This window comes from Schistocerca gregaria, chromosome 5 (genome assembly GCF_023897955.1).
Source record: "Schistocerca gregaria isolate iqSchGreg1 chromosome 5, iqSchGreg1.2, whole genome shotgun sequence".
Classification (NCBI taxonomy): domain Eukaryota; kingdom Metazoa; phylum Arthropoda; class Insecta; order Orthoptera; family Acrididae; genus Schistocerca; species Schistocerca gregaria.
The window spans coordinates 293,364,375-293,508,553 of NC_064924.1; the positions used below are offsets into that span (position 1 = coordinate 293,364,375).

Here is a 144,179-nt window from a genome sequence, read left to right on the forward strand (position 1 = left end):
TTCGTCCTCTGTTAGAATATTGCTGCGCGGTGTGGGATCCTTACCAGGTAGGATTGACGGAGGACATCGAAAGGGTGCAAAAAAGGGCAGCTCGTTTTGTATTATCACGTTATAGGGGAGAGAGTGTGGCAGATATGATACACGAGTTGGGATGGAAGTCATTACAGCACAGACGTTTTTCGTCGCGGCGAGACCTTTTTACAAAATTTCAGTCACCAACTTTCTCTTCCGAATGCGAAAATATTTTGTTGAGCTCAACCTACATAGGTAGGAATGATCTACAAAATAAAATAAGAGAAATCAGAGATCGAACAGAAAGGTTTAGGTGTTCGTTTTTCCCGCTCGCTGTTCGGGAGTGGAATAGTAGAGAGATAGTATGATTGTGGTTCGAAGAACCCTCTGCCAAGCACTTAATTGTGAATTGCAGAGTAGTCATGTAGAAGGGTGGATGTCTGTCGTGTCTTCTGATGAAAGGTGGTTATGCCTCGAAGCCAGCTATGGCCGTATCTTGGTTAGGAGGAGGCCAGCTGAACGCCTACAAACAATCGGTATGTGTGCTAGTCACACTGGACCTACACCTGGAGTTAAGAGCTGGGCTGCGATTTCATATGACAGCAGGTGCAGTCTCATGGTTATCCAACGCACCCTGACTGCAAATTTATACGTCAATCTGGCGATTCGACCGGTTGTGCTGCCATCACGAACAGCACTCCAGGGGATGTTGTCAAGCAGGATAATGCTCTCCCACATGCCGCTGTTGTAACCCACTATACTCAAGGGTGTCGACATGTTACCTTGGCCTGCCCTATCGCCATATCTGTCTCCTATCGAGCACATATGGACATCATCGGACGTCAACTCCAGTGTCATCCACAAACAGCGTTAACCGTCTCTGTATTCGCCGACCAAGTGCAACAGACATGGAATTCCAGCCCACAAACTGACATCTGATATACGTACAACACAATGCACGCACTTTTGCACGCTTGCATTCAACATTCTGGCGGTTACACCGGTTACCGGTGTACCGGCTTTTCACACTTGCAATGGTTTATCTCCCGCTTGCGCTCAGATCTGGAATGTTAATCACTTAAATATGTTACCTAGACAAAAAATTACTCTACGTTAATTATTTTTTGGTGCTGCGTTTTTTCTGTTAGTGTAGTATTACTCAGAAAGTTGAGAACGACATTAACTATTTCTGATGATAGATATCGTGAACAATCTTCGCTGTCAAATCTTATCTAGAGGATAGATAATATTCTTGGATTAACGAGATCACATGTCTCTGTCGATAATTCCTTACTTCTGCAAAAGTAAAGCCACATCAGTGTGTCACATTTTTTTCGCCATATTCTGCATAAACATTTACATTGTAGAACCATTTATACCTGACAACAAGATAAGTCTGTGCATAGATCCTTCTCAGAGCAGTAAGTAAGATCTCAGGGTGCGGTTATCATCATTCTTATGTATTTTATTCGTAGAAGGCCTTGATGGTACATATGGGGTCGCATTTCAAATACCCCAATACGTATATGATGCCTGCATTCGCCAATTTAGAACTGAACCGTTTAAGGATGACTAATGCAGCTGATGTATAGTCTGAAAGAACTCAGGAATAAAGTCTCAATCTGTCGTCTTCCAAAGCTGTTTTTATCTTTACATGAAAACGCCGTACATACCCTACACATAGCAGAAGATTGGAAACGTCAGCAAATGTTTTGGGGTTTTGTACGGGCAGCAGACTGTTCTGGGCGAGCAACGTTAATCATAATTGCCACGAAAACGGCGGAAGCTTCTTACATTAGATGCTGATATTATCTGTAATGGAGACGATGTTTGGGAAGATGATGTCAATGCAAACAGAGGTTTCCAAACTATGCTACCCATGTTCGTGGGAGGAAAGTGAAAATGTTTATCCTACCCGTTCTAACTCACGACATTCGGGCATAGACTTTCAACGCAAATATCATTCATAAATTGAGGGTTGCTTGGCATCCAATACAGAAAAGTAAGTTGAAAACAGCTAGAAGAGATGAAACGAAGACGTCAGTACACTCTTAAATGTTAAGAAGCAAACTTTGAAAACGACTTGCTTACATCAAGATCTTCTTTTTTTATTTCTTCAGTCCTTATCTCCAAGGATATCTTAACGTCACGTTGCAAACTATCCTGTACATGGAGAACGAGTCTGATAATTATTTTATACATGTTGTAGTCAATCATCATTGCTGGTTTTCTTCTTTTCCAAGCGCAGCCATGTTGTTTGATGAGTTCTCGATTATACAAATAACAGCAATATAACTCACCACTGAGGTTTTGTACTGGAGGAATTGTGGGAAGAGTGGTGGAAGTCTAAGGTGTCCACTCTAATGATAACAAAGACACACATTATAACAACGTCATTGTTATAACCACCCAAGAAGTTTTGTAAGCCTAGGATCCAAGCAGGTCACACCAGCACTCGTGCTACACTACACAGGTAGCCCTGAATGTGACGTCGGAGCAGCAGAGCAGTAGTGGAGCACATTGTGTAACAGTACTCCAAGAGAAGATACTGTGGGAAATGGAGTGATGTGCTGGAAGATGAATAAGAAACGGTACAGCGGATATCAAATATTGATACAGATATGTGAATGTGGAATCTATGCCCAAGCTATTTCTTCATGGAATTTGTATTTCTTTTTTTAATGTATAATTTTTCTTTGTACAATTTGTTACATATTTTTTCCCTTTCGTAAAATTTTTAAGGTGAAACTTTCAGATCTTATTTTACTGTACGACAAATAAATAAATAGCTGAGAATTGGAGATTCTGCCAGGTGATTAAGTGCACAGTTGCATACGACAAAACGACATTCGATAATAAAAAGAGACTGTTAATGTTCTGGCGTAACCACAAGCGCCGGAATGAAGATGACGAACGCAAGAGAAGGCGGTGAAACGACGTCTGCTAGGGTAGCGTTAATCTCACACTAGGTGAGGAGAACCCTACGTCATAGTGACGTAACACTACGTCATCGTGACGTAAATAAGCTAAATCGACTACATGAGTGCGTAAATCGATCTTTGCGGTTTTACCGATAACGTCAAAGTTAAATGTAAATTGTAAATACATGTGTACAAACGAAGTGACAGGTGTTATCTGTTACGCTCATCCCAGTTGAATTAATCATTAAGCTGTAATCCCAACAATTTGGGATGGTATTGTGTGTTTCAGGAACATAATGAATGTCTGAACAAAAGAACCACAATAAAAGTAAAAAAAAAGCTTTTAGTCGATTTTTTTAAAAAAAATCCGATGAATCGTGCATATATCGAGTGGATAGAAACGTGAAATAATTAATTATTAAGCTGTAATCCAAAGAATGTGGAATATTATTGTGTGTTTAATGTGCATAACGAATATCTGAATGAAGGAATCATAATCATAACTAAAGTGTCTAGGCATTTTTTAGTCCGATTAATCGTGCATAAATCATGTGGATAAAAACGTGAAATAGGGAGAAATTAAAGTGTTTCGTATTTTTATAAAAGCCGATGAATAGTACGTAATTCATGTGGGCAGAAACGTTAAACTGAGAAATTGAAGTTCGAAGTAATTCCGATTGTTGCTGGAAATATTAAACCATCTAGGTCGATTTAGTTTTGCCTTCATGTTGTAAATCAACTAAGAAAAATGAACAGATTCAAGACGCACACAACAGTCGATGCATACTGAATGCCCACAACAGTCGATAGGTCAACTCGTGATGACGCGTGCCTTCGTCACGTTGACGTGGGGCTCTCCTCACCTAGCGTGAAATGGATGCTACCCCGGCGGCTAATGGTGCTCTGATTAGGACCGCCCCACGACAGGAGCGCCCTCTGCAAGAAGAGAATATAAGCGCCGCTCCTGCCAGCCTCGGCCGGACATTAGTGGACAGTATTCGCTCAGTCGTAGGCACTCGCAGAACAGTTATTAGTGATCCTCAAACGGTGTGTCAATCTTGTATGAACATCGCATATAGCAAAGGTCTCGTATTTAGGTTGAATGTCACCCATCCCTTGCGTCACCATTGCATATTCCAAGTTAAATATTGTCAATCTTCGTATTGGCAATAAAAACTATTCATGTTATTTTCTTGAATTGTTTATAGCATTCCGAGAACGTAGCATCCCTTAGGCACCCTATACGCAGCGAGTGGCAAGACCCCACAGTTAACATGGGACAATATCATTTTAAACACCGGTATCTTAGAATCACTTTGTCATTTAGTTACTCCTTTTGTTGCCCTCTGAGGTTCAGATATGTGGATATTTGGACTTTATAGGAGCCAGAACTGAAGAGGCTACAGGCCTTTGAGTCAGTGTGTAAATGAAGAATCCTAAATACCTCATGACGAGTAGTATGACCAGTGAAGAATTCAATGACACCGGAGAGAAAAGATCTGTGGTAAGACTTTAAAGGAATGGACATCTTTCACCTACCATTTGTAGGTTTACAAATTTACACGAACTGATGTGATGCAACGTCAGTTTGCTTCCACTTGGTGCACCCTGGGTAACGCTAAAGACCTGACAACACTAGCTGTCAGACAGTCTTCGAATTTCCTGGCTAAAGCACGTGAAATCGCATGATACAGCGAATTTAACTAGCCCTTCTCAGGACCTTTTGAGAAGAAATCTTGGACCATGTATCATGTTTTGCCAGCTTAAAAGGGGTAACGTGGGCCAAATGCCAGGTCCTACATAAAATTCTGCTAGATAATGATATTGACTTTTTGGCCATTCAGGACATTTAACCAAATGAGGGAACATATCAGGATATGACTTGCTAGAAGCCACATATGACCATACATATGGAGTCACTACATATGTTCGCTCCTCTGTGAAATGTAACCACATCTTTAAGACACCCATCACCAACAACACTCACGAAGTCGTCGTCAGATTGGGAGAAGTAAGTGTCAGTAATATATATAAACCCTCACCACCCTGTCTCTATTGCTCCACCGAGCAGTCGTTGTGGGAGACTTTAACAGTCGTTACATGCAAGGGAAAGGTAGGACTAACTATAGCGATGGCGAAACACTAACGAACTGCGCCGATGATAAAAATCTACATCCTATTTTATGCAAAAGAAATGGGATCTTTTAAATCAGCTGCTTTGAACCAAGGATACAAACCTGATTTGCGCTTCGTAACCAAAGACAGCGTGAACATACCGTTGCGAGAGATCTACACAGCCGACAGTGGCCCAGCTCTAATTGAAATAGGGTAAGCTTCCCTTGGACAGGTCCTACCCATGACCAAGGTGGAATTTTAAGAAAGTAGACTGAAAGAAATTCTCCAACCACATTGACAAATGTCTAGGCTGGACTTCACCTGCTATCGAAAGCTGCAAAACACTACAAGTGCAATGACTGAAGCAATAACGAAGACTATCCCCAGAGGATTCCACACACAAGGAGTACGTACCAGGATAGAGAGTTTAGTGTGAAGAAGTATACAGCAGTTGCTCCAAGGGAGAAACAGAGAGATACCTGACCATCTGCCACGCACCCTGGACATGGCTCGACGCGAGAAATTAACGGAAGCAGTAGCGAACCTGGACTTCAGAAGATCTAGCTGGGAAACCTGGTCACTTTTAAAGAAACTAGGTGAAAGACCTAAGGACGCGAGAGATAAAGTGGTCCTGCAACCTGCAGGATTACAAATAATTTTGGCTACTTCAAGAACCCCACGGGGAAAAGCAGAACAACATATAAATACATGAACTCACGGCTTTGAATACGTTTAGCCCAGGTAGTGTAAAGGAAAGAACAATAGCACTCGAAGATGTTAAAATGGCAAAGAGACCGGGACCTAATGGAATTCATCTCGAATTCCTCCTGAACAGTCGTAAATATTCCAAAACATGGCTAGCGGAATTCTTTACCGATATCATGATGAGATGAAGAATACCAAAAGGAATTAAAAAGTCCAACGTCATCGCTACACTTAAACCAGAAAAATCAAGCAACGAGCCAAAAGCTATCGTCAATAGCCCTTCTTAGCTCAATATGTAAACTTCTTGAAAGACTGATCTACAAAAGAATCTCGGCTATAACTCTTGAGAAAATTCCGACTGAACAAGTCGGTTTCGTCCAGAAAGAAGCTGTGCAGACCAGATAATGTTATTACAAACCTACATGAAAACAGGCTTCAGTAGAATTTAAGAACACCAATTGCATTTATAAATCTCTCAGCACACTACGACACAATCTGGGGACACGGTCTTCTGTACAAACCCATACAAGTAATCAGATACATAAACTCGGACCATCTTATTAATAACATGCGTGCCGGCAGGCCAGTTCTGGTCATACTGGGCAACAACGCTTAACGATGGACTGCCTCAGGAATCTGTCCTTGCCTCACTGCTGTTTAATCTGCACATCTCCGGTACACATCTCGTAAGTTTGGATAAGCCTGGCAGTGGGTGCTGCCACTGGGACAACGAAATTTTGAAGAAACGGAAGCCATCTTAACAGCCGATCTGGCGGTAATTGGACACACTCTGGAAATGGACACTGAAACCAAGCCCCGCCAAGACACAGACGGCTTGCAGAGAGCGGTGAATAGACGAATCCATGTCCATTTTTATGACAGACTACTTCACTCCAACCAGCACCTAAAATATGTGGTGCACCCCAAACCTAAGGTCCGGTGACTAATATTTAACTGATGTTAGGTCTGAACGAAGTTTCATATACCCAGTGCTGTCTACCGACTCTTTAAGAAACTACAGGATTGTTGGTTTGATTGAGTAGTCGTTTGATAGTCATCGAGAGCAGGTCGCAATGACCGAGACAGTTGTAGATCCCGATGGTTGTGAAGTACGGAGTGTGATTAGATTTTTTATGGCAAAAAGATATTCAGGTGCTGAAACCTATCGTAAGTTATGTCTAGTGTGTGGACCTGAAATAATGAAAGTAAATTTGAAAATGGTGTTGAGAATGTCAGAACAGGCGCACAAATGTTCATGATGGATAGCGAAGAAGCAAGACCAGTACTCGGACCGACGAGATCGTTGATCAAGTGAACCAAAAACTTTTAAGTGATTGGCGATTGACTATTAGTGGTCTCGCTAATGAATTCCAAGCTGTTGCTCGAACCTCAATTTACAAGATTGTCACTGAAAAGCTTGGCCACCACAAACTGTGTGCGAGGTGGGTTCAAAAAATGCTCACTGATCAGCACAAAAAGGAAAAAATGCACAGTGCACAATGGTTTTTGAAGCGCTATATACAAGAGATTTCTTTTTCCACATTGTTACAGAGGACGAGGGGAAGATATCATACACCAAACTGGAATCGAAACAACAGATAGTACTGTGACGCCATTCAAGTTGGAGTTTATGCTGGGAATTTGTAAGTTACAGGCTTTAGTAAAGTCACAGCACTTGAAGACAACAGTGGGCTTGTGTGTGTGCGTTATGGATATATGAATGTGTGTCAGATGAAAGACTTTGCCCAATAGCTAAAATTTAACAATTTGCTATTAAATATGCCTATCTGCACATACAGGATGTGGTGAGTAGCAGTCTATCCTAATATTCAAAATGTTATTTCATCCCAGATTTTCCAGGATCTGGTTTTTTCTCCGAGCTAATATTATGTAGAAACACTTAGAAAATCTGATGATAGTAATAAGCATTTGTTTTAAAATTAACATACATCTTGTGAAAGCTTTGTTTTCTACTGTGTGAAGAACATTTCATCGTCTTTCAAAATTTCATAGTTCCAGAAACATTACTGTTCAAAATTGTAGTTATCATGTAAAACACTTTTGTAAAACTGTCCTACATAAGTCTTTAATTGAACACAGTGGGCAGTGCCACAGTCAGGCCTCACTGATTACTTATTGATTACTGTCATTTGTATAATTTAGGTTAGACGCAGTGGAGTCTATGTAAAGTGACAAGGCAGTTAATATTAAAAGTAACCTCAGACTTTTTGCAGATAATGCAAATGATAGTGAAACAACAGCTGTTCACTAAACAATGGTGACACTACACTGCAGTTATATTGAGTGTTGTTCTGACGTTCCAGACACAAATACTCTAAAATTTTCATTTTTTTTTTTATTAGTTGAGGTGGCATAAGAAGATCTCTGGCAGCTCACAGCACTGATGCATTCAACTGTGCGGCAATGATTGTGTGACAACACTGAACCATTGCCATAAAGATGTTTACAAAATCTCCTTACATTATTGGTTGAGGTTGGTCTGCGAAGCTGCCATGCTCCACCCACTGCAACTGTCAAGGATCAACATATAGTGACTCAACTACAACTGGTATTTTATAATCTTTATTATTCAGAATTTTCTGCCATATTTGAGGCTGCCATACCATCGGCAATGATGAAATTTTCACAAACGGGCACTTATCTGAATGTGCGCTTCTTCTTGTCTCTGTTCCAAAAGTTCATGAGGCTCAGTCAGTCATTTCTATACCCTGCCACATTCAGACTGTGCTCAGCTGCTGGACACATCCACTTCTCACGTGAACTGCATAGTTTTTCACCTCTCAGAGTTACCCTCTATGCAACAACTGTTTGATTATACTGCCAGTACTTCCCTGCAACTCCATGGCTTTCTGGTCCAATCTGACCTAATCTTTGTGGAAAGATGTTTCATATATTAACACAGGAACAGTTTTATAAATGCCTTACTTGGTACACATAGCTGTCATGTTTATTCAATAACATTAAATTAGCCATCTTTGGTTTGTGATGGCTTTAGAATTAACAAATTGTGTGGTATCTTTCTGGAGTTTCTCTGTAAACTGAGATTTTAAATTTCCTTGCTGCAGTTATGCCCTGACAATAGCAAGGTGTGCTCCCATTGAAATATCGGCAGTTGTCAACGACATCATACGGCTGCATTCCCATAAGTTATCTGAACATTGAATACTGCGGGTGAAACTCAGGTCTAACATTACATAAGTTTTACACATACGAAAATAAACAGTAACTTTTCACCTGTAGGTGATTAATTGATAATTTTTATTTTGTATGGAGTCACAGTCATGGTAAATTTTTTTGAATAATGCTGCCACCATTTGATTGTAATAATTTTTATTCCACCAATACACAATCCAGATGTGGGCCTTAGGCCATTTTCAGGTACAAAACTTGCTTATATGTTAAAAGACATCAAACGTAGGAAATACAAGTCATTGTCAGAAAAGCATATCTGGTTATATAGGCCAGATCTGTCATTAATAAAAGTGAGAAATGTCTGAAATGCCTAAATACATTGCAGACTTTCGTTTCTGGACCCTCTAACACAGCTATTATAAGAAACTCAGACTTTTGTGATTACAACAATAGTGTTTATTGGTTAGCATTTTCACGTAACAATTGTGCTATAGGATCCAAAAATGAAATGCTGCAACATATTTAGGCGTTTTCGAGATTTCTCAAGTTTACCAATGAGAAGTCTGGCCTATGTGGTCAGATACAATTTTCTGACAATGACTAGTTTTTCATACCAGTTTGGTGTCTTTTGACGTATAAATAAGTTTTGTACTTGAAAATGGCCTAAGACCAACATCTGGATTGTGTAACAATGGAATAAATGTTGTTACAATTAAATGGCAGCAGCATCATTCAACAAAAAAAGGCGGGATGAGTAACTGATGATGCATACTCACATTTAACAGATCAGAATCACACTAGCACTCCCATGGCTCTGGAAATTTGGGTGGTCTTATGATCTCTAAAATTGATGTGAAAGAGCAGCTGCCATACTATCTTTGAAAGTGTATTGATTAAATATCAAAATTAATTGGCTAACTAAAGATTGTCAGAGCAGCAAGTAAACTCTCCTCCATTGCTACTATTGTTAAATGTACTGCAACATTGATAGCATATTTATTTGAGTAATGAGGTATCTTGCCAATGTTGGCTGTTGATTGGGAGGATTCTCTACAGTACTGACACCCTGGCGTTAAGGGCAATGAACACTATGTACTTCTGCTACCTCAGCATCGTGTAACATTTACAGCAAATCAGTATCAATCCAAATGTAATTTTATACTATAGGTAGCAAGCCTTACTGTTGGGGGAACCTTTTGTGAGTTGGAAGTATAGCAGTGGTAAGTTAATGAGTCAAAATGTGCCAAGAGACAGCATAATCACTTCCTATTGACCAAAAAGGCCAGGCACTTATTTGGTAGCACCGTATTACCTGGCCCGAACAGTCGAAAGTTTGAGGCAGAAACCCCTGTGTCATTGCTGTGGAGAGTCAATTGGTGGCAGCCACAATATGCGTCATGATTCTAAGGTCATTGTAGAAAAGTTTGCTAAAGGTGTTAATTATTTCATTCAGAGTGTTAATTGAATCATGAGGGAGCATTATTGAAGTTGAGTGGCTACAGCCAAAGTGAAAAGTCATGTACGAGATGATTGTACACAATTGTTAAGAAATGTTATATTATTAAGTCAAGTTCGGTCATATTAAAATACAGTAAAATATTACAAGTATTCTGAAGCATCATTACTTCTGTGTGGCAACAACTTACAATCACTGTAATCATTTTGTGTGGAAACAGTGCTTTGGCAAGGCTTACAGCTCATGATTTAAAAAAGGCAGCCCTTGAATAACGTTGAAGTTCTCTTTATTGTAAAGTAGCTCCTCATTCTCCATCAGCCTTAACGTAGCAGCACCACATTATAAAGAATCAGTGGCAGGGTTCTATCTTCTGCATTGAAGAGGACATATATATCTTTCATCTTTGGAGGATGCCAGGTGAGAACAGAATAATTGCTAGGCATACCTGATGATGTACACCTGCAACTGCAGCCCTCATGTGTACAGTCAGTCTGTTGCAAGCAGCTTCTAGGTTCATGTCCAAATTGAGGAGTTGAAACTACATACTCAGCCATGTTTTGCCAACTGTAGAGATCCTCACCATTGGCTTAGACTAGGGAAGAGTTGCAGGCAATTCTTTCAGCTCACACTCACTCATGTTGTCACTGGAGCCAGGTGGTAGAGGCCTGACCAAGTGGAAATTTGAAAGGTGAGTCTATAAAGTATTCTTTCATGTGAGATCGGACCACCTGTTACGCAAGGAAAATGTAACAATACTGTACATGGTTCTGGTAGTACAACTATGTACTCTTTGCTAAACTTTGTAATAAATTTCTGGTACTTGTTTTTAATGACATTTATCAGATTATTGCACTCAGTAATGCAAAATATTGTCATTATCAAAATAATTACAGGACACAAATCTCTCCTGCAAGTAAGAAACAAAATCCACATTATTTGTGCAAGGAATGAATTATTTAATCATATAAGTTGATTGTGAATTAATTTCACTTGTACGCCTTCTCCAGTTACTAGTCAGCAAATCGAACTGATGATTCATGTTGAGACGTTACATTTGAGATAAGTACAAAGTTTATTGTGAAATGACAGAATTCTTTGCAGATTTTTGTGATGTGTTAGGGTTCTTCATGTATTATGATGACTATATTGATGACTGTGATGGTGTATTGAGGCAGACTGAGAGTTAGTATGACTAGTATTGAAGAATTGTGAGAATATGATGTAAAAGTGTTACCAGCCATGGCAATGATACTCATTGAGTCATGTGAAAAGTAGTTACAGAGAAGTACAAGTGACTTATAAAAATGACTGCAAGTTTGGCCACTGGCAACATGAAATATGATGTGGCGTATCTACACACACAGCACCCAGGTTCCCAGGACTCCTGAAGATAGATGTTGACTGTGGATATTGTATCACAGACACAGTCCCTCTGACTGTTCAGAGATGTCACTAAACCTGCTCAAAGGTGTAAACAACCATGCACAAACAGCTCCTATCAGACGGAGGGGGTCTGACAGCCGATCAGTTCCAGTCATCCCATGCAGGAAGGAGGTACACGGCTCGTGTTGTCTGTAGTTCAACCATGCATAGACAGTCAATATAACAGTTCGATCATGTCTGCACTGTTACTTTGTGCCAGGAAGGGCTCTCAACAATGGAACTGTCAAGGCATCTGAGTGAACAAAAGTGATGTTGTTCAGACATCAAGGAGAGACAGAGAGACAGGAACTGTCGATGACATGCCTCACTCCGGCCACCCAAGGGTTACTACTGCAGTTGATGACTGCTACCTATGGATTACAGCTCCGAGGAGCCCTCCTGACAGCAATACCACCAAGTTGAATAATGCTTTTACTGCAGCCACAGGACTTTGTGTTACAACTCAAACTGTGCACAATAGGCTGCATGATACACAACTACACTCTCACCGTCCATGGCAAGGTCCATCTTTGCAGCCACAACACCATACAGAATGGTACAATTTGGCCCAACAACATGCCGAATGGACTGCTCAGGACTGGCATCATGTTCTCTTCACCAATGAGTGTCGCATATGCCTTCAACCAGACAATTGTCAGAGACGTGTTTGGAGGCAACCTGGACGGGCTGAACGCCTTAGACAGCCTGTCCAACAAGTGCAGCAAAGTGGAGGTTCCCTGCTGTTTTGAGGTGGCATTATGTGGGGCTGTCGTATGTTGCTGGTGGTCGTGGAAGGTGCCGTAATGGCTGTATGACACGTGAATGCTGGTCGTGGAAGGTGCCGTAATGGCTGTATGACACGTGAATGCCATCCTCCGACCAATAGTGCAACCATATCAGCAGAATGTTGGCGAGGCATTTGTCTTCATGGACAAAAATTCGCGACCCCATCATGCAAATCTCACGAATGACTTCCTTCAGGTTAACGACCTCGGTCAACTAGAATGGCCAACATGTTCCCTGTCGAACATGCCTGGGATAGATTAAAAAGCGCTGTTTATGAATGACGTGACCCACCAACAATCGCAGGGATCTACGTCAAATCGCCATTAAGGACTGGGACAATCTGGACCAACAGTGCATTGAAGAACTTGTGGATTATATGCCACGATGAATACAGGCATGCATAAATGCAAGAGGACGTGTTACTGGGTATTAGAGATACCGGTGTGTATAGCAATCTGGACCACCAACTCTGAAGGTATCGCTGTATTGTGGTACAACATACAATGTGTGGTTTTCACGAGCAATAAAAAATGTGGAAATGGGAGATGATATTTATGTTGATCTCTATTCCAATTTTTTTTACAAGTTCCGGAACTCTTGGAACTGGGGTGATGCAAAACTTTTTGATGCATGTAGATTTGTTGGTTATGTGAATGAGAAACTTTTGTAAAACATGCTTTAGACTGGTAATTTAATAATAATGCAAGTGTATGCAGTTATAAATTAATGATGATTAATTAAATGAATAATTAATGAAGAAATGTTGTTGCTTTCTATATTGATTACTATCTGAAAATAATGTAGAAACAAGTGCCGCCAGACTAATACGTTAACTGTAATAGGAAATTAAGTAAAGGGACTGATGGGTCAGTACCACTGGAGCAATGTGGAAAACTTTTATTTGCACAGAATTTCTGTGTAATGTGTCCAGTTTTGTTAATTAGCATTCTTGTAAAGCATGTTTTTGATCAGACATTTAATTCTGTGTTTACGCCCCATTTCTAGAGTCTTTTTGTCTCACATTAAAATGATTCACTTGTATGGGGTCCCCATTGATATTGTCGGTGGCCCTCTTCCTCCAAGCCATCCATAACACCACCAATTCTGAGTGCCAGAGCATACAAGTTGCCTCGTGCAGCAAATTAAAGCTGTGCATCACAAACCTGCTCGCCATTGCCCTTGTTGTTACGGTACACACACCATCCAAACCCACACGGTAACTGCTCCTTTTTTTACACTACTTAGCAAGTATACACTATCAAATCATCTTCAGATGGCACAAATATTCATTGTTTATCAAGGTACTTGATCAAATACCCTGTTACACTACAACTATTGAGTTTTGTCAGTCACCTCTGTAATTAAGGAAAATGATTTTTTAACACACTATCTTGCAGCACTGATGTTGATACAAAACTACATTATTCCAGGAATGTACAAAACATATGAACGGAAGAAAGAATGTAAATTATGAGGTGATGTTGTATTAGATGAACATGGATTCCCGAACATTAAAAGCAAGAAACTTGTAGAATTTCAATACGTAAAACATTATTATACAACAAGAAAAGTTATTGTTTTATATTTATGAAAAATTGTTAGCCGACTTTGTTCAGTATCTAGATGGTGGAAAAATCTCACCCACAACACGTTATGTGTAGAATTCTGGAGCTGTATTGTAATATGTGTCGCCCTAACCGCCGTCTGCTTCACGTCTGCTGTGCAGCGAGCTACCTTAATTTAAGTATTAACTGTATTTTTCTTACTTGTCACTTCTTCTTCGGTGTGTTTTTGCTTTTAGGAAGCTTTAATTGTCAAGTGCTAGTAATAGTGTTCCATAGATTTCATGTTTGTTTTGAATACAGTCAGAGAGAGTCCCTTTAGTCAACAACAGTGCCAGTAGTGCTAGTGTTTGTTTTCAATACAGTCCAGAGACAGGTAGTGCTATTTTCATTGTTTTCTACAAGAAGTGATTAGCAATCACAGTTTAGTCAATATCAGCCACCTTTAGTGAATTAGCAGTCTAGTTAAAAGTTGATTAAGTCTCTTCAGTAAATTGATTCCTTAGGATGGATAGGATGTGTGACTGCTGTGTACGGATGCAGGAGGAGCTGGCCACTCTTCGCGAACAGCTGAGCGTGTTGCTGGCCGCGGTCAGCCGTCTTCAGGCTGCTGCCTCGGAGTGTAGCGGCAGTGGGGAGTCTGGTGCGTCACCCCAGGTGTTACATGCTTCACCCACTGTCCCTGCTGTCGAGACACCTTCGCGGGTACCGGGCGCGGTTGGGCCACCCTCTCCCCAAGGGGAGTGGCGGGTTCAGCGGCGTTCGCGGCGCACGAGGCGGAGGGTCAATGTGGAGGCTGGCCGTGTGGCATCGCCCGCTCTGCCTGTGAGTGGACATGTGGCTGCTCCTTCAGCAAGGTCCGAGCAGGCACACGGGGGGAGGAGTTTATTAGTTATTGGGAGCTCCAACGTTAGGCGGGTGATGGAGCCCCTTAGGGAAATAGCGGAAAGGTCGGGGAAGAAGGCCAGTGTTTACTCTGTCTGCTTGCCGGGGGGTCTCATCCGAGATGTGGAGGAGGCCCTACCGCCGGCGATGGAGAGCACTGGGTGCACCCGACTGCAAATTGTTTCTCATGTCGGCACCAATGACTCCTGCCGTCTGGGTTCAGAGGTCATCCTCAGTTCGTACAGGCGGTTGGCGGAGTTGGTGAAAGCGGAAAGCATCGCTCGTGGGGTGGAATCAGAGCTAACTATTTGCAGTATCATTCCCAGAACCGATCGCGGTCCTCTGGTTTGGAGCCGAGTGGAAGGCTTAAACCAGAGGCTCAGACGATTCTGCGGAGAGCTGGGGTGCAAATTTCTCGACCTCCACTATCTGGTGGAGAAAAGTAGGGTCCCCCTGAATAGGTCAGGCGTGCACTACACACCAGAAGTGGCTACTAGGGTAGCGGAGTACGTGGGGAGTGCACATGGGGTTTTTTTTTAGGTTAGAGAATTCCCTACCTAGGCCCGACAAGACGCCTCCTGAGACGCTGCAAGGCAGGAGTAGGCAAAATGCAACAGGGAATAACAATATTAATGTGCTAATAGTAAACTGCAGGAGCGTCTATAGAAAGGTCCCAGAACTGCTCTCATTAATAAACGGTCACAATGCCCATATAGTACTAGGGACAGAAAGTTGGCTGAAACCACATGTAAACAGTAATGAAATCCTAAACTCAGATTTGAATGTATACCGCAGAGACAGACTGGACAGTGAAGGGGGAGGCGTGTTTATAGCGATAAGAAGTGCAATAGTATCGAAGGAAATTGACGGAGATTCAAATTGTGAAATGATTTGGGTGAAGGTCACGGTTAAAGCAGGCTCAGACATGGTAATTGGATGTATCTATAGGTCCCCGGACTCAGCAGCTGTTGTGGCTCAGCACCTGAAGAATAATTTGGAAAATATTTCGAGTAGATTTCCCCACCGTGTTATAGTTCTGGGTGGAGATTTTAATTTGCTGTATATAGACTGGGAGACTCAAACGTTCATAACGGGTGGCAGGGACAAAGAATCCAATGAAATATTTTTAAGTGCTTTATCTGAAAACTACCTTGAGCAGTTAAACAGAGAACCGACTCGTGGCGATAACATATTAGACCTTCTGGTGACAAACAGACCCGAACTATTTGAATCAGTTAATGCAGAACAGGGAATCAGTGATCATAAAGCGATTACTGCATCGATGATTTCAGCCGTAAATAGAAATATTAAAAAAGGTAGGAAGATTTTTCTGTTTAGCAAAAGTGACAAAAAGCATATTACAGAGTACCTGATGGCTCAACACAAAAGTTTTGTCTCAAGTACAGATAGTGTTGAGGATCAGTGGACAAAGTTCAAAACCATCGTACAATATGCGTTAGATGAGTATGTGCCAAGCAAGATCGTAAGAGATGGAAAAGAGCCACCATGGTACAACAACCGAGTTAGAAAATTGCTGCGGAAGCAAAGGGAACTTCACAGCAAACATAAACATAGCCAAAGCCTTGCAGACAAACAAAAATTACGCGAAGCGAAATGTAGTGTGAGGACGGCTTAGCGAGAGGCTTTCAATGAATTCGAAAGTAAAGTTCTATGTACTGACTTGGCAGAAAATCCTAAGAAATTTTGGTCCTATGTCAAAGCGATAGGTGGATCAAAACAAAATGTCCAGACACTCTGTGACCAAAATGGTACTGAAACAGAGGATCACAGACTAAAGGCCGAAATACTAAATGTCTTCTTCCAAAGCTGTTTCACAGAGGAAGACTGCACTGTGCTTCCTTCTCTAGATTGTCACACAGTTGACAAAATGGTAGATATCGAAATAGACGACAGAGGGATAGAGAAACAATTAAAATCGCTCAAAAGAGGAAAGGCCGCTGGTCCTGATGGGATACCAGTTCGATTTTACACAGATTACGCGAAGGAACTTGCCCCCCTTCTTGCAGCAGTGTACCGTAGGTCTCTAGAAGAGCAAAGCGTTCCAAAGGATTGGAAAAGGGCACAGGTCATCCCCGTTTTCAAGAAGGGACGTCGAACAGATGTGCAGAACTATAGGCCTATATCTCTAACGTCGATCAGTTGTAGAATTTTGGAACACGTATTATGTTCGAGTATAATGTCTTTTCTGGAGACTAGAAATCTACTCTGTAGGAATCAGCAGGGGTTTCAAAAAAGACGGTTGTGTGAAACCCAGCTCATGCTATTCCTCCACAAGACTCAGAGGGCCAAAGACACGGGCTCACAGGTAGATGCCATGTTTCTTTACTTCCGCAAGGCGTTCGATGCAGTTCCCCACAGTCGTTTAATGAACAAAGTAAGAGCATATGGACTATCGTACCAATTGTGTGATTGGATTGAAGGGTTCCTAGATAACAGAATGCACATGTCATTCTCAATGGAGAAAAGTGTTCCAAAGTAAGAGTGATTTCAGGTGTGCCGCAGGGGAGTGTCATAGGACCGTTGCTATTCACAATATACATAAATGACCTTGTGGATGACATCGGATGTTCACTGAGGCTTTTTGCAGATGATGCTGTGGTGTATCAAGAGGTTGCAACAATGGAAAATTGTACTGAAATGCACGATGATCTGCAGCGAATTGACGCATGGTGCACGGAATGGCAATTGAATCTCAATGTAGACAAGTGTAACGTGATGCGAATACATAGAAATATAGGTCCCTTATCATTTAGCTACAAAATAGCAGGTCAGCAACTGGAAGCAGTTAATCCCATAAATTATCTGGGAGTACGCATTAGGAGTGATTTAAAATAGAATGATCATATAAAGTTGATAGTCGGTAAAGCAGATGCCAGACTGAGATTCATTGGAAGAATCCTAAGGAAATGCAATCCGACAACAAAGGAAGTAGGTTACAGTACGCCTGTTTGCCCACTGCTTGAATACTGCTCAGCAGTGTGGGATCCGCACCAGATAGGGTTGATAAAAGAGATAGAGAAGATCCAACGGAGAGCAGCGCGCTTCGTTACAGGATCATTTAGTAATTGCGAAATCGTTAGGAGATTATAGATAAACTCCAGTGGAAGACTCTGCAGGAGAGACGCTCAGTAGCTCGGTATGGGCTTTTGTTAAAGTTTCGAGAACATAACTTCATCGAAGAGTCAAGCAGTATATTGCTCCCTCCTACGTATATCTCGCGAAGAGACCATGAGGATAAAATCAGAGATATTAGAGCTCACACAGAAGCATACTGACAATCCTTCTTCCCACGTACAATACGAGACTGGAATAGAAGGGAGAAACAATAGAGGTACTCAGGGTACCCTCCGCCACACACCGTCAGGTGGCTTGCGGAGTATGGATGTAGATGTAGATGTAGACGTAGATATGTTTAATTTATGGGGGTTCAGTCTCTTCATTTTATGTCATTGTGTAGTATGAACAAGTTAAATTGAACATTCTCACACTGAAAATTAAAACAAACCATTAGAGATTTATTTTTGGAATCATAATTACATAAATAATGATTATGTGCAAGATCCTGTCACATCCAAAAACCAGCTTTAGTGATTTTTTTACCTTTTCTAAGTAGAGTATAGAACAAAACATTTCAGAAGAGTTATTTCATTCCAGAAAATCAATTTTTGTAATTTCAGATTATTGTAAGAAATATGTATGAAAACTTTAAAAACAATATTTACAATGATGTACAAAACGTAAGGATGAAAGTAACTTCCGTATGATGTGTCACTGCCAAGAAACCATGTTGTTGTTGTTGTGGTCTTCAGTCCTGAGACTGGTTTGATGCAGCTCTCCATGCTACTCTATCCTGTGCAAGCTTCTTCATCTCCCAGTACCTACTGCAACCTACATCCTTCTGAATCTGCTTAGTGTACTCATCTCTCGGTCTCCCTCTACGATTTTTACCCTCCACACTGCCCTCCAATGCTAAATTTGTGATCCCTTGATGCCTCAAAACATGTCCTACCAACCGATCCCTTCTTCTAGTCAAGTTGTGCCACAAACTTCTCTTCTCCCCAATCCTATTCAATACCTCCTCATTAGTTACGTGATCTATCCACCTTATCTTCAGTATTCTTCTGTAGCACCACATTTCGAAAGCTTCTATTCTCTTCTTGTCCAAACTAGTTATCGTCCATGTTTCACTTCCATACATGGCTACACTCCAAACAAATATTTTCAGAAATGACTTCCTGACACTTAAATCTATATTCGATGTTAACAAATTTCTCTTCTTCAGAAACGCTTTCCTTGCCATTGCCAGTCTACATTTTATATCCTCTCTACTTCGACCATCATCAGTTATTTTGCTCCCCAAATAGCAAAACTCCTTTACTACTTTAAGTGTCTCATTTCCCAATCTAATTCCCTCAGCATCACCCGATTTAATTGGACTACATTCCATTATCCTCGTTTTGCTTTTGTTAATGTTCATCTTATATCCTCCTTTCAAGACACTGTCCATTCCGTTCAACTGCTCTTCCAAGTCCTTTGCCGTCTGTGACAGAATTAGAATGTCATCGGCGAACCTCAAAGTTTTTACTTCGTCTCCATGAATTTTAATACCTACTCCAAATTTTTCTTTTGTTTCCTTTACTGCTTGCTCAATATACAGATTGAATAACATCGGGGAGAGGCTACAACCCTGTCTCACTCCTTTCCCAATCACTGCTTCCCTTTCATGCCCCTCGACTCTTATGACTGCCATCTGGTTTCTGTACAAATTGTAAATAGCCTTTCGCTCCCTGTATTTTACCCGTGCCACCTTTAGAATTTGAAAAAGAGTATTCCAGTCAACATTGTCAAAAGCTTTCTCTAAGTCTACAAATGCTAGAAACGTAGGTTTGCCTTTTCTTAATCTTTCTTCTAAGATAAGTCGTAAGGTCAGTATTGCCTCACGTGTTCCAACATTTCGACGGAATCCAAACTGATCCTCCCCGAGGTCCGCATCTATCAGTTTTTCCATTCGTCTGTAAAGAATTCGCGTTAGTATTTTGCAGCTGTGACTTATTAAACTGATAGTTCGGTAATTTTCACATCTGTCAGCACCTGCTTTCTTTGGGATTGGAATTATTATATTCTTCTTGAAGTCTGAGGGTATTTGGCCTGTCTCATACATCTTGCTCACCAGCTGGTAGAGTTTTGTCATGACTGGCTCTCCCAAGGCCGTCAGTAGTTCTAATGGAATGTTGTCTACTCCGGGGGCCTTGTTCCGACTCAGGTCTTTCAGTGCTCTGTCAAAATCTTCACGCAATATCGTATCACCCATTTCGTCTTCATCTACATCCTCTTCCATTTCCATAATATTGTCCTCAAGTACATCACCCTTGTATAAACCTTCTATATACTCCTTCCACCTTTCTGCCTTCCCTTCTTTGCTTAGAACTGGGTTGCCATCTGAGCTCTTGATATTCATACACGTGGTTCTCTTCTCTCCAAAGGTCTCTTTAATTTTCCTGTAGGCAGTATCTATCTTACCCCTAGTGAGATAAGCCTCTACATCCTTAGATTTATCCTCTAGCCATCCCTGTTTAGCCATTTTGCACTTCCTCTTGATCTCATTTTTGAGACGTTTGTATTCCTTTTTGCCTGCTTCATTTACTGCATTTTTATATTTTCTCCTTTCATCAATTAAATTCAATATTTCTTCTGTTACCCAAGGATTTCTAGCAGCCCTCGTCTTTTTACCTACTTTATCCTCTGCTGCCTTCACTACTTCATCCCTCAGAGCTACCCATTCTTCTTCTACTGTATTTCTTTCCCCTATTCCTGTCAATTGTTCCCTTATGCTCTCCCTGAAACTCTGTACAACCTCTGGTTCTTTCAGTTTATCCAGGTCCCATCTCCTTAATTTCCCACATTTTTGCAGTTTCTTCAGTTTTAATCTACAGGTCATAACCAATAGATTGTGGTCAGAGTCCACATCTGCCCCTGGAAATGTCTTACAATTTAAAACCTGGTTTCTAAATCTCTGTCTTACCATTATATAATCTATCTGATACCTTTTAGTATCTCCAGGGTTCTTCCACGTATACAACCTTCTTTCATGATTCTTAAACCAAGTGTTACCTATGACTAAGTTGTGCTCTGTACAAAATTCTACTAGGCGGCTTCCTCTTTCATTTCTTAGCCCCAATCCATATTCACCTACTATGTTTCCTTCTCTCCCTTTTCCTACACTCGAATTCCAGTCACCCATTACTATTAAATTTTCGTCTCCCTTCACTATCTGAATAATTTCTTTTATTTCATCGTACATTTCTTCAATTTCTTCGTCATCTGCAGAGCTAGTTGGCATATAAACTTGTACTACTGTAGTAGGTGTGGGCTTCGTATCTATCTTGGCCACAATAATGCGTTCACTATGCTGTTTGTAGTAGCTTACCCGCATTCCTATTTTCCTATTCATTATTAAACCTACTCCTGCATTACCCCTATTTGATTTTGTGTTTATAACCCTGTAATCACCTGACCAGAAGTCTTGTTCCTCCTGCCACCGAACTTCACTAATTCCCACTATATCTAACTTTAACCTATCCATTTCCCTTTTTAAATTTTCTAACCTACCTGCCCGATTAAGGGATCTGACATTCCACGCTCCGATCCGTAGAACGCCAGTTTTCTTTCTCCTGATAACGACATCCTCCTGAGTAGTCCCCGCCCGGAGATCCGAATGGGGGACTATTTTACCTCCGGAATATTTTACCCAAGAGGATGCCATCATCATTTAATCATACAGTAAAGCTGCATGTCCTCGGGAAAAATTACGGCTGTAGTTTCCCCTTGCTTTCAGCCGTTCGCAGTACCAGCACAGCAACGCCGTTTTGGTTAATGTTGCAAGGCCAGATCAGTCAATCATCCAGACTGTTGCCCCTGCAACTACTGAAAAGGCTGCTGCCCCTCTTCAGGAACCACACGTTTGTCTGGCCTCTCAACAGATACCCCTCCGTTGTGGTTGCACCTACGATACGGCCATCTGTATCGCTGAGGCACGCAAGCCTCCCCACCAACGGCAAGATCCATGGTTCATGGGGGGGGGAAGAAACCATATATAGAAAAAAATTGCTGCACTTTAGTACAGAAGGCAACTGGAAGGAATACACAATGAGATGAACAGAGGTGACACTATTAGTCAGAGACAATAATTACAATGAGGCCACCTCAATTTATTGTGGTCTCTTGACCATTACGAAAGGTGAGACATGGTTCTTAATAGATGTACAGACTGACCACAAACAGCAATGCATGCTCTGCAATGTGCTCCCATGCTCCCACCAAGTGGTAAGAAGTTCTTGAGGTTGTTGTTGTTGTTGTTGTGCAGCTCTCCATGCTACTCTATCCTGTGCAAGCTTCTTCATCTCCCAGTATCTACTGCAACCTACATCCTTCTGAATCTGCTTGGTGTATTCATCTCTTGGTCTCCCTCTACGATTTTTACCCTCCACGCTGCCCTCTAATACTAAATTGGTGATCCCTTGATGCCTCAGAACATGTCCTACCAACCGATCCCTTCTTCTGGTCAAGTTGTGCCACAAACTTCTCTTCTCCCCAATTCTATTCAATACTTCCTCATTAGTTATGCGATCTACCCATCGAATCTTCAGCATTCTTCTGTAGCACCACATTTTGAAAGCTTCTATTCTCTTCTTGTCCAAACTAGTTATCGTCCACATTTCACTTCCATACATGGCTACACTCCATACAAATACTTTCAGAAAAGACTTCCAGACACTTAAATCTATACTTGATGTTAACAAATTTCTCTTCTTCAGAAACGCTTTCCTTGCCATTGCCAGTCTACATTTTATATCCTCTCTACTTCAACCATCATCAGTTATTTTGCTCCCCAAATAACAAAACTCCTTTACCACTTTAAGTGTCTCATTTCCTAATCTAATTCCCTCAGCATCACCCGACTTAATTCGACTACATTCCATTATTCTCATTTTGCTGTTGTTGATGTTCATCTCATATACTCCTCTCAAGACACTGTGCATTCCATTCAGCTCCTCTTCCAAGTCCATTGCTGTCTCTGACAGAATTACAATGTCATCGGTGAACCTCAAAGTTTTTATTTCTTCTCCATGAATTTTAATACCTACTCCAAATTTTTCTTTTGTTTCCCTTACTGCTTGCTCAATATACAGATTGAATAACATCGGTGAGAGGCTACAACACTGTCTCACTCCCTTCCCAACCACTGCTTCTCTTTCATGTCCCTCGACTCTTATAACTGCCATCTGGTTTATGTACAAATTGTAAATAGCCTTTCGCTCCCTGTATTTTACCCCTGCCACCTTTAGAATTTGAAAGAGAGTATTCCAATCAACATTGTCAAAAGCTTCCTCTAAGTCTACAAATGCTAGAAACGTAGGTTTGCCTTTCCTTAATCTTTCTTCTAAGATAAGTCGTAAGGTCAGTATTGCCTCACGTGTTCAAGTATTTCTACGGAATCCAAACTGATCTTCCCCGAGGTCAGCTTCTACCAGTTTTTTCATTCGTCTGTAAAGAATTCGCGTTAGTATTTTGCAGCTGTGGCTTATTAAACTGATAGTTCGGTAATTTTCACATCTGTCAACACCTGCTTTCTTTGTGATTGGAATTTCGCCTGTTTCATACGTCTTGCTCACCAGATGGTAGAGTTTTGTCAGGACTGGCTCTCCCAAGGCTGTCAGTAGTTCGAATGGAATGTTGTCTACTCCAGGGGCCTTGTTTCGACTCAGGTCTTTCAGTGCTCTGTCAAACTCTTCGCACAGAATCGTATCTCCCATTTCATCTTCATCTACATCCTCTTCCATTTCCATAATACGTCGCCCTTGTATAGACCCTCTATATACTTCTTCCACCTTTCTGCTTTCCCTTCTTTGCTTAGAACTGGGTTTCCATCTGAGCTCTTGATGTTCATACAAGTGGTTGTCTTATCTCCAAAGGTCTCTAATTTTCCTGTAGGCAGTATCTATCTTACCCCTAGTGAGATAAGCCTCTACAGCCTTACATTTGTCCTCTAGCCATCCCTGCTTAGCCATTTTGCACTTCCTGTCGATCTCATTTTTGAGACATTTGTATTCCTTTTTGCCTGCTTCATTTATTGCATTTTTATATTTTCTCCTTTGATCAACTAAATTCAATATTTCTTCTGTTACCCAAGGATTTCTACTAGCCCTCGTCTTTTTACCTACTTGATCCTCCGCTGCCTTCACTACTTCATCCCTCATAGCTACCCATTCTTCTTCTACTGTATTTCTTTCCCCTATTCCTGTCAATTGTTCCCTCTGAGACTCTGTACAACCTCTGGTTCTTTCAGTTTATCCATGTCCCATCTCCTTAAATTCCCACCTTTTTGCAGTTTCTTCAGTTTTAATCTAGAGGTCATAACCAATAGATTGTGGTCAGAGTCCACATCTGTCCCTGGAAATGTCTTACAATTTAAAACCTGTTTCCTTAATCTCTGTCTTACCATTATATAATCTATCTGATACCTTTTAGTATCTCCACGGTTCTTCCATGTGTACAACCTTCTTTTATGATTCTTGAACCAAGCGTTAGCTATGATTAAGTTGTGCTCTGTGCAAAATTCTACCAAGCGGCTTCCTCTTTTATTTCTTAGTCCCAATCCATATCCACCTACTACATTTCCTCCTCTTCCTTTTCCTACACTCGAATTCCAGTCACCCATGACTATTAAATTTTCATTTCCCTTCACTATCTGAATAATTTCTTTTATTTCGTCATACATTCCTTCAATTCCTTCGTCATCTGCAGAGCTAGTTGACATATAAACTTGTACTACTGTAGTAGGTGTGGGATTCGTATCTATCTTGGCCACAATAATGCGTTCACTATGCTGTTTGTAGTAGCTTACCCGCATTCCTATTGGCTTGCCATTTCTCCAGAAGTGTGGTTGACAACTGCTGGAAGGACATTGGTGCATGTGGGAATGCTACAATACATCTCCCCAACACAAGTCACACTTGCTTGATGGGCTTTAAGCTGGGGAAATGGGCAGGCCAGTTTATTCGCCAAGTATCCTCTCATTCCAAAGACTCTTCCACTTGTGCTGTTCAGGGTGACCGAGAACTGTCATACACAAAAATTAAGTCAGTGCCAAATGCACCCATGAAATGATTCACATGGGCAAGGTGTTACATTGTCACAGTACCATTGAGGGGAAACATGTGAAACAATGATTAGAGCAGTAAGAAACTCCAGGACTACACTTGTCACACTTCATCCTCCTTCCAATTTCCTTATTATTCTTCCCCATGTGAAGTCATCCAGGTGATGTCTCCATAACAGATATGTAGAACAGCACCACAGTGCAACGTAACAAATCACTATTGACACACACTATCTTTTCTCATTCCTTCAGCTGCCTCAGGTTGCAGGGCCAGCCCAATTTGGCACTATACTCATGTTGGCCTCACACCATGTGACATCCAGCTTTCTGTGCACATCTGGAAACTTCTGACAACATGCTGCCACACTTTTATTCATTCCCCCTGAGTTGTTAATATATTAAGTTATTTTATCTATCTCATCCTTATGTTATATACAGGTGATTTTTTCCCACCATGTACTAACTCTACGAATTGATCAATGAGAGGATACTGAACAAAACAGGTCTAATGAACTTATGTCTGGAAATGCATGGTTTCCATGCTAGATACCATTTACTCAATCATACTTTGGCACTGATACTGCAGTGTAATACAAACTGCAACATGCAGCCACAGATACAGTAAGCATGGTTTCCTCCGAGAGGCTGGTACTATTCCTTATATGTTAAATCCTAGCACCCTCTCCTGCCAGCACCCTCTCCTGCCATAGTAAATGGTAATGTTGTGTCTGTTTCATTTCTCTTGCCGAGTCTCCTTGTAGTGGATGTGATACAGCACTGTACACAACAGTTCTGTATTTGAATCGAGAGCTTGCCAACATGATGTTTACTTATGGAAAGGCAAATGGCAACAGGTGGCGGGCTGGAAGGTTGTGTCAGGAGGACTTTCCTTGCTGACAACAACCACAGCATTCAATGTTTGCAACAGTGTTTTGCCATTTGTCTGAGACAAGATCATTTCAGGAAGCAGGAAATCATGAATGATGTACATGAAATGTTCAGATATCAGACTTGGAGAAAATGTGGAACATTCTCCTTGAACATTGTTACTACACTTGTCACCTACAGTATGTGCAGGGCTTACTAATGACAGCCTTTCCACACCAGGAGTAGTTTTGTCACTGGTTTCTTCACTAGGCAACCACAATTCTGGGATTTGTGTCATCAATCCTATTCACAGACGAGGTCATCTTTATTTGGAGTGGTATCTTCAACTTTCACAACAGTCATTTAGGAGATAGTATGCAGAACTCCACGATATGGTGACAGCAAATCATCAGCATTGGTGCAGCCAGAACGCGCGGCCCAGCATAATTTGTGACTATATTTTGGGACCAGTCTTCCTTGCACATTACCTAACCGGCCAAAACAATCAGTGTTTCTTGCAGGTGACTTTGCCTCTCTTGCTGGGGTAGCAAATGGCAACGAGCGGCCATCGATGATTCAAAGGGTTATGTGGCTGCTACATGATGGGAGCTCCAGCCCACTTTGCTGTAAATGTCCACACACTTCTCAGTCAGGTCTTCCCTTATCAATGGATCAGACAAGGGGGTCCAGTTGCATGGCCTGCTCATTCACCGGATCTCAACCCATACGATTTCTAGTTATGAAGCCATCTCAAAAGTATTGTGTGTGCAGAGCCCATTCCAAATGTGGAGACACTGGAGCAGCATCTTCATGCTACCTTTGACACTGTTTGGATGCAGCCTGGCCAATGTGAACGTGTGAAACAGAACATACTATGGTGCACACATACATGCATTGCGACTCATGGAAACCATTTTCAACACATACTGTAACTGTGGCTGCACAGTACAGAGCGTATTATACTGCAGTCTCTGTAAAATGCATGATTGAATAAATGGTCTCTAGCATGGAAACCATACATTTGTGGACATAGGTTCATTAGACCTTTTTCGTTCTGTATCCTCTCATCAATCAATCCCTAGAGTTTATACAAAGTGGGAAAAAATCACCCTATATTACAGTAGCTCAAATAAATCTCTGTATTGCCTTTTCTATGTATGTAAGAATGTGACTTTGACTTTCTTTATATTGAAGGTTTTGGTGCAAGATATTGTTGCACCCAGCTGTGTGATGAGAGGCAGTGAGTACAATTTTCATGTGGCTAGCAATGCACGAATTTTTGGCTGAACAAACAGAGTTGAAAGGTGTTTTTATAGTGTTGTGTGAACAAGAAAATCTGAATAAATTGAGGAATTTGGCTGTTGAAATTTGTTCAAAAATCACTAGCATTACATCTTGCACCCAACGTAATAAAAATCTAAGCTAGTGAAGGACACTCAACAATCATCAAGAGCATCAATCCGAAAAGTAAGGATAAAGTTTTTTTTTGTTTTTTTTCAGCTCTTGAACCATTTTAAACACATTGAAACAAATCTTATTGTGGAGTAAACTGTAAAATACACATAAATTCTGTATAAGTTCAGTAATTGACATAACAAGAGCAGGATCATTAGACATGATAGGTATTTGAAAAGATAAAGTGCAAGATGAAAAGAAACTGGATCATATCAAAAGTTTAAAAAAACTGTATTTACAGCTTCAGTTATTAAGGTTTTTGTACATCTTAGTTATTGTAAATTCAAGGCTGGCAGGAGCTTTCCAGTGCAGGAGCCAAATCCAACTCTGTATCCTTTACCTTCACAGTGTCCTGCAAAACACAGAGCAAGGGACAAAAAATCAAAAGAAAATCCTAGTTTTTATATGTAAGAAATGCTTTGAGTCATGGAAACGTAAGTGTAATGGATATGGCACATCACAAAACAGTATAAAATCAATAAGGAAACCTGGTGGAAACTCGTGAAAGTTACCTTTCAATGTAACTTCATCTCCGTCCACCAGAAACTTTCGATAGGTTCCACCAGACAACTCCACAGGATTGGTACCCTTCCAACTAAGTTCAAGCAATGATCCATAAGAATTGGCAACCTGAGAACAAATTTATTCTATTAATAAAACAATAAGAACACTTACACTATCACCAATACATGTTTTTGTGTAGGTCTTTTTATAATTCACAGCACTGCCAAAATAAATAAGAGGACACTTGAGGCAGAAACTTGTCATAAAGAGAAAGGGAAAAGAAAAGAGCTGTGAATGAAGAGAGACATTACTTGTTTGCAATATAAAATTTAATGCCCACTTCATAATGAATTTTTGACAAGTATTTAATGTGGGTAAGTCATAATCTTAATTGTCCTTTTGGCTAACCAAATACTGTTTCGGCAGCTGCTTCCTAGTCTAAGGGGAACAAAACAAAAGAAATGCATTGGCAATTTTAACACTGAAGGTAGTGTAAGGGAAGATAAGGGCCTGAAGCAACGCATCTGACAAGGCATTCGGAATAGTATTACATTAAAAACTGCATTCCCATTATATAAGTTTATAGGCTTCCACAGTCAGTATCATTCTGAATAAAACAATTTTTTAATATTAGGCCATGACATTATAAAATACTAAATCAACTAATTGCCAATGTTTCTATTGACTTTGCAGTGGTCCTACTCAGTGTGGTTTAGTGGTAGATACTGGTGAATGTCTTCCCCTATATACTTCTATTTCGATTATCCAGTGGCTACCGACATCACATATCTGGGATGTAACTGGACTATTTGAAGAGTGGCTGTATGGAAGCAGATGGCTGTATGTTAGACTATTTCCTGTGCTACTCTGGAAGGTGATTGGAAGGCTACTGTACTCTAGTAAGTGATTAGCATGCAATAGTCTACCATACAGTCATCCACCTCCATAGCAGCCTCTCTTCAAATTGTCGAATACATCCCAGACACATGACTTTGGTTGCCATCTGATAACCAAAATAAATAGTATATAAGGGATGACTTTCACCAGTATCCAACAGTTTGCTGCCAGAAGAGAACCACTGCAAAGTCAGTCAAAACCTCCAACTATTAGTCGCTTTAGCACTTTATAATTATATAGCCTAATACCCAACATTATTTTATTCAAAAGATGCACCAATTGCTTTCTTTTGTTCTTAAAACAATATAACAAAATAAAAAACGGGTTAAGAGCAGGCAACCACAAGAGACACAATTTGCTAACAACCTTGTGGTGTGTAGTAGAATGTAGCTCTGGTACCATTAGCATTTCTGCTCTTTCCCGTTACACTTGCAAACAGTGCACAGAAGGACTATAGTTAAAAATAGTGTGATATGCTATTTCACTTTAGTTATTGGTGTCAGTGAAGTTACAATCTGATTCTACTCTTTAAATAAAAACAGTGTCAAAGACAACTGTGCTATGAGGGGTCAGCTGTGGTTGATGTGCAAACCAAGTTAAATGCACCAACTAAAAGCCACATGGAATCAAAAATAACATAAATGTGAAGTTTGAGAGAGTAGTAAATGTGACTAATAAGAAACTGAACACAGAAAACTCAGAAATGAGTTACATAATTTGTATGGCTTCAGAGCAAGTGACATGAACATCTGTGTCACTCTCTGTGATGTAAATATCGAAGCTGTCAATATACCTGCATGGTATATGACCATCAATATTCCTTGACGTCCAGCTGCAAAACATGCCATGTAAGCTGTTCTTTAATCCCTCACAGATAAAGCCTTTGGTGTCCTGGCTTCCATGACAAGAAATAGTGACTGTTCATTCATAACAATGACATATTTTACATATTTTGAATAGCATGATATGATAGTGATCTAACTTCAGACTGTCTTTTAATATAGACTGATTTTTTATGTACAAGGTGTTATCAAAAAGTAGAGGGAACTTTATTCCCTTTAAGAATCTCTATTTATTCATCAACTTCAACTATATCCCATTTGAAGTAATCTCCCTCAGATATAACACACTTGTGGTAGTGCTTTTTCCAATTTTGGAAGCACTTCTGGAAATTAATTTTTGTTATGGTGTTCTGCTTCTTGATCTCACCAGTGGTGGCAAAACAATGTCCTTTCATGGTTCTTCATCCTTGGGAATAGAAATAAGTCACAGGGGGCCATGTCATGTTTATTTGGAAACAACATAACAGTTTTGCTTTTTGCCAAAAAATCATGAACAAGTACTGAGGTGTGAATGGGAGCATTAGTTTGAGTGGTTCTGTCACAGTTCTGGTCATCGTCTTTGAACTGCTTTTAACAAATATCAAATAACTTCCAGGTAGTATTCCTTATGACTGTACAATCATAAAGCATGAGGTCATGATGCACTCTCTCATTGTAATTGAAGAAAACAGTGACAACAACCTTCACTTGTCATAGAGCTTTCATATTTTTGGGTCTTGATGCTTCAGGTAGTTTTCATTGGGATGACTGGGCCTCAGTTTCAATGTCATGCTTGTATATCTATATTCTGTCACCTGTTATAACCTTCTTTACAAGTTCTGGATCACTGTAAATTTCATTCGGCAATTCCTGAGCAATATCTACTCAAAGTCATTTCTGATCAAAATTCAGCAATTTCAGAAAACTTTGCTGCTACACATTTAATGCCTAAAACATCAAAAAAATAGCTTGTCATGAACCAAAGGATATGCTGACATCATCAGCAACCTCTCTGGTGATGATTCACCGATTTTCCAGAACCAATTTCTTTACTTCTTCCACACTGTCATCAGTAATTGATGTCCAGGGCAGTAGTCATCTTCAACATACTCTTGATCCTCTTTCAAATGGTTACACCACAAGTAAACTCCTGCCTTACTCATAGTAAATTTGCCAAAAGCCACAGTTAACATTTCAAGTGGGGTTCTGCATTTCATTCCATTTTCCCAGCCAAAATATAATGCAAATTCTTTGATCCATATTTTTCAAAAGCAAAAAAATTGCCTAGTACTTGAAAACAGGTATAATTTTTCCAGCCTTCATCAGCAGACAAAATATTCAAAACAGCTGAAAATGCAAACATACAGCAGGAATATGTGTACCACAAAGATAAAGAAATTTTAAAATCGGATATACAAAGCCCACAAAATTAAAAGATTCCCGTTACTTTTTGATCATACCGTGTGTGTGTGTGTGTGTGTGTGTGTGTGTGTGTGTGTGTGTGTGTGTGTGTCCACTATGTCACTCTCCCATCATTTTAGGAACTGTTAAACCTCTCTTATGCATGGACTGGTGCTGTGTATAAAAACAATGGGAAGAACTTACAACTTTGAAATAAGTTGCACTGGCTACAAACATGACAAGGCAAAGTACATTTATGGACGGCTGGTTCTCTCATTCTCAAAGCCCACTTTCCATGCACTGGAGACAAAAACAACCCACAGAGAACAGTAAGGAAAATAAGGACTGTAGGAGACCTTGCATTAGGAATAACAGTAGTGCAGTAGAACAGGAAACAATTCCTTTTATGATGAAGGCTGTTGGTCTTATGGAAATTTTAGTATTACTGTATTATTATTATTATTATTATTATTATTATTAGTAGTAGTAGTAGTAGTAGTAGTATTAATATTTTTAATCATCCCTGTCCCCCCCCCCCCCCCACACACACACACACACAATAATAGCAATACACTAATACTACAATTTCCTAAAGACCAACAACCTTCATTATAAAAGGAAGTCTTTCATGTTCTATAGCACTATTGCTATTCCTATTGCAAGGTCTCCTCCAGTCCTTAATTTTCCTTACTGTTCTCTGTGGGCTGTTTTGGTCTCCACCTCAAGAAAATTGGACTACAGGACCCAGGGGACAATCAGTCATCTCTAAATATGTCACTGTACTTCATCTTATCTTATATGCGTTCATGTGTCTTCTTTCAAAGTTCTAAATTCTTCCCATTGCTCTTAGATATAGCACCGGTCCATGCATGTTTTTTGTTGTTCATAAGAGAGCTTAAACAGTTCATGAAATCGACCTGTGAGTGTGATTAGTACAAAGGAATAGAATGGAAAACGATTCAGTCACCTTTAAATATTTAATTGGTATTGTCCCATAAAGTGATTATATATATATATACAATGAGAAATCTATGATTTACCTACACAAAAAGAAAAAACATTCATGGACTGCTATTTTATATGAAAACAATAGAAAGAACATAAACAACTCTTAAAAGAAAGAGAAAGAGAGAGAGAGACTGGTTAAATAATTTGATAAATTAATAAGAAAGAAAATACTGAAAAAGAAGAGAAAAACAAAATAAAATTCACACACATAATGTATATTCTATATTTGAAGTAGATTTTACTATTGAGATTCTAGATTCTTACTGTCCCACTAATTGTGCCAGATGCCATAAGGTCGCCTGGGTTAACATTACAGCCAGTAATTGTGTGATGTGCCAGTTGTTGTTTTGCAGTCCAGTACATTTCCTTGTAGTTTGTCTGACTTATTTTGTGAGGAGTACTACCTTCAGCTGAAGCAAAAAGATTTTGCATTACTTCAAATGTAAACCTAATAATAAGACTGCATACACATTAATCAAGTAAAATGTATAACTTACGAGTAATGAATATTTCCAGTTTAATATCAAAATTAAACTTATCATTGTGCTGAAGATACGGGAAAGGTTTGGGATCCTGCGGTAAATTATCAACTTTAAATGGCTCCAGTGCCAGTAGAGTTACAACCCATGGACTTATAGTTGTTCCTAAATTCTTTGCTAGAAACGGCCCAAGGGGCTGATATTCCCACTTCTGAATGTCTCGAGCTGTCAATATGTAAGAAAAATTATGATTACAGAAAGTTTCAATGTCCACTGCATAACATGATTTTCAGATATTGTGCAGATTATGAGTTCACACAATGAACAATTGTTCAACATACCACTCCAATCGTTCATGAGTACCATTCCAAAGATGTGATCCTGTGCTTGATTAACTGGAATTGGCTCCCCAAGTTTGGTGGCAGGCCCTCCTACAAAGAAAGCCATCTCTAGCTCAAAATCCATGAGCCGGCAGGGGCCAAACACTGGAGCTGCTCCTTCAACAGGACATGTTTGTCCATTTGGGCGACGAATTGGTGTTCCTGATATTACAATTGATGAGGCACGGCCATGATAGCCAACTGGCAAATGTTTCCTACAACAAAACACACATAAATAGAACAAGCTTCATTTTTATTATCATTATTATTTAATATCTTGCTTTTTTGAAAGACCCATTGTTTTTATTTTTGGTCAAAAAGAATAATCACCATCATGAATAAAACACCACATTTATAATCTGTATACGAGATTGTCGTTACAGGGGATATTTGGAAAGTAAGGTCCAATTGATTGTGAAATGGAAAACACAGTGCAAATCCAAGGAATACTTGCACAGATGCATGGGACAGTGTCTCTAGTATGTTCATTGATTGTGTCACGTCACACTTTTCAGTCCTAAGTGCACAGTGAGCACATCACGATGCCTAGAAAATAGTGTCTCCCACCAAATATGAGTGCTTGTGAGAAATTTTCCCTATTTTCATGCAACTCACATAGCATAACTGTCACGCATTTCCTTTCTCATGACAATTCTTGGCCGCATGCTGCCAAGGACAATGACGATGCTCCTGCAGCATTTTCAATAGGAAATGTTAGGTCACCCACCATACAGTCCAGACTTGGCTCCCTCCGATTTTCATCTCTGCTCACATGAACCACTGGCTATGAAGACAACATCCTGATACAGACAAAGATCAATGTACAAAATTGGCAGAAAGCACAGGCAACTAACTTCTATGACACGGGTACTGGAAATTTGGCACAATGCTATGAGGAATGTCCCAGTCAGAGCAGCAAATATGTAGAAACATAGCTGGATGATGTAGCTAACTGTTACAAATATTTTATTTTTTTTTTAATTTTCTCTGTGGTTTCCATTTTGCAGCTGATTGTAGCTTACTTTCTGAATAGCACTCTTACATTCATACAATTGTGAGTCTGTAACCCATCATCCTGTAAAAATGAGCACACAATGAAGCACTTTTAACTTCTTAACAGCTCCTGCTAACAGGCATTGGTTCCCCTACAGAAAGTTACTACATTTCCACTTCCCATGTGAAATTTGACATATTCATTGTGCTCAGTACATATAGTTTCCATAGTTTAAAATGTTTTAAAGTTTTACGTAAACTATTGGCACATCACTTAGTATTCTCTTCTTGCTTTTCTGTCTAGGAGCACTTGTCACAAGTTATCATAAGAGCATAGGTCACTGTTCATACTGATGTCAATCATGTTTAGACTCTTGGCCACTAAATTTTATTCATATCAATAAGTTTTTAGACAGATTCATATTTGGTTGTAGGCTGGAGACACTGAGGGGTCATCAGCCTCAAGTGGATATGGTTTTTTGCTTAACACACAATGGCTCTTTTCAGTGCAGTCTACGAGAGTTGTGTCTTAAGTGTATCTGTTGAGTGTAGGGGGATGTAATAGAAGTGTAAATATAATGTTTTGTCAGGATTGTGTAAAATGATGATGAAAGGGGGGAAAGGGTAAAACCAGTATTAGCATACTGCACACAGCTCTCAAATAGCACCAGAGGACTGCCAGGCTTGACATCCCCATGCTGACAGTGGATCAGAGGTATATATACAGGGTGTTACAAAAAGGTATGGTCAAACTTTCAGGAAACATTCCTCACACACAAATAAGGAAAAGATGTTATGTGGACATGTGTCCGGAAACGCTTGATTTCCATGTTAGAGCTCATTTTAGCTTCTTTCACCTACGCTCAATGGAGCACGGTATCATGATTTCATACAAGATACTCTACCTGTGCTGACAGAACATGTGCCTTTACAAGTATGACACAACATGTGGTTCATGCACGATGGAGCTCCTGCACATTTCAGTCGAAGTGTTCGTACGCTTCTCAACAACAGATTCGGTTACAGATGGATTGGTAGAGGCGGACCAATTCCATGGCCTCTACACTCTCCTGACCTCGACCCTCTTGACTTTCATTTATGGGGGCATTTGAAAGCTCTTGTCTACGCAACCCCGGTACCAAATGTAGAGACTCTTCATGCTCGTATTGTGGATGGCTGTGATACAATACGCCATTCTCCGGGGCTACATCAGCGCATCAGGGATTCCATGCGACGGAGGGTGGATGCATGTATCCTCGCTAATGGAGGACATTTTCAACATTTTCCTGTAACAAAGTGTTCGAAGTCGCGCTGGTACGTTCTGTTGCTGTGTGTTTCCATTCCATGATTAATGTGATTAGAAGAGAAGTAATAAAATGAGTTCTAACATGGAAAGTAAGCATTTCCCGACACATGTCCACATAACATATTTTCTTTCTTTGTGTGTGAGGAATGTTCCCTGAAAGTTTGGCCATACCTTTTTGTAATACCCTGTAGATCGATGAGACACACTATTGATACACCACATTATACCTTAGTAAGGCGGGTTCACTGCAAGCAGTGAGCAGCATAGTATTTCTGACTGACAAACCACTTGAACCTGTCAACTCGCCAATTTAAGGCCAATTGGCTGCAGGTCCATTCTGGCTTCTGCGATACCTAATGTGTTTTTGTCCTCAGCTGACTGAACTACTGACTATAACTCTGTAGATATCCTTTGGATTGATCATGTCATTTGTTCATTACAATTGGGCTTGCTTGGGATCTGCATACAGTGACATCAGCCTACCACTATTAACTTCTACTGTGAAGTGTGATACTGTGTTGGCCAAGTGATTTATTTTAGCCATAACTATTAGTGGTTCCCACAACAATAATTAAAGCTGTGTTAATTTCAGTTGTTTTCATTTTTAGCCCTGGAAAATCCACAAGATCTGTAACTTTTATGAACCTTGAATCATTTAGTTTGTGTTTCAATGCATTCAATAAAGTATTAATAAATTACTTTTGTCATCTAAACTGGAAACTGCAAACTGGCAATGAAATGGGTTCCAGTTCAGTTCCATAACATAGCTACCATGACAGCAATTTTTTTTTGACTTGTGGCTACACCAGCTCAATGAATGTCAGGAGTTGATGAAACATTCGACCAGCTCAGCTCAAGCAGCAGCTGCAGTTCCTGCCAGCCATTCTGGCTTTCCAGCCATTTAACAGTGCACAAGAGGACAGATATTTGTTTGGATGCTTTTGGTATCTACCACTCACCAGTTATATATATTACATTGTGCAGAAATTGACCCCACTGTCAGGACACTCAGTGTCACCTCTTTTGGTCACTTATGCTTTATTGACACAACATTTTTCTACAAAATTGCATGTGGCTGTGGCCTGATTAAATTTTTGCAATGCTTGATGGAACACAGATATTCAAGGACTGAGAAGAAAGTGTAAATTTGTGTGCATTTGGGACTTATCATATACAAAAAATTTAATTGGGGATGTCATGATTTGTCTTGCCACTGATAAAGATATCTGCAATCATTTCTTATGTTAGTTAGAGCTTCATGGTGGATGGAAGTATTGATGATGACTCTGCACAACATTGGTTATATCTGGATTTTCTTTGGAATTATTGTTTATTTGTTCATGGCTAACAGGGCCACTTGGCACCACAGTAAAGTGACATCCGATTACCACTGATAAATCCTACTGTGGTGGACTGTAATACCTTTTTGGGCCAAGTGATTGATTTCAGCCTCATCTATAAGTTGCTCACACCACTATCATTCAAGCTGTGTAGTTTCCATTTATAGTCCTGGAAAATGCACAGTGTCAGTTACACTTTGAATCTTGCACAATTTGTTCTGCATTTCAGTTTATTCAATAAAGTTTTATTAAATGGTTTTGTGATCTTTATTGAGACTACAAAAATCACCATCAACAGTATCATATGTCCTTACTTCTTGAACTTTATCCTATTTTCTCTTGTTGGCCTGATACTGGTGGTCCAAGTATCTTACACAGACAGTATTCAAACCAGCTGTCTCCAACACAAGCATCACCCACACAGACATTCATTAGTGACCTTAACTATGGAGGCAGGTACAACAGTCCCATGACTCTTCAGAATGGGGTTTCACAAACGAGTTCCAATGTCATACGGTGACTAAACGCATAATTCACAATTAGAGGATGCTTCTGTAAGAGGAACTTAATAGGTTTCTGACAGTGACCAGAGAACTAGATTAGCAAATATAACTTTCTACACAGCACACAGAAACCAACAAATGGCTCTAGCACACCTAGACATTATGGAAATTACACAAATGCAACAGCATATTTCACAAGGGCAGTGGTTCCCAAACTTTTGGAAACAATAACCCCTATGTGCAATCAGGTATTTCTTAGTCTCCTCCTCCCCCTCTCCTCCACCATTACCAACATTTGAACCTAACTAAATTTTATATGATAAAGAATTTTCTTCTAAAACTTATTTTTAAAATGACAAAACATAAATAATATTTAGTTTTTGTACATGTTTTATTATACAATGAATTAATCGTCAGTGAGATAACTGGTACTACTTATTTCTAATGAACTTTTTTATAGAATGATGAAGAAATTCTAAATGCATCACAAGTGCCACATACAACTCTTTCTCAGAAAAGAAAACTAACTATCCACACTGAGGGCAGAAGTTCGTTACAAAGCATGCTTTCTCTGCACCACTCCTTTCACCCACACTCTGCAGCCTCATTTAAAATCCACCAAGTTAAAATGTGTACACTGTATTTGCTGCTCATAGATTAGTTGATTGCTACAGTGCTATAATAATAATTGTAATACATTGTAGATCCTACAGCAGTGTAGTAGCCATTACACAGTTACTGATGTGTTGTGTTGCAAAACAGTTCGTTTATCTGTTGCAAAGTGAATAATGAAGTTATTTCTGGTCCATCGTGGAAACTACATACATCCTGGAGAAGGTATTTTGGTGACTTTTTTAAGTGTATGTAATATATATATGTCTCAAATTTACTCTCATAGACGTCTGGTACAGAGTATGTTTGCATGGATGGACTATGCAAGGGAGAAGATGTTCATACATCCCTTTCACAAACAGTACCAGTCACCACATTATGTGGCAGCAAGAGAGGGGAAGAAAACCAATGTGCACTCCGTTTGCATACCAGGGGGAGTCATTCCAGATGTGGAAAGGGTCCTTCCAGTGTCATGAAGGGTACAGGGTGCACCCATCTGCAGATGGTCGCTCATGTCGGCACCAATTATGTGTGTCGCTATGGATCGGAGGAAATCCTCTCTGGCTTCCAGTGGCTATCTGATTTGGTGAAGACTGCCAGTCTCGCTAGTGGGATGAGAGCAGAACTCACCACCTGCAGCATTGTTGACAGGACTGACTGCGGACCTTTGGTACAGAGCCGAGTGGAGGGTCTGGATCAGAGGCTGAGACGGTTCTGCAACCGTGTGGGCTGCAGATTCCTCGACTTGCGCCATAAGGTGGTGGGGTTTCAGGTTCCGCTGGATAGGTCAGGTGTCCACTACACACAGCAGGCAGCTACATGGGTAGCAGGGGTTGTGTGGCATGGACTGGGCAGTTTTTTAGGTTATATGGCCTCGGGCAAGTACAGATAGGGCAACAGCCTCAAAGGGTGCGGGGCAAAGTCAGGACATGTGAGGACCAAGCCGCAATCGGTATTGTAATTGTAAACTGTCGAAGCTGCGCTGGTAAAGTACCAGAACTTCCAAGTGCTGATAGAAAGCACTGAAGCTGAAATCGTTATAGGTACGGAAATCTGGCTGAAGCCAGAGATAAATTCTGAAAAGATTTTTTACAAAGGCACAGATAGTGTTTAGAAAGGATAGATTGCATGCAACCTGTGGTGGCGTGTTTGTTGCTGTTAGTAGTAGTTTATCCTGTAATGAAGTAGAAGTGGATAGTTCCTGTGAATTATTATGGGTGGAGGTTACACTCAACAACCGAGCTAGGTTAATAATTGGCTTCTTTTACCAATCTCCCGACTCAGCAGCATTAGTGGCAGAACAACTGAGAGAAAATCTGGAATAAATTTTCTCACCATGTTTTACTCTTAGGTGGAGATTTCAATTTACCAGATATAGACTGGGACACTCAGATGTTTAGGACAGGTGGTAGGGACAGAGCATCGAGTGACTTTATACTGAGTGCACTATCCGAAAATTACCTTGAGCAATTAAACATAGAACCAACTCTTGGAGATAACATCTTGGACCTACTGATAACAAATAGATTCGAACTTTTCGACTCTGTAAGCGGAGAACAGGGAATCAGTGGTCATAAGGCCATTGCAGCATCCCTGAATAAGGAAGTAAATAGGAACATAAAAAAAGGGAGGAAGGTTTATCTGTTTAGTAAGAGTAACAGAAGGCAGATTTCAGACTACCTAACAGATCAAAACAAAAATTTCTGTTCAGACACTGACAATGTTGATTGTTTATGGAAAAAGTTCAAGGCAATTGTAAAATGTGTTTTAGACAGGTATGTCCCAAGTAAAACTGTGAGGGGCGGGAAAAACCCACTGTTGTTCAATGACAAAGTTAGGAAACTACTGAGAAAGCAAAGAGAACTTCACTGCAAATTTAAACGCAGCCAAAACCTCTCAGGCAAACAGAAGCTAAACGATGTCAAAGTTAGTGTAAGGAAGGCTATGCATGAAGCCTTCAGTGAATTTGAAAGTAAAATTCTATGTACCGACTTGACAGAAAATCCTAGGAAGTTCTGGTCTTACGTTAAATCAGTAAGTGGCTCAAAACAGCATATCCAGACACTCTGGGATGCTGATGGCATTGAAACAGAGGATGACACATGTAAAGCTGAAATACTAAACACCTTTTTCCAAAGCTGTTTCACAGAGGAAGACCGCACTGCAGTTCCTTCTCTAAATCCTCCCACAAACAAAAAAATGGCTGACATCAAAATAAATGTCCAAGGAATAGAAAAGCAACTGAAATCACTCAACAGAGGAAAGTCCACTGGACCTGATGGGATACCAATTTGATTCTACACAGAGCACGCGAAAGAACTTGCCGCCCCCCCCCCCCCCCCCCTGTAACAGCTGTGTACTGCAAATCTCTACAGGAACGGAAGGTTCCAAATGATTGTAAAAGAGCACAGGTAGTCCAAGTCTTCAAAAAGGGTCATCGAGCAGATGCGCAAAACTATAGACCCATATTTCTGATATCAACCTGTTGTAGAATTTTAGAACATGTTTTTTGCTTGCGTATCGTCATTTCTGAAAACCCGGAATCTACTCTTTAGAAATCAACATGGATCCTGGAAATAGCAATCGTTTGGGACCCAACTCGCTTTATTTGTTCATGAGACCCAGAAAATATTAGATACAGGCTCCCAGGTAGACGTCATTTTCCTTGGCTTCCAGAAGGCGTTCGATACAGTTCCGCACTGTCACCTGATAAACAAAGTAAGAGCCTACAGAATATCAGACCAGCTGTGTAGCTCAATTGAAGAGTTTTTAGCAAACAGAACACAGCATGTTGTTCTCAATGGAGAGACGTCTACAGACGTTAAAGTAACCTCTGGCGTGCCACAGGGGAGTGTTATGGGACCATTGCTTTTCACTATATATATATATATATATATATATATATATATATATATATATATATATATAAATGACCTAGTAGATAGTGTCAGAAGTTCCATGCAGCTTTTTGCGGATGATGCTGTAGTATACAGAGAAGTTGCAGCATTAGAAAATTGCTGTGAAATGCAGGAAGATCTGCAGCCGATAGGCATTTGGTGCAGGGAGTGGCAACTGACCCTTAACATAGACAAATGTAATGTATTGCGAATACATAGAAAGAAGAATCCTTTATTCTATGATTATATGATAGCAGAACAAACTCTGGTAGCAGTTACTTCTGTAAAATATCTGGGAGTATGCCTATGGAACGATCTGAAGTGCAATGATCATATAAAATTAATTGTTGGTAAGGCGGGTGCCAGGTTGAGATTCATTGGGAGAGTCCTTAGAAAATGTAGTCTATCAACAAAGGAGGTGGCTTACAAAACACTCGTTTGACCTATACTTGAGTATTACTCATCAGTGTGGGATCCGTACCAGGTCGGGTTGACAGAGGAGATAGAAAAGATCCAAAGAAGAGAGATGCATTTCATCACAGGGTTATTAAGAAAGCGTGATAGCGTTATGGAGATGTTTAGCAAAGTCAAATGGCAGACTCTGCAAGAGAGGCACTCTGCATCACAGTGTAGCTTGGTGTCCAGGTTTCGAGAGGGTGTGTTTCTTGATAAGGTATCGAATATATTGCTTCCCCCTACTTATACCTCCCGAGGAGATCACAAATGTAAAATTAGAGAGATTCGAGTGCGCATGGAGGATTTCAGGCAGTTGTTCTTCCCGCGAACCATAAGCAACTGGAACAGGAAAGGGAGGTAATGACAGTGGCACATAAAGTGCCCACCGCCACACACCGTTGTGTGGCTTGCAGAGTATAAATGTAGATGTAGATTTAGAAGTTGCACATTAATGTTGGTATTTGAAAAACTGTAATTATTGGTAACGTATGTAATCAATCTTAAAAAAAAGACAACAGTGATAATCTTACAAAAATAATTTAGTTTAGTGACCCAAAGTGAAGGGAGTTCTTTTGTTATTTTTACTCCTCTGGGGGTAATTACACTCACGTTGGGAACCACTGCACTAGGGGAAAGGGAGGTATCACTAACAGCAAAATTACAGAGGTCTTTGGGTAACAGAGAAGAAGCTGTATGAATATCAAGAGCTCAGATGGAAAACGAGTCCAAAGTGCACAAGGGAAAGCTGAAAGGTGTAAGAAGTATATAGGGGGTCTATACAAGGAAGATGAAACTGAAGGCAATATTATAGAAAGGGAACTGGATGTAGATGAAGACGACATGGAAAATACAATACTGTGACAAGAATCTGACAGAGCTCTGAAAGATCTAAGTTGAAACAAGGCCCCAGGAGTAGACGATATTCCATCAGCAATACTGATTACCTTTGGAGAGCCAGCCACATCAAAACTCTTCTATCTGGTGTGAAAGATGTAGGAGTCAGGCAAAATACTCTCAGAATTCAAGAAGAATGTAATAATCCCAATTCTGAAGAAAATAGTTGTTTACTGGTGCAAAAATTATTAAACTGTCAGTTTAATAAGTCATGGTTGCAAACTACTAACATGAGTTCTCTTCAGAAAAAATGGGAGAAGCCAATCAGTTTAGACTCCAGAGAAATGTAGGAACATGCAAGTCAATACTGACGCTATGACTTATCTTAGAAGATAGAATAAGGAAATGCAAACCTAACTTACAGCTTTTGTAGACTTAGAGAAAGTTTTTGACAATGTTGGCTGGAATACTCTATTTGAAATTCTGATGGTAGCAGGGGTAAAATACATGGAGTGAATGGCTATTTACAACCTGTACAGAAACCAGGTGGCAGTTATAAGAGTCAAGGGACATGAAAGGGAAGCAGTAGTTAAGAAGGGAGTGAAAAAGTGGTGTAGCTGATTCCTGATGTTATTCAATCTGTACACTGAACAAGCACAAAAAAATTGAGTGGTTTATGGAGAAGGAATAAACACTTTGGGGTTTGCGGATGACCTTGTAATTCTGTAAAAGACAGCAAAGGACTTGGAAGAGCAGTTGGACAGTGTCTTGAAAGGAGGATTCCAGATAAACATCAACAAACACAAAACAAGATTAATAGAATGTAGCCAAATTAAATCAGGTGATTCTTAGAGAATTAGATTAGAAAATAAGATATTAAAGTAGTAGAAAAATTTTGCTATTTGGGTAGCAAAATAACCGGTGGTGGCTGAAGCAGAGAGGATACAAGACTTAGGCTGGCAACGGCAATAAAAGCATTTCTGAAGAAGAGAAATTCATTAAAATAGAATATAGATTTAAGTGTTAGGAAGTCTTTTCTAAAGATATTTGTCTGGAGTGCAGCCATGTATGGAAGTGAAGCATGTACAATAAACAATATAGACAAAAAGATAATAGCAGGCTTCAAACTGTGGTGCTACAGAAGAATGTTGAAGATTAGATACCATTTGAAGATTAAATGAGTAGATAACTTAACTGATGAGAAGTTACTGAATGAAATTGGTGAGACAAAAAAATTTGCACCACAAATTGTCCAAAAGAAGGGAATAGTTGACAGGACACATTCTGAGACATCATGGGGTGATCTATTTAGTATTGGAGGGAAGTGTGAGGGATAAAAATCTTCGGAGACCAAGAGATGAATACAGAAAGCAAGTTCAGAAGGATGTAGTTTACAGTAGTTATTTAGAGATGAAGAGGTTTGCATAGGATACAGTACCATGGAGAGCTGCATCAAACCATTCTTTAGACTCAAGACCACAACAACAACAACAGCAACAGTGAAGAAGGAATTTTAATGATGAAGCAACATGTTTTGTCAATGTAAGAGTGAACAGGCACATCTGAGGTACGGGGAATCATATCCTTTGCAGGATTTGTCCATTTCAGTTGAAGTATTGTGTACTATGTGGCCTCATAGTAGAAAGTATACAGACTTCTACAGGACATATCTATAAATGCTGTATAATTGATATTGAATAAGCTACCACAACACACACAAGTTATGTGAGTAAAATACAACATATGTAACAAACAGTGTTTCTGACTGCTGTGATTGTGAAACTAGACAAGAAATTATTACTTACACAATGTCAGCTTTACCACAAAAGCCTACCATACACCAAGATCACAGTTGTATGATTAGGAACATAACTTACAAAACAAAACACGTAGGGGAAAAAAAATCTCAATTTTTGGAAAATTACAGTTTTCTTTCCAGGAATTCAGTAACACAAGAGAAAAATTAGTTTCATTTTGTACTTTATTTTGTGTGGACATTTAGCTGATTTGATGTCTGTGGGGGCATGATTGCATGTTTTTATTGCTATCAAAAGGAAAATTGCAGAAGAACACTATGTAGTTATGACACAATTTCTGGTCAGTGCTTACCTTCCCTATCTATCAGCAATATTAACATTTCTCCTAAAAGTGTTTTTATTCCTACACATTTAATACCACTTGTGTGCAGTTTTGTGTTGTGTTTTATAAGTTGTACTTGCATTTTGTTTCTAATGTCATGGGGGGTGGAAATCTCTTTTTTTGTTTATAGATTCTAAGTATTGTAGAGTAAAATATGTTACATCTATTACCACAAAGCAATGGCAATGGCATTGGGTTTACAGTGTTCATCTTAGATAACATTATCCTTAGTTCCAATTTATGTAATGAAAATTTTGTGGGGCTCATAAGTACTTTGCCAGTAGATCAAACCATGAGTAATGAGGGAATCCAATAGTTCATAGTAGAAAAGCTTTGAATCTGTACATTAACAGTACCTCTAATGACCTCTATAAGAATCAGATTTAGATGAACTGCTTTGCTAATATCTCTGAACATCTTACATCAAGGTAGAACTACAGATCCAATATCTGAAGAATCAGAAAGGAAGAACACCCTGAGCAGTTGTACCAAAGCTTTTGGATTTTCTCTGTCTGATTAAAAATATTCATAATATTATGTCAATACCCACTGCTACAGATTGTGTGTACATCAGTTACAAATGATGAGAGATGCTTTGCTCCTCCATATTTACGGTGGCCCTCATATTGGTTTGTAAATTACTCACACATCTGGATAAGATCACCTGGTTTTAACACACAGATAACGCATACTAAAATACATGTTCAACCAGATAATGACCATATGGCTGAAACTAGCAAGTTGTGAAAAATAAAGCAATAGTTTATTTCAAGAGCAAAGACTGAAGTTGAGCATCTGGCCTTATTCTCTGTAAAATTCATAACGGCTTCAGAACCTAACAAGAATAAACTGAAGGAAGAATGTTTTTTTTATTTATCACACAACTGGTGAACATTTGACAATAATTTATAATTACCCTTTAAGTAGATTAGGGTATAATCCACTACTCATACACAAATTGGGGGCACTGATAATGAAAAAAAGGTAGGTGAGCAGTATACAGGGTTTCACAATTAAGTTCCAAAGGAGCAGGATAGTACTAAATAACATGGACACAGTAAGGAATGAGAGATTGAGAAGAATAGTGAAAGAGAAGCCCATACAAGAGACCAAACATGGTATGGACATGTTAAAAGAATGGCTGTTTGCAGTGTACCCCAACAGGTTCATGAAATTACAGTAGGAGCCAAGAGACCTACAGAAAGTACAAGCGACAAATGGACTGTTGGAGTGATGGAATGTGTAATGACAAGAGGAGAAGGCTAGGGAAGAATGGAGGGGGGAACATGTTTGGAGGACAGCAAAAAATGGAGAGGCTGGAGTTCCAAGCAGTTCCAACTGCAAATTGTGATGATGATACAAATCACAGTATCAGTAACCATGTTGTAGCATCATATAAACGATGCACTAAAAGCATTTAGGCTTCTAAGCATCCCACCATTTGAACAAATGTTTTCCTGTGTTTTGTTATCAACAAATAGTACATCCATATCAAATAAACTGTAATCATACACTTCCTAAATTCTCTCAGGTTCATAACCCAGCAAAATTTCACAAATGTAATGAAATTCCATATGTTGATACAGTCATTAATGTCTAAAGCAGAAAAAAGTGTTTATTCTCACCAGTTTGGTAGTAATGCATTCTCTCGCCCTCGGAACATTATGCCCACATTTGTGGCATGATTTATCGATGAATAAAAATCAGTATAATCTCCAATAATTGCTGGAAGATGCATTTCAGCATCTGACTGTGGCACCAATGCTCTGTGAAAAAATTTAACAGTTTGTTAAGAGTAAATAAATATGTTATTAAAGCACATACATTAATCAATGCTGAGGGATTTTTTTTTAATTGGGTGTGAATTTTTGCATGCAAACATGTGCATATGTAAAAATCTGAGATATCCATAAATCCATTTGATCATCTGATCATTATATTATTTGCATGCATAGGTAACTATTACTTTTCGATAAATATCAGTGTGGTTACTTAAATAGTGTGCCAGCAATAGAAGGTAAATAGTAGCTAGATAACATAACTGAATAAACTGCAGGTTCTCTCTCTCTCTCTCTCTCTCTCTCTCTCTCTCTCTCTCTCTCTCTCTCTCTCTCTCTCTCCCTCTCCATACCCCCCCCCCCCTCCCCGCCCACCCCCCCCCCCCCCCCACCCCCACCACCACCACCACCATCCGAAGTTCCACCAGACCACCAGCTTACCTGGTAATTCTTTTTGTTAAAATTTTGGTTATGTAATCTCACTGTAGTAATATAGTTTATTGTTAATGCAGGCTTATAACAGCTACTTCTGTTTTGTTTATGTATTTCTATACTGACTGATTCACTCATTCATTCACAGAATGTTCTGCAAATTTCATCATAGAGCAGAGTCTTGAATGAGTCAAGTTATACATTAACAGGCAGAAGCAATGGCTGATGTTTACTTCTGAAAAGTATACTAACATACAATTATCACTAGTGCTAATCTACTCAAACTGATAGTTATGGCAATTACTTCTAGATCACTTTGCCTATGTATGTTAGAAGAAAAACAACTATTTTGAAAAAAGCCACTACACCTCAGCTACTGTTTTTAGCTGATATTTCAAACAAAAGTATTTTTGTAGTTTTACACAGACTATTATCAATTGTCTCTACATTGCCAAAGTCAGGATCTATCTAATACAAATATTAGTGTTACACAGAATTTACATTCTTGATTGAGTTATTATGATAAATTGTAGAATGAATGGTTAATGAGGTAGGCCTGCTCTTTTGCTTTATTTTCAAGTGTTTGGGATCTTCAAGTTACTGCGTGATATTTAATGGTAAACTGTTATAGACACTTTCACTAGAACATGAAAACCATTCCAAACACGAGAGAGGAACACATAGTCTATGTTGATATTATTTCGACTTCTATTATAGTGAATCTGAACTGCTGTGTTTACCCTAAATTTTCTTCTGTTATTAACCACAAATACCATTACAGAGTAAATCTATTGGCATGTAAGGTTTATTATTTATCTACCTGTTTATTCATTTTTTAGATCCATGAAGCCCTGATGCAAGTGTAGTGCTGCGATGTAGAATGTGTCAGATTATTACAGTAATAACCATACGTAAATTGTCATGAGGCTTACAATCTAGATCATATGTAAACACATACATGATAAGCGAGGTACAAGTTTACAGACAATAAACCAGATAATAGCAGTAATAATCATCACACAAACAAATTTTAAGGCTTGCATCCAAATTCACATAAAATGCTTTCTGTCAATTAGTGATACAAAGTGCTAGATAGTTAAATGTACATGTTGTTGTTGTGGTCTTCAGTCCCAAGCCTGGTTTGATGCAGCTCTCCATGCTACTCCATCCTGTGCAAGCTTCTTCATCTCCCAGTACCTACTGCAGCCTACATCCTTCTGAATCTGCTTAGTGCATTCATCTCTTGGTCTCCCTCTACGATTTTTACCCTCCACACTGTGTTCCAGTACTAAATTGGTGATCTCTTGATGCCTCAGAACATGTCCTACTAACCGATCCCTTTTTCTGGTCAAGTTGTGCCACAACCGCCTCTTCTCCCCGATTCTATTCAATACCTCCTCATTAGTTATGTGACCTACCCATCTAATCTTCAGCATTCTTCTGTAGCACCACATTTTGAAAGCTACTATTCTCTTCTTGTCTAAACTATGTATCGTCCATGTTTGACTTCCATACATGGCTACACTCCATACAAATACTTTCAGAAATGACTTCCTGACACTTAAATCTATACTCGATGTAAACAAATTTCTCTTCTTCCGAAACGCTTTCCTTGCCATTGCCAGTCTACATTTTACATCCTCTCTACTTCGATCATCATCAGTTATTTTGCGCCCCAAATAGCAGAACTCCTTTACTACTTTAAGTGTCTCATTTCCTAATCTAATTCCCTCAGCATCGCCCGACTTATTTCGACTACATTCCACTATCCTCGTTTTGCTTTTGTTGATGTTCATCTTATACCCTCCTTTCAAGACACTGTCCATTCCGTTCAAATGCTCTTCCAAGTCCTTTGCTGTCTCTGACAGAATAACAATGTCATCGGCGAACCTCATAGTTTTTATTTCTTCTCCATGGATTTTAATACCTACTCTGAACTTTTCTTTGGTTTCCTTTACTGCTTGCTCAATATACAGATTGAATAGCATCGGGGAGAGGACCTTTCATGCCCCTCGACTCTTATAACTGCCACAAGGTTTCTGTACAAATTGTAAATAGCCTTTCCCTCTCTGTATATTACCCCTGCCACCTTCAGAATTTGAAAGAGAGTATTCCAGTCAACATTGTCAAAAGCTTTCCCTAAGTCTACAAATTCTAGAAACGTAGATTTGCCTTTTCTTAATCTTTCTTCTAAGGTAAGTCGTAGGGTCAGTATTGCCTCACGTGTTCCAACATTTCTATGGAATCCAAACTGATCTTCCCCGAGGTCGGCTTCTAATAGTTTTTCCATTCGTCTGTAAAGAATTCACATTAGTATTTTGCAGCCTTGACTTATTAAACTGATAGTTCTGTAATTTTCGCGTCTGTCAACACCTGCTTTCTTTGGGATTGGAATTATTATATTCTTCTTGAAGTGCGAGGGAATTTCGCCTGCCTCATATAGCTTGCTCACCAGATGGTAGAGTTTTGTCATGACTGGCTCTCCCAAGGATGTCAGTAGTTCTAATGGAATGTTGTCTACTCCCGGGGCCTTGTTTCGACTTAGATCTTTCAGTGCTCTGTAAAACTCTTCATGCAGTATCATATCTCCCATGTCACCTTCATCTACATCCTCTTCCATTTCCATAATATTGTCCTCAAGAACGTCGTCCCTGTAAAGACCCTCTATATATTCAGTATCACTTAAAATACAGGTCACAAAGTATTGCATAAAGAGCTACCCAACAGATAAAATTTAGCTGTTCTCTCTAAATTTTGTCATATGCCCAAAGACTAATTAGGCTTTTATTGTATACTTTTATGCTTGAGTAATGTATTCCTTTCTCTACATGCAGTATTTTTCTATATCTTTGTGAAGATTATCTTTACTTCTCATACCAGAATTATGATATGCCTTGCTTATTTTGTAAATTGTATGATTCTTGTTGACAAAGCACATAAGTGAAGCAATGTATCAGTATGGCATGGTGAGGATCCCCAGCTGTTTGAATAAAATTCTGTAAAGGCATCTAGGGTGAACTCTACTGATAACCATCTTCTGTGCAATAAAGGCTTTATTTGCTTGTGACCGTTTTCACCAGAATATTGTACCATATGTCATGAATGAAAAAAGTCGAAGTATGCCTATTTGATTGTCTCCTAATCAAAAACAGATGCTATTAAATGAATAGGAAATGCTGCCAAATTCAGTCTTGGACACAGGTCTAGGATCTGAACTGACCAGTTTAAATCATAATTAATACATTATCCCAGGAAGCTGGAACACTCGATTCATAAAAATCCCTATGTTCCTGAAGATAATTCTTTAAGTTTTTCTGTTATTGTACCATGTCTTCTAATATGAGGTACAGAACATGATGGATGGATGGATGGATGGATGGATGGATGGGTGTGTGGGTGCAATGAAAGGCGTAGTTCAAATTTCCATCCAATCTGATGTAGATGCAGAAAGGCAAAAGCAAGTGTTCCAGTGGAAAACACATCGGCACAAGCTGGAGTGAGTGGGTATCAGTACTCCCATAAGTCAGAACAATATGGTTAGGAGCAATTAGATCCATAGAGTAACTCTGACAGAACAATTGTTAATTATCAGGTTACATCTACTTTTCTTTTTGAAGAAAAAAAATATTTCAAATTTTAAAAAAAGAAAGTAGATTGTAAACTACATTTAATTTCAAATATATTATGTATGTGTATATGAGACTTTTTTATAACCGTCATTCGTCAATAAACCTGGGAAATAATACAAATAAATAACATGTTCCTTGTGGTGGCTCTTTTGCAACAGCAATGTACATTTTATCTTCATTTATAACAGAAGGTCTTTTCTTGTGCTGTGTTAGAGATATTTATCTCACCACACTGTCTCTTAATTTCTCCAATCAGAAATGCCTGGCATTGGTTGTAGTGGGCTTAACTATACTGTAGCTCACAAAAAGGCAGGTTGTTTATTATAGCTGGAAGGAAATTCAAAATGCCATACTTAGCAGACAGTCACTAATTTTTGACATATATTCCCTGTAAGTGAACACATAAAATACTGTATACCAAAAGGACAATAGTTCGAGGAGCCAAATATGATAATTTCATTGCAAACCATGCCTTCAGTAAGTATTCAAAGAATAAAATCATGTTAGTGTCTTTTTAAATTGTGAATTGAAACACACATTAAAAACAATGGTCCAATCATTCTCAGTGTTCTCTTCAAATAATGACAAGATGTGTGATCCTATTTTCATAAAATTGAATATGTCATACTGATCAAGAAAGTCTTAGCTTTCATGTTTTTTATACAGCTATGTAATGGGAATCTAAGAGAAAAATAAAATTTAATTGCCTTCCAAATACAGGATTTTCTTTTAATTTTTTAAATGTTTCCACATTATTTTTGAGCATTTCTGTTAAAGAAAATTATGGAACACTCTATATTTCCATGTGCAATTTTTAATATATACATCAAAAAAAGTTTTGCATCACCTCAGTTCCGAGAGTTCCAGAACCTGTACAGAAAATTGGAATAGAGATCAATGTAAACATCATTTCTGCCCTTTTTATTGCTCATGAAAACCACACTTTGTATGTTGTACTGCCATACAGTGAGACCTTCGGAGGTGGTGGTCCAGATTGCTGTACACACGGGTAGCTCTAATACCCAGTAGCATGTTCTCTTGCATTGATGCATGCCTGTATTCATTGCTGCATAGTATCCACAATCATCAAGGCACTGTTGGTCCAGATTGTCGCACTCCTCAACGGAAATTTGGTGTAGGTCCCTCAGAGTGGTTGGTGGGTCATGTCATCCATAAACAGCACTTTTCAATCTATCTGTCTGGAGAACATGCTGGCCACTCTAGTCGAGTGTAGTTATTCTGAAGAAAGTCATTCACAAGACGTGCACGATGGGATCACGAATTTTGTCCCTGAAGACAAATGCCTTGCCAGTCAGCTGCTGATATGGTTGCACTATCGGTCGGAGGATGGCACTTATATATCGTACAGCTGTTATGGCACCTTCCACAACCACCAGCAGCATATGTCGGCCCCACATAATGCCACTCCAAAGCAGCAGGGAATCTCCTCCTCGCTACACTTGCTGGACAGTGTGGCTAAGATGTTCAGCTTGACCGGGTTGCCTCCAAACATGTCTCTGACAATTGTTTGGTTGAAGGCATTTGCGACACTCATTGGTGACGAGAAATTGATCCCAATCCTGAGCGGCCCATTCGGCATGTTGTTGGGCCCATCTGTACCGCACTGCATGGTGTTGTAGTTGCAAAGATGGAACTCGCCATGGATGTCGGAAGTGAAGTTGCACATCACGCAGCCTATTGCGTACAGTTTGAGCCAGAACATGATGTCGTGTGGCTGCACGAAAAGCATTACTCAACATGGTGGCATTGCTGTCTGGGTTCCTCCGAGCCATAATCCGTAGGTAGCAGCCATAAACTGCAGTAGTAGTCCTTGTGCGTCCTGAGTGAGGCATGTCATCGAAATTTCCTATCTCTCTGTATCTCCTCCAGCTACGAACAACATCGCTTTGGTTCACTCCGAGATGCCTGGACACTTCCGTTGTTGAGAGCCCTTCCTGGCACAAAGTAACAATGCAAGCATGATTGAACCACAGTAATGACCATTTAGGCATGGTTGAACTAAAGACAACTCAAGCCGTGTACCTCCTTCCTGGAGGAATGGTTGGAACCGATTGGCTGGCGGACCCCCTCCATCAAATAGGCACTGCTCATGCATGGTTGTTTACATCTTTGGGCGGGTTTACTGACATCTCTGAACAGTCAAAGGGACTGTGTCTGTGATACAACATCCACAGTCAACTTCTATCTTCAGGAGTTCTGGGAACCGGGGTGATGCAAATTTTTTTTATGTGTGTATTTCCAAAACTTTTTAGTTCTAGTTTTTAATAAAAACAGTCAGAGACTTTAAATTTTTATTTCATTTTAAATATTGTTTGAAGTTCTAAAAATACTGTCAAAGACAAAAGGAAAACACCACAAAGAAATAATTTGAATGGGGCAGAAATTGGTAGATGTGATGTACATGTACAGACAAACAAATTATTACCATTGCAGAAAAAAATAGATGATTATTCAAAAGAAACTGCTTTACAAACTGCACAAATCAATAATATGTTGGTCCACCTCTGGCCCTTATGCAAGCAGTTATTCAGCTTGGCATCGATACAGTTGTTGGATGTCCTCCTGGGGGATATCATACCAAAGAAAGGCAATAAACAAGATGTTAACAACTACAGAGGAAATTCTTTGCAACCATTGCATACAACATATTTTCCAAAATTATACTAAACAGAGTAGAAACAATGCTGGAGAGTAATTCAGGTGAATATCAAAGTGGTTTCAGGAAGGGAAGATGATGTTCTGGATAAATATTTAATCTGGAGTCAATCATTTGACACAGATTACTGAATTCAAAAGATGTTTGTTGATTTCCAAAAGGCCACTGATTCTGGTGACAGAAGCTATTGACAAACTAGAGCTACATGAGTGGGAGCAGCTTGATATCCCTTTCAAGTACTTGGAATATTACGGCTGAGTGAGCTGTAGCAAAAGATATAATGCTCTTTAAAGATTTGAAAGTAGAGTAAGATGGATTTTTTGGTAGCGGATCACATAACACAATAGCCCATTGGTTATATACATTGGCTGGCAGTTTGTCAATTCAGGTTCAAATCTCACTGCTGCCTTTTTTTCCATTTTATTTTATTCCTCACATGTTAAACAATTAATTATAAAATTTAAATGTAGTAAAACAGTTCAATTTTTTATGTAAAATTAATATATTCAATTTAGTTACAATTACTACACTTGCAAGTTGAAAGGCTATTAGCCAGCACTTTGTAAAACATAGTTAACATTTTGCACGAGCTACCAGTGGTATGACAGCAAAGGAATTTAGTGTTACATAATGAAAAAACCATAGCAGTGAACATGTAAAATAACTTTAAATAAAAATACTTAGAAGTATGGCCTATTTTTGTGAAGCAAAAAGGAAAAAAGATACCATATAAAACTACACACAAATACTCATTACTGGTATGTTGTTGATTCAAAATCTAAATACTTATAAAGTCATTAAATGTATTATGTGTGTAAATAATGAAGTTTATTTCTTGAAATGACTGACATAGTTCTTTAAAACAAAGTCCAAAGAACTTTGGGTCCAAAAGTTCATCCTACTCACATGTTAAATAAATTATGTAGGTTGAACATAGTTATGAAAGCATTACTTGAAACTGAACAGATCATCACATGAGCCAGTGCTTAATTTCTAAAATTTTATGTGCTGGAGCGCACGCAACTGTTAACCATCCAACCCATCCTCCTAGTTTTACACACACACACACCACACACACACACACACACACACACACCTCATTGGTCTTTCCAGGGGGTGGGAGCAGGGGTGGGGGGTTGTGACTTTAAAAATGGCCTCTACGATAATATTCCAGGAACTAATGATTATCCACTCAATATTTGTTGTAGGTAGATTATCTTGATATTTCAAGAGCAACAATGATTGCATGATTACCTTCAAAATAAACCAGTAATGATAAACTGATATGAATATGAAATTTCTTGAGGAGGAAGAAATCAGAAATGAGAATACTGTTGGTTACATACAAAAATAACTAGTCATAAAGAGCCTTTGTTTATTCTTCTTCGAAAGTCAAAATCAAGAGAACAAATTTTAAAAATGCTTATCCACTGTTGTATATAACAAAAAATACATTTCTTCATTTTCAAGAAAAATGCACTTTCAGTCACACCAAATGAAAGTTTAAAAGTTACACAGGGGTGTAGCTACCGCTGCATCAATGATATGGGGCCCCTGACATGTATCAGCAAAAATTCATAAAATGTTTTTTACAATCTAACTCAAGATGAATGCTTAAGTCTTTAGCCATTCCCTAAACACTTAATTAACAGGGAGCCCAAATGTCGGCAACAATGAACGTCTCAGATTTGCCGCAGCACTCATCAGCAGACAACAATGATTATGGTATTTCTCCTTTTAAATTGATTGAGAACAATCTATATCCTTTTACGTCAATCTGCGCACGAGGTTCATGACATTCTAATGTTGTAAATCTAGTGGTTATTTGTTCATTAATAAATTTAACACTGAAAGAAATGAGTAAAAGAGAGATTACCACAGTGGAGCTATGAAAAGAAGAAATAAACAGGAGGAGGAGGAAGTTATAAATAAACTGCCCAAAATTTCCTCTTTTTTTTGGGCAATCAGATTCTGTGAGTGATTTACTTTGCAATGGTGAGTACTAAAAACTTAAGTATCTCCCCAGAAAAATATACTTCTTGGTTATAATTTAGGTCGCATTACAGAGCGTTCTACACTGTGTCACATTATATCATTCCATTCTTTAATAATGAAAACTTTGTACCAGATAAATTTAATTTCCACTAAAAAAGACGACCATGATGAATGTAGAAGTATAATTAATATTTTAAAGAACTGCAATTTTATAGTGCTTGTTGCCTTTTTCAATTCATTATTTGAAATCTTTAATCCAGTTTCTAAGGCTCTACAGCATGAAAATAATGATTTACAGAAAGCTAGTATTTTACTAAGTAATGTTTTGAATTGACTGAGCGAATAAGAAATAAAAATTCATTCCGTGGTTTGCTAAATGAGTCCAGAGACCTAGCAAAATAGTAGGGGTTAACAACTGTTTTCAAAAATAAGAGACAGAAGATGACAAAGTGATATTTTGATGAGTTATCAGAAGATGAGAGAATTTCAGACCTGGAATCGTACTTGAAAGTCATTGTGCACTATTGCTGCTTATATATATTAATTTCTCAAACTAAACAAAGCTTAGTAATATATTGTAAGTGTTACAACCATAATCGTTTCCAAATGAAATAACAAAAAAAGGAAGCAGGAAAACTGACTGTTAAATACAGTAAAGACATGTCACTTTATGTATATGAACAATCAATTTATTTGAAAAAGTGCTTAAAAACTGAAATTAAGAAAATCCATTCCATTAAGAAACTCATAGAATTATTACTGATTAAATTCAATAGCTTTGCATCCAGTTTTCTGGAGGTAATAGTAGCATGTTTCCTATTTTTGACCCTTCCTGTAACAACTGCAACAGCTAAAAGAAGTTTGTCGAAATTAAAACTATCTTAGGACATCTATGAGCCAAGAACAGCTTTCAGACTTGTCAGTGCCATCTATACTGGCAGAACATCTTGAAAAACTAAAATCATCTTCAGCTGTGAATGTTGTAATAAGTGAGTTTGCTGAAAAATGGCGAGAGAAGTATATATCTGAATTGTTTGGCTAACTAGGCTCCTACGAGCATTAATGGTAAATAATTACTTACCTATGTAACATACACTTAACCAATACATATTTATTTCATGACAGTTTTTGTTTCTTTTGAGAAAAATCTTTACCCTCCATTTGATCTTCGCCATAGGTTGGGCAGAAGGGCCCCGCAACAAATTTTGATACTGGGCCAATCTAAAGCAAGCTAAGTCACTGAAGTTACAGTTCAAAATAACTACATAATTGTTTTTCTAATGATAGCTCATAAAAGAAAGAGTAACCATGAAGAACCACCTGCGATATGAAACTACATAAAATTTAATATTCCAACTGATCCAGTTTGAAGGTTTGGCTATTGCCCAAATTTGTCATTGAGTAAAGTTAGAAAACTCATGTTTGACTCTCACTTGTTTCAGTGAACACTTGTCATGCACAACTCATATAACCTGTTTTCATTCATTGTAGAACAAAACAACAGTTTTCCTGTACATAGAGTACTAAAGGATTGTTTGGTTGCGCATCCTCTTGTCCACCCCCCACCCCCCACCCCCCACCCCCACCCCATTTGACACGGAATGGGTGACAGCTGTCAAAGTGGAGCTACTGTTGGTGGTTACTACACTTCATATGAATGGATGTATTTATGGAGCCATTTGAGAGAGGAGATCAGCTTCTAAAAAGGTGCCTCATCGAGTTTAGTAGAACCAGGTGAAGCGTATTTAGGAATTGGTGTTAAGGTTATGGAGGAAGGAGCATCAGTCCAGATCATGAAAATGTGATCAATGAATCTGAACCAGACAAGGGGTTTTAGGTGTTGACTGGAAAGGAAAGATTCCCCCAAACGGCCCACAAATAAGTTGGCAAAGGAAGGTGCCACACAAGTACTCGTAGCAGTATCATGGATTCTTTTTATAGATTTGACCTTTGAAAGTGAAATAACTGTGGGTCAGGTTGCAGTTGGCTAGGAGGATTAGGAAAGATGTGGTCGGTTTGCTATCAGGAGGATATCTTGCAGCTACCATGAATGTGGACATTTAGTGAGATTGTGGTGTTTCTCTCTCTCTCTCTCTCTCTCTCTCTCTCTCTCTCTCTCTCTCTCTCTCTTCAGTAGAAAATGAAACCAAGTAATTAGTAACCAGTGTCTGGGAAAGAACTGCAAGAAGCTGTCAAGAAGACAAACTGGACTGGAAACCAACCTCTTCAGATCTTGCATAGGTAAGGAGATGTTATGCATGAAATGAATCTCCAATCATGGGAAACATGCAAAAAAAAAATGTTGTTATATGTGATAAATAAAAAGTTTTGAAATTTAGTTATGAACACAAAAAGGTATGAAGTATATTAAAACCAGCTATTACCTATTCCTCAATTCAGCATCATCTTGTAGAACTCTATTTTCAGAGGATAAAAGTGTCTGTATTGTATCACGTGCTTCTTTCCATGCTGCTGGTGACAGTCCCATAAAGCTGTTGAGAACAGGCTGAAACGAAAACAATTAGTTAGTTACCCAAAATAGAAATTCATCAATCCTTTTTTTTATTATTATTTTTATTTTTTTAAGTTAATGGAGCCATTTCTCCACCTGCCGCATTCTGAATTTGCAAATTTAGTCAGTTTCACAGAATATACCATACGTAGACTGGGGCAGCAGTAAGAATTTAGATTGATGATGCAGGCATGCCAGGGTAATGTGTGCAGTTGTGCGAACTGCTGTGCCAAGGTGGCATAGTACGCAGGACCTGTTCAATTCTCAGCCTTGGTACAAATTTGTCTCTCATCGCTTCAGTTTATGTACATAGAGACACATACACTGTCAAAAAAAAGGTCACAACACCAAGAATGAGTTCAGTGACAAACAAAAGTTGGTAGGCATGTTTCTAGAGCTGAAAGATGATGTATTAAAATTTGACGCCAGTTGGATTGATGCTAATAATGCCACTATGAGGATGCAAATTAGGTTTGCTTTAAATACAAGTGTTGTGTACATAGTCCCGCGTAGTCAGCGCGTACACAACTTTCCCAATAGAGGGTGCCCCGCTAAGCACAACAGCGCAGGCACAGCGCTCGCCTGTCTCCACACTACGAGATGGCGCTGCCTTACAGACGGACCAAATTCCGCTTCTGCTGATCCGCGTATTAATATGTAACGCAGCCAATGAGATTGCTGCTAACGTAGAACCTTTTCTCCTCGTGGATCACACTTGCGCAGTGATACCTGAATGCGCGAGGTATTGTAATGAGTGTACAGACCTCTGATTAGTCAGTCTGCATTTGTGTGTACCAGTCTACAGTCAAGTTTCATTCTGCGCTTAATAAGATTACCATGTTCCTGTACATAGCCATGAAGATACATCTATAGACACTTTGTCAAGTATCAGAGATATGTGAGAATAAGATTAACGTACCAAGACCAAAGGAACTTCAGATTGTCAATTGCAAACAGCATGCAGAATCAAGTTACATAATATCTACTCTAAGTGTGCAAGTGGCATTTCTATCGTCTGACCTAACGGCAGAAGATAAACACGCCATGATAAGACCATGAGACATATTGCTGACACTCGCCTACTTCGTTAGAGTGACAAGTCAAATAATCTGATGGTGTGTGTACTGAAGGTCTTACAGTATGCACACCACAACAAGCTATAATGGTCATGAGTTACCTTTGAAATTGGCCATGCTGAGTTGATGTTAGTCAAGAATGCCTTTAAGGCGACAAAGACACTGTCGTCACCACCTCACTGAGTCTGAAAGAGGTCATGTAATAGGGCTACGAGACTCTTGATACTGCAATACTGCAGAAAGACTTGGCAGGAATGTAGCCACTGTACGTGACTGCTGGCAGCAGTGCTCATGAGAATATACGGTCACAAGAAGACTAGGCTCCAAATGGCCACATGGCACTCCTGAGAGGGAAGACCATCGTGTTCAGTGTATACCTTTGGCACATCATACTGCATCACAATTTGAGCAGCAGTTGGCACCACAGTGACACAAGGAACTGTTACAAATCAGTTACTTCACAGACTGCTCTGAGTCAGACACACAGTAGAGTGTGTTCCACTGACCCCAGCACCATGGCCATCTTTCTCTTCAGTGGTGTCAAGTGAGGGTTCACAGGAGGACAGGGTGGAGGTCAGTTGTGTTTTCTGATGAAAGCTGGCTCTGCCTCAGTGCCAATGATGGCCTTGTGTTTGTTAAGAGGAGGCCAGTGGAGGGCCTGCAACCTACCTGGCTGCATGCTGCACACACTGGAGCCACACCTGGAGTTACAGTCTACGATTCAATTTCATATGACAGCAAGAGCACTCTTGTTATTATCCCATGCACCCTGACTGCAAATTTGTTTATCAATCTGGTGATTTGATCTGTTGTGTTCCCATTTATGAACAGCATTTCAGGGGGTGTTTTCCAACAGGATAACAGTTGCCCAGATATCGCTGCTGCAACCCAAAATCATCCACATAGCGTCAAAATGTTGTCTTGGCCTCCTTTATCACCAGATCTGTCTCCAATTGAGCACATATGGGAGATCATTGAGTAACGACTCCAGCATCACCGACAATCAGCTTTCGCCATCCCTGCACTGACCGACCAAGTGCAACAGGTGTGGAACTCCATCCCACAACCACATCTGGCACCTGCACAACATAATGCATGTATGTTTGCATGCTTGCGCCAACACTCCGGCAGTTACTTCAGTCGTTATTGTATCAGCATTTCACATTTGCAGTGGCTTATCTAACACTTGAGCTTGCAATGTTAACCACTTAACTATGTTACCTAGACAAATGAATTCTCGAAATTTCATACTCTTATGTTATCATTTTTTGCTGTATTTTATCAAATTAATGATATTTCCCTCATATCAGTATAGGAATAAAAAAAAGATGAAGAACATCAAGAAATATGTTACATTCATTTGAACATCAGATGAAAATCATTGGAATGAAACCATTACATGTAAATGAATAAAAGCTAATATTTTACTGTTGTAGATGCAGTGAATATCAAATTTAGACTGAGAAATCAAATTTAGTTGACAGCTGGTAAATGATAGTTCATAATCAATGCGACTTTCTGGCAGATTAAAACTGTGTTAGACCAAGACACACACACACCTGGAATGTTTGTCTTTAACAAGCAAGTGCTCTACCAGCCGCACTATCCTAGCACAACTGATGACTTACCATCTCATCTGTACTCCTACCTTCCAAACTTCAAAGTAGTCCTCCTACACACCTTGCAGGACTAAAATTCTTGGAAAAAAGGAAATTGTGGAGAAACGGCATAGCCTCAGCCTGTGAATTTGTTTCCAGAATGAATTCTCACTCTGCAGCAGAGTGTATGTGGATATGAAACTTCCTAGCAGATTAAAACACTGTGCTGAACTGCACTACAAACATCTACATCTACATCTACATTTATACTCCGCAAACCACCCAACGGTGTGTGGCAGAGGGCACTTTACATGCCACTGTCATTACCTCCCTTTTCTGTTCCAGTCGCGTATGGTTCGCAGGAAGAACGACTGTCAGAAAGCCTCTGTGAGCACTCGAATCTCTCTGATTTTACATTCGTGATCTCCTCGGGAGGTATAAGTAGGGGGAAGCAATATATTCGATACCTCATCCAGAAATGCACCCTCTCGAAACCTGGTGAGCAAGCTACACCGTGATGCAGAGCTCCTCTCTTGCAGAGTCTGCCTCTTGAGTTTTCTAAACATCTCCGTAATGCTATCACGGTTACCAAATAACCCTGTGACGAAACGCGCTGCTCTTCTTTGGATCTTCTCTATCTGCTCCATCAACCCGATCTGGTACGGACCCCACACTGATGAGCAATACTGGGACCTTTACCTTTTGTTTGCAAGTACTCTATCCACTGAGCTATCCAGAGTGTAGATTGAAAATGCTTCTTCATTTGGCTCCACAACAATAATTGAACTATCAGCAAAGAGAAATAACTCTGGTCCTCGGGTCAGATGGAATGGCAGTTCATCAGAATAGAACCTGAAAAGCTAATGTATTGATCAAACCCTGCAAAATGCCTATTGCAATTTCTCCTCACACAAATGATGTTGCATCCCACGAAAAATTAATTGAAGAGTCTGACGTAAATGCACCCTGTTTCTTTGACAGCAGTTAAACCCATCCTGTTTTTTAAATAATGACTAAACCTGGCATTTTCCAACAAGTGATACTGTAGTACTATGGATATTGTTCGATGTAACAAGTAACTTGGGAACAATGTTACAGTGCTTGGATAGCTGGTGAAAGTTTATTCTTGGAGTTGGGGAAAATATTCCCATTATCAGGAAGAGCACAGCTGCCGATTGTAGTCTTGGCACATATTTTGTGATAAGGATTTTTTCTATTTTTTTGGGGAGGGTTGAGGGGAGGAGTTTGAGGGGGGGAGTACATTTTTCCTGGAATCATTCATAATATTCCATTACACTCACATGATCAGAACCTTGTAAGGGTAGCTTTGTAGCTTTTATGTAATGAACACCTTAAAATTGAAGTATTAAGAACTGTATACCTATACAAAGGAAAACTAGCTTTGGTAAGAAACAATGGATTGTTTGATAAACTTATAATAGTCATACCTCCTCAAAGACATGTTGCTTGTCCTTCAGATGAGGTCCTGTGAAGAGATGGTGTATGGCCTTGAGATCCAGAATCTGATCTCCGATAGCTACTCCAATGCGATGACTTGGCTGAAACGACAGGACATAATCAGATGTCATTCATGGCAAGTTCACCTTGTTACATTTTATAAAGTGATTAAATCTGATTTTATATTTAGTGTGTTGTATATTTATTACAGTGATATTCATGAATTAACCTAAAACATTATATTTAAGATTTTATATGAAAGTATTACTCAATGGAATAGACTAACCTTCCTAATAGAAAGTTATTTACTCCAGTTCGTAGCTCCACCACATTATCTACATGACAATTACTACGCTCTGACAGGTCACTGAATAGATGAGTATCCATGCACCTGACTCCTTTCTGTATCAATGTTAACCCTGTGATTCTACAATCAATTAATGAATGAAATGGAAATATGCAGAATAAACTAGTTTCTTCATTTTTTACATCACCTATAGCAGTAATCATACACAGCGCAAACATATAAAAATGAAAATAATCAATTTTTGACAATATAATGTAACTATATAGATAAAAAAAGTCTACTCACCCAACAGTGCCAGGAGAACAAACACAAAAAGAGGCGTTTATACTTATGCAAGCTTTTGGAGCCAGTGGCTCCTTTTTCCTGCAGAAGGGCTAAAGGGAGGAAGAGTGGTGAAGGAAAACGACTGGAGAGGTTTAGGGAAAGAGATCGATTTCAGACGAGTTACCCAAAACCATGGGCCAGGGGAGACTTACTGGACAAGATGAAAGGGAAAGAAGGTTTTTCCTTCTCATCTCATCTGGTAAGTCTCACCTGACCTACAATACTGGGTGACGTTTCAAAATCTACCCCTTTTTCTAAAATTCTCCAGTCCTTTTCCTTCGCCCCTCTTCCTTCCCCTTCAACCCTTCTGCCAAAAGGAAGAACCGCTGGCTCTGAAAGCTTGCATAAGTATAACATACTTTAACTGTGTGTTCTCCTGCAGTTGCTTGGGCAGTAGACTTTTTTCATCTATCCAGTTACATTATGGTGCAAACAGTTACATTATGGTGCAAACATAGTTGAACTAAGGTGTTTCAATACTTCTAGGCACCAGGATTTCCAGTTAATGTTGTACTCCATATGCAGTCGCAAAAATTTAATACTTTCTACATTTCTTGTATTTCATTCTTTGGGAACATTGTTTTTAAAGCTTGTGGAGTTCTATGAAAAGTACTCATACTGAACTGTGTCTACTGAGTTTTGTCAAAATTCAATAATAATCCATTTGCTGATTTTTTTGGATACTGTATTAGTTGGAATGTTAAGTTTGGTTTGGTTTTGTTTTGCTTTAGGGTGCAAAAAACAACTAGGGTCATACGTGGCCAAGCCAAAACTATAGAACACAAAGACAGAGAGGAGTTAAAAAACGACTATATGTCAGTCCCAATTGACATAAGAGAAGACAGCTAAAACCAGGCACATGGGGAAAGGGCTAAAAAAGACATCATACAGAAACGGAGGTCCAAAACTAAAAATTAAATGGCCTTCGCCATATTGCTTTGGCAGATAAAATGTAAAACGCAGTCAACAGCCTACGTGTCATTTGCTGAAGCAGCCGCTAACTCAGACAGTTAACCCAAGTGGGAACGTAAATGGTTAAAAATTGGGCATTCCGTCAGGAAGTGGCAGACAATTAAAACTTGGGCACAATGTGTACAAAGTGGTTGGGTAACACCACTTATCAAATGTCAATGGCTAAAAAGGCAGTGCCCACTATGCAGCTTAGTTAAAATGACCTCCTCCTGGTGGGAGGGCTGAGGGGTGGTCAGCCAAGCCACTGGGAGAGGATTAATAAGCTGGAGCTTATTCCCATGAAGGGACACAACCTCCTGATGGACAGCAACACAGAGGTCATCAGAGGGAACATAGGAACTAGTGGTCTGAGGTACGAGGACTGCCTTGGCAGCAGCGTCAGCAGCCTCATTTCCCGACAGTCCGACACGACCAGGAACCCATAGAAACATCACATTGGCTCCACCAACCAAGAGTGAGCAAGTGACAATTTTCCTGGACCTGCTGCGCTAAGGGATGAGCCTATGACACTGGCTTTGCAACATCTTGCATGCCTTTAGGTTCGCCGCGACCAACACTTACCATCTACTGACCACAAAACATGGAGGCCTTGGCAGCAGCGTCAGCAGCCTCATTTCCCGGCAGACCGACACGACCAGGAACCCATAGAAACATCACATTGGCTCCACCAACCAAGAGTGAGCAAGTGACAATTTTCCTGGACCTGCTGCGCTAAGGGATGAGCGGTGTACAGAGCACCGACTTTGAAGGGCACTGAGTGAGTCTGAGAAGAGTACACAATTGAAAAGGCTGTGCGCATGATGTGCTCCATAGCCTGACACAGGGTGTAGAGTTCAACTGTAAATACTGAGCAGAGTGCCAGAAGCCAATATCAAAAGATAGAGGTGCCAATGTCAAAGGCACACCTGACCCCACAGTCAGTCCGAGAGTCATCATTGTACACAAAGGTACTATTGTGAAGTTCCATGTGAAGATCATGAAACTGAAGGTGATAAGTGAGCTTGGAGTAGTGCCTTTAGGAAGCGAATGAAGGCCAAGGTTAACATAGGCCACTTCACGAAGCCATAGTGGTGAAGGGTTCACACCCACTGGGAAAGTTGCAGGTAGAGTGAAGTTAGACCACCATAGCAAGTGCCGAAAGTGGACTCCAGGAGGTAACAGAGAAGAGGGACACGCCCCATGCTGGCATCAAAGGAATCATCGAAGAAGAATGAGAACAGTGGTAGTTCAGCAGCTTCAGCATACAGACTCTCAACCGGGCTAGTATAAAAGGCACCAGTGGCCAAACAGATGCCACAATGGTGGATAGTGTTGAGACAGCGTAAGAGGGATGGACGTGCAGACACATAAACAAAGCACCCCTAGTCGAGTTTCGAACGGACAAGAGACCAGTACAAATGGAGGAAGGTGGTTCGTTCGGCAGCCCAGGAAGTACCATTTAGGACATGTAGGACACTGAGGAACTGCGTACAGCAGGCTGCCAGGTAAGACACATCGGAGGACCAAGAGAGTTTCCTATTGAGCATGAACCCCCAGGAATTTTGTAGTTTCGATGAATGGAAGAGCAACAGGCCCAATATGTAAAGATGGTGGGAGGAACCAATTGCATCGCCAGAAACTCATACAGACAGTTTTGTCAGTGGAAAAGCGAAAGCCATTGTCGATGCTCCAGGAATAAAAACGATCAAGACATCACTGAAGAAGCCGCACAGTGAGACACGTCTGTGGAGAACTGCAATAGATAGCAAAATAGTCAACAAAAAGGGAGCCAGAGATGCCCGGCGGGAGACAGGCCATTATAGGGTTAATGGCGGTAGCAAAGAGGACAACGCTCAGGACGGAACCCTGAGGCACACCATTTTCCTGCATAAAGGTGTTCAACAAGGCAGAACCCACACGCACCTTGAAAATTTAGTCTTTTAAAGATTTCTGAAGGAAACAAGGAAGCCGCACACGTAAAGAGAATGGAGGATACCAGTTCTCCAACAGGTGTCGTAGGCTTTCTCCAAATCAAAAAACATGGCCACAGTCTGGGATTTTCGCAGAAAACCATTCATAACATGGATGCACAAAGTAAAAAAAAAAAAAAAAAAAAAGTGCGGAATGCCGTGCTCGAAATCCACACTGCATTCGTCAGTAAATTGAGACACTAGAGTCACCATATCGGCCGGGCATGAACCATACGTTCCATCACCTTGCAAATGAAGCCAGTGAGAGATGGGGCGGTAGCTAGAAGGAAGGTTTTTGTCCTTACCGGGCATAGGTATGTGTATGACGGAGGCTTCACGCCAACGTCCGGGAAATGTGCCCTCTGCCCAGATGCGGTTGCATGTGTTAAGCAAACAGAAAGTGCTTGCCTGCAAGAGAAAGTTGCTGCAACATCTGAATGTTGACACCATCTGGCCCTGTGGTGGGGAGGATCGAGATTATCTGAGAGCATGATCTAGCTCCCTCATAGTAAAGGCGGCATTGTAGCACTCACAATTCAGAGAAGAGAAGGGTATAGCCCGAGCATCCTCCACTCGTTTCCAATGGAAGCAGGCAGGGTGATAGTGGGAAGAGCTCGAAATGTCTGCAAACTGGCAGCCCAAGGTGTTGGAGATAGCAGTAGGGTCCATGATGACATCATCTGCTAGTGTCAGGCCAGAAATGGGGGAATGGATATTGGTCCCAGAGAGCCGTCGGAGGTTGGCCCACACGACAGAGGAAGGGGTGGAACTGTTAAAAGAACTACTGAATGAAATCCAACTAGCTTTTTTGCTACCCTGAAGAACGCGACGGCACTTTGCACGCATATGTTTATAATGAGTGCAGTTTTCCATCGTAGGATGACGCTTAAAAACGCGGAGGGCACGTCTCTGTGCCTGAATTGCGTCGCTGCATGCCTCAGTCCACCAAGGGACTACGACATGACGTCGTAAAGAGGAAGTGCGAGGAATGGAACGTTTTGCAGCAGTAAGGATAACGTTTGTGAGAAGTTCCATCTGGTCATCACAAGTGGGGAAATCTTAGTCTTCGAAGGTCGCCAGGGAGCAGTATAGCTGCCAGTCGGCCTCAGTAAGCTGCCATTTGGGTGTGCACGCAGATGGGGTAGGAGTCAGCAAACTGACAGCACATGGGAAATGGTCGCTCGAGTAGGTGAAAGAATGATGGGAAGTTGGGCAGTGCAGAAGGATAGGTCCAAGTGGGAATAGGTGTGAAAGGAGTCAGGAAGGAATGTGAGTGCACCAGTGTTAAAGTAGAAGAGCTTATGTTGGTTAAGGAGGTCAGCCAAGAGGGCACCTCTGACAGGTCCTGGAAGAACCCCAAAAGGGGTAATGTGCATTAAAGTCATCGAGCAGCAAAAATGGAGAAGGTAGCTACCCAATAAGCTGAAGGAAGTCTGCTTTAGCGACATCGAATGGTGGAGGGACATAAATGGTACAGAGGGAAAAGGTTAGGTGGGGAAGGAAAAAGCGAACTGCAACACCTTGAAGATGGGTAGTCAGGGAGATGGACTGACTATGAATGTCATCCCGTATGGACAGCATGACACTCCCACGAGATGGGATGCCGACCTCAAAGGGAAGGTCAGAATGAACCAGGAAGAAACGTGAAAGCTCAAAGTGGTCGTGAGGGCGCTATTTCGGTTCCTGAAGGCAGAGTACAAGGGGACGCTGCGATGCTAAAAGTAGCCATAAATCCTCTTTGTGGGACCTAAGGCCGCGAACGTCCCATTGTAGGAGAGTCATGATGAGGAAGAGACGAAGGGGTGTCACCTCGGCAGCTGCCGAGCTACAGCCTGTGAAGAGTCGCTACTACAGGGCACAGAAGCAAGAGGATACTGCTCCATGGGGTCCACAGAAGCATTGGCTTTGCTTGTGCAGTTGGTCTGTGGAGTCCAGCGCTAAAAAACGGTTGGTGGTGCACACCAGCAACACATAGGCCAACTGCGCCAAGGTATCACGTGGCCACACCATTGAAGAGGATCTTCGAGTTGGCAAAGGAGAAGACTGTTTGTCTTTGGTGGACTTCTTCAAGCCTTTCCAGTTAGAGGAAGACTCAGGTGTTGGCTGGCTGGAGCGATGTAGGAAGTCTTCATGGGAGTACTCCTTCTGTCCTGTCCGGCCTACTGGTTGTGTAGCTGGTGGCTTCGCCCCTTGAGGCGAGAATTTGATGGCTTGTTGCACAGCCGGACGGGGGGATGGCGATGCTACCTTGACACTGGGCGATTTCACAATCTCAGAGCTGATTTGGAGGTCGCATGTCTGCGTGGCCATGTCCTTCATGGAGGGAGGTGTAACAAGGAGAGAACTATAGGTGCCAGACGGGAGAACGCAGGGTCTGCGACTAGCCAATAACTTGCGAGCATCTGGGTAAGGCACTTTTTCCTTTACCCGGATCTATTGGGCAGTAGGGAGTAGGAGGCGGACAATCGCCGTCATGTGCACCCCCGCCACAGGTTACACATTTGGCTGAGTGTCGACAAGATGTACCAGTGTGGCTGAAACGATGACAATGGTAGCAGCATTGGGTTTATAATGTACGGCCGGACTGTGATAATTTCATAGCCTGTTTTGGACAGAAGCATCACACTACCAAACGTGAGAAAAAGAGTGCGAGTGGGCACGAAGGAGGAATCTACCTTTTTCATTACACGATGGAGGGCAACGACACCCCGATCAGAGAGATAAGATTAGATTTCAGCCTCGGTTAGACCGTCGAGCAGCCTAGTGTAAATGAAACCACAGAAGGAATTCAAAGTTTTATGGGCCTCGACACGAGCAGGGTAGCTATGGAGAAGTGAGGCGGCACGCAGTTGTTGTGCTTGAGAATCAGAAGTAGTCTTCAAAAGCAAAGAGCCATTCTGTAAACGAGAGCAGGAATTTACATGGCCGGCATTCGCATCAATGCCTTTCTGAATAATAAACGGATTTAAAGCGGCGCAGGACTGACCGTCTTCAGTATGAGAGACCATGAAGAACCATGGTGCAGCAGGAAGGTCTTTGAATCATTAGCCTCATTACGCTTACGCTCGCAACGTTGATTGTGAGGATGACTGAATCATTGTGACAAAATCCCCCTTGATTGCCAGCGTCTCACATTACGCACTGCTTCCAACTGGGGGCCCCTTCAGAAGGGGGCACACCCACCTTACGTGATTGTTTACACCTCAGGTCAGTGTCGTCTCACTACCCTTACGGCCCATGGCGCTAATTGCACTGTATCGGCGGTGTCCAGAGTCACAATAGGCGATAGAGTGGTGCCGCGCACGGTTGACTCTAGTGTGTGCCGTGGGTCAGCGTTGTAGTTTAATCACTGCGCGCAGAATTTCGGCATGTTCAGTTGGTTGATGAATACTTTAGGAACTAGCTCTTGTATTACACATTCTATTTTGTTAACCTTGCTGCCGATTTGGATGTATTTCTTTTCTTGCTTTTCGACAAAAATGACTTACCGAGGTACTTCTTGCATGACTGGCTCTTTAGATTTTGTATACATTTCTTTTCATGTTGCACAGACTTTGTTTTCTAAAAGATATGCACCTAGACGAATACTTTTTGGACTCACTGTATGTAAGTGGTGAGAAGGAAGAAATAAAGTAACTATCCAATGTGAAATGTTACACACATTGTAGACAAAATAGATACAAGATTTCTGCATGTAGTATGCGCCATACGCATGATTGTAAAGATAGTGGTCTGAGTTACGACATTTGCTATCTGGAGACGAGAGTTATCATGGAGCGGCAGTACCCCTTGTCACATGATTCCACAGCGGTGGTTCTCGACGAACATGCCGCACGATACACAATCTCCGATGGATATCTATTGGTGCAGTTCCTTCGGTAACCAAGAACAGAATTTGATAATAACGTCACCCTAGTTCGTGTTTACGCATTTACCGCACACAACTTCGGAAAAACACGAATGCCACACTAATCCATCGTCCATATGTCGGTGCTTATATACTTGCATCGGATTTGCGCTTTGTTGCATATACCCTGCAGCAATGCCCTTAAACTGTAACTTTTTGATCGCCCCTTACAAAAAGCGTTCGTTCGTACTTCTGATAAAAACACGTTGAAGAAGAGGAGTATTCTGGGGCACTTGATGTGCCGAAGCCGTCCTGCTTGCTTTACGAGCCGCTTTGATTCACACACATTTGTGTCGACGTGAGCAAATAAAAGAAATTATGATTACGACTGAAACAGCTGCTTGCACTGTTAACGCCGATGATATTTCACTCACGTATATATATATACACGGATATGTGTTATCCTGTCAGTGCTTCCTTTCCATACACCTCTACGTCAGCCGGTGTAGCCGAGCGGTTCTAGGCACCTCAGTCTGGAACCGCGAGACCGCTACGGTCGCAGGTTCGAATCCTGCCTCGGACATGGATGTGTGTGATGTCCTTCGGTTAGTCAGGTTTAAGTAGTTCTAAGTTCTAGGGGACTGACGAAGTCAGATGTTAAGTCCCATAGTGTTCAGAGCCATTTGAACTACTTCTTTTGTTAAGTCCCATAGTGATTTGAGCCATTTTTATACCACGACATTGTTCAAAAATAAACACATTTTCACATATTGTTGGACTGTTTACTGTAGACGTTAAGAATGAAATAAGTGATTCATTTTCCAGAGAAAGAAACATTAGGTGGTCATCAATCTAGCTTATTGTAGTTTTCCAAGAATTTCAGCAGAGCCTGCAAAACTTCGGTGATGACGTTAGCTTTCGATTTAGCAGAAATCTTCAACTGGAACTTCCAAATTGAGTAATCGTCGAAAGTACCAAGAATTCAAAGTGTCCGAACTAACATTTTCACTAATGATATAGCATTTCTGTATTTCGCATTTTTCGTCGGTATCAAAGGTCCAGCAGAACGAAGTATTTCTCAGAAATAACGAGTGCAGTTATTGCCATCTAGTCTCTTCCACCCCGTTCATACTTGCATTACGCAAAAAGTATTAATAAACCCAGTACTTGGCCTTCTTTCTACGATTTCGCTTTATCGCAAAATATACCGCCTGCAGCGACAGTTCCTGCTAGTAAAGCAGGCATCTCGAACACTGGAACAGTATGCGTGCTTCATTCTAGGAGCTTGGCGACTAGGCGCGAGGTGCATAGGTGTAATCGCGTCTGAACGTGGCTTATGGAGTATAAGTGTAGATACATGGCGAACCAGAACTCCACAGTCAAACTGCTTTCAGAGGTGGTAGTACGGATCAAAATAAGAAAAAATTTCTAGTAAACATGGGCTCTTTAACGCATACCTTACATCGAGGAGAACTATTGACAACCAGTCAACATGGATTCAGAAAGCAGCAATCTTTTGAAATGCAGCTATGTCTTTATTCACAAGAAGTAATGAGGCCATCGACAAGGTATCTCAAATTCATTCCATATTTCTACATTTCTAGGAGGCTTTTGACACCGTTCCTCGCAAGCGACTTATAATACAACTGCGTGCCAGGACCCTATAGAGTTATAGTTGCAGTTGTGCGACTGGATAGGCGATTTCCTGTCATAAAGGTCACAGTGCGTTTTAATTAAAGGAAAGTCATCGAGTAAAACAGAAGTGATATCTGGCGTTCCCCAGGAAGTGTTACAGGCCTTCTGCTGTTCCTAATCTAGAATATATAAACTTTTTAGGAGACAATCTGTGCACCCCTCTTAGATTGTTTGCAGATGAGATTGTCGTTTACCGCCTAGTTAAGCAATCAGAAGATCAAGCAATTGCACAATGGTTTACACAACATGTGTGTATGGTGATAAATGTGGCAGTTGACTCTAAATAAAGAAAAGCTTGGGGCCATCCACAGGAGTACTAAAAGGAATCTGTTAAATTTCGGTTACACGACAAATCACACAAATCTAAAAGCTGCCAATTCAACTAAATAATTAGAGATTACGAACAACTTAAACTGGAACGATCACATAGATAACGTTGTGGGATAACCTAACCAAGGACTGCGTTTTATTAATAGAACACTTAGAAGATGCAACAGGCCTACTAAAGAGACTGCCAATACTACGCTTGTCCAACCTCTTCTGGAGTACTGCTGCGCGATATGGGATCCGTACCAGATAGGATTGACGGACGACATCGAAAAAGTTCGAAGCAGGGTAGCTCGTTTTGAATTATCGCAGAATAGGGGAGAGAGTGTCACTATCATTACATGCGAGTTGGAGTATCAGTCACTAAAACAAAGGCGTTTCTCGTTGCGGCTATATCTTCTCACGAAATTTCAATCACCTACTTTCTCCTCCGAATACGAAAATATTTTGTTGTCGCCCACTTACATAAGGATTAATTTTAATCAACCAGTGCTTGCACGAAACGATTTGCGTGTTGATTTTTCCTACGTGCTATTAAAACTTATTGTAGTTATTGTCTTGCGAACCACGGATGAAGGATATCAGACAGATACCATATTCCTCGACTTCCGGAAAGCTTTTGACTCGGTGCCCCACTGCAGACTCCTAACTAAGGTACGAGCATATGGGATTGGTTCCCAAGTATGTGAGTGGCTCGAAGACTTCTTAATTAATAGAACCCAGTACGTTGTTGTCGATGGTGAGTGTTCATCGGAGGTGAGGGAATCATCTAGAGTGCCCCAGGGAAGTGTGGTAGGTCCGCTGTTGTTTTCTGTCTCCATAAATGATCTTTTGGATAAGGTGGATAGCAATGTTCGGTTGTTTGCTGATGATGCTGTGGTGTACGGGAAGGTGTCGTCGTTGAGTAGCTGTAGGAGGATACAAGATGGCTTGGACAGGATTTGTGATTGGTGTAAAGAATGGCAGCTGACTCTAAATATAGATAAATGTAAATTAATGCAGATGAATAGGAAAAAGAATCCTACAATGTTTGAATACTCCATTAGTAGTGTAGCGCTTGACACAGTCACGTCGATTAAATATTTGGGCGTAACATTGCAAAGCGATATGAAGTGGGACAAGCATGTAATGGCAGTTGTGGGGAAGGCGGATAGTCGTCTTCGGTTCATTGGTAGAATTTTGGGAAGATGTGGTTCATCTGTAAAGGAGGCCGCTTATAAAACACTAATACGACCTATTCTTGAGTACTGCTCGAGCGTTTGGGATCGCTATCAGGTCGGATTGAGGGAGGACATAGAAACAATTCAGAGGCGGGCTGCTAGATTTGTTACCGGTAGGTTTGATCATCATGCGAGTGTTACGGGAATGCTTTAGGAACTCGGGCGGGAGTCTCTAGAGGAAAGGAGGCGTTTTCTTTTCGTGAATCGCTACTGCGGAAATTTAGAGAACCGGCATTTGAGGCTGACTGCAGTACAATTTTACTGCCGCCAGCTTACATTTCGCGGAAAGACCACAAAGATAAGAGAGATTAGGGCTCGTACAGAGGCATATAGGCAGTCATTTTTCCCTCGTTCTGTTTGGGGGTGGAACAGGGAGAGAGATGCTAGTTTTGGTACGAGGTACCCTCCGCCACGCACTGTATGGTGGATTGTGGAGTATGTATGTAGATGTAGTGGAACGATCGATAAATAGTCCGAATGTAACCTCTACCAGGCAGTTAAGTGTGAACTGCAGATTAGTATATGCAGATGTAGAGCTATGAGAACATGTTAATCTTCGATACTGTGAAACATCTCTTTTACTGCAAGATCTTTGCTTTCCATACTTCGAGAGAAGGTAGTGTGGCTTAAAATGCATACACTTTAGACTTAGGGGCTCTTGTTCAGCAGAAGAGATGTTGTTCACCGTAGCGGAAATGAGCAAGTGCTCATAGCCCTTAAGGTTAGCACTTTAGAGGCTATTTTTTCCTTGCTTTGGTCCATATAACGATCTCCGAAAGTTTGTCGGTGGAGTTCTGGTTCAGCTCGCAGATGTATTTTGTAAACTAGCGGTAGTTGGCGAAAGTTCATTATTTGTCGCCTGCAGCGTCACGTAACCGACAGAGACTTTGGAGCGAACATACTTGAGAGTCTGCGACGACAACAAGACAGGAGGCCGGGCCCTACGTAGCAACAGCCAACAGCTCCCGGAGACTTGTTTACAACTTGCCGCCCGGCGGGACACCGGTCGTCCTTGCGGACTGGCTCAGCTCTGGACGAGCGCCCAGCGCCCTATCGGACCTCCGTGAGCTCACAAGTTCCCTTGTATCTCTGTTAGCAGAGTTCCGGGGCCGCCTTTTGTTCAAAAGAATTCTCCTGCCGCTACTGTACTCGGAAGAACGATGACGGAGAGACGTCATTTTGTTTCTTCTTGTAATTACATTTTCGAGGGCTACACATTATTATCACAGGTCGAGTAACTAGTATTGAATGCTACAGTACACTTCAGAGAGTCGCAGGTACATAACAGTATACAGTATTTCAGCTAGTCACCAAGTCCCTGTGAGCAACTTTCGGATTGTCCTACCAGTGTTTCAATACCTCGGCGATAAATATTCTCTCCTTGCTCGTGGTGTCATTCGAGAACTGCTGTGTGAGCGTCCTCACCGTTGAGATACCTGCGACTGCTGCATATTAATTGCTCAACTGCCTGGACATTGTAGTCTGCGACCGATATCGACAGCCTTCCTTCTTGATCGGCATCATCCACGTCGGCGCTGCTTTGGTCAAATTGTTGGCACCATTTCACTAAGGTTAGATGCGACAGTGCGTTTGGTCCATATACCGCCAGAATGTGCATGCACTTTAAGGTTTTGTCAACAGAATCCCTACTTTCCCGAGTACTTCAACTTTCGAGTACACTTCCACTGCCGCACCATTTCACCCCCACGCTGTGGTACACCTGTCACCACTCCGCAGCAGAACTGTCTCTGCACGAAAACCAGAATAAGTACTCTCTTCTGACAAATGGCTCTAAGCACTATGGGTCATCAGTCCCCTAGACTTTAAACTACATAAACCTAACTAACCCAAGCACATCACACACATCCAATGCGCGAGGCAGGATTCGAACCTGCGACCGTAGCAGCCACGTGGTTCCGGCCCGAAGCGCCTATAACCACACAGTCACAGCAGCCGGCTCTCTTCTGACAACGCGTCACATTCGTTGCGCAGCGGTCTTGGCTGGGGACGACAGGTGTATCTTGCTTTTTTTAGAACCCACTCACACATCCGAAGTTATGGCGAACGAAGGCAATCCCTACCTCGTACAACGTACAGTACACAGCTGTAGTTACAAGTGCCTCAGGACACGTAAGGAAAGAAGTAGTTGGAAGGGAGCGCGACATTATTCAGTCTGTTTATTGAGCAGAGCAGAAAAGAAAATCAGAAAGAACTTATGAAAAGGAACTAAAGTTCCAGGTAAAGAAATAAAAACTTCAAGGTTAGCCGATACACCGGAGTGCTATCAAATGCGGCAAAGGACCTGGAAGGTCCGCTGGCGGGAGTGTATTTTGTCATGAAAACTGATTAAAATATTAATACAAGCAAAATAAAGTATGGAATAGAATTAAATCAGGGGATGCCGAGAGAATAAGGTTATAAAATACGCTAAACCGAGCGAGGTGGCGCTGTGATTGGCACACTGGACTCGCATTCGGGAGGATGACGGTTCAAACCCGCATCTGGCCATCCTGATTTATGTTTTCCGTGATTTCCATACATAAAAATAAACTGAACTCCGTCCGAACAGGCCTTGGAAGGCCCAACGGTACAGACAGGCCACTGTGTCATCCTCAGCTCACAGGCGCCATTGGATGCGGATATGGAGGGGCATGTGATCAACACACCGCTCTCCCGGCCGTCTGTCACTTTACGAGACCGTAGCCGCTGCTTCTCAATCAAGTCGTTCCTCAGTTTGCCTCACAAGGGCTGAGTGCACTCCGCTTGCCAACAGCGCTCGGCAGACCGGCAGATCCCACATCCAAGTGCTAGCCCAGCCCGACAGCGCTTAACTGATTTCCCTACATCACTTCAGGCAAATGGCAGGATGGTTCCTTCGATAGGGCACGGAGGATTTCCTTCCCCCTCGTTCCCCAATCCGATGGGACCGATGATGTCGCTGTTTGGTCCCCTCCCACAAATCGGCCAACCAATCAATCAAATACACTAAAAATAGTGCACGAGTTTTGCTAAGTTAACAGAAAAATAACTGACAGTGGCCGAAGTAGACGATATAAGCACAATGGCAACAGCAAGAAAAGCGTTACTGGAAGAGAGACATTAGTTTACAAAGAATAACACACTGACAGAAAAACAAATCGCAGCACCAAGGATGAGCTGTGCAACATAAATGAAAGTTGGTAGTCGTGTTTCTACATCTGAAAGACGATGCCTATTCAAACTTCGCGCTAGTCGCAATGAGTTGATGTAAGACAAGAATCCTTTCGAGGCGACAAAGACGTCATTATCAACACCTCACAGTTTGAACGATACCGTGTAATAGAGCTACAAGAAATTAGATTCCTTCTGCGATATTGCAGAAAAACTTGGCAAGAACTTAGCCACTGTACCTGAGTGCTGGCAGCAGTGACCACGAGAGACTACCGTCGTAAGAAGACCGGGCTCCGGACGGCCATGTGCCACTACAAGGAAAGACCGTCGTGTTCGGCGTATGGCTACGGTGCATCGTACTACATCTACCGCAGCAATTTGAGCAGCAGGTGGTACCACAATGACACAACCAGCTGTTACAAATCTGGTTACTTCAAGGACAGCTGCGAGGCAGCCGCCCTGTAGGATGCATTCAAATGACCCTAAACCACCGTCATTTGCGATGTCAATGGTAGCACATTGAAAGGCATGGTGGACGTCTGTTCCACTTTTTGATGAACGGTAGTTCTACCTCGGTGCCAGTGACGGCAGTATGTCGGTTGGAAGGAGCTGTGGCACATACGTCTAACTTTTGGAGTTCTATTATTAACGAATCCGTGGAAATACGACTGTCTGACAGTGAGTCTCTTACTAATCGAGACGGCGGTTTTCAATCGAATTCGGCATGGAATCCAATCGTTGAAAAACTTCGTGTCCTCCGTAGCCGGCGTTGTTCTGTGATGGAACCGCGAGAAGACATTCGAGTTGATATCGGCGCGGCGAGTTTTCAGCAAGGAGGGCGCGCGGCGCAGCAGAATCGAACGCACTCATGTAGCGCACGCGCAACGCCGAGTGCAGCCACCACGCATGTGCCGACGGGGCCTTAAATACGAGAGCTCAGTGCGTTTTCGCCAGTATCACCTGAAGATGGCCAGAAGGCTCTGCGCCGAAATGTTGTGGCAGCAAGTTTCAAACATCCGCCAGTTCTTCCGAAATTTGTGGAACAATATCGCCAGGAAAGTTTTAAATCTCACAGGAGGCCAGTTAAGCACCTACAAACAGCCTGTATGCTAGACACATGGGACGTTCACCTGAAGTTTTCGTCTGGGATGCGATTTCGTTTGACAGTAGGAGCACTCTCGTGATTATCCCACGCATCCTGACTGCAAATCTGCAAGTCAGTGAGCCGTGTTGTGTGGCTCGCGTTGGAACCATTGGAAAGTTGGCATCATGTAATAGGGATAGTGGCGTCTCGTTTTCTTCTTGTGTTTACTGGCGCTACTACGGTTGCTAGCGGTCTGTCCGTGAGTCGCAGCAGCAGTTATCGATATCTAGTACCGTTGTACTATCTTTGGAAGGACATCACGTGATTTCCATGTCGGAGAGTTCGGTTGGGATGGAGCAGCAGTGAGGTCCGGCAGTACGGAGACATGCCAGGACCGCCGGCGGCACACAGGCACTGCCGGATCGAGGGGCTGTAGTTGCGAGGGCCACAGCCTCGTTGTCCACCGGCCCCAGCACGTCCGAGTTGAGTGAACATTAACCCAGTAGTAAAATCTCCACTATTTTGAGATCTCGCCGTTTCTTCACGCGTTGCTGCTCGCCAGGTCCCTGAACGAAGAGCAACGAGTGGAGTGTTTGGAGTTGGCAAAATTAATTAGCCGTCCTCATTATCATTAATCATTGAATTCCTTGTGTTTATTGATGAAGTTCAACCAGCGGTATTTTTTTGCCAAGTGGCCGCTAAGGCCCCCATCACCTGCCCTGCAGATAGCGTATTTTTGCGGTAGTGTACCTTTCCTCACCTTGCCGCTGCTGTCCGATAAGGCGTGTAGTTCGACAGCCTCCTTGATTGTGGTTCGGATATTTTGTTTCTTTTGGACTACTTTGGTCGTAGTGGTTCCTTCTGCTTCTTGATGTTCTAAACACCGTATTCTGAAGACGCAGTGCTGTCCGCCAGTTCCACCTTGCTTTGGTTATTCCATCGTTGTATTGGTTATCAGGCGTTAGGTAGATTTTGCAAGAGTGTTGGTCTGCGTTTAACTGTCACTAGTTTGAGTTGCCATCCGGTTAAGTAAATCAATTCCTACGAAGTTGAGCAACTATCCCAGGTCGATCTTTGGAGCACTGTCTCTTGATTTTGTCAGATTGTGATGATTTTTTAAAATATTTTAATTTTGAATTATTACTATTGGGGTCTTTAGCCGACAAATAATTTGAATTTCTTGTTAATAAAGCCTTCAACCATAAGTGTAACTTGTCTTAAGAAATTTTAATTAGGCAAATATCTTAACACTGAAATGTTCATGATTGTTCTTTAAATATCTCGCGAAGAAGTTTAATTGCTTCTTAAGAATTTGCTACCCAGGCCTTCAGCTGCCAAATTGTTTTTTGAGTTATTACTATTGCGGCCTTCAGCTGACAAATAATTTGAATTTCTGGTCAACAAGGCCTTCAGCTATGAGTGCAAGTTGCTTAAGAATTTTTTTGTTAGACATTGTCTCTTAACAGTCAAATTTAATAATTGTTCCTTATTGTCAACCTTATTTGCAATAGTTTCCCAATAAAGTGTACGTGATTTTTTTTTAAAAAAAAAAAAGGCCGAGCAACCAACGGTAACTGAGTACGGCCCCGTTCACACCGAATCCTGCCTTTCCCTAAGTCCAAGGTATCAGTCAGTCTGCTGATTCCCCTTGTTGTGCTGCCATTCATGAACACCATTTCAGGGGGTGTTTCCAACAGGACAACACTCGCCCACTTACCGCTGTTGGTGGTGGTGGTGGTGGTTAGTGTTTAACGTCCCGTCGACAACGAGGTCATTAGAGACGTAGCGCAAGCTCGGATGAGGGAAGGATTGGGAAGGAAATCGGCCGTACCCTTTCAAAGGAACCATCCCGGAATTTACCTGAAACGATTTAGGGAAACCACGGAAAACCGGAGACGGGATTGAACCGCCGTCCTCCCGAATACGAGTCCAGTGTGCTTACCGCTGTTGTAACCCAACTTGCTCTAGAGAGCGTCCACGTGTTGCCTTGGGCTGCTCGATCACAAGATCTGTCTTCAATAGAGCGTATGTTGGACATCATGGGACAACTCCAGGGTCGTCCACAGAGAGCATTAACCGTCCCTAAATTAACCGGCTACGTGCAACATGCATGAGACTCCATACACTGACATCCGGCATCTGTACAACACAAAGCGTGCACATATGCTTGCTTACAGTCAACATTCTGGCGGTTGCACTGATTATGAATGTACCTGCATTCCACATTTACAATGGTTTATTCCGTAGAAATACTGGAACACGTGAGGCAGTACTGACCCTACCACTTATCTTAGAAAATACATTAAGGAAAGGCAAACCTACGTATCTAGAATTTGTAGACTTAGAGAAAGCTTTTGACAATGTTGACTGGAATACTCTCTTTCAAATTTTGAATATGGCATGGGTCAAATACAGGGAGCGAAAGCCTATTTACAGTTTGTACAGAAAGCAGATGGCAGTTATAAGAGTCGAGGGGCATGAAAGGGAAGCAGTGGTTGAGAAGGGTGTGAGACAGGGTTGTAGCCTATCCCCGATGTTATTCAATCCATATACTGAGCAAGCAGTAAAGGAAACAAAAGAAAAATTCGGAGTAGGAATTAGAATCCATAGAGAAGAAATAAAAACTCTGGGGTTCGCCGATGACATTGTAATTCTGTCAGAGACAGCAAAGGACCTGGAAGAGCAGCTGAACGGAATGGAGAGTGTCTTGAAAGGAGGGTATAAGATGAACATCAACAAAAGCAAAACAAGGATTATGGAATGTAGTCGAATTAAGTCGGGTGATGCTGAGGGAATTAGAATAGGAAATGAGACACTTAAAGTAGTAAAGGAGTTTTGCTATTTGAGGAGCAAAAAAACTGATGATGGTCGAAGTAGAGAGAATATAAAATGTAGACTGGCAATGGCAAGGAAAGCGTTTCTGAAGAAGAGAAATTTGTTGACATCGAGTATAGATTTGTGTGTCACGAAGCCGTTTCTGAAAGCATTTGTATGGAGTGTAGCCATGTTATGAAGTGAAACGTGGACGATAAATAGTTTAGACAAGAAGAGAATAGTAGCTTTCAAAATGTGGTGCTACAGAAGAATACTGAAGTTTAGATGGGTAGATCACATAACTAATGAGGACGTATTGAATAGAATTGGGGAGGAGTTTGTGGCCCAACTTGACAAGAAGAAGGGACCGGTTGGTAGGACATGTTCTGAGACATCGAGGGAGCACCACTTTAGTACTGGAGGGCAGCGTGGAGGGTGAAAATCGTAGAGGGAGACCAAGAGATGAATACACTAAACAGATTCAGAAGGATGTAGGTTGCAGTAGGTATTGGGAGAGGAAGAAGCTTGCACAGGATAGAGTAGCATGGAGAGCTGCATCAAACCAGTCTCTGGACTGAAGACAAAAACAACATATCGCGCTTACATTAACCCGTGATTTTGCAACGTTAACCACTCAAATATGTTACCTAGACAAATGTATTCCCGAAATTTCTTTATTACTTATTGGTGTTGAGATTTTTTTCCGTCAATGTATTTAAGTGTTTGGAACTACTTTTCTGAAAGTATTTGTTTGGGTTGGAGCATTGTTCGGAAGTGAAACGTGGATGTTATACAGATACAGAACAGAATCTTTTGAAATGTGGTCCTGCAGAAGAATGCTTTAAATCAGATGGAAACATCGCATAACTAAAGAAGAGATATTGAATCAAACAGGGAAGAACTTGACTAAAAGAAGGATCTGTCCTGCGCTATCAAGGAATTGCCAATTTAGCAATGGAGGAGAACGCGGGGGATAAAAATTGTTGGGGGAAATCAAGGTCTGACTACAGTAGGCACGTTCCAACGGATGTAGTTATGCAGAGATGACGAGGCTAGCAAAAGACGGAATAGGGTAGAGAGCTTCATCAAAGCACCATTCGGACTGAGGACCACAACAACATTAGGAGTGTTGGAAAGAACGGTTTTTACATTGACTTCAAAATCAGATACAAATGTGAGATAAGCAATAAAATACAAAAACAAAACTGCTAGTGGATTTAAGTTATTTAGTCACAGGTGAATCGAAAGTCGGCATTTGTAACGTGAGGGCAACCCCAGGCACTTCGTTCACATGGGTCGTGTTTCACGAAAGCACCCCTCATGCTAGTGGCTCACGCTCTGTGAAAAAGCAACATACAGTCCGCTGTTAACGCTCAAATAATTTGTCAGCCTTCAGAAGTATGTCAATTATTTACAGAGTGCAGCTTTGTTTGACATATTTATCATAAAGAGAATATTAGACGTGTTTAAGAGAGATTTTCACTGACGGCAGATTTGACAAACCGAGGATGTTTAGCGAGATACAGTTTTTATTACAATTTATTTTACTATGTCGTGAGTTTTAACAATTGTAGAAACTAAGAACAAGGATAAAAACAAAAGAGCACTGGCCATAAACAAAATGAAAGAAGTGTTAAGTCGTTCCCAGCCGTATTTTACGCGGGGAGAGATTAAGAAGAAAAATTAGTGTTGTGCGCACAACATACAAGCGGAAGAACAATAAAATAAAAGAATCGAAACTCTACAGTTCTTACAAAGACGATGTATATGTTAGTACTTTGTGGTGTTTTAATGAACTTTCATCAGAGGACCACGTAGAAGAAAATAAATTTTCGCATAACTATATCTTTTTTTCAATGTGAGTGTGAAGTAATTCTAACAAGTTATTAATTGTTAGGCTGTCCATTCAGTGAAGGTTGATGTACTCGTAGTAACCAGGTTCTGAGTATAATATTTATTTCCTCCGGGAGATTTTCATGAGTTTATTTAGCTCTCAGTTTCAATCTCTCTCTGAACCAGTGTCCTCCTCCTCCTTCTTCTTCTTATTATTCTTCTTTACATCGTGCTAAAGTCAATGTAAGAAATGCTTTGCCTGCTTTGGTAGGCATTCTAATAGAGTATCAGGTGCTTCAAAAGTGAGATTAAATTTTACAAACTTTGTTGCTACGTCTGTGGGCTTACTTGACAGACCCTGTGGATAGGAAGCAGAGAATTAAACAAGCAAGTTTGACCGTCGTCGGGGGAAGAAGATCAATGGTTCGGCACCTACCTGCAGATCGTGAAAATTTTGTCCTACGTGTTTTAACGCTTTAAATGTGTTACTTTGTGCAAAGGTGTATTCTGGGAACAGCCCCCTAGGTTGTGGCTACGCCGTTTCTCTGCAGTATCATGTCCTTCAGGAATACTAGTCTCATAAGATTTACAGAAGAACGTGAAGGAAGTTTGCAAGGTAGGAAAGAAGTACTGGTAGTAGGTAAGAGCACTGCCCGCGAAAGGCAGGGTTCCGAGTTCGAATCTCGAGCCGACACAGTCTGCCACGTACTTTCATAACATCGCACGCAACCTGGAGTGGAAGTGTGAAAGATTCATTCCAAGTAAATATTTTGTGCCTCTTGTTTGTAGGATGTAGATGAAGAAGCAATTCAGTGTTTGACAAGAAGGGAGTGAGAGAAACCGCTACAAATTAACTCTCAGGCTGGATGGGATGCAGATGTATTCGCAGTCTGGCTCACCTCTAAGTCTCGTAAACTAGCGTTCTGCCTTATACAACAATATCACCCGCCAGACCTTTCCTGCAAGAGGTAAGAGACAGACGCAACTTCTGAGGAGACTGTAAACATGAGTGTGGGGACTCGTTTGACCTTCGCTTGCATCACCGTCGCGCTTATCACATGTTTACATTCGTACCTACATTTGCATCAGTATCTGCAAATCACGGTGTGCAGCACAGCAAAATGTACGTTCTTCTTCTACTAATCGTGTCAAAAACTACTGGACCACAGATACGCTGGTCTTCCAATTAACATACTCTTGTCTTTAAGACACATATGTGTCCAAACTTTGAAGCTAATCGGGAAAAGAAGAAAATGGAACAATGATGTAGTAGATAACAAGGGCAGCTCCGTGAGGTTGCTCAGGGAAGTTGCTGTTTTAAATAGGAAAATCACAAGACCAGAAAATTTTAGGAAAATTCAGAATGATCTGTACAGGATCGAAGCTTGGCGCAGGGAGTAAGGGTTGAGGATCAAATGCAAACTAATGTGCTATACTGCGCATAAAAAGATGGAAAGCCGAAGTATAGTTCGATTAGGCGACAGTAGTAACCAAGGGCCGGTTCTGGCTCAGAAACGATCTTATCATATCTGGTGACATATTACTCATCGGTGCGCGGTTACCCACTTGGGCTCTTTGGTGTCCACAATCTCTCTCCCCTATGGAACTGCCGGCAGCTGATCTAGGTCACCCAGGGGAATCACCCAGGCAATTGTGTCATGTTAAATAAAAACGGCGATAACCCCCTTTCCCTCCAGTCCCCTCAGATCCAATGAGGCTGAACCACCCCTCCACACCTTCATCTTTTATACCTGGGATACTTGGGTGGGAAGGATTTTTTCTGCAGCTAAGCAGCATAGGGAGAGAATCAGGGCTCTGTCTATTTTTTAATTACAAATTACGTTATAAGTCACAACACTTGAGTTCAATATGTTAATATCAACTTAATATCACATCATCGAGGTACCAGCAGAGACCATGCCCAGGCAGACATGTAAGTATTCTCATTTTTAAATTTTTGCATATATTTCGTATTTTCCCCAATTTTATGTATTTTGACCCAGTTTATTATCCCACAATTTTACTCATTTTGCCCAATCAATCAATTAGACAAGATTCACCTCCTCCTCCCCTCGTCGTCGTCGTTCCCGACATCATGATGCTCTCAGACAATTACAATGCAGTACTTTCCCAAATAAGGCACTGCTATGAAGCACACCTCCCCAACTTCATCTTTTATAACTGAGTGTACACCATAGGGATGGATTGTAGGCTTAGTCTATTTGCTAGTACCAAATTACATTACTTGAGCTCTATTTGTTAATAACAAATTAATATTATGTCATTAGAAGCACCAGCATACACCACATCCAGACAGATATATAACTAATCTAATTTTTCCGTATTTTCCACAATTTTACACATTTTACCCAGTTACGCGAGTTGTGTATCAACGTCAACATCGCGTCGCGTCATGTCGTCACGTCACGACATCGCATCGCGACGTCGTTTCGCAACGTCACCTGCTATCAACATCGTGATACTCTCGACCAAATGCAAAGCAGCGTGATCCCCATTTTTGTAGCGTTGCTACACTGTCACTCCATTACTACCGTGTGTGACGTCACAGTGTTAAAAACAAACGCACCGGCAGAAATTACGTCGCCATAGCAAATTCTATGAGCACTACCGATTTCTAACCAAAGATATTGTACGTATAGGAAATACCACACCACGATGGATAAACCCCTACCAAACCACCGTTACATTACTAGATTGTGTGATATTATAGTAAAATTTTGATGCCTCCAATGAAAGATACTTATGGTATGTGTTGTAAAGCACTACAAAATACACCTCTACAACCACCTCAGCGAAAAGCAATTCGCCTGCAGTATAGGCCACCCCTCTGACTCCGACATGTGGGTGTATATGTACACTGGAAGTGGAAGATTGGGGAATGTCAACCTTCCCTAGCGGATGAACACCATTATTAAAACGATCAGTCATAGCTTACCAGAAACTGAAAAAAAAAAAACACATGCACTAGTGAAGGTGAACATCACTGTATTCGGCTAAGGAAAGTGTACAGTAGCATATTATACGCTGGTGAAGGTGCACCATCGCTGCTCCCAGGTTATTAACGGTGCAACCAACAATGCTAGTACGCATCAGCATGATTGTAATTGTCGTCAGGTCTTTATTGTTACGTTATACAGCAGTGCAGTTACGGTTGACAGTAATGCAGTTATGGTTCACAGTAGTGCAGTTATGGTTGAATCGGTAAAGTTTTACGAACATCAGAGTGGAACGGGGAAATCTCAGTTATAATTCTGTCTTCATGGACAGAGGGAGGTACGAATCACCTATCAACAAAGCTAAATCACTAAAATCTCGACGAAAGAGGGACGGCAACGACTACAAGCTTTTGAAGATATATGAGGTGCTGGAAGTGAATCGAGCAACGAAATTAATACAACCTGTAACTGAAACAGGTAAGATTAAATAGTAGGTTTATGACGAAGAATTGTATGATATTCTGCATGATGCTCACGTAACGACTGGCCACAGTGGACGCGACCGAATGAAGAAAAGCTGTAAGTCAAACTTCTGCAATATAACATACAGAGATGTCCAAATTTATCTTAGTTTGTATGAGCCTTGTTTACAAAAGCAAAAAGGAATAGTAGTGAAGCAAATGCTGTTCAAGGAGGTAAATTTCAGATGTCAAGTTAATCTTATACGATATGCCACTGCAGTTACAACATTTTGTTTCAGGTCCCAGTTCAGTCCTTGCCCTCTAAGAATAATCTCAGAGGAGGAAGTTCTAGCAGAGAAAACTGTTGCCCTGAGGACAGTTGCGGCATCTCCGTCGATGGGAAACGGTCAGGGATTCTTCAAGTGAAACTGCCAGCAAAAATGTCAGACTCTGAGATGCTTCTTGAAAACAAAAATGTGTTGTGAATCTTGAAGTGCCATGCTGCACGTCCTTGGTGTAATAAATGAATTTTACCTAATATGACTGCTTTCAAACTACAGGTGACAAATGTAACTTTCGAAGTACGACTGTTTTGTTATTACAGCGATGGTTCACATTCGTTACCTCTTGGCAGTGAAGGTATACATTAACTAGTGATATTGCACTATCCCTAGTCAGTGTGTTTTGTTTGAACTGGAATCCGTAATCCATTTTCACTAAATGGGCCAGTGATGGTCCACTATCACTAGTGATGGTATACTTTCCCTGAAACTTCCACTTCCTCTATAACATATACATGTGAATGCTGGTGCGTGGGGTATGATCGTGGACACACTACCCAGCAATGGCTGAGAAACTGCATTGAAATAGCTATAATCACCTCCAGCCTGGTAGCTGATACTGTTGCTATATCAGTTCTGGCCGAGGGATCTCCAGCCAACGGTAATAACGAAAGCAGAAACCAACATATTGGTGGAAATACCAAAAGCTGAGCCAAATACACGCCTAGATTACGTCTATGTTGTGTACATAGTTCGCGTAGTCAGCGCATACGCAACTTTCCCACTAAAGCGCACCCTGCTAAGCACAACAGCGCAGCGCTCGTCCGTCTCCGCACTACGAGATGGCGCTGCCATACAGACGGACCAAATTCTGCTTCCGCCGATCCGAGTATTAATATATAACGCAGCCAATGAGATTGCTGCTAACGTAGAACCTTTTCTCCTCGCGGATCACACTCGCGCAGTGATACATGAACGCGCGAGGTATTATAACAAGTGTACAGACCTCCGATTAGTCAGTCTGCATTTGTCTGCATCAGTCTGTATGAGTTCTACATTTGTCTGTACCAGTCTATGGTCAAGTTTCAGTCTGCGCCTAATAAGATTATCATATTCCTGTACATAGCCATGAAGATAAATATATAGACACTTTTGTCAAGTAGAAGAGATATATGGAGAATAAGATTAACGTACCAGTACCAAAGGAACTTCAGATTGTCAATTGTAAATAGCCTCCAGAACCAAGTTAACTAATTTTTATGCTTGTTATTATTTTAATAAATGTGTGTGAAAATTAATCAAGTTCTGTTTAAAGTTGGTCACCGTCAATCTGCTACTCTAAGAGTGAAAGTGGCATTTCTATCAACTGACCTAACGGCAGAAGATAAACACGCCACGATAAGACCACGAGACATATTGCTGACACTCGCCTACTTCGTTAGAGCTACAAGTCATATAATCTGATGGTGTGTGTACTGAAGGTCTTACAGTACGCACACCACAGTCGAACTCTTCCTACCATTCGCAGGTCGAATAAGTCAAGTAAGACACACAAACGAGACTGAGCGAAGACCACAGTACAGCAAAAGTACACTCATCCCACACACAAAGTCATAGACTCACTGAGGTCGCGATACCTGTCCCGCTATGCTATACAATAAAAAAATGCGACCTTACCAATAGAACACTGTCTGAAACTTCCTGACAGATTAAAACTGCGTGTGCCGCACCGAGACTGGAACTCGGGACCTTTGCCTTTCTCGGGCAAGTGCTCTACCAATGTTTTTTTTTTTTTGGAAGGGAGGGCAGATTGATCAGAGGTCGTAACCCGAGGCCTGGCCACAGTGTCCCCGTCGCCCGTCAAGGTATCAGGGATGGTAAGGTGAAATCTTTTGTGGGATTTTGTTTTTATTTATTTATATATTTTTATTTACTAATTTTAATATATTCGTAATTTGGATTTACTTTATACCATAACAAAAATAAATGTACCTAGCACCACATCGTGCTCTGAATAAACACAACAATATCTCGGCACGTTCCTACACCGAAGTAACATATATGGGGAAAACGAAAAAAAAAAGAAAAGTGTTGCGTGCATGATGCAGAGCGGTGTGTCGCTACTCTCCTTACGCTTCATCATCCACGTAGGTTTTCACATATTTCGCATATTCCACCCAGAATCGGACGTAGTCTTGTCAGCTCAGTCACTGGGTGTCTTCTCCTACCTGTTGATGATCCAGCTGCGTGGAGGGTCGCGTAGGTCACTCCCTGAGTAATTAGAAAAATACTGTCCGTATTTTGGGTTCCGTACGATCATGCAATGACGTTCTTGTAGGTAGTTCCAAAAGTCGAATACATCTTTAGGTCCATCGTGAAATAAGTAGTGTACCGCATGCCCACGGATCCAAGTGACTGCGTTGGTTTTGGTGCGCGGGAAATACTGTTGATCTGGAAATAGTAGAACCGAGTTGTAATGTGTTGCGGAGTCACTCGTAGAAAATACGACAAAATCTGTCGCGCCAAGCGCCATACATCTTCTGACGCGCCACATGTGAGACGGTGTTTATCCGTGTCTGGCATTCCACAATCTACACGAGAGGCGATTCCGCCATATTTATCTTGTGAAGGCGTGATCGGGTAATCTGTTTACCGTTGACTGTGATGTACCATGTGGATCGGACGTCTGTAGCCAGTGTAATCGCGTGTATCGTCCGTAACTAACTGAACTACCCAAGCACGACTCACGCCCCGTCCTCACAGCTTTAATTCCGCCAGTACCTCGTCTCCTACCTTCTAAACTTCGCAGAAGCTCCCCTTCATACCTTGCATGCATGTCTCCGCAATATCTTTTCTTTCAGGAGTGCTGGTTCTGCAAGGTATGCAGGAGAGCTGCTGCGAAGTTTGGAAGGTAGGAGACGAGGTACTGCAGAATTAAAGCTGTGAGGACAGGGCGTGAGTCGTGCTTGGGTAGCTCAGTTGGTAGCGCATTTGCCCGCAAAAGGCAAAGGTCCCGAATTCGAGTCTCTGTCCGGCACACAGTTTTATTCTGCCAGGTAGTTTCATATCAGCCCACACTCCGCTGCAGAGTGAAAATTTCATTCTGAGAACACCGTCTGTCAATAAGCTTATTCTCCAAAGACCAATTAACCTACCACCAGCGTGATTCAAATTGCGAAAGACACAGGAACAATGACTGTTGGGAAAAAAGGATACACGTACCTAATAACTGCACAATCATCGACATATTTTTGGAGAGATACTGTGCGTCTCAGTCGCTGCTACCATCACAGGAGCACGGGCTCTGACTCTTGCGGAAGCCAGGTCTGGAATACAAGCTGACAGCAACGTCCATCACCCTCCCGCTAGTCCCAAATGGAAGAGCCATCTCACTGGCTCCAAGAAACCGCGGGGAAGTCATTGAAAGCAAACTGACAAATGGGGCGGAATGGCCAAGTTCAGGGTCTGTCGCTTCTGAGAGACGAGAAGGCTGTAGACAGGATATTACTAAATCTTTTTATCGTTCTTTTCTAAGACAGTAGATCTGACAAATCATTTGGAAAATGCCTGCAATCCCTGCATTTGATGTTTTCCTCTTATAGCACTTTGCTGCGTAATTTGTTTAGGGGCCACACGTTTAAGATAGAGTGTGCGATAAGCACGTCTCACATATATTAATCCAGCCTGGTATGGGTCTGAGGCTGACGGACAAATCCAGTAATGTGGTTTTGTAAGACTGGTGGCCACACTTTGTAGCAGTGAATCTTTTGTCGCTGTAACACACCCATTACGAAGTAGAAGACTTCTCTCAGAACCAATAACGTATTGCTAGTCTTGTAACCAAGAGAGACACTTGAAAACACTATTGCATTTGCTATTGAGAGTCCTATAACTTTTATTAGCTGCTGTAGTCTACGCGACTGGCTTCTGATCAATCGTCCGAGATGGGTCCAGATTCAGATACCTCTGAGGGATGGATTATGTGGTTGTCTGAAGGAAGTAGCTCTTTCTCTTGTTTCCGTTTCGTAGTCAGTAGCGGCTGCTGTAGTTTTGAGGTGGGTAGATACATTGTATTTATTTTCGTCAAACTAAATAAAGACTTATTAAGTAACTCATCGGATGAATTCGCAATTGCCAATAATGACTTCCATCAGCTGTATAATGGAATGACAACAATGAAAATTTGTGCCAGACCTGGACTAACCCGAATTTCCCGCTTATCGCGAGCGTTCAGAAAATCCTGCCCCGAATCCCGGTCCAGCACATTTTCATTGTCGTCATTCCATTCTATAGCTGATGGTAGTCATTATTCGCAATTGCGAATTCGCCTGATGTGTTTCGCAACGGCTGTGGTCGCCGCAGTACATAGTCATCAGAATAACACACCTCTTTATTTCTACAATGGTTTACATCAATTTACAGCTTGAACGTTTAGCTATTTTTCGCCCATAATCACCATTTCTGTCGATGCATTTTCGGTAGACGCTGTTACAGTTTTTGTATCCCCATCTCATACCAGCTAGCTGCCATGCTGTTCAGAATGTTATGAACCTGTTTTTTCACCTCGTCGTCGGAGCTGAATCGCTTTCCGGCCAAATGTTCTTTTAACCTAGGGAACAGGTGATAGTCACTGGGAGCCAAGTCAGGACTATAGGGTGGATGGGTGATTATGTTCCACTGAAACTGTTGCAGGAGAGCACCGGTTTGCCGAGCGATAAGCGGGCGAGCGTTGTCATGGAGAATGTGTACGCTCTTGCTCAACATTCCTCTTCTCGGTTCTGAACTGCCCGTTTGAATTTGTTTAAGAGTCTCACAGTACCTGTCATCGTTAATTGTGGTCCCAGCGATTCAGCTCCGACGAGGTGAAAGAAGAAGTTCATAACTTTCTGAACAGCATGGCGGCGAGCTGGTATGACACGGACATACAAAAACTGCCACAGCGTCTACAAAAATGCATCGACAGAAATAGTGATTATGTCGAAAAATAGATAAATGTTCAAGCTGTAAACTGATGTAAACCACTGAAAAAATAAACAGGTCTATGTACTTATAAAAAACAGGAGACCTTACTTTCGGTATTACCCTCGTATAAGTAACTGTTCTGTATGCTTTTGGAAACAGTTCGGTGTTTTAATTATTTCTCATTTGCTCAATTTTTTCGCCCTTTGATTTGAAATTAATTTTTACGCCCTGTGCTGCTGTCACCTTAGGCGATAGAAACGGCCCTGATGGTCCTTAGCCACGTTCTCATTGACGGCCGGGTCGTGACCCGCTGGGGACATTCAGAATATTAACATTTCCGGCGCGATCCGGTTGAGCCATGATTCACTTACTTCATTAAACGTATCAGACGTCTTCCGCCTGTTTTTATCAGGGGTTACTGCACAAGTTTTTTTTCGTCAGAGAAAGAAGTTCCTTCAAATTTCACAATCGATGGGAAAACAATTTAAGTGCTGTAGTGATACACGCAAAGTTTTATTCTCAGATTTGTGTACAAAACAGGCATTTCTTAGTGTCAGCATTTTTATAGTTTTGTTACAATAGGGAGTCAAAAAGCCACGACTTCTTACCTCCTTCAATTATTATCTCTGTTAAAACGGTGAAATCGAAATGAAAACATCTCAGAGCAACTCGCACAGATGAATTTTTAAGAAAGTTGGCAGGGTCAGATTTGGTGATCCAGGGAAAAGTCCTTCATACTGCAATTCCACTTGGCCTCGGTTTCTTAAACGATGTTTTAATTCCAAGAGCTGTGCATAGTTCCTTGTCAGTGGAAGCAGAACAAATGAGAAAAACGGAATTACCCGAATGAGCTTCGCTTTTCAATCTGTCTGTGCCACAAGACGGAGATTATTCTGATAGGTCGTTGCTAGCTCCAGTCGATGGGCCATCGCCATTGCCAAGTACCACATCGTTACGAAAAGAGAAAAAAAAACTTGACAAACGATTTTAGGACCTCAAGGACAAACCTGCTTTGATGGAAGCACACAAAGACGTCACCAAAGCTGACACTTGTTCTTGACGAGGAGTGTCAGGAGTGCAATAAACGCTCTTCTATAAAGGTAAATTTGTAAAGCACGTGCTTCTGTATAATTAATGGGAACAAAGTTAATTCTGTGCAGAGCTTTCTTTCAGAACAATGATTGTGCACTAACTGATCTTACCTTATCGTCATGCACAACTTTTCCTCTCCTCTTACACCTCTAAAAAAAGCTGTACCATTCAAAGTTTTTCCTCAGTGTTCTGCAGCGGATACTGAGGTGTACTACTGTCGTTATGTACGACAAATAACCTTGCGCAAACAAAATTTTTTAGTTATTCATGTAAATAAAAAATGTTACTAAACGTTGGTCAGTACTCAAGAGATGAGTCCATAACCTCCTATTTCTTCTGTGCTTCGAACCTCGAAGAGTCACTGTACTGTCAAAACAGTTCCAGTAAAACAATGACGTCGTTTCTCTGTAAGATGGCTCAGACTGGCTGGCGGAGAACAACTGGTGTCTGAGCTTGTGTATCTACAAACTGGTGTGTTAGCTGTCGAAGTGTGACAATTCTTTTGCCCGCGTCAATCAGCCAGTCAATGAGGGGCAAAAAACACAGATCGAAAACAAAGACAAGCACTTCCCACAGTTTAAACTGGTCTGAACAGCACGAGCATACAACAGAACACATGCATCGTAATGCGTTTACCCGGCCTGCATTGTTTAGTGCTTACGCTGACCGCACACCGCCCATTATCCTTTCTGTTAAAATAGGAAAATCGAAATACAAACATCTTACTTCGAAACAGAGAGCAGAATTTAAAAAATTGAGCTAGGTGAGATGAAGTGATCCGAGGGAAAGCCCTTTAAAACTGTGTTACACTTAGCCTTGGTCTCTTCATATGAATTTGCTAAAGGAAATATTATTGCTAAGAACTTTACACAGTTCCTTAAAAGCGCAGACTAGGTAATTATTTACAATTTGTGGAACGGCAGTCTCCCAAAAATACGAAAACTAAAACGACAAACACGAACATCTTGCTTATTAATTACTTCAAACAATTTTTTGCGTCTGCCGTTTTTAATCTCCATTTAGAAAGCAATTAAATAGGATGTCACAAGATTTTATTGTAGTCAACCCACAGCAAAGTTTTGTCTTACATTAATCTAGTCTCCTGTTCTAGCTTCATATAGCAAATGTATATTCAGCTTTAGTGTAAAATATGAACAATAATTATTCGAGTGCCTTTTGTGATGCAGCACGGGGACTACTGTAAGACCATAATAGATGACTGTCCAGTGTAAGCAGTGGTCGACAAGGGGAAAATTCGTATGTACTTGGAGTTTTCTGAACATGGACGATTAAAATCACTCGAGGTCCGACACTAGACCTGTACTGTTCGCTGGTAATTCGCTTTTCAATTCTGCAGTGTTCGTGACAATGCGCTAAGCACACGGGAACTGCGTCGGCTTGAGTTCGCGGCATTGTCGCATTTACTTGAGACAGAACTTTTTTCTGCTATTAGCTACATTTCACTTGCAGTAAAGCGTAGTAAACGGTAAGCTACACGCTATCACACTTTTTCAATACAAGATTCATTTCGTAAGATTACGGACTATGGAAACGAAACTGGTTTATTACGACGCAAGGCTCCCACACTACCACACGCGAAAAAGCCGTACTTTTAAACAAATTATTTTCTTCAAAAACTGATTGAGAAAAATTACGCAACTAAAAAAAAGCACCCGAAATGAAAAGCAGCCGCATTCTTTTCTCACAAGGAAAGTAAAGCTTTTGTTGAAAAAAATAAGTTCAAAAAACGATCTAGAATAGCCTTGTATACATTCAAGAATTTTTGCAGAGTGAAAATCGGAAAAGCGGTTTCTCCACCTTCAAGCAGTTGCGCGCGTCCCGGGCGGGCGCCCAATGCGAATGGGATCACTCTTGAGCGCGTGTTAACAAAAAGGCATGCAACTTCACGCATGCCTCTACTTGCGTATGGGGCAAGCACAGGCGCACGGCGAACAGGCCTAAGACGCACAGGTGTAGGGCACCTTAACCAACCTGACAAGCGAATTTGATAAATCATGAAGAAACTAAATCGCAAGACCTACGGGGATCAGAAGCGTCGTCGTCGTGAATGCGAGGTCACCAACAAGTGCGACACCTCACTCTGTTTCCTAAAACATGCTGTTCCTATATTCAACTGATAGCAGAAAAAAATGTGGAAGATTTACAACTTAAAGTTGTGGAACACGTTTTATCCTCAATCTGGAGAGCTTCATTTTATATTTAAATTAAGCGCCATACAACGAACAACGGTTGTCTAACTACAAAGACCCTTTATTGCTATAAAATGTAAGCGTCCCATCCACAGGCGTCCGCAAGGAGGAAAAGGGGGGGGGGGTGCCCCGCCCCATCCCTCTCTGGTTCTAGTGTACAAAATACATTCTCACACATCATGGATAACCAATCATACATTCTCTTTGATATAGGGAGTTCGTGCTATCTGTGGCATGACACGTCTTGAAGCTGATTAACTCACTCTCATAAAACATAGAGCCTTGCCCCCATTTCCCTCTCACCCTTGATTAATTTCTGCGGACGCCCATGGTTCCCCCAGAGACTGTAGATAGTCCTTGCTACAAAATTGGCATTTATTACGAAAACAGCACACGAAAATTCGAACCTCAGAAACCAGACCGATAATTAGAAATTACCATATTTAATTTTGAGAGTCAAATTTTCGATGGAATAATCCATTGTACGACTCATCTCCTCCGAAAATGTCTTTCAGACCACTCTCTTTTCGTTTAGAAAATATCTTACAGCAATAAATGTACAGGAATACTCCTAAAACCACATATTTTTAGTGGCCATAAAACGTGAGTCGCTAAAGTGAGGACCTACAATTTGCGTCTGGCTCAAATCGCTCGATTTGGTTGCGGCGACAGATTGATCAGTAGCGTAGCCCGAGGGCTACGCTAGGCTGAAATGTGGTGATTTGGTTGTGAACTGCCAAAGAATGTGAATATCAAATGTTTGGTAGCAGATTAACCTGTATTTTTTAAGCATGCGGCGGATGAAGATGACCGGAACGCCGTTTTCTCATTATAGTCTCTCGTCCATAAAACTGAGACAATGATACCGTCTTTGATGTATTAAACATGAGCTAACATTGTAGAAATTTCACCGGCCTTTCATTACGTATCGATCCTCCATCCTCGAGATGTAATATTTTATTATTTTAGTTACACCAAAAAAATATAGTAGGTCGCTATTTAACTATTCATTTGGTATAGTGTACAGGGCAATATTAAAGCACGAAGGCTATACCATTTACAAATTAAACTAAAAGAATTCTGATGGATACAGACCTTTGCTCAGTTCTAAATAGAGATGAAAACTATTTAACGTTGCGCAAACGTTCTCTCGTAGTATTTAAAATGTGTGTGAATTCCTAAGGGACCTAACTGCTGAGATCATTGGTCCTTAGACTCACACACTACTTCACTAACTTCTGCCAAGAACAACACACCCACCCTTGCCCGAGGGAGATTTCGAACCTCTGGCGGGAGGGGCCGCGCAGTCCGTGACATTGCGCCTCAAACCGCGCGGTCCGAAGTATATAAGGTTCTTCTAAGAAGGAAAATGCGTATATCATCAAGAAATTGGAATTTTTCCTTGAATAAAATTGAGCAGCATTAAAACTTTGCTCTCACAGCATGAAGGCAGTCTCGAAGTACGCGTTTAATCCGTAAGGGAATAAACGTGTGTATACAGGCTCAAAGGTCGCTTTACATAACATTCCTCGAATGCAAAACATAGAAATGTATCATCTACTTACATCTTTCTTGGTGGAGAACACGCCATATGGGAGATTTTCGATAGGAAAATCGCTGTCTTCTGGGTACGGTACGAAGGACTTCATTTCGAAAATTTTATGAGCGCGTTTACTTTGAACAGGTGGTTATATACAGAAACTTCTACATGGTAGCCAACACTACAACGTACAAACATTGCTTGCTTTTTCAATATGCCGCGCAGATCTATACGGCACGACACAGACAGATGGCAGTAAACACCTTAACAGTAACTCAGTGTAGTCTTGCTGTTGGCTTGTTGATAAACTATTACTTCATCCACGAACAATTCCTTATCTTACGTTCCACCGACATCGAACCCCAAGTGTGTCAAACGTGGTTCCCGCAAGCACATCTAGTACGCATTAGTTCGAGTAGGTGCCGCTCATGTCAACGTGGTCTGACGAGTGCCAGTAATAATTCTCTGTTTCGCCCTAAAGGGTGCAGCACCTGTAAGAAAAGCGTCGTCCACTTCGACCATAAGGTCGGGTCGTCCACTACATATCGACAGATCGATTCGACTAAGAAAAAAGGAGATCGATCCGCATACACATTCGAGAATATAATTTAATATTCGAACACTGGCAATAAAAAGAAACAAATTCATTCATCAGTTTCTGCAAATAAGTTTGCCAGCGTATATTCACCAATTAAAAAATACAATCACGTCGATAGAATACTAAAAACTGTGAGCAAGGTTCTATAACTGACAACTTGACTACGAAATTGAGTGAAGTATTTTAATGGCAACGTTGTTGTAAATTTTTATTAAACATTTACAAGAAAATCGTAAAAATATTCGACGATCCATTTACTCCCATACGTACCGGTACCGCAGTTAGTCAAATATGATTTTTAAGTGGCGTGTTCAGTAGGGAAATGAAAACCAGATAAATTTACTACGACGATACCCGCATTGGGAGAACATTGCGCAGTCTAATGAAGAAGATCAACTGTTCCTTGCAGGAACCGTCTTCAACGTCCACTATCGGAATTGCACACAGGCACATCAATCATATCCGACACTTCCTAAAGAGAAGAAAAGTTATAAGTGGGGTACCGGTATCCAAATTTGGCAGAACTGATGAGATCCGATGTAAACACGCTCCTGCCTCGCGAAGGTAGAAAAATCGCAACCGTAAGCTGCATCGTCACATTTCCAGAACATGCACCAACACTGGAAACGAAAAATTATGTGCATGGATGATTTGAGAAACGCATGTCTGGTTTCAGAAGTGGGGACATATATTAGTCTTATCAGCCCATTGCAAGCGAAGCACCATGATTCTTAGACAAATATGAGAAAGGGAAACGACCATGACACTTTTTTGAAGGAACCGTTTGGCAGTCACCTGACATGATTTAGGAAAACTTAAAGCAGGATGGTACAACAGCAACTTGAATTATGTAGCTTTAAGAGTCTTTAGAGTTTCAAGGTTAGTATAAAACCTAGTAAAATGGTTAGAACACAAAACTCATATTCAGGAGGAGAAAAGAAAAGTCCCACCCTTAGTCATTATCACATTGTGAAATGAAATTCACATTTACAAAACCCATGGCACTTTCTCCGATAAAAAGAGATGGCCCAGTTGTCAACATATTATATGCAGATGGAAGGACGATGTTTCAAATCCCTGTTGGACCATCCAGATTAAGGTTTTCCAAGGTTTGTCTGAATTACTTAAGGCAAATGTCAGAATGGTTCCGTCGAAAAGGCCATTGTAGTTTACTTCTCCATTCTTCTTAAATCTGCTGCATCTGTATTGCCATGAAGTATAACAACACACAGCACTGACACATATTCCTCTGATCTATTGCCTGTAGGCTTTTGCCTCAGTATCTTCAGCTGACATTTGTTTCACAATTTTTCTGACTTCTGCAAACATGAGTGGCTGTCATCATCAAAGATTCGCCATCCCATGCTGGTGGCTTTGATCTAGCGATACATCCATATATACATCCATAATCTGCAAACCACTATGAAGTGCTTGGAAGAGAAAACTTCCCATTTGTAACAGTTATTAGGACTTCTCCCTGTCACATTCATATATGGAGATTTTGGAGAATGACTGTTTAAATGTCACTGTGTGTGCTATAATAAGTCCTTGTACTCATAATTCCTACATAAGTATTATAGAGGGAGTTGCAGTATAATACTAGATCATCATTTAAAGCAGGTCCATAAAGCTTGCTTAACTTGACTCTCTCCCATTGTTGTTGTGGTCTTCAGTCCTGAGACTGGTTTGATGCATCTCTCCATGCTACTCTACCCTGTGCAAGCTTCTTCATCTCTCAGTACCTACTGCAACCAACATCCTTCTGAATCTGCGTCGTGTATTCATCTCTTGGTCTCCCTCTAGGATTTTTACCCTCCACACTGCCCTCCAATACTAAATTGGTGATCCCTTGATGCCTCAGAACGTGTCCTACCAACCGATCCCTTCTTCTGGTCAAGTTGTGCCACAAACTTCTCTTCTCCCCAATCCTATTCAATACTTACTCATTACTTATGCGATCTACCCATCTAATCTTCAGCATTCTTCTGTAGCACCACATTTCGAAAGCTTCTATTCTCTTCTTGTCCAAACTATTTATTGTCCATGTTTCACTTCCATACATGGCTACACTCCATACAAATACTTTCAGAAAAGACTTCCTGACACTTAAATCTATACTCGATGTTAACAAATTTCTCTTCTTCAGAAATGCTTTCCTTGCCATTGCCAGTCTTCATTTTATATCCTCTCTACTTCGACCATCAGTTATTTTGCTCCCCAAATAGCAAAACTCCTTTACTACCTTAAGTATCTCATTTCCTAATCTAATTCCCTCAGCATCACCCAACTTAATTAGACTACATTCCATTATCCTCGTTTTGCTTTTGTTGATGTTCATCTCATATACTCCTCTCAAGACACTGTCCATTCCATTCAGCTGCTCTTCCAAGTCCATTGCTGTCTCTGACAGAATTACAATGTCATCGGCGAACCTCAAAGTTTTTATTTCTTCTCCATGAATTTTAATACCTACTCCGAATTTTTCTTTTGTTTCCTTTACTCCTTGCTCAATACACAGATTGAATAACATCGGTGAGAGGTTACAACCCTGTCTCACTCCCTTACCAACCACTGCTTCCCTTCCATGTCCCTCGACTCTTTATAACTGTCAACTGGTTTCTGTACAAATTGTAAAGACCCTTTCGCCCTGCCACCTTTAGAATTTGAAAGAGAGTATTCCAATCAACAATGTCAAAAGCTTTCTCTAAGTCTACAAATGCTAGAAACGTACGTTTGCCTTTCCTTAATCTTTCTTCTAAGATAAGGTCAGTATTGCCTCACATGTTTCAGTATTTCTACGGAATCCAAACTGATCTTGCCCGAGGTTGACTTCTACTAGTTTTTCCATTCATCTGTAAAGAATTCGTGTTAGTATTTTGCAGCTGTGGCTTATTGAACTGATAGTTCGGTAATTTTCACATCTGTCAACACCTGCTTTCTTTGGGATTGGAATTTCGCCTGTTTCATACATCTTGCTCACCAGATGGTAGAGTTTTGTCAGGACTGGCTCTCCCAAGGCCGTCAGTAGTTCCAATGGAATGTTGTCTACTCCGGGGGCCTTGTTTCGACTCAGGTCTTTCACTGCTCTGTCAAACTCTTCACGCAGAATCGTATCTCCCATTTCATCTTCCTCTACATCCTCTTCCATTTCCATAATATTGTCCTCAAGTACATCACCCTTGTATAGACCCTCTGTATACTTCTTCCACCTTTATGCTTTCCTTTCTTTGCTTAGAACTGGGTTTCCATCTGAGCTCTTGATGTTCATACAAGTGGTTCTCTTGTCTCCAAAGGTCTCTTTAATTTTCCTGTAGGCAGTATCTATCTTACCCCTAGTGAGATAAGCCCCTACAGCCTTACATTTGTCCTCTAGCCATCTCTGCTTAGCCATTTTGCACTTCCTATCGATCTCATTTTTGAGACGTTTGTATTCCTTTTTGCCTGCTTCATTTATTGTATTTTTATATTTTCTCCTTTCACCAATTAAATTCAATATTTCTTCTGTTACCCAAGGATTTCTACTAGCCCTCGTCTTTTTACCTACTTGATCCTCTGCTGCCTTCACTACTTCATCCCTCAAAGCTACCCATTCTTCTTCTACTGTATTTCTTTCCCCCATTCCTGTCAATTGTTCCCTTATGCTCTCCCTGAAACTCTGTACAACCTCTGGTTCTTTCAGTTGATCCAGGTCCCATCTCCTTAAATTCCCACCTTTTTGTAGTTTCTTCTGTTTTAATCTATAGGTCATAACCAATATATTGTGGTCAGAGTCCACATCTGCCCCTGGAAATGTATTACAATTTAGAACCTGGTTCCTAAATCTCTGTCTTACCATTATATAATCTATCTGATACCTTTTAGTATCTCCAGGGTTCTTCCATGTGTACAACCTTCTTTTATGATTCTTGAACCAAGTGTTAGCTATGATTAAGTTGTGCTCTGTGCAAAATTCTACCAAGCGGCTTCGTCTTTCATTTCTTAGCCCCAATCCATATCCACCTACTACATTTCCTTCTCTCCCTTTTCCTACACTCGAATTCCAGTCACCCATGACTATTAAATTCTCATCTCCCTTCACTATCTGAATAATTTCTTTTATTTCATCATACATTTCTTTAATTTCTTCGTCATCTGCAGAGCTAGTTGGCATATAAACTTGTACTACTGTAGTAGGTGTGGGCTTTGTATCTATCTTGGCCACAATAATGCGTTCACTATGCTGTTTGTAGTAGCTTACCCGCATTCCTATTTTCCTATTCATTATTAAACCTACTCCTACATTACCCATATTTGATTTTGTGTTTATAACCCTGTAGTCACCTGACCAAAAGTCTTGTTCCTCCTGCCACCGAAGTTCACTAATTCCCACTATATCTAACTTTAACCTATCCATTTCCTTTTTTAAATTTTCTAACCTACCTGCCCGATTAAGGGATCTGACATTCTATGCTCCGATCCGTAGACCACCAGTTTTCTTTCTCCTGATAACGGCATCCTCTTGAGTAGTCCCTTCCCGGAGATCCGAATGGGGGACTATGGGTCAAATAAATCTTTTACCATTCTCAGTATACATTCAATACTCCTTGTTAGTCCTGACTGGCACTAGTCCCACACACTTGAGTAATATCCTAGGATGGGCCACTCAAATACTTTGCAAGCATTTCTGACTTGTTGACATTGTAATCAAGTATACTACAGTATTTCACCTTGTGAAGTGCACAGTTTCACATTGCTCAACATTTAAAGCAACTTACCAAATATTTTTGCATGACGCTGAATTCATATCAAGATCGGAATGAACATTTGTGCAGCTTTTTTTATACACTACTTCACTCCGGATAACTGCATCTGCCCTAAGTCTGAGGCTTCTATTAATATCATCTGCAAGGTCATTAGTATACAGCACCAAACATTAAACTTCTCTTGATGCACCTGCATTTATTTATGAGACCCCATCCAAGATAACATCCTGCATTCTCCCTATCATGAAATCCACAATCCAGTCAATGTATCAAGCCTCAACAATTTTATACTTCTCCCTGTCTTGCTAATTGTCGGTTATCTACCCTTCCAAATACCTCACCTGTGTTAGCAACAGCTGACATAAATTAGTCTACATCAGTACTTAAATCCTCAAGGCGTCTGGCTACTTACATGATCAGGTTCCTGTCCCGATTGTACAACAATGAACTACTGCTCACATTGAGATTGCTAAAATGTTTTTTTATCCATCAAAAAATCATTACATACAGTTGGAACACATAAAAATGAAATAAATGAAACTAAATAACTACAGGAAATGACAGAAAATTCATCGGAGCGAGAATGATAGTAGAGTGCAGTGGAGATACCACAGAAAAACTTCAGCCAATCATGTGGCATTAATTCTCTGAAAGCCACCAGTCATAGACTCACATTTTCAGAATTCCATACAATATCCTATTCTGCTGGTCAAAAGTAGCAAAATTTTCCAAACCTTAAAACAATGTTGCTAAAAAGTATGAAGAGAGGTTTCTCTATAATTAATTGCTCAATCTATAACCAAAAAATTAAAAACAGTGTAAGTGCTCTGCATTTATGTTTTATCATTAACTATTAATACTCTACATCTACTGCAATAATGTCAGGAGTAATGTGATGTTGTAAAATATTTTCTTTCACAAATCAACTTGCACTTACTATCAAGCCTTTCTATTTTGAATCTGTTTAATGTCCCAATGACAATGAATTGACTGGCTTTAAACCTGCAGAATATTGTACTCAGGAAACAAATGTATGTGACACCAGTGATACATAATACTGCACATTCCGTACTTTATATTAGTTTTTTGATAACTGTCTAGCATTTTTCTTATATTATGTATAATTTACACTATGTGATGCATGGGGCAGCAATAAAACATAAATAAATGACGATCAAACGTCTATAAACTCTAACCAACATTAGAGCTTATTCCATTCCATGATGGGCTGATTGGCACAGCACTGAATTTCATAATTACATAAAGAGAGAGTCTCAGTTGCAAAGTTATTTTTATTAAAAATAATGCATTCTGCATGGTTGAGGCTTCCTCAATGTTTTCTAAAAGTAAATAAAAGGAGGGCTGTAATTATACAAAATTACAAATTAAAGAGCATGGTTCTAAGTTGCACTATTTTTTTTAATTTTAAATTGATATACCCTCATAAAAGGCTGACAAAGCAATTCATATCAGTGGCTGGTTGGGTAGATAGTCAGAAACTAAAGGAAGAACTGTTGCAAAAGATACATTGGAGCAAGTGTATAAACTTGAAAGGAGAAGAGATGGTAAAAAATCTGTGAGGGCAAAAATAAAGGGGGGCAGAGGGCTATAGACAAATAAAGTAATGGGCGTTATCTTGAAATAGTGATAGCCACCAAATGAAGCATAGCATAGAGCCACATGTAACATCAACTGAATCTGAAGAGCAAGTGAGTAAATGGTAGACGACCACATAGAAACTAGAGTGCAGAGTAAAACCATGTTTCCTGCACTAGTAGGGAAGTATGTCAACAGAAGGTGCTAGTGTTGGTAAAAATTAACTAATCTAAGCATAAGACTATAAAAAGTAGCTACAGCCAATAAGTAAAAGTGATTAGGCAGTACCATTCTGCACAATGCGCAGTTACAGTTTCATACTCTTGACTGCCTACTTGCAACTAGTTGCTTTGGTTATATTTTATGTACACCATTTGAAACCTTTTGAGCTCCTTTATTGTTTTTATGGTATCATTTCATTTTATTGTATTTCTTGTTCTTTTTATTCTTTTAACTATTAAGTATTTTGAATTTTTTTGCTTTATGCTATCATACATTGTTGGATTATTAGAATATTATAAAAAGGGAAGTGGATGTAGATGAAGATGAGGTGGGAGATATGAAGAATTTGACAGATCTCTGGAAGATCTATGTCAAAACAAGGCCCAGGGGTTAGACTACATTCCATCAAAATTACTTATAGCCTTGGGAGGGCCAGCCATGACAAAACACTTCCATCTGGTGTGCAAGATGTATGAGACAGGTGAAATATCCGCAGACTTCAAAAAAGATGTGGTAATTCTAATTCCAAAGATAGCAGTTGCTGACAGGTGTGAAAATTACCGATCTACCAGTTTAATAAACCATGGTTGCAAAATATTGGCACAATATTCTTTACATAGGAAGGGAAAAACTGGTGGAAGTCAACATCAGGGAAGATCAGTTTGGATTATAGAGAAATATAGGAACACACAAGGCAATACTCACCCTACAACTTACTTTAGAAGATAGTTTAAGGAAAGACAAATCTACATTTTTAGCATTTGTAGACTTAGAGAAAGCTTTTGACAATGTTGGCTAGAATAATCTCATTGATATTCTGAAGGTAGCACTGGTAAAATACAATGAGCAGAAGGCTATTTACAAGTTGAACAGAAACTAAATGACTGTTATAAGAGCTGAGGTGCATCAAAAGGAAGCAATGGTTGTGAAGGGAGTGAGACAGGGCTGTAGCCTATTCCTGATGTTATTCAATCTGTACATTGAGCAGGCAGTAAAGGAAACAAAATAAATATTTGGAGTAGAAATTAAAGTTCAGGGAAAACAAATAAAAACTTTAAGGTTTGCTGATGACATCACAATTCCGTCAGAGACAGCAGAGAACTTGGAAGAGCAGTTGAACAGAATGGACAGTGACTTGAAGGGAAGATATAAGATGAACACCAACAAAATCAAAACAAGGATAATTGAATGTAGTGGAATTAAATCAGGGGGTGCTAAAAAAATTATATTACGAAACTAGCTGTACCTAGTGAACTTCGTTCCACCTCTGAAAATCTTTATATGTTATAGCTGACCTGGTAAACATTGTTTTGCCATATAAATTATCTCTAATCTATAAGAATAATGTATATGTGTAACACAATGTATACGTATAACACAATAGCCATTGTTGATGGGAGCTTGGGACACAAACAATAACAATGGCCGAAAACTGTGTAGGGAGTAAGAAAAGGCTTAGGGAGAAGTCCGGCAGTATCAGCCACTATTAGTTCTAGCATTTCTACAGTAGATCGTGCAGATTTAACAATTGCACCCGGCACCCGGCTCGTCCATGAGCTTACAAACATAGTAGCAATTTCGTGTTGAAACGTGTTCGCCAGCATTATGAATAAGGCCAAGCACACACACATCGATTTTTATCATGCGTAAGAATATTGTACTATTAAATTCTTTTAGCGGAACAAAGGAGAGCATAGGAACTTCTTTGTGCCACTATAAGAATTTGATCGTACGATATATTTCCATATGCTAAAAATTGATGCGTGTGCACTAGGCCTAAATGTCAGTTTCGCGAATGACGCATGCTACCTAGGTAAGCTTCTCAGACTAGTTACGTCGATTCAAAGAGGGATATCCGAGTCGTTGCTTTTGGTCTGTTTTCTTCAAATACCTCTCTATCGAATAGTGAAAGACTACTACCAGTAGACACCTGACGGGGATAACTGATGGAGTGATAGTTGATCAGTTATTGACCTGGATTGAAAATTATTAAATTACTAAAAGCGCTATTGAAAAATAGGAGCTGGTGGTACGAGGGTGAAAATTTAGTGTTGTGTGTATTTTTTAATGCCACACCATAAAAAATTAAAAAAAAAAGTTCTGTCCAAAAAATAAGAAAAAAGTTTTTGGGGTGGACCACCCTTATCACTTAGGGATATGAAAGATAGAGTGTGACTGATTCTCAGACCTAACAAATATAATGTAAAATTTCATCAGAATCAATCAAGCCGTTTTGGAGGAGATGGCAACTAACACTATGACTCGAGAATTTTATATATATGGATGAGACAATTAAATAGTAATGAGTTTTGCTCTTTGTGCAGCAAAATAAATGATGATGGCCAAAGTAGAGAGGGTATAAAATGCAGACTGGCACTGGCAAGAAATGCATTTCTGAAGAAGAAAAAATTGTTAACAATGAAAATAGGATCAAATGTGAGGAAATCTCTTCTGAAGGTATTTGTATGGAGTGTTGTCATGTGTGGAAATGAAAGATGGGCAATAAACAGTTTCGACAAAAACAGAATAGAAGCTTTCAAAATGTGGTGCTATGATAGAATGGTGAAGATCAGATAGGTCAATCATGTAAGTAATGAGGAGGTACTGAACAGAACTGGAGAGACAAGAAATTTGTTGCACAACTTGACCAAAAGAGGATGAATTAATAGGACACAGGATAGGGTAGCATGAAGAGCTGCATCAAACCAGTCTTTGGACTGAAGACCACAACCACAATGACATTGTCAGTTAAGGTGCTGCCTAATCACTGTTACTTATTCCCTGTAGCTACTTTTTGTAGTCTTATATCTATATTAGTTAACTTTTACCAACCCTAGCACCTTCTGTTGACATACTGCACTACTAGCACGGGAAACATGGTTTTCCTCTGCACTCTAGTTTCAATTTGGCCCTCTATTAGATCATTTACTCACCAGCTCTCCAGGTTCAGTCAACATAAGTGTGACTCCACACTGTGCTTCACCTGATGGCTATGACTATTCCAAGGTAATAGCCATTACTTTATTTGTCTGTGCCCCCTCCCCCTTTCTTTTTACATTCATAAATTTTCCCCAGTTATTATATTTTTAAGTTTATACTCTTGGCAGATCGGAGTGTGGGAGATAAGATCCCTTAATCGGGCAAGTAGGTTTGAAAATTTAAAAAGGGAAATGGATAGATTAAAGTCTGGGAATTAGTGAAGTTTGGTGGCAGGAGGAACAAGATTTCTGGTCAGGTGAATACAGGCTTATGAATACAAAATCAAATAGGGTTAATGCAGGAGTAGGTTTAATAATGAATAAAAAAACAGGAGCATGGATAAGCTACTACGAACAGCACAGTCAATGCATTAATGTAGCCAAGATAGACACAAAGCCCACACCTACCTCAGCAGTAAAAGTTTATATGCCGACTAGCTCTGCAGATTACAAAGAGATTGAAGAAATGTATCATGAGATAAAATGAATTATTCAGATAGAGAAAGGAGATGAAAATTTAATAGTAATGGGAGATAGGAATTTGAATGTAGTAAAAGGAAGTGAAGGAAAAGTAGTAGGTTAATATGGAAAGGGGGTAAGGCATGAAAGAGGATGCTGCCTGGTATAATTTTGCATGGAACATAACTTAATCATAGCTAACACTAGGTTTAAGAATCATGAAAGATGGTTGTTTATGTGGAAGAGGCCTGGAGACACTGGAAGGTTTCAGATAGTTTATATAATGGTAAGACAGAGATTTAGGAACCAGGTTTTAAATTGTAAGACATTTCCACGGGCAGATATAGACACTGATCACAATCTATTGATTATGAACTGTAGGTTAAAACTGAAGAAACTGCAAAAATGTGGGAATTTAAGGAGATGGGACCTCGATAAACTGACAGAACCAGAGGTTCTAGTTAGTTTCAGCGAGAGCTTTAGGGTACGATTGACAAGAACGAGAGAAAGAAATACAGTAGAAGAAGAATGGGTAGCTTTGGGAGATGAAATAGTGAAGCAGCAGATGATCAAGTAGGTAAAAAGACGAGGGCTAGTAGAAATCCTTTGGTAACAGAGGAGTTATTGAATTTAATTGATGAAAGGAGACAATATAAAAATTCAGTAAAGGAAGCAGGCAAAAAGGAATACAAATGTCTCAAAAATAAGATTGACGCGAAGTGCAAAAATGGTTAAACAGGGATGTCTACAGGACAAATGTAAGGATGTAGCAGCATATATAACTAGGGGTGAGATAGATACTGCCTACAGGAAAATTAAAGAGACCTTCACAAAAAAGAGAACTGCTGTATGAATATCAAGAGCTCAGGTGGAAAACCAGTTCTGAGCAAAGAAGGGATGGTAGAAAGGTGGAAGGAATATACAGAGGGTCTATACAAGGGCGATGTAATTGAGGGCAATATTACGGAAATGAAAGAAGACAGAGATGAAGATGAAATGGGAGATATGATACTGCATGAAGAGTTTGACAGAGCACTGAAAGACCTAAGTTGAAACAAAGCCCTGGGAGTAGACAACATTCCATTAGAACTACTGACAGCCTTGGGAGAGCCAGCTGTGACAAAACTCTACCATGTGGTGAGCAAAATGTATGAGACAAGTCAAATAACCTCAGACTTCCCGAAGAAAGCAGATGTTGACAGGTGTCAAAATTACCAAACTATCAATTTAATAAGTCACAGTTGCAAAATTCTAACACAAATTCTTTACAAATGAATGGAAAAACTGGTAGAAGCAGACCTCGGGAAAGATCAGTTTGGACTCTATAGAATTGTTGGACCAATTGAGGCAATACTGACACTACAACTTATCTTAGAAGATAGATTAAGGAAAGGCAAGCCTATGTTTCTATCATTTGTAGACTTAGAGAAAGCTTTTGACAATGTTGACTGGAACACTCACTTTCAAATTTTGAAGATGGCATGGGTCAAATACAGGGATTGAAAGGCTATTTACAATTTGTACAGAAACCAGGCGGCAGTTAGAAGAGTCTAGGGGCATGAAAGGTAAGCAGTGATTGGGAAGGGAGTGAGACAGGGTTGTAGCCTATCCCCGATGTTATTCAATCCATATACTGAGCAAGGAGTGAAGAAAACAAAAGAAAAATTTGGAGTACGAACTAAAATCCATGGAGAAGAAATAAAAACTCTGAAATTTGCCAACAACATTGTAATTCTGTCAGAGACAGCAAAGGACCTAGAAACACAGCTGAACAAAATGGACAGTGTTGAAAGGAAGATATAAGATGAACACCAACAAAAACAAAATGTGGATAATGGAATGTAGTCGGATTAGATCAGGTGATGCTGAGGGAATTAGATTAGGAAATGAGACACTTAAAGTGGTAAAGGAGTTTTGCTATTTGGGGAGCAAAATAACTCATGATGGTCAAAGCAGAGAGGATATAAAATGTAGACTGGCAATGGCAAGGAAACCATTTCTGAAGAAGAGAAATTTGTTAACATTGAGTATAGATTTATATGTCAAGAAGTCTTTTGTGAAAGTAATTGTACGGAGTGTAGCCATGTATGGAAATGAAATATGGATAATAAATAGTTTAGACAAGAAGAGAATAGAAGCTTTCAAAATGTGGCGCTACAGAGGAATGCTGAAGATTAGGTGGGCAGACCAAACAACTAATGAGGAGGTACTGAACAGAATTGGGGGGAAGATGAATTTGTGGCACAACTTGACTAGAAGAGGGGATCGGTTGGTAGGACATGTTCTGAGGCATCAAGGGATCATCGATTTAGTATTGGAGGGCAGTGTGGAGGGTAGAAATTGTAAAGGGAGACCAAGAGACGAATACACTAAGCAAATTTAGAAGGATGTAGGTTGCACTAGGCACTTGGAGATTAAGAAGCTTGTACAGGGTACAGTAGCATGGAGAGCTGCATCAAACCAGTCTCAGGACTGAAGACCACCACAATTACAACAACTCTTAGTTTTATTACCGTATATGTTGTTTCACAGTTCTTCCTTAAGATGCTTGTTATCCTCATTCTTACAGACCCATCTATCAGCCTGTGATGTGCATTGCTTTGATAGTCTTTTCAATGTTAATTTATTTTAAAAATATTTTTCAAAAATTAGTGCAGCTTAGAACCATACTCCTTAATTTGTAATTTTGTATAATTACAACCTTGATTTTTGTATTCTTTTAGAAAAATCTGAGGAATCTTAACCAGGTGAAACACATTATTTGTAGTAAAATTAACTTTGAAACTGAGACTGTCTTTTTATCTAAACATCCTTCTTTCTTTCTTGAAGAAAGAATATTCTGTGAAGAACAAATTATCCCCTCCATTACTGGGATTAAAGTAATTACAACTGGACAATATTTCAATCGGGAAAATACAGGAAGCAAGAAGACACGGCCTCCACAGGAAAATGGGAATCAGTGACTGAAGAAAACTCTATCCAGGAAGATAAATCCCAAAGAAGCAGTGTAACATTAACACAAAAAAACAGTGTTCAAAAATCGAATGTAGTAAATCATAGAATACAGCCATCTGAAGAAAAACTGTTGCAAGGAACTGAAAGTAAACAAAAATGTGTGCAAACAAACAACTCTAGCATGGTAGTGGAAAAGCTTGTAAACAGATCAAACTTTCCTCGAAATCGCGAACCTCCAAACAAACCGGTAGTGAAAAGTAAACTGTGAAATTCTCAAAGAAAGTTATTGAGTGATTCTAATATTATGTGCAAAAACAGATTCGGTGAGCTATCAGAAAAAATGAACAGACAAAATGAATCAAATATACAAACGAAAGTTTCAGACTCAAAAACAACAAACGAAAACAGTCAACGTAAAAAACAAGATGCTGGCATTATTTATTTATTTTCTGATAGTCATGGAAAAGGACTGGCGAAGATCATGAACGAAAAACTAATAAATGAAAGTGTTATCGGATTTGTGAAGCCAGGTGCTCCACTGCGGGAAGTTACTCAGCATATTGACACACACAGTAACCATGGAAGTTGTAACTCTTGCATTATTTTAGCTGGCGCAAACAATGTCTACAAAAATGAAGGCAAAATTCACTTTGCGATCTTTAAGGGAAACATTGGCAAAATTTATGGACATGAAAGTGTTTGTAATAAGCATCCCTATGAGACATCGTGTGTGAATGCAGAAATCAAAGCAACTAACCGAAAGTTTGAGAAAATATGCAAGCTCTTCAGCAATGTGACATATATTAATACAGACAGTCAAAAAAGAGAAGATTTCACTACCCATGGATTGCATAGAAACATGAAAGGGAAAGTAGCGCTGTGCAATGCAATCATGGAACAATTAAACCGAAATCAGCCAGGCTTAGTGCAGCCTCCAATTGTAGCAGCAGCAGCAGCAGCAATGGAATTACCAATTTCAAATGAAGAACATATTACTCCAATGATTTCAAGAAGTGTTGAAGTGGCAAGAAGTGGATCCCCATCTAGGCTAGTTGCAGTTCCTCAAATTACAACTCCAAAAATTACAGCAGAAACGCCATCACACTACAAGTCAACTCACCCAACACGCAACAGGAAAGAACCACAACTTTTTTATGGCAAGTGAGTCCAGAGAAAAGTTGATTTCATCTTCTAAAACATCGCTCTGGGAAGAAAACTTCAATTGTAAAAGTGTTAAAAATGATATGTCATGTGCAGCTGTCGAACATAAGGTAGGCCAAAACAACCTAGTAAATAAGTCATCGTCAAAATTTATGCTCCTGCACCAAAATGTACAATCCTTATCAAATAAAGTTAGTGAGATAGAAATATTGTTATCAGATTAACTAAAAGAAGAGTCAGTTATATGTGTTAGTGAGCACTGGTTATCAGAAAATATGTTACATCACAGAAGGATAGAGGGCTTTACCCTTTCACCCTTTTTTTAAAAAAAAAAAATAGGAAAACCTCCATGCATGGAGGAACATGCATATATGCTAGAGAGGATGTCAAACACGATAATTTAAAGTTCACTAACCAGCTAGGGGAAGAGCGAAACTTCGAAATTTCTGCTACACAACTGACAAATTTAAATATAAATGTTATTTGCATATATAGAAGCCCAGATGGAAACATAGCTACTTCAATTGAAAATCTTGAGAAGGTACTTAACAGTATAAAAATAGTTAGTAAAACAACCATCATATGTGGTGACTTTAATATAGATTTCAACAAGAACTCAAAAGACAGATTAAACCTTGAGGCCTTATTAAAAACCTAAAATATACATACAACTATCAAATCCCCCACCAGAGTCACCAAATCATCAAGCAGTGCTATAGATCAGATACTAATAAATACAGATAAATATTTATACAAATCTGGAAATATGAATACAGGTTTCAGTGATCATTATGCACAGTTTATTGAATTCCCAGTAGAGACTGCAGGAAATACTGAACAACAAATGACAAGAAAAGGTAGAAATTTTAGCAAGCACAACCTAGAACACTTCAGGCACTTACTAAAAAAAGAAACATGGAATGTTACAGACGACTAAGAGGACACATGTAAAAAGTTTGACATGTTCATGGAAATATTCTTCCATTACTTCAATATTTCTTTTCCAGTTAAAAACCAAACATTAAAAACTAGAAAAAGAAATGTTACATGGCTGACAAAAGGCATTAAAATATCATGTGCTGAAAAGAGGAGACTTTATGAAATTTCAAAAACACAAAATGTTACAGAAGAATTTCTGGTATATTTCAAGACTTATAAGAGAGTGCTTCACAAAGTCATAAAAGAAACTAAAAAAAACAACAAATGATCACCATATAAAAATTGCCAGGAACAAAATGAAAGCCATGTGGAAGATAATCAGAGAGCAAGTAGGAAATGAGACCTCCCAAAATGTAAATCTCCAGGTAATCCAAGATGGCAAAAAAATTACAAATCCAGAAGTAGTAGCCAATGCTTTTAATACATACTTTGCAAATATTAGTGAAAAATTACTCTCTGACATAAAATCTTCAAATAAAAATCCTGCTACAACACCATCAAATCAAAATAGAAACTGCAACTCCCTATTTCTTACTCCAACCAACCCTAAGGAAATTATGCTATCAATTAGAGAATTAAAAGCAAAATTTTCAACAGATGTGGATGAGATTCCAGATTATGTCATTAAAAATGTGGGTGACCTCATTGCAATACCATTAGCCCACATTTCCAACAGTTCATTAACAAATGGAGTCTTTCCTTCCTGCTTAAAGCCAGTGAAACTGAAACCACTGTTCAAAAAGAGTAAGAAAGAAGACATAGCCAATTATAGGCCTATTGCCTTGCTATCTACATTTTCGAAAATACTAGAATTTTTTTTTTCATAAAAGGTTGCTAGATTTTCTAGAAAAGTGCAAAATATTATCCACAACCCAACATGGCTTCTGGAAAGGCCGATCAACAGAAACAGCAATATATGAATTTCTGGGTGAAGTACTCGAAAAAATTGATAGTGGACAAAAAGTAACTGGCATATGCCTTGATCTGTCTAAGGCTTTTGACATCATAGACCACACACTGTTGCTGCAGAAGCTTGAAAGAATTGGTATCAGAGGTATGCCTAACAACTGGCTTAGATCATATCTTACTGACCACAAGCAAATAGTAGAAATACATTTTCACAAAGAAAATTAATCAACAAGACACTGTTCTGATTATAAAGCAGTAAAAATATGGAGTACCGCAGGGCTCGGTACTGGGCCCCATCCTATAGCATATTAGTCAGTGGGAAGACTGCAGAGATACTACAGACAGGACTGTCTAAGGCATTAACAAATGTTGTAAACTGGTTCAACCAAAAGAAACTAATAATAAATAAAAGTAAAACAGTAACATTAAATTTTCATAATGTCAAGAGAAAGGATATAAGAATTCAGATGTCAGACACAGATATTGCAAGTGTGCCTAATACAAAACTTCTGGGGGTTCGGCTACAGGATAATCTTAGATGGGAAACTCACATTGACAGCATATTAAAGAAGCTAAGTACCATGTGTTATTTAATGAGAGTGCTAGAAAACTGCTGTCATTAGGACTGTCTAATGACAGTTTACTATTCTAATATACATTCTGTCCGTAAATATGGGATCACTTTCTGGGGTAACTCCCCATCCTGCCTAAAACTCTTCAGGATGCAAAAAAGAATAGTGAGAATCATGGCTTGAATAAAAAGGAACAAACCATGTAGACCATTATTTAAAAGGATGGGGATTCTTCCCCTTCCATGTATTTTCCTATTTGAAAGTGCAATGTTTATAAAGAAATATACAATAACAAGTCCTAGTATCCTCCCCAAAAATGAAAATGTTCATCATCATAATACAAGACAGAAAACTGACTTCCATGTACTCCATACAAAAACCAGTTTGTGCCAAAAAGGAACATTACACCATGGAAAAATTATCTACAATAAACTGCCAAGAGAAATTAAAGACTGATGTAAAAAATTTTAAAGCAGCATTAAAAGAATATCTGTTGACACATTGCTTTTATAGCATGGAAGATTTCCTCCAAAACCCTCGGGAGTCTAAGTGATGATTATACAAATACTGTAACCATTAATACTGGCCTATAAATACATTCAGATGTAATCCTCAAGTTTCTAATGGGGTTTAAGTATAAGTTGTATACCAACTTGCCCAGTATATGAAGTAAAATTCTGTGAATGTAATTCTCTGGTGTACATGTCAATTCATAGTGTAGAAGAGTTCCTCAAAAATCTTTAGAGCTTAAGTGAGGATCATGCAAATACTGTAATCATTAATATTGGCTTATACATGTATTCAGTTGTAAACTTCAAGTTTCTAATGTGGTTTAATTATAACTTACACATTGACTTGCCCAGTATATGAAGTGCTGTAAAATTTTGTGAACATAATTTTCTAGTTTCTAAAGTTTTTTAATTGTAAGATATACTTTGACCTGTCCAAAATCTGATGTGCTGTACTGTACATGTAGGATTTACTGGACCAATAAATACAATACAATACAATATATAAATCTGAACTCACAATGTATGGTCAAAATGGCATGAAAAGCAAAATAAATGCATGTTTTTGCATGTACATATTTACCTGAGGTTTATGTAAATAAAATAGAAAGAAACTTCCACATGGGAAAAATATATTAAAAACAAAGATTCCAAGACTTACCAAGCGGGAAAGCGCCAGTAGATAGGCACAATAAATAAAACACACAAACACATACACACAGAATTTCTAGCTTTCGCAACCGGCGGTTGCTTCTTCAGGAAAGAGGGAAGGAGAGGGAAAGACGAAAGGATAAGGGTTTTAAGGGAGAGGGTAAGGAGTCATTCCAATCCCGGGAGCTGAAAGACTTCCCTTAGGGGGAAAAAAGGACAGGTGTACACTCGCACACACACATATCCATCCGCACATACACAGACACAAGCAGACATAATACGTGTTCCAAAATTCTACAACTGACAGACATTAGAGGTATAGGTCTATAGTTCTGCACATCTGTTCGACGTCCCTTCTTGAAAATGGGGATGACCTGGGCCCTTTTCCAATCCTTTGGAACACTGCGCTCTTCTAGAGACCTACGGTACACTGCTGCAAGAAGGGGGGCAAGTTCCTTCGTGTACTCTGTGTAAAATTGAACTGGTATCCCATCAGGTCCAGCGGCCTTTCCTCTTTTGAGCGATTTTAATTGTTTCTCTATCCCTCTGTTATCTATTTTGATATCTACCATTTTGTCATCTGTGCAACAATCTAGAGAAGGAACTACAGAGCAGTCTTCCTCTGTGAAACAGCTTTGGAAAAAGACATTTAGTATTTCGGCCTTTAGTGTGTCATCCTCTGTTTCAGTACCATTTTGGTCACAGAGTGTCTGGACATTTTGTTTTGATCCACCTACTGCTTTGACATAAGACCAAAATTTCTTAGGATTCTGCCAAGTCAGTACATAGAACTTTACTTTCAAATTCATTGAACGCTTCTCACATAGCCTTCCTCACACTACATTTCGATTTGCGTAATTTTTGTTTGTCTTCAAGGCTTTGGCTATGTTTATGTTTGCTGTGAAGTTCCCTTGGCTTCCGCAGCAGTTTTCTAACTCCGTTGTTGTACCACGGTGGCTCTTTTCCATCTCTTACAATCTTGCTTGGCACATACTCATCTAACGCATATTGTACGATGGTTTTGAACTTTGTCCACTGATCCTCAACGCTCTCTGTACTCGAGACAAAACTTTTGTTTTTCACTATACAGGGGTTTCCAATTTCCTAATTGCAGTCTGTCAGTAACCTGCATCTGGACTTAAAATTCCATTCTGAAACACAACAATGACACATAGTCTATTTGTAATTTTTGTTAAATTATATTTTTATGATTGTGAAATTAAGAGATCATCCTACATTCCTCAGCTTCTCCATCCTACATTCATTCTACTGACCTTCCTCCCAGAAAGGACATTCACCTCATGCTCTCTTAATGCTTTCCAACAGACAACATCACAGGGTGCAACATACCTTCCAATACCCTGTGCCATCTCCACTTGGTCACCTCTCCAAGACTCTGTAAAACCAGTGGTGTCACGTGTGGCTGTAGAGTCCTTTTACATTGTGCAGGGCTGCAGCTGTTCATTGTATGCACATATTCCTCAGGTCACTGGCTGGACTGCCCAGCTTCTGGCTATGCACTCCTGGAAATTTTGATGCAGATCCTGGCCACACCAGGTAATGCCTCCATTGCCACCTTCAGTAGCCAGCTTGACCTTCCCAGACACTGTACAACCCCTTCTTGATGCCTGATACTACGAATTTTTGTCAAGTCAGACCCATTGGTACACTCACATCTGAGCCACGTGCCTTCAACCAACACTTCCTGGTTCCAGAAATCCATTCTTGTGAGCACCCATCCCAGTGGCCTTTCTACTCATCCTGGAACACTTCTCCCCATTGGTTGCAATGTCATCTCTGAGATGTCTCTACCATCCCTCCCTCACAAGTGTAGGAGTGCTGTATCCCAAGCTAATGTCTATGACACAGTCACCAACCATACAGACGTGTACCACAGTTGCAAAATCTCTGGCTCACTAATGACACTACCTCTGAAGATAAAAAAAAACAATCCAACTTCAACACAATTACACCAGGTTGTTTCCAACCAAACCTCCAGCAACTGCCATAGCACCATGTAGTGTCAACCTCGCAACCAAGGGCATAAGTGTCATTGAAACAGTGCAATCATTGTGACAGTATATTGCTCCCGTGAGTCGTGCACCTGGATAACTAAACCAGTATTCTTTCAGCAGGCAGGTATCTAGGTTTCCACCCAACCACTATGCACCCAGTTCACACTCTAGGCTTATTCTGGTTGTAAATGGCAACTCATCTCTCAGAGTTCACGTTGCTGAGCCAACAAGTAGTTCACCACAGCACACTAGGATCCCAACCGTCCTGGGGCTACTGTCTTGCTGGAACTCATCTTAACCATCCTCAAGCTCACCATCTCATTGGCCCCATTTTCAATCCATTCTCAACTAGACTACCACTTTCCACCAATTGTGGTATAACAGATTTGTTTGTGTAAGAACATTCCAGTGTAACATAGGTGATTGACTTTCAGTGCAAACCAAGTAATGCAGACTTCTGTCCCAAGGAAACTGTGTTATTGTATTCTGTTCCTTAGACTTAATAAACACATAATTTTTCTTTGCAACCTGGGCACCTCAGTCACAATGTGATCTTTCCCTCAGTCGTAAATGCCACAAAACCAATGAGTAGTGCATGGCAGAGGGTACTTCCTGTTGTACCTGTATTAGAATTTCTTTCCATTCCATTCTTATATGGAGAACAGGAAGCTTAAATGCTTATGTTCATTCTGTAATTACCCTAATTTTGTTTTTGCGTTCCCTACAGAAGTGACATTCTTAGCATCTTCCTAGATTCCTCACTTAACGCTGGTTCTTGAAATTTTGTAAGTAGCCTTTCACAGATAGTTGATGTCTATCTTCAAGCATCCGCTAGTTTAGATGTTTCACCATTTCTGTGAGACTGCCTTCTCAATTGAACAAATATGTGAAAATTCATGTTGTCCTTCTTTCTATACATTCAGTATCCCCTGTCAGTGATATGCACAGTGTATCAGAAGGTAAGGTCAATGCTTGGTGAGATGACAGAGGGCCTTATTTGCAACAAGAAACATTTATACAATTTTTATATATTTCTCACTATTTTGGAGTTACATATGTAACTCCAAAATGGCGAGTTTCTCTTTCTTATGAATACCAATCTCAGTTAACAAATTTTTTATTTTATTCATCTGATCCCTTTAATAATTGCATTAATACATATCATTGTCCTTGGTTTGTCTTAGTCACACTGGAGAAGATACTCAAAATGCATGACTACAAGCGTCAGCATCTCTCACTGCAAGTTACCATATCCCTGCTGATGCATAACCATTTATGCCCTGTGAATTTGTAATGAGCTCTTCTTTGAGGAAATCCCGGAGGAAGAAGTCCAATGGTATCAGACAGGGGGATCATTCTAGCAAGGATAGCAAGGACCCTTTCAATGCATGTAGCTGGAAAATGATCATCCAACAATTATTGTACACATAGTCAAAAATGCGTTGTCTTGTCTGAAGGACATATCATCCAGCATTGTTATAAGCACACCTTCTAAGAAACACAGGTAATCAGCACTCTCTCCCCTCCTCCTGCCCATTTTGTCCTACTGCATGAATGAGCTGACCAGTGTACTGCCAAAGATACCTGCCAGTATGTTAACTCTGAATCTCATATGGAATGAGTTACACGAGGATTCTTGTCAGCATGCAGTGGTTAGCACACTGGACTCGCATTCGGGAGGACGATGGTTCAATCCCGCATCCGGCCATCCTGATTTAGGTTTTCTGTGATTTCCCTAAATTACTCTAGGCAAATGCTGGGGTTGTTCCTTTGAAAGGGCATGGCCGACTTCCTTCCTTAATACGATGAGAACGATGACCTCACCGTTTGGTCACTTCCCCCAAACAACTCAACCCAATTTTGTCAGCATAGTTTTGTAAGTTGTGTCTGTTCATAACACCATCTCTTGTGAACCCTGACTCATCAGTCCATCAGCTGTGGTTCACAGAATCTGGTTGGTCATTAATCACCTGTAACTATCACTGACAGTATGTGGGACAATGTCCATGGTCTTGTAGTTTTAATTCTTGTACTGAGTTCAGACAGTACAGATGAAGACCTTGTCAATAAAATGCTCACCAAAGAAGTGAGTGAGGGAGTCCAACACATTACCCAAGATGTCTTGCATTGATAGTTGGCCCAGCATTCCTCATTAGTAAACATTGGGATGTTCATACACAGATATCACCTTGGCAGCTGATCACTTCAACCATCATGTCCTAGAGCCCACAAGACTAAACAAAAGAAACACAATGCCAGTAACACTGAATATTGTACTTAACTACAGAATCATACACAAATGGCAGATAATGAAATTCACACAATGGCTGGCAACATGTGACATTCAACACAAGTATGGTGTGTAAACACTCCTCTTGTTGGACTACAGAGACAAATAAAGAAAGATTGTATTCACATTTTATCTTGCAAATGAAGTTGTCTATAATCTCCCCATGGACTGACCTTATCTTTGGATACACCTTGTGTAGTATGGGTCCCACACATGTGAGCAATACTCTAGGATGGGTCATAGGAATGTTTTGTAACCAATCTCCTTTTTAAACACTGGCTGTATTTTTCAGCACCATACCAATAAACCAATTTAATCTGTTTTAACCTACAATTTAACCTATTTGATCATTCCGTTTTATATCTCCACAATTTGTTGTGACCAGGTATTTGTATAAATTGATCAATTCCAATTGTGATTCAATCATATATTGTAGATTTTCATTTTTGAAGTGTACTGAGCATTTAAAGCAAGTTGCCAAAGCTGAACCGATTAATCTTGATGAATACTATCTAATACTGCGCTATTGTAAAACCAATAAGAAGAAAGGAGGAATGATGACATAAGCAAAAACTAGAATTAAGTCCCAGGTGCTTTAGGCTAATAAATATTGTGTCGAGTAACTCTTTGAAAGATGTGTCACAGACATAGATCAGGAAACACACAAACTAGTAGTGCTGATGGTTTACAGCCCACATTTAGCTTCTTAAAATAGATAGAATGAGCATTAATAAGGTTATGCAGACATAGCTGGAGAATAATTTACCTGTAAAATCAGTAGTCAATGGTTTATCTGACCATGATGATCAGATGTTCACAATATGGTTCATGGACCAATTTGGTACATATTATAGAGGAAAGTATTGCATCATAGAATCACAAACAATGACTAAACAGTGAGTCAATCCCAGTGCTTAGAGAGAGATCAGGTGAAGAATTGTAGGTAATTTACAAATGAAACAGAGTAAATTTAACTCACCCTTTAACTAATTCTTATAGCACTTGGGTCTTGTTTTCCTCACAAATCCTTGTTTTTGTTTGACTTTATTGCTGCTGCCTTTTTACTATCTCTTTCTTTTAAAATGGTGAAATACATGCACTACACTAAAAAAATGGCTCCATGAATATAATAAAAATGTGGAACATTATTAAACAAGAAACAGCAAAGAAATATAGCACTTCAAACTAAATTTGGCCCATAGAAAATACCTCTGGAAGAAAAGATGGCACTTTTAAATCACTTGCCACAAAATTTAATGTTCCCTTTTTCATTCCAATGGAAAATGTTGCACCAGCTAATAACCAACCAAATACAATGCATTTTATTCACTTGTGAAAATATGTCATGTACCACCAACAGACATTAATTTCACAAGTAAAAAGCCTAAGAAGATTACAAAATTCTTTAAGTCATTACAAAGCACTAAATCTGTTGGTTACAATGCTGTTTCTTGCAGGATATTGAAATCATGTATAAACATGACAGGATTATCCGTTATGAAATGAGTATTATGCAGCACTGTTGTGATGCAGTATTTCCAATGATATACATCCACACAGCAAAAATGCAAAAAAATCTAGTTACAAATGGTTAACTTTAGGAATATAAATATCTTGGAAAAATGAAAACAACTGCTTTTATGCACCAGAATTATGGACAGTACATTATTTCATGAATAGTTCAGACTGTATAGAAAAGTTCTCAACAAGAAAACAATGGAAAATCCAGGATGGAATGTAACAATACCATGAAATACATTCTCAACAAGGATATTCTTGAGTCGAGAAACAGTATAACTGACTGTTTATAGTCAACTCAAGAAATAAATCTAAAGCCATGTGGGAAGTTATCAAAGAAGAGGAAACGTAAGTATCATTCAGTAACATAAATTAAGAATGATGATAGTATTATCTCTGAGCCTAAAGAAATATGTGGAGTATTCAGTAACCAATTCATAAACACTGGCAACAAACTTTCTTCTCAAATTGGTGATTCCTGTCCAGATCTAGAATTATTCTCCCAAAAAATGTTTTTGAACCAGTCAAACAACTGAAATCTGGAGTACTATGTAACTGAAAACACTTTCATGTGTTTTTGCCAGCATTTTGTCTTACATCTTGCAATAAACTGTTCCTTGCTATTGGGGCAGTTCCCTAAAACTTTTGAGGCAGTGAAAGTGGTTCCTCTTTCAAATAGACAGAAGAAGTGATGTTAATTACTAAAGACCTATCTCGATTCTGTCAAGCACATCCAAGGTTTTTCAGGAATCATTAGGCTACATGACTATATTATTACTTTCCTACAAAGCAAGTGTTTCTTGAACCTTCATCAGCTTGGCTTTTAAACATGGAGATCAGTAAATGATGACCTATATTCATTTCTTAATGAAGTTTATAGCGCTTCAATGGCAGAAAGCAAACAATAGGAGTATTCCTTGTTTTCAAAAAGGTCGTAAGATCTTGTCAACCATGAATTACTTATGGACAAACTGCTAAAATATGGAATGAGAGGAAAATCATTGATTGGTTTATATCATATATCTCAGGAGACAAGAAGCAGTAATCACCTAAGAAAATGTTGGAAGCATACAGTCAAAGGAGCAAGTCATAAGACAAGACATTATTCAAGGTTCTTCCCTTGGACCACTTCTGTTTATTATAATTGTCAATAATTTGTCCCAAAACATTCAAAAAGATCTACCAATAATGTCTACAATGACAGCAATATACTGTATTCAAGTCACTGTACTAATGAACTCCACAATATGATTTCTGATATAAGTTCTAAGGTGGTTAATTGATTAAACACAAACAAACTGCTACTGAGTAAGACCAACACTGTATATAAATTTTTACCTTTCACTTTTCGTTTCATCAAGGATAGATGATTTCAGATTTGAATATGTATCAACAAACCAAGAGGTAACCATTAAATTCCCCAGATTGTAAATAGATGACACTCTGCAGTGGAACATTCTACAAAAATAGTTATTAAATACACTTATCAGTTTGTGCTATCCATTTAATGTCTGAGTAAAGTCTGTGACACCAAAACACTGAACGTGTATACTTTCCACTTGTACACTCAATACTCACATGTTGCATAACATTTTGGGCATCTCACACAGAGATTTTATTGTGCACATGAGAATACCTACCGGTAATGTAATGAAACTCTCTCTCCTCTACTACTAAACATCTATTTCTGGAGCTCAGTATACAGCCAGTGCCTTGTATTTATATTCACGAAACAGTACTTTATTCACGAAAATTATACAAAAATAGTTATTAAATACGCTTAGCAGTTTGTGCTATCCATTCAATGTCCTGAGTAAAGTCTGTGACACCAAAACACTGAACTTGTATACTTTCCACTTGTACACTCAATACTCACATGTTGCATTACATTTTGGGCATCTCACACAGAGATTTTATTATGCACATGAGAATACCTAATGTAATGAAACAAATGTATCTCTCCTCTACTACTAAACATCTATTTCTGGAGCTCAGTATCCTGCCAGTGCCTTGTATTTATATTGATGAAACTACTTTGTTCAAGAAATTTTATACTTTTAAAAAAATAATGACACTCACCCTCATCAAACCTGTCATCCTAATGATGTATCATTAATTACTCAATGGCTTCGTAAAGAACACAGCTGTGTAAGATACATGGGAGGTCTACACAGCAAGCTACTCAAAAGCATTAAGTCAAATAAAGAAGGAGAAAAAGTAAAAACATTACTTCAGAACTGCATCTGTGCACAAGAAGAATTAATGTATGCCAGTCTAAAATAACCCATTAGACTACTTTCTTACGTACCACAAATTTATAGCCAATTAGTACATTCTTCAGGTCTTACTGTTATTCTTCTTATTACAAGTCTAAAATACTCAAATTAAATGTTTTCTTAAATACCATTAGTTTTTAGCTGATTTGTTCCACTCTACAGATGTCACTGTTGTTTTTCCTTATTATGAGTGTAATATAATGCAGTTTTAATTGTGACTTGTCCTGAATCCATAATCTCTTCTTATTATTAGTTAATTATTCACTGAGGAGACAAAGAAATTCATACACCCACCAGCATGACATGGCATGTACTTGGCTAATGTCTGAAGTAGTGCTGGAGGGAATTGACATCACAAATACTGCAGGGCTGTACATATATCCATAAGAGTATGATGGGGGTGGAGATCTCTTCTCAACAGCATGTTGCAAGGCATCCAAAACATGATCAATAATGTTCATGTCTGGGAGTTTGGTGGCCAGCCAACACTCAGAAGAGTGTTTCTTAAGCCACTCTGTACCAATTCTGGACATATGGGGCTGTCCTGCTGGAATTGCCTAAGTTGTCAGAATGCACAATGTACATGAATGGATGCAGGTAATCATATGGAATGCTTACATATGTGTCACCTATCAAAGTCATAGCTAGATGTGACAGGGGTCCCATATCACTCCAACTGCATACACCCCACACCATTACAGAGCCTCCACCAGTTTGAACAGCCCCTGCTGACATGCAGGGTCCATGGGTTCATGAGGCTGACTCCATAACCATACACATCCATCTGCTCGATGCAATTTGAAATGAGACTCATCCTACCAGGCAAAATGTTTCCAGCTGTCAACAGTGCAGTGTTGACAGGCCCGGGCACAGCATTATGTTTTGTGTCGTACAATCATCAAGGGTACACAAGCGGGCCTTCAGCTCTGAAAGCCCATATCAGTGATGTTTTGTTGAATGGTTTACATACTGACAGTTTTTGATGGCCCAGCACTGAAATCTGCAACTATTTGCGGAAGGGATGCACTTCTGTCACGATGAACGAACGTCTTCAGTCCTGTTGGTCTTGTTCTTGCATTATCTTTTTCCGGCCGCAGCAATATCAGAGAGTTGATGTTTTACCAGATTACTGATATTCATGGCACACTCATGATATGGTTGTATGGGAAAATCTCCACTTCATCACTACCTTGGAGACTATAACACCATGTTCAAATTCACTTGAATCTTGATCATCTATCATTGTAGCAGCAATAACCAATCTAAAAACTGCACAAGATACTTGTTGTTTTATGTAGGTGTTGCCAACCACAGTGCTGTGTTCTCCTGTTTACATATCTCTGTATTTGAATATGTTGTGTCCTGTCCGCTCATCTAATATAGGGTGTAAACATGTTTCCTCAGACTGCTAGACAATAATTCAAGCAAACTGTATAATGAATTTTTATTACAGTAAGTTAATTGACAATACTGGACTTTTGTGAAATACAGAAGTGTCACAAGCAAATGGGTGACAGACAAATAAGCAGTCTCTTCAGTATATACAATTCGTAATACAAGTGAAACAAAATAATTCCTAAGTCTCAGCTGTAGCATTCATAGAATGGCTCGTCTTCAACTGGGCCCCAGCCAAGCAGCGCAGCGCAGCACTATGTCCTCTTCATTAGATGGCACTACTGTATCATTGTCTTAGAGAGGTGTTGGTCAGCATACTATTGGCTGACATCGTCTCACAGCCCTCTCTGCTCTAACATCCTTGCCCGTCATGCCAGCACTTGACTTTATCTCGGAACAGAATATACATAACTATACCATTTTCTTTGGTGCTTCAATGCGCAAATAGTAACTGTGACTTGTCTCTTCAATCAGTACAACACACAACATGATTTCTGGAATCATTAGAAATTAAATAAAAGTAAACTATCTTTGTAATCAAATAGGTCTGTAATTAAAAATAGTTTATTTATCTTCAGTTTGATAAATGGCTGTTATTACAACATTTTATGTCTCTTCGGAAATACATCCTGAGTTGTTGACCTCAGGACATATTTCCTGAGAGATGTAAAATGTTGTAATAACGGCCATTTATCAAACTGAAGATAAATAAACTATCTTTAATTACAGACCTATCTGATTCCTTCAAGTCTTTTCAGAAGTGTCTGAGCAAGTGCCCCAGGACAGAATATTGCCTCATGTAACTGAGAGGAGTTTGTTAACTGGCTCTCTGATTGGGTTTCGTAAAGAACTCTCCACAGAGAAAACAATACAAGATGTCACAAATAAAGTCGTAGCAGAGGTAAACAAGAAAAATTACCCTGTCAGTATATTTTGGCACTTTGCCAAAATCTTTGGGTGTGTGGGTCACAAAAGTCTGTGTTATGCCATACATGCCAACTGTCTTGCATGGATGGTGTCTTAGCTCCATAACAGAAAGCTAATGGGCGTCATTCACAGAATACGTCACAGACTTGAAACTAACCTTGGCACAATGAAACATAACATGGGATTCTACAATGAACACTCTTGTTCTTAATCTACATAAATTATCTTCCAGTGACTTTAAATGATGTCTCAAAAACTATAGTGTTTGGTAATGACACAAGCGTAACTTAGCAGACACAGTTCAAATACTAGCTGAACAGGGCTACAAGTGGTTCACAACTAACAGTTCCCCATCTCAAAAAGGCTCACATTATGTGATTTCAAGCAGTAACAAATAACTTGTTACTACCAAAACTATAAATCATGTCCCATTCTGCTCTCTCACAATGTCTAATGACTACTGAGGTCACTGATATGGGGCACCTGGTAGTAGGTGGCAGCACCTAATATGAAAAACATATGTTTTTTGGGGTGTCAGGATACTTTTGATCACATAGTGTACTTAAAGTTAGTTAACCAGTTAGTTTCATTTTCCATGGATGAGTCATTTACATTCACATCATCACAAATTAATTTGTAAATGTGGTTACATGCAGAACATTTTGAAGCTTTTATTTATTTTATTTTATTTTATTATTATTAAATATACAGATGGGAGTTAGTAATTACTGGCAACCTCCTTTTACACATTACCATAACAGAATTCCATCTACTGAATAGAAGAAGTTGTTGTTGAGAAACTTTTCCAATTTGTTTTCAGATTTGACTTCACTGTTTGCCAGACATTTTATATCACCAAGTAAGTGATAAAAACTTTTGATGGTTGCACTGTGTACTCCTTTTTAAGCTAAAAACAATCTTAGTGTGGAGTAATGAATTTCATTTTTTCTTCTGGTATTGTAGTTATGTAGATGATTGTTCCTTTTGAATTACAGTGGATAGTGAACAAAAAATTTCATGGGGAATAAATATACTGCGAAGCAATAGTCAGAATGTCTTAATCCTCAGACAGATGTCTACAAGACGATCATGGACGAGTATCAACTATGATTCTTAGAGCATGTTTTTGAGCAATGAAGACTTGCATTCTTAAAGATGACTTATCCCAGAACATTATTTCATGTAACATTATTGAATGTAAATATGCAAAATATGTCACCTTACTGATATGCTACTAATATGTCTCTCCCCAAGATTTGCAATGATTCTCTTAGTGTTAGAAGTTCCAAAATGTCCTTTCTCCAGTTTAAATTTTTTATCAATATGGGCACCTAAGAATTATTTCCTCAGCAAGAGATACACTTATCATTGATATAGTACCATTAGATGTGCAGAACTATATATGTCATGTCTTTCTGAAACTGAGAGTGAGGCAAGTCACAGAAAACCAGTCAATGGCACTTCGAAGAACCCTGCTTACCATTTCTGCTGTAGCTGTATGTACGCTTGGATTTATTACAATACTGGTGTCAATTGAAAAAATAACTAATTGTGATTGGTATATATTAGACAGAAAATCATTGACAGTTATGAGGGATAATAGCGGATGTAAGACCGAGCCTTGGGAAACCCCATATGTGATTTCTCTCCAGTCAGAATAATGTTCCCAGGCTACATTGGTTGAATTACTATGTACACCTTTCTGAATTCTTTTGGCCACATGTGACATTATCCATTGGTTGGGGATACCATCAGTCCTTTATAATTTCAGTTTCTCAAGGAGAACATTGTGATTCATACAGTCAAATGCCTTACACAGGCTGCAGACAATACCAACTGGTGGTATTTTGTTATTTAATGCTTATAAAAATTGGTGAGTGAACAGATAAATGACATTCCCAGTAGAGCAACTCTTTTTAAATCCAAGCAGTGATTTGTTGAGGATATTATTGTTGCTCAGGTGAGATACTATTCTAGAATATATCACCTACTAAAACATTTTGGAAAATGATGTCAACAGTGAAATGGGTCAGTAGTTATTCAAATCTCTCCTATCACCTTTATTAAAGAGCAATTTAACAATGGGATACTTGAGCCTGTCTAGAAAAATGCCTAGAGTTAGTGATGCATTACATATTTGAGATAAGATAGAGATTATTATATGGGAACAAAACTTTAGTACTCTATTCGAAATAACATCAAATCCAGATGAGCTTTTATTCTTGAGAGAATATATATTTTTTTTACTTCAGACGGAGCAGTAGGTGATAAAGTCATGTGACTGAATTTTAAGAGGTTTTTCAACATACTGCTTTGATTTTTCTCTTGAACTGTTTGTCCCTATATTTTCTACTGTAACTAATAAATGTTCATTAAATATATTTCCTACTTATGATTAATTATTTATAATACTTCCAATCAGTACAGCAGCGATGTTACCTTGCTCTGTGGCTGGGTGTCCTGCCTCTCATTTCAAAACACTCCATACAGTCTTAAGTATGTCGTCAGAATTACTGATTTATGACATAATGTGGATGTTCCTTGGTTTTTAATAACTTTTCTTAGTAATTCTGAGAAGATTTGTAACCTGCAGCTACTGCAGGATCTCTAGTTGTTCTTGCCAACATATACAGTTCCCTTTTCCTTTCACACAATACTTTAATCCCTCTGGTGATCTATTGTTTTTTTTTTTTTTTTTACATGGCTGTTTAATATCTTTTCTCATTAGTTTATGTGGATAGTTACTTTCAAATAATGATATGAATTTATCATAAAAAAGACTTTTTTAAATATCAGTATAATCAACTAAACATTAAAAAAAGGAAAATCCAGGATGGAATGTAACAATATTAGAGAAGGAAAGCTTCTACGCACCATATAGCAGAGATGCTGAGTCGCAGGTAGGCAGAACAAAAAGATTTTGGCCATTAAGGCCTCTGTCAACAATAGACACACACACACACACACACACACACACACACACACACACACACACAAACACAACTTGCGTACATGACTGCAGTCTCAGGCAAATGAAACCACACTGCAGCTAAGTGATATAGCAAATATGCGCAACAGGTATTTCAGTAGAATAGCTGAAATCGATTAGCTGGAAATTTAATAAAAAACTAATTTTGTGGGAAATCAGCAGCCAATGGAAAAGGCGGTTACAGATCTAAAAACAACAGCAATAACTGATGCTATACCCAGGAGAATCTTACAGCCATCCCTCCTAAATACAATGGAACCCTCACTCCTATATGTAACTGCTCATTAGAGACGGGCATTTTTCCTGATAGCTAAAAACATTCACAGTTATTCCTATATTCAAAGCTGGTGATAAAGTGATAAACTATTGCTCAATTACAATAACATCCTGTTTTTCAAAAGTATTGAAATAATAATGTATAGTAAGTAAATACAGTTTATCAACAAAATGGGGTATTAGCCTCTCAATATGATCCCCAAAGTAAGAAATCAACTAAGATGGCAATCTATGAATGTATAACCACTGTTTTAGAGTCCACTGATGAAAAATTGCAAACAACAGATACATATTTAGACTTAACTAAACTTTTGAAATGGTACATCAACAGCCCTTCTAAACAAGCTTGGTTGCACTAACATTAGGGTATTCATGAATGAATGGATTCGTTCATTTCTCAGTATCCATACGCAAAAAGTGTGCATTAGACATGTAGATGAAAGAGCACAAATAGTGTCACAATACCTGTCAAAACCTGCCCAGTCACCTGTAGGGTACCTCAGGGATCAACAATGTGTCCACTCCTTTTCCTGATTCATATCAATGATCTGGATGTGCACGTTGAACCACACAAAATAATTCTGTTTGCTAATGATACAACAATGTTAGTAAAGACAGCAAAAAATGAAGATATCCAACTATCCAACTCCATCACAAATCAACTATATAAATGGTCAGCAATAAATTAGGTTATAATACCCAACAGGAAAACAGTAGCTAACATTCTATGACTGTCAAAACAATTTGTTACATTATGAACATTATGAACAAAGATGTAGCTAAATTTCTTGACATTCGAACTGAAAAATGATCTAAACTGGGACAAACATATTGAACACATTAGTACCAAGCTGAGTACAGGCAACCTCAATAGGTTTGGGAAGGAGAGGCTGGCAAAGCTTATAGGTGACAGTGTAGTGGGTGGGGGATCAGTCGTAGGAAAATTCCTGCAGTTGTTTGTGTTCGAGCTGCACCTTTTTTAGACTGAAGTTAGCTGATAAGTATCCCTGCTTAAAGGAAGTCCCTCCAACAAAGGAATCACATTCAAAGGAGGTCAGATATACACGTAGTGAAGAAATTAGCATATTTCATCAAAATATAAGAGGTATTAGAGATAAAGTTAGTGAACTGCTTATAGATGTTGACTGTGACGTTATTGGTATATCAGAGCACCACTTAAACAATTTGACAGTTCAGAGGTTTCCTTTACCAGGATACAGATTAGCTCACTGTATTTCAAGGAGTTCTTTGTGGGGTGAGGGAGTGGCCATGCACGTAAAAAACAGTATTCCATTTGAATCTGTAGATGTCTCATGGCATTGCACATAGGCAGTTGAATTTAGTGAAACTAAACTTGTAATTGTTGTTGTTTATAGGTCTCCGAACTATGACTTCAGAGCATTTCTGCTCAAGCTAGAGGGTGTTCTTGGTTCACTTTATAGGAAGTACCAAGAATTAGTTATATATGGTGACTTCAGTATTAATTTTGTAAGTGATTGTGCAAGAAAAAGGATGTCAGAAAACCTCCTAAATTCATGTTAGCTGATGCAAACTGTGTTTTTTTCAACCAGAGTGCAGGGGGACAGTAGCACAGACATATACAATATTTTTATTCATTCTTTCATTTCTAGGTTGGCTTTCTGTTAGTTTTGATGCACAAATTTTAACACTAAAGGGTTTTTGTACTCAAACAAATGTTACATATAATTACAAACTATGTAGAAAAGATAATCTAACAGCAAAAGAGAGTTTTTTAACCCCCATTAAGAAACAAGAGTGGCAAGATGTTTATAGTGCAGCTAACATAGAAGACAAATATAATGCTTTTCTTAACACATTTCTCATGCTCTTTGAAGGTTGCTTTCCATTGGAACATTTTTTAAACAGGGTACTAGCAGTAAAAGGCTAACTAGTGGGATAAGGATATCATGTAGAACAAAGTGGGACTTATATCAAAATGTTAGCAGTAATCACAATCAGGCTACAGTGACACCATTACAACCAGTATTATAAGGTTCTTAAAATGTTATTATGAAGGCAAAGAGTATGTGGTACACAAATAGAATAGCTAATTCACAGGATAAAATTAAAACCATATAGTCAGTCATGAAGGAAGTGTCTGGTCAGCAGCACAAGATCGACAGTATAAAATCAGTTCATAGTAAAAATATTTGTTATTGATTAGTCAGATAAATGTACAGTCTTTAATAATCACATTCTGAGCATTGCTGCTGAATTAAATAGAAACCTAGTTTCTGTGGGGAACCATATAACTCTATTGGAAAATAACTTTCCGAGACTGATGTCTGAAATACTACTCTGTGATACTGACAAGGGGGAGATTGAGTCAGTAATTAAATCAATGAAGACTAAGGACTCTCATGGATGTGATAGAGTGCCAAGCAGAATATTAAAGTACAATACTGCACATGTTAGCCCTGTACTTAGTCATACTTGTAATATTTACTTTAAGAATGGTAAGTTTCCTGAATAATTAAAGTACTCAATAGTAAGACCTCTTTATAAAAAGGGAGTAAGAGATAATGTAGACAATTTTAAACCTATTTCTATGCCATCAGTGTTTGCTAAGGTTATTGAAAAGATTGTGTATGTAAGGATAGTTCATCATTTTGTTTCGCTTAATTTGCTATCAAATGTACAGTTCAGTTTTAGAAATGGTTTACCAATTGAAAATGCTATACTCTCTTTTCTCTGTGTGGTACTAAATGGATTAAACAAAAGGTTTTGAATGCTAGGCATTTGATTGTGTTGATCACAAAATATTTTTCCAGAAGTTGGACCATTATGGAATACAGGGAGTAGCTCTTACTGAAACATCAGACAGCAAAAGGTGATTATCCACAGTGTTCAGAATGGCTATGTTGTGGGGTCTGAGTGGGACATGGTCAAGAGGGGTGCCCAGGGATCAGTGCTGGGGCCACTCCTGCTCCTTATTTATACAAATGATGTGCCCTCTAGTATTACTGGTGATTCTAAAATATTTCTGTTTGCTAATGACACTAGCTTGGTGGTAAAGGATGTTGTGTGCAATGGTGGCACAGTTTCAAACAGTGCAGTTCATGGCATAAGTTCATGGTTTGTAGAAAATAAACTAATGCTAAATCACAGTAAGACTCAGTTTTTACAGTTTCTAAGACACAATTCAGTAAAACCTGATGTTTTAATTTGACAGAATGGACATATGATAAGTGAAACTCAACAGTTCATATTTCTAAGTATCAGACAGATAGTAAGCTGTCATGAAAAGCCTATGTTCAGTTCTTGTTCAAAGGCTTAATGCTGCCATTTTTACTACTCGAATGATATCTGAAGTAAGTGATAGTTTGACACAAAAAGTAGTCTACTTTGTGTATTGTGATTCACTTATGATGTATGGTATTATATTTTGGGTTGGCTCAGAAATGGGTGGTGCAGACAATAAGTGGTGTAAGTTCATGAACCTCTTGTCAACTCCTGTTCATTAGTCTGAGTAATCTGATTCTGGCCTCTTAATATATACATCCTTTTCTGTTGTTTATTGCTAATATTGTTAACAATATTAGCTTATTCCAAAAAATTAGCAGTTTTCATTCAATTAATACAAAGCAGAAATCCAATCTGCATTTGGATCGTATTTCCTTGACTCTAGTGCAGAAAAGTGTGCAGTATATTGCTGCATCCATTTTCAATTAGCTACCACAAGAATTCAAAAATCTTAGCAGTAATCCACACGCTTTGTCGAGAGTTCCTTAAAAAATCATGCTTATTCCTGTGTTATATTGCTGACTGCATTTATGTAAACTTACAGCTTGTCTTTTTTTGAGTTCATAAACATCTTATTTTATCTGTTGTTACTTTTATGTTGTAATTTCATATACTAACACGTTCCATCCTCAATTTGGTTGTATGGAACTAAATGCACAAAATTTTTAAAAAATGTTTTAAATTTCAAAAATATACCAATAGCACTGAAAGTGCTACTACATGTTTATTTAAAAAAATGTAATTTGAAATGATAATATAATGTTTCATAATTTTGACTTACATGATTATAACACTACATTAAAAGGTAACTTATGCTTACTTCCAGCCAGTACTAGTTTGTATCAGAAAGGTACAAGTCTTATGCCTAATGATATAAAATATATACTAAATATTAATGCTTTTTGAAAGATCTATCATATTACTACTTATGTTCAGTAACTGAATATTTGAACTGTAATAAATGTGTAGATCAGTAACTTTTGTAACTTATATAATGTGGAAATACATTTAATCTTGAAAACTGTTCATTGTGATGACTAGAGTTAAAGTACAATATCATCTTGTACTTCAACAACAAATGATCAAATGACTACATAAATCGGTAGCGTTCTCGCTTCCCACGCCCTGGTTCCAGGGCTCGTGATGACTGGGTGTTGTATGATGTCCTTAGGTTTAAGTAGTTCTAAGTTCTAGGGGACTGATGACCATAGATGTTTAGTCCCATAGTGCTCAGAGCCATTTGAACCATTTTGAACTATGTAAATAAACATGTAGAATGAAGCCCTCAAGAATTCAAGCTGAGCTCACAAGATGGTCCTTCTTATCCCTTGGTGCCAGTTTCCTAAGGAGAATTATTCACCAAATGTTTGAAATGTCAACTCTTAACAGATCTTAAATTTGCCATAAATTTATTCACATGCAGGTGCAACTTCATTTTATTATCCATCTGGAGGCCAAGGAATAATAATTTTGTTTTCAAGATATTTCTTCAAAAGATCTAAAACACAGGTGACATCACTGAAACCTGGTTCTCCTTTAAAATATTAGCTACCTAATAATCATGTTCCAAAGAGTTGTCTACCACCTGTGACTTGCCCCTTCTATGATTATTGCTTAGCAATAAGACATTCTTGTCCATATTAAAGTTTTACTTACTAGTCCTAGCTCACACATTGTGATCTCTAGTTCACCCTGATTGTGAACTTTTTTGGCTGACTTTATGCTTTTGCCCAAAGTCTCCAGAGCAATCAAGCTCCTAGTGATGGTTAGATTGCAGCTGCTGGCTTGAAACATCTAAAAGCATTTCTTGGGCCTTTCCATTTTGAAGGCTTGACAGTAATCTGAATGGATTCTGATCTAGCCCTAAAAATTACATTTGCCATTTGCAGCTCACCATTGTCCTTTAACTTGTTGTGCCACTGCTACATCAGTTTGACGTTTCAAGATTAACTGGTATTTTCTAGTACTCTGTGCCACTGGTAGATGAAGCTGGAACTATTTCAGACTGGCGTCTCTATGAATATCACTGTATCAATTTTATGTGAAGGAAAATATGTCTTGAATTCTCTACAGTTTGTTCACCAGTTCATTCAATCATTGTTATTGTTGTAGTCTTCAGTCCGAAGACTGATTTGATGCAGCTCTCCATCCTACTCTATCCTGTGAGATCCTCTTCATCTCTGAGTAACTACTGCAACCTACACCCTTCTGAATCTGCTTACTGTCCTCATCTCTTCACCTCCCTCTATAATTTTTGCCACCCCCCCCCCCCCTCCCACTCCACACACACAAACACTTCCCTCCAGCACTAAATTGATGATCCCTTAATGTCTCAGAATGTGTCCTGTCAACCGATCTGTTCTTTTGTCTAGTTCTACCACAAATTTCTCGTCTCGCAAATTCTATTCACTACCTTCTCGTCAGTCACGTGATCTACCCATCCAATCTTCAACATTCTTCAGTGACACCACATTTCCGAAGGTTCTGTTCTCTTTTTGTCTAAACTGTTTATATCAGTGTTTCACTTCCTTACTTGGCAACACTCCTGACAACTAGTTTCAGAGAAGGCTTGTTAACACTTAAATCTATATTCAGTGTTAGTAAATTTCTCTTCCACAAAAACACTTTTCTTGCCATTGTCAGTTAACATTTTATATCCTCTCTATTTTGGCCATCATCAGTTATTTTCCTGCCCAGATAGCAAGACTCATCTACTAGTTTCATTTCTTAATCTAAGTCCCTTATCATTATCTGATTTAATTCTGCCATATTCCATTATACTTATTTTGGTTTTTCCAATCTTCATCTTACATTCTTCTTTTAAGACAAAGTCCACTGTGTTCAACTACACTTCCAAATCCTTTGCTGTCTCTAATATAATTACAGTGTCATCAGCAAATCTCAAAGTTTTTATTTATTTTCCCTGTACTTTAATACCTACTCCAAATTTTTCTTTGGTTTCCTTTACTTCTTGTTCAGTGTACAGATTGAATAAAATCAGGGATAGGCTACAATCTGGTCTTACTCCCTTCTTAACCACTGCTCCCCTTTCATGCCCTTCAACTGCTGTCTGGTTTCTGTACAAGTTATAAACAGCCTTCTGCTCCCTGTATTTCACCTCTGCTACCTTCAGAATTTCAAAGACAGTATTCCAGTCAATATTATCAAAAGCTTTCTCTGAGTCTACAAATGCTATAAATGTAGGTCTGCCTTTCATCAACCTATGCTCTAAGATTAATCACAGAGTCAGTACTGCCTCATTTTCCCTGTACTTTAATACCTACTCCAAATTTTTCTTTGGTTTCCTTTACTTCTTGTTCAGTGTACAGATTGAATAACATCAGGGATAGGCTACAATCTGGTCTCACTCCCTTCTCAACCACTGCTCCCCTTTCATGCCCCTCAACTGCTGTCTGGTTTCTGTACAAGTTATAAACAGCCTTCTGCTCCCTGTATTTTACCTCTGCTACCTTCAGAATTTCAAAGACAGTATTTCAGTCAATATTATCAAAAGCTTTCTCTGAGTCTACAAATGCTATAAATGTAGGTCTGCCTTTCATCAACCTATGCTCTAAGATTAATCACAGAGTCAGTATTGCCACTCATGTTCCTACATTTCTGCATAATACAAACTGATGTTCCCCAGGTTTGGCCTCTACCAGTTTTTCTATTCTTCTGTAAAGAATTATTTGTAGTATTTTACAAGTGTGACTTATTAAAGTGATATTTTGGTGATTTTCACATGTCAGCTACTGCTTTCTTCGGAATTGAAAATAGAATTATTACCTTCTCTCACATTCCTATTAAAGTTTATTCACCTGTTACATATATCTTGCACATCAGATGGAAGATGGCTCTCCTGGGGCTATCAGTAGTTCTGACAGAACATCGTCTTCTCCTGGGGCCTTGTTTCAACTTTGATCCTTCAGAGATCTGTAAAATTCTTCTCTCAATATCATATCTCCCATCTCATATTAATCTACATACACTTCTCTTTCTATAATATTGCCTTCAAGTTTATCTCCCTTGTGGACCCTCCATATACTCCTTCAGTCATTATGTTCCATACATCTTAACATAAATTAGAATGTTCACAAATGTGAAGAATTACAGGAAAGTGCAATCATTCTACAAAGAAGATTGCTTACAAATCACTTTTGTGAATCATCTTACAATATTGGTCAAGTGTGTGTGACCCATACCAAATAGGATGAACAGGGAATATTTAACATGTACATAGAAGAGCAACACAAGTGGCCACAAGTTTATTTGACTGGTGGGAGAGTATCACAGAGATGCTGAAGAAACTGAGATGGAAGACACTAGAAGGTAAAAGCAAACTATTGAAAAAGAAAGCCTACTTATAAATGTTCAAGAACACACTTTAAATGACAAATTAGGATTATACTACATAATGCTCCCATAGAGATCATGAGGACGAGATTTGATTAATTATCGTGTGCACAAAGGCATTTAAGAGCAGTCATTTGCCCTCCCCACCTCCACCCCCCCCACCCCCCACCCCCCCACCCCAACCCCCAAAGATAAGTAACATGTTTTTCTTTTGTACATCTTACGCTTCTTGAAGCTTTCAACATTTTTGCAGAGACAGAGAATTTTAATAGTGATGTGTGGGAGGGTAAGATTACAGAGGCCAGACAAATGTCTGGTTTCTGAAGATGTGTAGCAGCCTCTTCAGTCATTGCAGGGGCAACAGTCTGGGTGATTGACTGATGTGGCTTTGTAACACCAGTCAACATGGTCTTGGTGTGCTAGTAATGTGAATGGCTGAAAGTAAGGAGAAACTATAGCCATTATTTCTTCCAAGGGGATGTAGCTCACTGTTCAGTTATATGATGATGGCATCCTCTTGGGTAAAATATTCCAGACATAAAATTGTCCCCCATTCAGATCTCTGGGTAGGGACTATTTAGGAAGATGCCTTTTCAGGAAAAGCAAGACTGGCAGTCTGGGACCGGAGCGTAAAAAGCTAGATTCCTTAAGTGGGCAGGTAGGTTAGAAAATTTAAAATGGGATATGGCTGGGTTGGAGTTAGATATAGTGAGGATTAGTGAAGTTCACTGGCAGGTTGGACAGGATTTCTGATCAGGTAAGTACAGGGCTACAAATACAAAATCAAATATGGGTAATGCACAAGTAAGACTAAGAATGAAGAGGCACGTAAGCTACTACCAGCAGCATATTGAATGACAGACGCAAAGCTACAAGTAAAACCCACCACAGTAGTACAAGTTTAAATGGCAACTAGCACTATAGATGCTGAAAAGATTGAAAGAATGTATGACAAGATAAGAGAAATTACACACACAGTTAAGCGAACGGAAAATTTAATTGTGACAGGAACTGGAGTTCAGTAATAGGAAGAAGAAGAGAAGAAAAAATAGCAGGAAAATATGGACTGCGGGAAAGAAAAAGCCATCTGGCAGAATTTTGCACTGAGCATAATTCAGTCACTGCTAGCACTTGGTTTAACAATTCTGAAAGAAGGCTGCATACATGGAAGAGACCCACGGATACCAGAAGGTTTCAGATTGTTATACAGTGGTAAGACGGAGAATTGTGAATTAAAACTAAAAAAAAAAAAATCCAAAAAGATAGGAAATTAAGGACATGGGGCCTGGATAAGTTGAAAGAATCAAAGATTAAGAGGGTTTCAGAGGGTGAATTAGGCAACAATTGACTGAAACAGGAGAAAGAAATACAACAGAAGATGTATGGGTAGCTTTGAGATATGAAATACTGAATGCAGCAGGGATAAAATATGTAAAAAGACAAGGCCTAATAGAAATCCTTGGATATCATACAATAAATTGAATTTAACTGATGAATGAAGAAAATATAAAAAATGCATCAAATGATGCATGCAAAAGGGAATACAATCTGATATTCACAGGAAGTGCAAAATGGCTAAGCAAGAATGGCTAGAGGACAACTGCAAGGCTGTAGACGCATATATCACCAGGGGAAACATAGATACCCTCAATAGGAAAATTAAGGTGATCTTTGGAGAAAAAAGAAGGACCTGTATATCAATAGTTCAGATGGAAAACCAGTGCTAAGCAAAGAAGGGAAAGTTGAAATATGCGAGGCAATACTGATCCTACAACTTACCTTAGAAGATAGGTTTAGAAAGGCAAACCAGCTTTTGTAGGTTTGCAACAAGCTATATGCAAGTTGTGCAGAAATCAGACAGCAGTTATAATAGTCAATGGGCATGAAAGGGAAGCAGCGACCGAAAAGGAGTGAGACAGGGTTGTAGTGTATCCCCAATGTTATTCAATCTGTACACTGACCAAGTGGCAAAGGAAACCAAAGAAAAATTTGGAGGAGGAATTAACATTCAACAAGAAGAGATAAAAACTTTGAGATATGTTGATGACGTTGTAATCTGTCAGAGACAGCAAAGGACTTGGAACAGTGGTTGTATCGAATGGACAGTGTCTTGAAAGGAGGATATAAGATGAACATTAACAAGAGTTGTCAAATTAAATCTAGTGATGCTGAGGGAATTAGATTACGAAGTGAGACACTAACACTAGTAGATAAGTTTTGCTTTTTGGGCAGTAAAATAACTGATGATGGCTGAAGTAGAAAGGATATAAAAAGGAGAATGAGAATGACAGAAAAACATATCTGAAAAATATAAATTTGTTAATGTCAAACATAGATTTAAGTGCTAGGAAGTCTTTTCTGAAAGTATTTGTATTGAGTGTAGCCTTGAATGGAAGTTCAAAAAATGTATGTGAAATCTTATGGGACTTAACTGCTAAGGTCATCAGTCCCTAAGCTTACACACTACTTAACCTAAATTATCCTAAGGACAAACACACACACCCATGTCCAAGGGAGGACTCGAACCTCTGCCGGGATCTTGAATGGAAGTGAAACATGGGCAACACACAGTTCATATAAGAATATATCAACCAACTGGTTGCACACAACTTTTTTAAAAAAAACACATTAACCAGGTTTTGATAGCTCCAAGTTTATCTTCATCAGAATGGTAAAAGTTACATGAATTCACAAGACAACTTTTAAATTTTCAGCAACAGTGGTATCATCAAATAACATGGCTTTGTCCATGAGTCAAGAATATAGATCATAATACAAAAGATTACCATAGCTGCAAGCAGTGGCACAAGTTAACTGCTATAGCTGGCTAAGCACACAAGTGGCCACAAGTTTATTTGACTGGTGGGAGAGTATCACAGAGATGCTGAAGAAACTGAGATGGAAGACACTAGAAGGTAAAAGCAAACTATTGAAAAAGAAAGCCTACTTATAAATGTTCAAGAACACACTTTAAATGACAAATTAGGATTATACTACATAATGCTCCCATAGAGATCATGAGGACGAGATTTGATTAATTATCGTGTGCACAAAGGCATTTAAGAGCAGTCATTTGCCCTCCCCACCTCCCCCCCCCCCCCCCCCCACACCCTCCACCCCCCACCCCAACCCCCAAAGATAAGTAACATGTTTTTCTTTTGTACATCTTACGCTTCTTGAAGCTTTCAACATTTTTGCAGAGACAGAGAATTTTAATAGTGATGTGTGGGAGGGTAAGATTACAGAGGCCAGACAAATGTCTGGTTTCTGAAGATGTGTAGCAGCCTCTTCAGTTCATTGCAGGGGCAACAGTCTGGGTGATTGACTGATGTGGCTTTGTAACACCAGTCAACATGGTCTTGGTGTGCTAGTAATGTGAATGGCTGAAAGTAAGGAGAAACTATAGCCATTATTTCTTCCAAGGGGATGTAGCTCACTGTTCAGTTATATGATGATGGCATCCTCTTGGGTAAAATATTCCAGACATAAAATTGTCCCCCATTCAGATCTCTGGGTAGGGACTATTTAGGAAGATGCCTTTTCAGGAAAAGCAAGACTGGCAGTCTGGGACCGGAGCGTAAAAAGCTAGATTCCTTAAGTGGGCAGGTAGGTTAGAAAATTTAAAATGGGATATGGCTGGGTTGGAGTTAGATATAGTGAGGATTAGTGAAGTTCACTGGCAGGTTGGACAGGATTTCTGATCAGGTAAGTACAGGGCTACAAATACAAAATCAAATATGGGTAATGCACAAGTAAGACTAAGAATGAAGAGGCACGTAAGCTACTACCAGCAGCATATTGAATGACAGACACAAAGCTACAAGTAAAACCCACCACAGTAGTACAAGTTTAAATGGCAACTAGCACTATAGATGCTGAAAAGATTGAAAGAATGTATGACAAGATAAGAGAAATTACACACACAGTTAAGCGAACGGAAAATTTAATTGTGACAGGAACTGGAGTTCAGTAATAGGAAGAAGAAGAGAAGAAAAAATAGCAGGAAAATATGGACTGCGGGAAAGAAAAAGCCATCTGGCAGAATTTTGCACTGAGCATAATTCAGTCACTGCTAGCACTTGGTTTAACAATTCTGAAAGAAGGCTGCATACATGGAAGAGACCCACGGATACCAGAAGGTTTCAGATTGTTATACAGTGGTAAGACGGAGAATTGTGAATTAAAACTAAAAAAAAAAAAAAATCCAAAAAGATAGGAAATTAAGGACATGGGGCCTGGATAAGTTGAAAGAATCAAAGATTAAGAGGGTTTCAGAGGGTGAATTAGGCAACAATTGACTGAAACAGGAGAAAGAAATACAACAGAAGATGTATGGGTAGCTTTGAGATATGAAATACTGAATGCAGCAGGAATAAAATATGTAAAAAGACAAGGCCTAATAGAAATCCTTGGATATCATACAATAAATTGAATTTAACTGATGAATGAAGAAAATATAAAAAATGCATCAAATGATGCATGCAAAAGGGAATACAATCTGATATTCACAGGAAGTGCAAAATGGCTAAGCAAGAATGGCTAGAGGACAACTGCAAGGCTGTAGACGCATATATCACCAGGGGAAACATAGATACCCTCAATAGGAAAATTAAGGTGATCTTTGGAGAAAAAAGAAGGACCTGTATATCAATAGTTCAGATGGAAAACCAGTGCTAAGCAAAGAAGGGAAAGTTGAAATATGCGAGGCAATACTGATCCTACAACTTACCTTAGAAGATAGGTTTAGAAAGGCAAACCAGCTTTTGTAGGTTTGCAACAAGCTATATGCAAGTTGTGCAGAAATCAGACAGCAGTTATAATAGTCAATGGGCATGAAAGGGAAGCAGTGACCGAAAAGGAGTGAGACAGGGTTGTAGTGTATCCCCAATGTTATTCAATCTGTACACTGACCAAGTGGCAAAGGAAACCAAAGAAAAATTTGGAGGAGGAATTAACATTCAACAAGAAGAGATAAAAACTTTGAGATATGTTGATGACGTTGTAATCTGTCAGAGACAGCAAAGGACTTGGAACAGTGGTTGTATCGAATGGACAGTGTCTTGAAAGGAGGATATAAGATGAACATTAACAAGAGTTGTCAAATTAAATCTAGTGATGCTGAGGGAATTAGATTACGAAGTGAGACACTAACACTAGTAGATAAGTTTTGCTTTTTGGGCAGTAAAATAACTGATGATGGCTGAAGTAGAAAGGATATAAAAAGGAGAATGAGAATGACAGAAAAACATATCTGAAAAATATAAATTTGTTAATGTCAAACATAGATTTAAGTGCTAGGAAGTCTTTTCTGAAAGTATTTGTATTGAGTGTAGCCTTGAATGGAAGTTCAAAAAATGTATGTGAAATCTTATGGGACTTAACTGCTAAGGTCATCAGTCCCTAAGCTTACACACTACTTAACCTAAATTATCCTAAGGACAAACACACACACCCATGTCCAAGGGAGGACTCGAACCTCTGCCGGGATCTTGAATGGAAGTGAAACATGGGCAACACACAGTTCATATAAGAATATATCAACCAACTGGTTGCACACAACTTTTTTAAAAAAAACACATTAACCAGGTTTTGATAGCTCCAAGTTTATCTTCATCAGAATGGTAAAAGTTACATGAATTCACAAGACAACTTTTAAATTTTCAGCAACAGTGGTATCATCAAATAACATGGTTTTGTCCATGAGTCAAGAATATAGATCATAATACAAAAGATTACCATAGCTGCAAGCAGTGGCACAAGTTAACTGCTATAGCTGGCTAAGCCTAGATAAATCATCCAATCAATCAGGAAATACTGAACAGGACTGGGAAGCAAAGAAATTTGTGGCACAACTCGACTAAAGGAAGGGATTGGTGGATAGGACACATTCTGAGACATCCATTGCGGTGTCACCCTTTTACTACTGGATGGAAGTGTGGGTGAGTGTGTGTGTGTGTGGGGGGGGGGGGGGGTTGTGTGTGTTTGTGTGTGGACAGAGGTGAGGGGTAAACACTGCAGAGGTAGATGAAGAGATGAATACAGTAAGCAGGTTCAAACAGACGTAGGTTCCCAAGTAGCTTTACTGATATGAAGAGGTTTGTACAGGATAGAGTAGCATGGAGAGCTGCATCAAACCACTCTTGAGGCTGAAGACCACAGTAACAACAACTATGTATTTTTGTACTATAAAAATTTTCAACAAGTGCAATCAGTTCAGGGGTACAAGAGAAGCAATTTAAAACAGATGTATTCTTGCACTAGGCAAAACTCGCAGAAGTCCACCAAAAGTTCATGGAAATTATAAATAGCAATGTTTTAAGCAGTGCTGTGACAAGTGTAAATTTGTGTTGGCTGAAATGGATCCATTATCAAGGTGATCATCAGTATTTGAACATATCTGAAAAGTACAAACTTATAGCACCAGTATCATTTCTTTTGTGTCTGATCTCATACATAACATTATCAAGCACAAAGCAAAAACACACATCTAGTAAACTACTTCTCCACTGTTACTCAGTGGAGCAAGCAAGTTGAAACTCATTACAGTGTTAAGACACAATCCAAATTCATAAAACAGTTACTCATCCTTGCTCCATGGCATTTAGTTCTGTAGTCACATGAACAATCTTTTTTCAAACAATGGAAAATTCAGAATGGAATAATGACAATATTAGAAAAGGACAGATTGCTACTCACCATATGGTAGAGATGTTGAGTCGCAGCCAGGCACAACAAAATGACTAATAAACACCTAAGTTTTCAGCCATAAGGTCTTCTTCTAAAATAGACAACATACACACACATTCATGCAAACACAGCTCACACACACACACACACACACACACACACACACACACACACAACCACTGTCTCTGGCTGCCGTAACAGTTGTGAGGCTACAAGGTAAACGCAGCAAAGTAAAAGTTACTCATAACACCGAAAGGGTATAAAACAATGACAAATTTATCATTTTTAGTTGTGGAATGACGGAACAATGGATTTTCACATACTACACTGACAAATGTGGAAGTATAGTTATTAAGAATGGAATGATTAAATAACTAAAATGAAATTAAATACGCTGTGCTTTTCATAGAATGCTTAGTGTTAAGCAGGCAATTTAACTGTTGCATGAGAAGTACCAGTCAGTGTTTCACAGCATTACCCTTCATGTTGAAGATTTTGATGCAGATAATGAAATAAAGAGTGTCACAGAAGCATTTGCATCTTTGCCCCGCAAATCAATGTACAGGCACATAGTGTACAAGTGTCAGTGTAATTAAAGCTATCCTGTACCCTTTGTGAATGGTCGCTGAGAACAATAACTGTTGACACATGTCCAGATGTCTTTAACATTAATATAGTATTGGTTATATAATGGAGAACTATTTTTAGTTGTCTTGGACACCATACACATTCAAAATTCTAAGACTAAGCCTTTACCGGACACATGATACCTGTAATAACTCTCAATGGACATCTGTGAACTTTTTTGTGACAGTCTAATGCTGATTAAATGTACTAGTCCTTCTTTGAATATACTCTATAGCTTCTGTCATTCTATCTCGATAAAGACTCCATATAGATTAAACATGCCCAAGAATCAAGTAATGAAAGTTCTGGTAGAATATAAATAACTTACGAGTAAAGGAGACCACTCACTGAATAGTAGAGGTGTTGAAGCACTGACAGGCACACAAAAAAGAGTGAATACTTTGCTAGCTTTCAGAAGACAACCTTTGACAAGCTAGGGTGAGTGTCCAGCTAGCACAAGAGGTGTGTGTGTGTGTGTGTGTGTGTGTGTGTGTGTGTGTGTGTGTGTGCGTGTGTGTATGAGAGAGAGAGAGAGATTGCGATTGTGATTGTGATTGTGAGTGTGGGTGTGGGCATGCATGTTCGCATGTGTGGTGCTTCCTTGGTTAGCCTTCAAAGAAAATAGTTGACTACATTTGCAGCAACTGAAGCCTGTTTACAACACACTCCTACTTGTCACGCAGTTTAAAATGAATGCTATGCAGCTAATAGGGATTCTCTAGTCCTTGAAACTACTTAACTGTTTAATATGTAGAATGACTGACAAATGAGGTAGTTTCTAGCTGATGATGTATGTTTTTATTTTTCTTTTGAACTGTTAATATTTCCCAATTTCCTGCTGTGTGTTAAATGGGAAATAGTTGAGTACCTTCAACCAGAACACATACTCTGCTCTCAACCACATTCGAGGAAGCAATGTCTACAAGAAAATTGTTTTTGTGCCTCATATTGCTGTTGTAAAAATTGTAGTTCATTTCCAACTGACTTTTATTGTGAGCAATAGCAGTAACTTAAATGTACTAGGAAGTGTGTGTAAGGGTTCCAGAATCCTTAAACAGACTTCTGCAAATTGTATTTTTATTGACTTTATACAATATTCTTGCGGCTTGCTTCTGTTGAATAAATACTTTGTTTATTTTGGTTCACCACTCCAGAAGGTTATGAGATTCTGTGGTTTTTATAGACTTTCATCATTTAGTGCACGGGAATGCAACCAGATAAATATATCTAAACCAGCCGGTATTTTACAGGTAGCTTCCAGTATTTTCATGGCCTATTTTTTAATTTTTATTTTTTTCTCCCTCATGAAAATGTAGGTGACAGCAGCCATATAGCTGTTGACCAAATGACATTAAAATGACTAAAATAATAAGATTATAATACAGTAAAAATAATCTCTTTTCATGATTTGACCTAGAAAGACACTCACTGATGGCATGTCACTTGTTAAATTGATGATGATATTGCTGCTTCTGCCAAGTCTTTCAATGCTAGCTCCCAGTAACTTCTACGAAGGTAGAAAGGGAAGATAGAATGAGTTTTCTTTATACAAAACTCAATGGTTATTAAGAAGAAAGACTGTGCACTGCTGGTAAAGGTATTTTATCAGAATGGCAGCAGTAGCAACACTGCATTGTGGGAATATTGCTGACAGAAATAGCCTGATGTCAATAATCAGGATAAAGAATATGATCAAGAAATTTGAAGGAACAAGAGAATAAGATGGAGCATCAGGGAGAGGGAGGCAGTCCATTCCCTTGGCAGTCATTGGTGAAGTTGCTGCAGCTGTAGCTAACCGTGCAGCATATACCTCAATTTCTGTGGCCATTGCTCAAACTGTGTCACAGGAATTGTTTCCAACCATGATCAACAGTTCACAAGATTTTGTGGCACATTTTGTATTGGTATCCCTACAAGATTCAGAATGAACACCAGATGAAGACCCAATTTAGGCCACAATGACTTTGTCCTTTGCTTTTGGGACATTTGGAAATGGATGGCGTATTCATTAGAAAATTCTCTTGAATTTCTAGCAACCATTGTGTTGTGACTCCACTAAACTGCAGATTTAACTTAGCCAACCAAGACAAAATATACTCCAGCTTTAGCAATTACTATACAGCTTGGGTTTTCTTAGAAGTGACTTCGTTCATGGGAAATTTTGCTGATTCCTTGGCATTGCTGCAGTTTTGGTGTTTATCTCAGTCAAGATGGATACAAATCTTTACAGAACTGTGCCAAAATAATGTCTTCAATCTTTTTCTGTCACTTCCTCATTCAGTCCGTACTGATCTGCAGAAAGGAATCGATCTCTCATCCAGTGGTTATTCCCAACTCATAAACATATTTGCAGATGATCTGACCCAATTACCATAAGAATGCCCCTCCCCTTGATGCACAACACAATAAGAACAGCAACTTGCCATTTGTCTGTGGAAAAAGAAAACTCATGATGGCTTGCTGATTCTGTTTTCACTTTTACCAGAAATCTATTGAAGTACACTTGGGATAGCTTGCTGTATTGTAAGTGTTTACTTTTATACTTAACCCCAAACACATCAGTTAAAATGATGGGAAAAGATGGGAAATTTCAAGGTTAAAAGAAAGTGTTCTACAGGATTGAAACTTTGTCAAAATTTATGGATGGCAAACAGCACCACATGCAGTCACAGAACTACTAATTCTGAATTCCAGTTGGCACACTAATCAGTAACATGACTAACTGGAGAGATGAAGATTACCTTGTTACAGTTCTAGGCTGCTAGAAGTTGATTCTACTGGCAAATTTGATAATGGTTTTTAAAAGGTTTCCAACATTTATCTAGTTGTACAGTGGCCCTGGGCTACACTTTACCTAAACAAACCAAAAAAAGTAGCTTTCAGTACATAATTTGTTCAACTTCAATTGTTCCAGATGACACCAAAAAATAGAGCTCATGAAAGCAATGCAGTAAATCTATTAACATGAACAGATGGAAGTTTTATAAGCAAACAAAGTATTA

General features: G+C 39.7%; 1 protein-coding gene across 1 annotated transcript; it reads right to left on the bottom strand.

Moving 5' to 3' along the window:
- Positions 1 to 27,731: 27,731 nt before the first annotated feature.
- LOC126272715 (fumarylacetoacetase) lies at positions 27,732 to 94,700 on the bottom strand. The gene is made up of 9 exons (XM_049975750.1): positions 94,295 to 94,700; positions 61,235 to 61,345; positions 56,985 to 57,106; positions 45,715 to 45,855; positions 32,971 to 33,224; positions 32,648 to 32,854; positions 32,415 to 32,560; positions 28,032 to 28,149; positions 27,732 to 27,871 (listed from the first exon to the last, which is right to left on the bottom strand). The coding sequence occupies exons 1-9, from the start codon at positions 94,376 to 94,378 to the stop codon at positions 27,792 to 27,794; spliced, it is 1,263 nt and encodes a 420-aa protein (XP_049831707.1). The 5' UTR covers positions 94,379 to 94,700; the 3' UTR covers positions 27,732 to 27,791.
- Between the last annotated feature and the right edge of the window lie 49,479 nt (positions 94,701 to 144,179).

What these genes read in the sequence shown, in the direction of transcription:
- LOC126272715 (XM_049975750.1), bottom strand. Translation starts at nt 94,378, where the DNA reads ATGAAGTCCTTCGTACCGTACCCAGAAGACAGCGATTTTCCTATCGAA. An exon ending in GATGCTGAATTGAGGAATAG is followed by an intron (nt 45,856 to 56,984) that starts GTAATAGCTGGT and finishes ATTTTTTCACAG; the next exon opens with AGCATTGGTGCCACAGTCAG. An exon ending in ACTCATGAACGATTGGAGTG is followed by an intron (nt 32,855 to 32,970) that starts GTATGTTGAACA and finishes ACATATTGACAG; the next exon opens with CTCGAGACATTCAGAAGTGG.